This window comes from Ranitomeya imitator, chromosome 2 (assembly GCF_032444005.1).
Source record: "Ranitomeya imitator isolate aRanImi1 chromosome 2, aRanImi1.pri, whole genome shotgun sequence".
NCBI lineage: Eukaryota > Metazoa > Chordata > Amphibia > Anura > Dendrobatidae > Ranitomeya > Ranitomeya imitator.
In genome coordinates, this window is record NC_091283.1 from 839,222,950 (window position 1) to 839,367,128 (window position 144,179).

Genomic DNA, 144,179 nt, shown 5'->3' on the forward strand with positions numbered 1-144,179 from the left:
GCCTTGACTGGCATAGCCAGAACTCTGGGTGTTGACCGGAGCAGATCAGGGTCCTGTTTGTAACCGAACAGCAGCCCGCTGGTACACACTTCCTACTGAGGCCTGTCACTCCGGCTGCAGTGTCATCTCTTGTGCACGTCTGGACTGCTCTACTCTTTGGAGCCAAAAACCCTTCTGGCTTGGTGCGCAGATCTTTAATACTGAGAAACTCTGTCATTAATGGCACTTAACTAGGTGTTACATCCAAACTCATCCTCCCTGCAACTGTTCCTCCTACAGTTAGCTCGCATGGTCCCATCCTAACGGTAGATGGCAGCCTACTTGTACCAACGACACACAGCGCTGGGGTCTTTCAGAAGTATTGTCACTTCCTCTTACAGATGTCCCACTCATCAAAGGGAAGGAAAGTGATATCAGTAACCGCCCAGTGAGCCCTATGTATGGTGTAATACTCTTCAATGTGGTGGCTGGACATTGATCGCCTGCACACTTACCTCAGCTCCATGATGTTATGTTTTGCTCTCTGCAGGAGCTGATGGCTTGAGCTTCGCCTGGACTCTGAATCTGGTCTGAACTCTGAAGCCCCGAGTCTGCATTTTGATCATAAGTCCTAATTCTGAAATCTAAGCCCACACCCTGAGTCCTGGACTATGTATGCCTATGTTTCCAGCATGCACCCTACTCTCAGCACCCTGTATTTACCCCACTCCCAGCATTCTCTGTGCACCCCTCTCCCAGCACCCTGTATACACCCCATGCCCAGCACCGTGTAGGCACCTCACTCCCAGCACCCTCTGTGTACCCCGCTCTCAGCACCCTGTGCACCCTGCACCCTGTATGCACCCCACACCCAGCACCCTCTGTGCACCCCGCTCCCAGCACCCTGTATGCACCATACGCCCAACACCCTGTATACACCCCACGCCCAGCACCCTCTGTGTACCCCGCTCTCAGCACCCTGTGCACCCTGTACCCTGTATGCACCCCACGCCCAGCACCCTCTGTGTACCCCGCTCTCAGCACCCTGTGCACCCTGCACCCTGTATGCACCCCATGCCCAGCACCCTCTGTGTACCCCGCTCCCAGCACCCTGTATGCACCATACGCCCAACACCCTGTATACACCCCACGCCCAGCACCCTCTGTGCACCCCACTCTCAGCACCCTGTATGCACCCCGCTCCCAGCACCCTGTCTGCACCATACGCCCAGCACCCTCTGTGCACCCCGCTCCCAGCACCCTCTATGCACCTGCTCCCAGCACCCTGTCTGCACCATACGCCCAGCACCCTCTGTGCACCCCGCTCCCAGCACCCTCTATGCACCTGCTCCCAGCACCCTGTCTGCACCATATGCCCAGCACCCTCTGTGCACCCCGCTCCCAGCACCCTCTATGCACCTGCTCCCAGCACCCTGTCTGCACCATATGCCCAGCACCCTCTGTGCACCCCGCTCCCAGCACCCTCTATGCACCTGCTCCCAGCACCCTGTCTGCACCATACGCCCAGCACCCTCTGTGCACCCCGCTCCCAGCACCCTCTATGCACCTGCTCCCAGCACCCTGTCTGCACCATACGCCCAGCACCCTCTGTGCACCCCGCTCCCAGCACCCTCTATGCACCTGCTCCCAGCACCCTGTCTGCACCATACGCCCAGCACCCTCTGTGCACCCCGCTCCCAGCACCCTCTATGCACCTGCTCCCAGCACCCTGTCTGCACCATACGCCCAGCACCCTCTGTGCACCCCGCTCCCAGCATCCTCTATGCACCTGCTCCCTAAATCTGAACCTGCAATAACTTTCACATTTGCTGATGGAAGGTAAATATAAATCTAACTCTGAACTCGGGGGCCCTGGTTAATCCCTACTTGATGAAATGTGTGCAGGAATAAGATGCGCTAAATTCAGTGAGAGATGTGCGCCAGTAAGTGAGTTTCAGCACATCATTCAGCTGCTGTGTGACCTTTCTGTCACATTTGGTGGTCAAACTGTTGATGAATTTGTGAGCTGTGGATGGCCACGTCACTCCCGGCTAGTTGGCAGAGTTGGCTCGGACTGCCAAAAGAGCTCCAAACGTTGCAAACATTTTGCAGCAGTTTTACACCAGAAACTACTTGATGAATGGAGCCCTAAAATTATACCTTGAACCTCAAATCTGGATCTGACGGATCTGTGTCTTTTTATCTTGAGACCAACCCTACAGAGACCCCGCTGCCCGCTGTGGACTCAGCTCTGCTGTCTATCTGGTGCTGGGTATCCTGTACTGCTGCATCCCGGCACTGGATCTGTGTACACAGTAAGTTGGGTTACACTGTCGTCTCTCAGCTCTGCTACATCTGACTCTCAAACTTGTCTGGTTCTGTTTATTTTCACTGTTTGGACTTCATTATTAAAGTTTGAGCTTCTGTTTTGCACTTGTACAAGTAACATGGAATTAAATCTGCTCCATCCTCTAGCTGGAAACAATTTACACTAATTATTAGCAGCAATTATAGCACATTTTTAGGCTGTGCGTGGACCCGTCCCCTATTCCTTAGCACTGACAACTTTTAAAAAAGTTACCAGTAAGAAAAGTTTTTTGAAAAAAGACAAATTATTGCACATACAGCGAGCACCATAATTCATGTCTTTATTTTTTGGCTCATGAGGAAAGATAAAACCCGTGGGGAATTTATCAAGTCTTTTGCTGCAGTTTTTCTTTATGTCGAAAAGTTTCAAATTTTGTATGAAATAAAAATAAAACTCCGAGCATCTCCCCGAAAGATGAATTCCATCTTTCGTGCTTCTCCTTAAGACATTGGCGTAACAATAAAAAGTCGCCAGTCGTGGCTATGTGTCACCCCAGTATCCTGCCAATGATGGCGGACATTCATATTCCTTTGTCATTGGCAGACTTGTAGAAAATTGGGAGTTGTAGTAGCAGGACGGTAGGTGTGAGCGCCTCTCCGGAAACTGATGACATATATCAGTCCTCGCTGACCCCAGAGAGCTTCACAGACAAGATGGAAGAAGCAATTTCCCGGACGAGTCATTAGGGGGCAGGTGAGGGATCGGTTCATAACTCAGATAAATTGAGGGCAGCTTTTGGGTTACTTGGGGACGGACCTGGCCCCACCTTTGTGTAACGGGGTGAGAAATGAATTAGTTTATGCAGCTTATTATCTCATTAAATGCGATTGCTGTCGGTTTGTGATTTATCATCCGTGCGGCCGCTCTCCTGAGAAACTGCTTTATGTCTTAATGAATGGCGCTGGATAAATTCTAGCCTTAGCCGAGATGTATGTACAGTACGAGCCGGCAGGCGATGGGAAACACTCAGCAATAGGCAGACGCAGCAGAGCCGAGCCTGAATCCCTTATACGTAGCGATAACTAAATTCGACAGATTTGCTTTAATTTACCAGGAAAATTTGTTGGGAAACGATTCAGCTGGGAAAGAGTTAAAAAAAAATTATACTCGCCTTCCTCAACTCTCCTGTAACTCTCCTAACTCTCCTCTGATCTTCTCCGCTTTCTTCTCTACAGTTTGGGTCTTTGTTCTTGAGGGTTGTAATGTGCTGCTGCAGTGCAGTATAGAGCAACCTCCACCAGGGGGTGCTGGTTAAGGAAAGAAGGTTGTACACACAGCGCAGCAACACTGAACAACAACACAGGTGTCACAGGTAAAGAAAGAGACGTGAGACAAGTCAAGGTCATACACGGAGATAGCAGCGCGGTACAGAAGGGGCGAGCAGAGAATAGTCGGGGACAAGCAAGATGTCAGAGCCTACCGGGAACATGGTAACCAAAACGTGAGGCGTAAGACGGAGTCGGGGTACAGGCCAAAGGTCGGAACAAGTCATAAACGGGTGCAGGCAGTCAGAGGCAAAGAGGAGCACTAGTACAGGGATCTAGGTCAGGTGCTCAAACCGTGCAGCATGAACTATAGCTGACACTGGCCCACAGGCTGCAGAGGACTTAAATAGCTCAGCCAGCTTCATAGTGAGGCAGAGAGGATTAACTCCCACATGACCAGAGATAAAAAAAAAGCTGAACATAAACTCAGAACTGGATCATGACAAGGGTCTTCACTATGTCCCGTGGTGTCACGTGGAGCCCGATGCCTGACATTAGCATTAATGAAGCGCCTTGTGTCCCATGTGAGATCATAGGATCTAGCAAAATAAGTGAAAGAATTTCGGTCATACACTACGGGCACCAGTTTTAATATTAACTGCCATGTAAATTGCTGCTCTAGCTATGTAGTTTATCTGATCGAATGTGGTTGTGGGCTGCAATATCTCGGGCGGACGATGCAGGCTATGCATGCAAGGATGAATAAACACCGTCAGAACATCCGGAATGGGTATTTAATGCATAGTCTGTCAAAACACTTCCTCGCAGTGCATAATAGGGACCTAAGTTCACTAAAGCTTACCATCATAGATCAGATACCAAATGATATGCCTGATCGTTTTACCAATTTAGTAAGAAGAGAAAGTTATTGGATTTTTAAACTCGGCACGCTGGCACCTGAGGGGTTAAATCTCATCATTGAAAAAGTCACATAATGGCTGCGCTTTTGCCCCGTTCTCTTATTATTTTTATGCATTTTATTGTTTTTATTCTGTTTGATTTTATGTTATTATGCTATATCCTGTCTTTTTTAACCTTTTTTGATATATATGTTTTTAAAGTGCGTTTGCGACTTGTATCTTAATTAACCATGTGATCCCATCTAATCATGTGTTTCTGAACAATTGCTCCTTAAATCTCACTGGTTGGTGCTCCTTTATATACTTACTCTGGCCCACTCTCTGTATACTGCCACCTGATGAAGACGGAGCTGTTCCGTCGAAACGCGTTGTGGATTTTAATAAACAAAAAAACTTTTAATCCTTTCATCTGTGTCCTGTGCGCTCCCATGTGACCGGAGTATCCTGCAACTCACTAGGAAGAAAAAAATGTCTTAAAAGGAGTAATTGAGGGACTTGACAATAGTGGAAAAGGTATGGTCAAGGAAAGGACCCTCATAATCCGGTAAAATGACATCTGACTTGCGGCCATTTTGCCAAATTTGCACAAAAATAGAATCCCCCAAAAAGTGGAATTTGTAGTTCGTCATGAATTCATTTTGTGTAGAATCGATTTGCTCCTCTCTTATTATACACGTGTAATGATTTCCTCTAGAAATATGATATAATGGCGCAATTACAGAATGGAAGACATGCAGGTACTGGACGGCAACAAGTGATAGTAGCCATTACCATAACCCATAAGAGTTGTCGCCAAGCTTTCCACATTCTATAAATGAGAAAACATAGAAAATGTCATCATATATCGTGTCACTTGCTCGAGGTTCCTTAATAACAAAAACAGAGAATCATTTGCATTATGTCCTCCACATGTGGGCTGTCGTTTGGAGGTGATACATCAGGGTGGCACATTCATTTTCTGAAATGATCCAAGCAGACAGAAAGCATATAGAAGAATCAGAGAAGTGCCATGGACAAGTTATAAAAATAGTAGAGGGGAACAAGAAGGCACAAAGAGCCTGTATAAAAGCAAAGTCTGGGAATGCAGCGGCCATGAATCTGGATAGTGACAGGACGTCTCATCTCAACCATAGAAATAGGGAGAGAAAGACATAAACACTGAAGAAGCTGTCAGTTTACATGTTGTAGCTGTATTTAAAAATCGATTTAAAAGCATTTCTACTATGATGAAGTAAAAAAGAAAGCAATGAAAAAGAAAGCAATGGGACCACAATGTGTGACTGCAACCTAAAGATAGTGCTTGTGAGACATCTTCGAAAAGGTAAGAATAAAAAAAAAGTTGTTAGGCATATTAGCTAGATATAAAATGGAAAAATGTGCAACTCCTTGTTGAAGTTCAATCACTGGGTGTAACCGAGCGTGGCTAGCTATGCAAAAAATAAGATTGAAGCCAGATCTATGAATCACGACTTTTTAAAAACATTGGATAAAAGTTGCAAATAGAGATGAGCGGATCCGTGGAAGATCGGGTTCTGGTGCCTGACCAAAACTTTATTCCAAAGTTTGGTTCTGGTACCAGAACTGTACCAAAACTTGAACCGGAACCCGAACCCCATTGAAAAACATGGGGACGCGAACTTTGTGTCTGGGTGAAAAAAAAATCTCTCTCTGTCTCTCGGAAATGGATTTCCCTTAGAACTTCGAACATTGAGACAGACTTCAGGGGAAAATTCTTGTTCGAAGTTCAGTCTGAAAACAAGTCGAAAGCCAAAAAAAAGGGAAAATATATTTCTGTATTTAATAAACAATTCCTTCTTTTCTTGTATTTTGTACCTCGTCGTTTGTTTTTTTTACTTTTAAGCCTTCTTGGATTTTCTCCTTTTATTTTAGATCCAGAAACTTATTTCCAGTTACTTTCCATTTGATTGCAGGTTTGCTACAACTGTACAAATCTGAGACCATTCCTGAGCCTCTGATGGATGGATCCAACAGATACTGAGAAACTAAAAGCCACAGATGAGGAGATAAGAAGTAATTCACCCGGTGCAATATTCTGTCTCCATGAAGAATTGTATCTACTTCAATGAGCAGGCTGCATAAAGGAGACAAATGACCTCAAATAATTCTGGATACAGATGGGATCTGGGATGAGTTTTAGTTGATGTTTTGGGGATTTGGGGTGTTTTTGAAAAATGATACTGTATATCTGTTCAATAATGGCGATTAGATCATTGAGAATAAGAGTTTATTAAGATGCAGCGTCCGACCCCAAGACATAAGAAGGTATCATGAAGAAAGATATTTTCTAGTCTGCGACCAGTTTCCTGACCCAAACTGAACAGCCTCATAGGCGTATAATAGTTTAAGACTGGACAACCCCTTTAAATACCAATCTCTAACGGTGGTATTGAAGGCACATGGCCCCTTTTCCCACAAGCAGTGCAACTATGGCGTGCTTTGGCATTTGGAGACCAGCCTAAGCCCCCATGATTGCCATGAAGGCCAGACGAGCTTCATAGGAGACTTCAATTTTACCGACTGTATATGCTGCAAATAGTGATCAGACAAACACAGGGTCAAGCACCAAAAAGCAATTAAAAAAAGAACTAAAAGAAAGATATTGAAAAAATAAAAATATAAAAAACAAACACCCCCTTTTATCATTAAAAAAAATATTATATTAATTATTATTATTTTTGATTGCATTGCATTTGAAAATGTCCGATTTATCAAAATATCAAATTTTCACTAGTACGTTAAAGGTGGTAAAGAATACCAATAAAACTACAGAATTGACGTTTTTCAGCTGCTGATTTTGCCAAGAAAAAATGCATTAAATTGAGCAGAACATTTTATCCCTAAATGGAGTCAATAAAAATGTCAGCTCGCCCCACAGAAAACAATCCCTCACGCAGCTCCATCGATGGAAAAGTACAAATGTTAAATTAAGAGTCTAATGAAATCAACACAAACCAATTTTTTTTCCACAGGTATTTGAAGTTCTTTTTTCACAGGCGCTTCTCACAAAATTAGAATATCATCAAAAAGTTAATTTATTTCAGTTCTTCAATGCAAAAAGTGAAACTCGTATATTATATAGAGACATTACACACAGAGTGATCTATTTCCCGTGTTTATTTCTGTTAATGTTGATTATGGCTTACAGCCAATGAAAAGCTAAAAGTCATTATCTCAGTAAATTAGAATAACTAACAAAAACACCTGTAAAGGCTCCTAAGCGTTTATAAAGGTCCTTTAGTCTGTTTCAGTAGCTCCACAATCATGGGGAAGTGTTGTGAATTCCGCTCTTGGGCTCCCTCCGGTGGTTGTAAGTAGTATTTTTGTGAGTTCTGCTCTTGGGCTCCCTCCTGTGGTTTTGAATGGTATGGCTGCTCCTTGGATTTAGCTTCTGCAGCTGTTTTCACTGATCGTCTTTCTGGCTCGGCTATATTAGTCTGGCCTTAGCCCTCATTCAATGCCAGTTGTCAATTGTTCCAGCCTGGAGTCATTGCTCTTTGGATTTTCCTGACACTCTGACCAGTTCTGCAAAGCTAAGTCCTTGCTTGTCCTTTGCAGTTCACTTATTGTGGACTTTTGTTGATCAGTACTCTTTGTTTTTGCTCATTTGTCCAGCTTATCAGTATGGATCTATTCAGCTAAGCTGGAAGCTCTGGGCAGCAGAGTTTGCCCTCCACACCTTTAGTTAGGTGTGGAGTTTTTTGCATTTCTCTGTGGTGGATTTTTTCTAGGTTTTATTACTGACCGCACAGTGCTCTTTCCTGTACTATTCCTATCTAGCTAGAAGTGGCCTCCTCTGCTAAATCTTGTTTCATACTACGTATGTCATTTCCTTCTCCTCTCACAGTCATTACATGTGGGGTTGAGAAAATTTTGGATTCTCGTTTTTCAAGGCGGAAGCTTCAGTATCTTGTCAAGTGGAAGGGTTATGGCCAGGAGGATAATTCTTGGGTTGTTGCCTCCGATGTTCATGCCGCCGATTTGGTTCGTGCTTTTCATTTGGCTCGTCCTGATCGGCCTGGGGGCTCTGGTGAGGGTTCGGTGACCCCTCCTCAGGGGGGGGGGGGGGTACTGTTGTGAATTCCGCTCTTGGGCTCCCTCCGGTGGTTGTAAATAGTATTTTTGTGAGTTCTGCTCTTGGGCTCCCTCCTGTGGTTTTGAGTGGTATGGCTGCTCCTTGGATTTAGCTTTAGCAGCTGTTTTCACTGATCGTCTTTTGGGCTCGGCTATATTAGTCTGGCCTTAGCCCTCATTCAATGCCAGTTGTCAATTGTTCTAGCCTGGAGTCATTGCTCTTTGGATTTTCCTGACACTCTGACCAGTTCTGCAAAGCTAAGTCCTTGCTTGTCCTTTGCAGTTCACTTATTGTGGACTTTTGTTGTTCAGTACTGTCTTTGTTTTTGCTCATTTGTCCAGCTTATCAGTATGGATCTATTCAGCTAAGCTGGAAGCTCTGGGCAGCAGAGTTTGCCCTCCACACCTTTAGTCAGGTATGGAGTTTTTTGCATTTCTCTGCGGTGGACTTTTTCTAGGTTTTATTACTGACCGCACAGTGCTCTTTCCTGTACTATTCCTATCTAGCTAGAAGTGGCCTCCTGTGTTAAATCTTGTTTCATACTACGTATGTCATTTCCTTCTCCTCTCACAGTCATTACATGTGGGGGGCTATCTATCCTTTGGGGATTTTCTCTGAGGCAAGATAGTTTTCCTGCTTCTATCTTTAGGGTTTGTTAGCTCTTAGGCTGTGACGAGATGCCTAGGGAGTGTTAGGAGCATTCCACGGCTATTTCTAGTGTTGTGTTGAGCTTAGGGACTGCGGTCAGTATAGTTCCCACCTGCTCAGAGCTAGTCTCATGTCGCTCCTTAATCACCAGACCATAACAGGGAAGACTGCTGACCTGACAGATGTCCAGAAGGCGTCACTGACACAGTCCAAAAGGAGGGGAAGCCACAAAAGGTCATTGGTAAAGAAGCTGACTGTTCACACAGTGCTGTATCCAAGCATATTAATGGAAAGTGGAGTGGAAGGTAAAAGTGTGGTAGAAAAAGGTGCACAAGCAACTGGGATAACCGCAGCCTGGAAAGGATTGTTAAGAAAAGGACATTTAAAAATGTGGGGGAGACTCACAAGGAGCGGACAGCTGCTGGAGTCATTGCTTCACCACACACAGACGTGTCCAGGACATGGGCTACAAGTGTCGCATTTCTTGTGTCAGCCACTCATCATGACCAAGAGACAACGCCAGAAGCGTCTTACCTGGGCCAAGGAGAAGAAGAACCGGACTGTTGTCAGTGGTCCAAGGTGTTGTTTTCAGATGAAAGTAAATTTTGCATTTCATTTGGAAATCAAGGTCCCAGAGTCTGGAGGAAGAGTGGAGAGGCCACAATCCAAGCTGCTGGAGGTCTAGTGTGAAGTCTCCACCATCAGTGATGGTTTGGGAGCCATGTCATCTGCTGGTGAAGGTCCACTGTGTTTTATCAGGACCAAAGTCAGCGCAGCCGTCTACCAGGAGATTTTAGAGCACTTCATGCTTCCCTCTGCCGACAAGCTTTTTGGAGATGGAAATGTCATTCTCCAGCAGGACTTGGCGCCTGTCCACACGGCCATAAGTACCAATACCTGGTGTAAAAACAACAGTATCACTAGGCTTGATTGGCAGGAAACTCGCCTGACCTTAACCCCATAGAGAATCTATGGAGTATTGTCAAGAAGAAGATGAGACACCAGACCCAACAATGCAGACGAGCTGAAGGCTGCTATCAAAGCAACCTGGGCTTCCATAACCCCTCAGCAGTGTCACAGGCTGATCGCCTCCATGCCACGCCGCATTGATGCAGGAATTGATTCAAAAGCAGCCCCAACCAAGTATTGAGTGCATTTACTGAACATACATTTCAGAAGGGAACATTTCGGATTTTAAAATTATTTTGCAAGCTGGTGTTATAAAGTATTCTAATTTACTGAGATAATGACGTTTGGGTTTTCATTGGCTGTAAGCCATAATCATCAACATTAACAGAAATAAACACATGAAATAGATCACTCTGTTTGTAATGACTATATAGAATATGAGTTTCACTTATTGTATTGAAGAACTGAAATAAAGTAACTTTTTGATGATATTCTAATCTTGTGAGAAGCGCCTGTATATAAAGGCTATGTTTAGTATCAAAGTAACCAAAATGATTTGGAGATTCGCGACATCACACAAAGAACACTTTAAAAACAGAAGCCAAAAAACAATGGCGGAATTATGTTTTGTCGCCATATGACTGCACAGGAATTTGTTCCCATTTTCCAGCACATAATATGGTGATGCCATAGAAAATTACAACTCGCCTCGCAAACAGCAAAACCTCATGCAATATAGAAATGAAATAGCTATGACTCTGCAGAGAAGGGCAGGAAAAAATGAAAGTGCAAGAACAAAACTTGGCCACAGCACAAAGAGTTTAAAGGGGTTTTGTCAACTTCTTAAATGGTTGAATAATATTCCAAAATTCTGGTAAAATTGAGCCACTCTGTAATATATTAAAAATTATTTATGTTCTCAAAATCAGAGGGATAATCAATTTTATAGTTGTCAGCTTGCTGCCTAGACTACCGGCCACTGCTGTGGTCTATATGAGGGGGCCGTTCAAATTCAACCTTTCTGCACCAATTATATATTCTTTGTCGTAAATTATCTGTAACTCATGCTATTTCGGCTGAGGAAATCATCCACTTGTCATGCGTTCGGGATTGAACCCTTGAGCTTGTGCTTTGTGCCAGATTCTCTGTCCATTGAGCCACAGCAGACACTCCTTTTTTTACAGGTGTTTAGTTTCTCCTATTCTTGCTTTAGTTATTTTAGGGTAACAAGTTTTTTCATTTACTAATTTGTCTGTCCTATCACCTTTCTGGTGCGGCTTTATATACTTTCCCCCTGCTGGTATTTCCTGCTGGTGATAGTCTCATTTGGATGTCCAGCCATACTGCTATAGTTAAGCCAGTCAGTGAAAGACCAGCTGGGGTTTATCTCTCTGTTCATTATGTTCTTTACCCTGCACCTAGCTTCTGTGTCTTTTCAGAAACTAGGTGGCATATTCTCTAACAGTACATACTTAATCCTTTATTTTGTATGTCATCGTTTACTTTGCTCACTCTGGGATCTTTCCTTTTTTCAGCACACTTTGCCTTCTGTAGGTAATTTGCACTCTCGTCCGCCCTCCTGTCTTTTAGGAGGAAGAGTTCCACAGCCTTTCAAAGAGCATAAGGCCATGGTGCCATCATCTAGTCTGTGGTTATGGCTGTCTCAGCTCATGCAGGAACCACCAGGGACTGCGGGGTCAGGATCTTCAGTCTGTACAGGAACTGAAACACTATCATAACACTAGGGTTGAGCGAAACGGGTCGAACATTTTCAAAAGTCGCCGAATTTTGGCGAAGTCGAGTTTCATGAAACCCGATCCGACCCCTGTTCGGGGCCAGCCATGCGGTACGCGACTTTCACGCCAAAGTCGCATTTCAATGACGCGAAAAGCGCCATTTCTCAGCCAATGAAGGTAAACGCAGAGTGTGGGCAGCGTGATGACATAGGTCCTGGTCCCCACCATCTTAGAGAAGGGCATTGCAGTGATTGGCTTGCTGTCTGCGGCGTCACAGGGGCTACAAAGGGGAGTTCCCGCCGACCGCCATGTTACTGCTGCTGATCTGAGCTTAGCGAGAGGTTGCTGCCGCTTCGTCAGAAGCAGGGATAGCGTTACGCAGGGTCCATTAACCACAAAACCGCTTGTGCTGTAGCGATTTCCACTGCCCAACACCACCTTCGGTGTGCAGGGACAGTGGAAGCTCCTTTTTTTTTTTTCCCCTCAGCGCTGTAGCTCATTGGGCTGCCCTAGAAGGCTCCCTGATAGCTGCATTGCTGTGTGTACGCCGCTGTGCAAACCAACTGCTTTTTTCAAAGCACAAATCCTCTTGTTCCTTCCTTTCTGCACAGCTATCTTGTTTGTTTGTCCACACTTTTTATTTAATTTGTGCATCAGTCCACTCCTTATTGCTGCCTGCCATACCTGGCTGAGATTACTGCAGGGAGATAGTAATTGAAGGACAGTTCCTTTTTTTTTTTTTTTTTTTTTTTGTGGGAGATTAAGATTGACATTTCTGCTAGAGTGCCATCCCTGTCTGTGTCATCTCTCACTCAGTGGGCCATAGAAAGCCTATTTATTTTTTTGCTTGATTTGGGTTCCAAAATCTACCAGAAAAAATCACAACATCAATCAGTGGGAGAAAAATATTGGCCTCAGGGCTTGTGTGCCACTCCTTACTCCTGTGTGTGCCATCTCTCACTCAGTGGGCCATAGAAAGCCTATTAATTTTTTTGCTTGATTTGGGTTCTAAATTCTACCTGAAAAAATCAATAAATCAATCAGTGGGAGATTAATATTGGCCTTTGGGCTTGTGTGCCAGTCCTAAGCGTGCCATCTCTCTCTCTCTCAGATAGTGGGCCATAGAAAGCCTATTTTTTTATTATTTTATTGGGTTTATAAATTTTCCCTGGAAAAAAAAAAAAAGTGGGAGATTAATATTGGCCTCTGGGCTTGTGTGCCAGTCCTGAGCGTGCCATCTCTCTCACAAATAGTGGGCCATAGAAAGCCTATTTATTTTTTTGGTTGATTTGGGTTCATAATTCTACCTGAAAAAATCAATCAATCAATCAGTGGGAGATTAATATTGGCCTTTGGGCTTGTGTGCCAGTCCTAAGCGTGCCATCTCTCTCTCTCAGATAGTGGGCCATAGAAAGCCTATTTATTATTATTTTTTTTATTGGGTTTATAAATTTTCCCTGGAAAAAAAAAAAAATGGGAGATTAATATTGGCCTCTGGGCTTGTGTGCCAGTCCTGAGCGTGCCATCTCTCTCACAAATAGTGGGCCATAGAAAGCCTATTTATTTTTTTGGTTGATTTGGGTTCATAATTCTACCTGAAAAAATCAATCAATCAATCAGTGGGAGAAAAATATTGGCCTCAGGGCTTGTGTGCCACTCCTTACTCCTGTGTGTGCCATCTCTCACTCAGTGGGCCATAGAAAGCCTATTTTTTGTTTTATTTGTTTTCTAAATTCTCCCTGAAAAAATCATTTTATTTTCTTTGGTTTCTAAATTATTCCTGAAAAAAAATCATTTTTTTTGTATTTTTTTTTCTCTAAAGTCTCCCTGAAAAAAAAAAAAAAAATCTGTGTGAGATTCATATTGCCCCTTCTGCTTGTGTGCCAGTCTTGACTCCTGGGTGTGCCATCTCTCTCTCTCTCCCCCAATTGTGGGCCATAGAAAGCCTATTAATTTTTTTGCTTGATTTGGGTTCCAAAATCTACCAAAAATAATCACTAAATCAATCAGTGGGAGATTAATATTGGCCTCTGGGCTTGTGTGCCACTCCTGACTCCTGTGTGCGTCATCTGTCACTCAGTGGGCCCTAGAAAGCCTATTTTTTGTTTTATTTGTTTTCTAAATTCTCCCTGAAAAAATCATTTTATTTTCTTTGGTTTCTAAATTATTCCTGAAAAAAATCATTTTTTTTGTATTTTTTTTTCTCTCAAGTCTCCCTGAAAAAAAAAAAAAAAAATCTGTGGGAGATTCATATTGCCCCTTCTGCTTGTGTGCCAGTCTTGACTCCTGGGTGTGCCATCTCTCTCTCTCTCCCCAATTGTGGGCCATAGAAAGCCTATTAATTTTTTTGCTTGATTTGGGTTCCAAAATCTACCAAAAAAAATAACTAAATCAATCGGTGGGAGATTAATATTGGCCTCTGGGCTTGTGTGCCACTCCTGACTCCTGTGTGCGTTCTCTCTCACTCAGTGGGCCCTACAAAGCCTTTTTTTTTTTTTTTTTTTTCCTAAATTCTCCCTGAAACAATCATTTCATTTTATTTGTTTTATAAATTCTTCTGTAAAAAATAATTTTTTTTTAATTTTTTTTTTTCTGAAGTCTCCCTTTTAAAAAAAACAAACACAAATCAGTGGGAGATAAATATTTACATTTGCGCTTCAGTGACAGTCCTGCGTGTGTGCCATCTCATTTGTTGCCAACAACAACAGAGTGTGTAACATTGTGGCTGATTTTCGTTGTGGTCTCACCCACCTGTAAAGGGGTAGCTAAATCATACTGAAGTTATAGCTCACAGTGTAAGTTGTGTGACAGCAACAAATACCGTTCGTTTGGTAACGTTTTTAAAACAATGAGGAAGTCTGGTGGAAGAGGTCGTGGCCGGGGGCGTTCATTGTCAGCTGGTAATGAGGGTAGTGGTGGTGGTGGAGCATCAGCTGGTCGTGGGAAAAAAAATATCGCACCTAAGTCTGGAGCTGTGGAGCCAGGTTCGTCGTCTGGCTACACAAGGCCTCGAACCCTCCCTTTTCTGGGAGTAGGAAAACCGCTTTTAAAGCCGGAGCATCAAGAGCAAGTTTTGGCTTATCTTGCTGACTCAGCCTCTAGCTCTTTTGCCTCCTCTCGTGAAACTGGTAAATGTCAAAGCAGCGCGTCGTTAGTGGATGTTCACGGTCAGGGACAAGTCGCTTCCTTGTCCTCTTCAGCAAAAACAACAACAGAGAAGAATGCAGCAGGCGACACAACGGGTTACTCCATGGAGCTCTTTACACATACCGTCCCTGGCTTAGAAAGTGAAGCAGTTAACAGTCCATGCCCATTACAAGTTGAATCTGACATGGAGTGCACTGATGCACAGCCACAGCCAGACTACTATGCTGGTCCTTTGACTCAGACCACAACATTGCCCTCGCAGGGTGCTGATCAAGAATCAGACCCTGATGAGACTATGTTGCCCCATCACGAACGCTATACCACCGACCGACACGGTGACACAGACGAAGTTGCACACGAGCTACAAGAAGAGGTAATAGATGACCCAGTTCTTGACCCCGATTGGCAGCCATTGGGGGAACAGGGTGCAGGCGGCAGCAGTTCTGAAGCGGAGGAGGAGGGGCCGCAGCAGGCATCAACATCGCAACAGGTTCCATCTGCCGGGCCCGTATCTTGGCCAAAACGCGTGGCAAAGCTAAAACCTGTTGGAGGACAGCGTGGCCATCCGGTTAAAGCTCAGTCTGCAATGCCTGTAAAGGTATCCGATGCTAGAAAGAGTGCAGTCTGGCATTTTTTTAAACAACATCCAATTGATCAGCACAAAGTAATCTGTCAAAAATGTTCAACTACCTTAAGCAGAGGGCAGAATCTGAAAAGTCTCAATACAAGTTGCATACATAGACATTTAACCACCATGCATTTGCAAGCTTGGACTAACTACCAAACGTCCCTTTAGGTTGTAGCACCCTCGGCCAATGAAGCTACTCATCAACGCAACATCCCTTCCGGCAGTGTAGGGCCACCATTTTCTGCACCACCTGCAGTATCTGTGCAGGTTTCTTTGCCAGGCCAAAGCAGTCAGGGTCAGGGAATCTCCAGTTTCGTAGTAGGAAACACTGCATCTAGGGCACCGGCGGCAACAATACCATCTCCCACCGTCTCTCAGTCTGCCATGTCCACCGGCACCCCGCTAGTTCCACGATCTCCAGCTCTCCAGTCCAGCTCACCCTACATGAGACTATGGTTAGAAAAAGGAAGTACTTAGCCTCGCATCCGCGTACACAGGGTTTGAACGCCCACATAGCTAGACTAATCTCGTTAGAGATGATGCCCTACCGGTTAGTTGAAAGCGAAGCTTTCAAAGACCTGATGGACTACGCTGTACCACGCTACGAGCTACCCAGTCGACACTTTTTTTCCAGAAAAGCCATCCCAGCCCTCCACCAGCATGTTAAAGAGCGCATCGTCCATGCACTCAGGCAATCTGTGAGCACAAAGGTGCACCTGACAACAGATGCATGGACCAGTAGGCATGGCCAGGGACGTTACGTGTCCATCACGGCACACTGGGTAAATGTGGTGGATTCAGGGTCCACAGGGGACAGCAAGTTTGGGACAGTTCTGCCTAGCCCACGGTCTAGGAAACAGTTGGCTGTAGCCGTTCGCACCCCCTCCTCCTCCTCCTCCTCCTCCTGCAGAAGCGAGAGCTCGTCCACAGACCGCAGTCGCACAACCACTCCATCCGCAGCTGCCACTGTTGCACACCAGGTCTCCCATTATGGGGCAGCTACTGGCAAACGTCAGCAGGCTGTATTGGCTATTAAGTGTTTGGGCGACAACAGACACACCGCGGAAGTTCTGTCCGAGTTCTTGCAGCAAGAAACGCAGTCGTGGCTGGGCACTGTAGATCTTGAGGCAGGCAAGGTAGTGAGTGATAACGGAAGGAATTTCATGGCTGCCATCTCCCTTTCCCAACTGAAACACATTCCTTGCCTGGCTCACACCTTAAACCTGGTGGTGCAGTGCTTCCTGAAAAGTTATCCGGGGTTATCCGACCTGCTCCTCAAAGTGCGTGGACTTTGCGCACATATCCGCCGTTCGCCTGTACACTCCAGCCGTATGCAGACCTATCAGCGTTCTTTGAACCTTCCCCAGCATCGCCTAATCATAGACGTTGTTACAAGGTGGAACTCAACACTGCACATGCTTCAGAGACTGTGCGAACAGAGGCGGGCTGTTATGTTTTTGTGGGAGGATACACATACACGGGCAGGCAGTAGGATGGCAGACATGGAGTTGTCAGGTGTGCAGTGGTCGAAGATTCAAGACATGTGTCAAGTCCTTCAGTGTTTTGAGGAATGCACACGGCTGGTTAGTGCAGACAACGCCATAATAAGCATGAGCATCCCCCTAATGTGTCTGCTGATGCAAAGTTTGACGCACATAAAGGATCAGGCGTCTGCACCAGAGGAAGAGGAAAGCCTTGATGACAGTCAGCCATTGTCTGGTCAGGGCAGTGTACAGGACGAGGTAGCGGGCGAAGAGGAGGTGGAGGATGAGGAGGATGATGGGGATGAGTATATTTTTAATGAGGAAGCTTTCCCGGGGTCATTGGAAATTGGTGGCGTGGCAAGGGCGGGTTCTGGTTTTTTGAGGGACACAAGTGACGTAGATTTGCCTGCAACTGCCCCTCAACCAAGCACAACCGCAGATTTGACAACTGGAACTTTGGCCCACATGGCGGATTATGCCTTGCGTATCCTCAAAAGGGACACACGCATTACAAAAATGATGAACGATGACGATTACTGGTTGGCCTGCCTCCTTGATCCTCGCTATAAAGGCAAATTGCAAAATATTATGCCACATGAGAACTTGGAACTAATATTAGCAACAAAACAATCAACTCTTGTTGACCGTTTGCTTCTGGCATTCCCTGCACACAGCGCCCGTGATCGTTCTCACACGAGCTCCAGGGACCAGCAGACCAGAGGTGTTTGAGGGGCAGAAATCAGAAGTGGCGTTGGCCAGAGGGGTTTTCTGACCAGGTTGTGGAGTGATTTTGCTATGACCGCAGACAGGACAGGTACTGCAGCATCAATTCAAAGTGACAGGAGACAACATTTGTCCAGTATGGTTACAAACTATTTTTCATCCCTTATCGACGTTCTCCCTCAACCGTCATTCCCATTTGATTACTGGACATCCAAATTAGACACCTGGCCAGAATTGGCAGAATATGCATTGCAGGAGCTTGCTTGCACGGCAGCTAGTGTCCTATCAGAAAGAGTATTCAGTGCTGCAGGTTCAATACTAACTGAAAAAAGGACTCGTCTGGCTACCCAAAATGTAGATGATCTAACCTTCATTAAAATGAACCACAACTGGATTTCGAAATCTTTTGCCCCACCTTGCCCGGCTGACACCTAACTTTCCTATGAAAAGGTCTTGCCTGTGGACTCTTCTGAATGACTTTTCCAATCTCGTAATTTTCTGCACCTGACTGTCCAGCATACGACATGTTTACTCCTAACAAAATGGCCAAACTCCCCACACGGGGCCGTGGTATCGCCACTTTGCGCCAGCACCCGTGAGAGTGCTGTTTGTCTGAAGAGGTGGGTGTGCCCGCTTTTGGTCGACGGCACTGCCACTGGGTCCCTCATAGTACAATAAAGTGTCTCTGGCAGTGGTGGTGCGCACCCAACGTCAGACACACCATTGTAATATGAGGGGCCCTGGGCCTGTACCGCCGGCCACAAGACAGTTCCCCCCCCAGCTCAAACAGTGCTCTACCACTAGCAAAATTATCTCTCACAGCTTCACCAATGTTTAGTCTATGCGCTGACATCCTTCAATGCCTGGCACTGACAATACCATTGTTTTGACATTTTTGTTATGTTAGGCCTTCGAAGCCTGTCTGCGGTCCGTTCTTTCTACAACTACTACACTGACCAGGCCACTGCTGGCCGTGTTCACCTGGAACCAATTTAAACTTGCCTACAGCCAGCCCAATTTTGTTATGTTAGGCCTTCTTAGCCTGTCTGCCGTCACTCCTTCCACTAGACTTCCACTGACCAGACCACTGTTGCCCGTGTACCCCTGGAACCAATTTTAAATTGCCAACAGCCAAATGTTATTATGTTAGGCCTTTGATGCCTGTCTGCCGTCACTCCTTCCACTAGACTTCCACTGACCAGACCACTGTTGCCCGTGTACCCCTGGAACCAATTTTAAATTGCCAACAGCCCAATGTTATGATGTTAGGCCTTTGATGCCTGTCTGCCGTCACTCCTTCCACTAGGCCTCCACTGACCTGTCTACTGCTGCCCGTGTTCCCATGGAACCAATTGTAAATTGCCTACAGCCAGCCCATTTTATTACGTTAGGCCTTCAAAGCCTGTCTGCGGTCCCTCCTTCCACTAGGCCTCCACTTACCTGTCTACTGCTGCCCGTGTTCCCCTGGAACCAATTTTAAATTGCCTACAGGCAGCCCAATTTATTATGTTAGGCCTTCGAAGCCTGTCTGCGGTCCCTCCTTCCACTAGGCCTCCACTTACCTGTCTACTGCTGCCCGTGTTCCCCTGGAACCAATTTTAAATTGCCTACAGCCAGCCCATTTTATTATGTTAGGCCTTCGAAGCCTGTCTGCGGTCCCTCCTTCCACTAGGCCTCCACTGACCTGTCTACTGCTGCCCGTGTTCCCCTGGAACCAATTTTAAATTGCCTACAGCCAGCCCATTTTATTATGTTAGGCCTTCGAAGCCTGTCTGCGGTCCCTCCTTCCACTAGGCCTCCACTTACCTGTCTACTGCTGCCCGTGTTCCCCTGGAACCAATTTTAAATTGCCTACAGGCAGCCCAATTTATTATGTTAGGGCTTAAAAGCCTGTCTGCGGTCCCTCCTTCCACTAGGCCTCCACTGACCTGTCTACTGCTGCCCGTGTTCCCCTGGAACCAATTTTAAACTGCCTACAGGCAGCCCAATTTATTATGTTAGGGCTTCGAAGCCTGTCTGCGGTCCCTCCTTCCACTAGGCCTCCACTGACCTGTCTACTGCTGCCCGTGTACCCCTTGAACCAACATCATAAAATAAAAAAAAAAGTATTTTGCTTATAAAAAAGAAAATACTGGTGAGATATCAAATGCAGACATTTTAACATTAAAAACAAACACACAACTAAAATCTGGTACAGTACTAAAAATGGCCACCAGCTACAATTACTTTATCCTGCAAGTATTTAACTGAAAGGTTTTTTAAATTGAAAACACAGATATGGCATCCACCGAGTGTTGTCCTGTCGCGTCTTCTTTATATTATTGCCGAGAAGATGCAAAACAATGAAAATAATAAAATCATTAATTACCAAAATAATAGAGAAAGTCAACACCACATTGCAAATAAACATTCATTCCAAATAAAGAAGCAGGGCGTGTCCGAGGGTGAGTATATACCTAATAAGAATATAATCACCCTCGGACGCGCAATGCTTATTTCCAACAGCCTTCCTTCCTAAGAATCAGCCCTTCCGTGGTGTAGAGAGACGTTGTGTTACACGTCAAGGTGTTCCCCAGGTTGTCTTTCCTGAGCTTCGATCTTCCGGCTCTCGTTTAGTAGTTCTTGGAAACTACACTGCATTAGGCCTTCAAATTGGGTATGGGGTGTAGAGAGAGGGTGTGTTACACTCCAAGGTGTTCCCCAGGTTGCCTTTCCTGAGCTTCGATCTTCCGGCTCTCGTTTAGTAGTTGTTGGAAACTACGCTGCATTAGGCCTTCAAATTGGGTATGGGGTGTAGAGAGAGGGTGTGTTACACTCCAAGGTGTTCCCCAGGTTGCCTTTCCTGAGCTTCGATCTTCATGCTCTCGTTTAGTAGTTGTCGGAAACTACGCTGCATTAGGCCTACAAATTGGGTATGGGGTGTAGAGAGAGGGTTTGTTACACTCCAAGGTGTTCCCCAGGTTGCCTTTCCTGAGCTTCGATCTTCCGGCTCTCGTTTAGTAGTTGTTGGAAACTACGCTGCATTAGGCCTTCAAATTGGGTATGGGGTGTAGAGAGAGGGTGTGTTACACTCCAAGGTGTTCCCCAGGTTGCCTTTCCTGAGCTTCGATCTTCCGGCTCTCGTTTAGTAGTTCTTGGAAACTACACTGCATTAGGCCTTCAAATTGGGTATGGGGTGTAGAGAGAGGGTGTGTTACTCTCCAAGGTGTTCCCCAGGTTGCCTTTCCTGAGCTTCGATCTTCCGGCTCTCGTTTAGTAGTTCTTGGAAACTACACTGCATTAGGCCTACAAATTGGGTATGGGGTGGAGAGAGATGGTGTGTTACACTCCAAGGTGTTCCCCAGGTTTCCTTGCCATTGCTTCGGTCTTCCGACTCTCGTTTAGTAGTTGTAGAAAAGTACACTGCATTAGGCCTACAAAATGGGTATGGGGTGGAGAGAGATGGTGTGTTACACTCCAAGGTGTTCCCCAGGTTGCCTTTCCTGAGCTTCTATCTTCAGGCTCTCATTAAATTGTGGTTAAATGGAACAACTGCATTTGGCGTACTAGTTGGTTTGGGGCCTACTATCGGTGTCTGCCACTCCTTGCTGTTCTCCTGGTTTCCTGTCCTGAAATTCCATTTTCAGGCTCTCGTTAAGTAGTTGTTAATGTTAGACTGCATTTGGCCTACTAGTTGGGTTGGGGCCTACTATCGGTGTCTGCCACTCCTTGCTGTTCTCCTCCACTGAACAAAGCTGTGCCGCCTGTTTACTACGGTTGCCAATTTTGAACTGCATTTCGACTACTTACTGATTTGGCCCTACTCTCTGTGTCAGCCTCTCATTCCAGTTGTCCTCCACTGCAATGCCCCCTGGTTATTCCTGTGTTACCAATTTTGAACTGCATTTAGCCCACTTTATTCTTTGGGCCTATATCTGTGTTTCCACTTCATCGTGCCCGTTGCCCAGCCAGTGATAGATGAGTCTGCTGGTACATTGACCCATAACGCAACATTCCCCGTGCATGCTACACAACAACATTGTGACCCTGCTGAAAGTCAGGTTGCTCTTCCCGCATACCATACCACCTTACACGGGGACAAAGAGGAAGGTGCAGATGAAAGTGCAGGTTCCTTCATCAGGTGGGGGGAGGAATACTAGTTGGCGACGTCACTGGCACAGGGCCTCTCATAGTACGCAAAAGTGTTGCTGCCGGTGGGAGGCGCCCCCGCCGTGCAAACACACCGCTGTACTTTGAGGGGCCCTGTGCCAGTGCCAATGCCAACAAGTGGGCCCCCCCTGCTTGCTCAGGATCACAGCACTTGCAAAGTTGAAATACTTACCTCTCCCTGCTCCACTGCCGTGACGTGGTCCAGATTTCCTGGGCCCACTAATTACTTGAACCAGCCCTACCCCACACAACTTTAGCCAAATGACCCCCAATTTCAAATGCCTTCCAATTATTATAAGGTAAATTACGCTTGACAAGCTTCATTAAGAAGAATGGATGGTTTTGACATTAAAATGGGCACTCTAGGTGTTTTCCTGGCCCCCACTCACTGCCGACTATGCTGCCCCATTGACTTGCATTGGGTTTCGTGTTTCGGTCGATCCCGACTTTGCCATAATCGGCCGATTTCACTCGACCCGACTTTTGAGATAGTCGGGTTTCGCGAAACCCGGCTCGACTCTAAAAAGGTCAAGGTCGCTCAACTCTACATAACACCACTCCTTCTTTAAAAGCTGTTATAGTATTTGCCACTACTACCTTTTGTGGCCGGACATTCCACAGTCTGACTGCTCTAACTGTAAAGAACCCTTTCCTTTTAAGCAGATACTTCTTAGCATAATTGTGAGAAAGCTGTGATAAAGACAGATCCTATTTGAGCTGTCCACTTGTTTCTTTTCCTCTCTGTATCACAAGAAACAGAAAGTTACATTGTTGCACTGCAAATACTGTAGTTTCATGAAAGCTGAAGGATCACAGTTTAGAAACAGAGAGCAGCGAATGAATCAGTAGCAAATCAAATCTGATACAAATTTAAAAAAAATTGAATTCACCAGATTCTTACATTTTCATAATTCGATTTGCAGAAGAACAGCAAAATTGTGTTTACTACTCTTTAGGGTCTGCAGAGATCTCCGAGCTAAATAAACGTCTTTACATTTTTCTTTCAATTCTGACCAAATCAAATTTCTGGAGATTCAGTAATTAGAGATGGGTGAACCCAAACTTACAAGTTCGACGTTTGTACCTTTTTTTTTCCTTTCCCAGTCGGGGTAGCCTTTATTTTCAATGGAGTTCAAGCTCTGGTTGAAGTTCGGTTACTGTTCTGGCACTCAAACCAAACATTGAACTAAAGATTGGGTCATGTTCTAGAACCGAACTTCCACCGGTGCGCTCATCCAAATCAGTCATGTCTAGTTGGAGACTATGGCTGAAGAATTTGACCATGGAGGACCAGGAGATGAATCAGAACTTGGGTCACAATGTTTTTCCTTTTCAGTAAATTGTTTTGAACGTTGACACTATGAAAAGTTGTTGATGCCAAGTGGACGATCTCGTGAGTAACGTATGGCTCCGTTCTCCCATAACCACAGTCCACTCAGAGCCCTTGAAGGAGCACCAAATGCTTTCAGATTCATCTTAGCGTTTGGAAACAGAATGTAATATAATCAGAAATTCTCCATTTCATGATCTGTGATTCCTCCAGAACTTCTCTCTTTGATAAGGTCAGTTGAAATTTTCATTTGTGTTTTACGCACTTTACTCAAACACATTTGGAGACCTCAGCAGTTTTGGGATATTTCTCTAGCGCATTACCATCCATTACTAGCACAGCAGCATTTATTGTAATAATTGCATTTCTTCTACTTTTCTTTGTTTCTTTTATAAAATCGTACATTAGAGGAAAGTGTAGGAAAGAGGCTCGTCGGAGAAATGCACTCAGCTGACCTAAAGAGGAATGCGGCAATGTAATCAAGACAGATTAACTCGAAAGGAATAACGGAGGCAGCGCACAATGTTACACAATGCGGATAATGTTCCAAAGCTTCCCGCAAGATCACTAGTTGTCAGCATGCAAGGGATGGGCTGATTCCTTCAATACAAATCGAATTTTATTAGATTTTCGTTCACTGGTGTACTCAAACAATTTTCAATTCAATTCACTCAAAAAATCCCTCTGCCATTGTACACAAAGCTGAAGATTGGAGAATGCCTATGTCACGGGGGTAATGGGTAGACTAAAGCTGATTACCCGAGCCCCTGCGATATCCCTCAGACTAGGGAAAACCCTGTCTGTCCCTCTCCCAGAATTTACACTGATGGTGTGCTTGTCTGGGCCGCCAGGCCTGACCCTGACTCCTGTTTCAGCCCTATGCTGAAACCTCCACCCGCCACCCAGTGATAAGACCACACACCAACCTACACAGAAAGCACAGACAGGGAAAACTGAAAACGCACGACGCCGCAGACACAAAGGAAAACACAATAATGTGCACAGGGCAAAAATAAACACAAATATAGGAAGGAGAAATATGACAAAGGATAATACACCACCAGATACGATACTTCAACTCCTAGACCACCACTCCAGACCGAGATCACCAGGCACAAGACACAAGCTATAATCGGTGACGCCCAAAGTTCAGAATGACTATTTAAAGGCCACGGGCGTGACCCAGCCTCCAACCAGATTGCCAGCCAGATTAACCCTGGATAACCTGGATAAAATCTAGCCGGCGCCACTGAGCGTATAGTGGACAATTGTGGAATTACCGCTGTCTGTTGGACGCCCTAGTGTGAACAGCGTCCGGCATGACAGCCCATATGACCTTATTTGTGGCCAGATAGGCTACTCCATAGTGCCTTTGGGAAAACCTGTCATAGTCAATATATAAGCAAAAGCACGGAATTAAGAAGTCATTATTTGGTGAATATGGAACTCATTGCAGAAGATTGCAGAAGTCACAGAAGGCTGACATAAACTCAGGTGCAACTGCATAAACTACCCAATAATGCAGTGCAGATATCACATCACATGGTATTGTGCAGCCAAGCAGGAGGGGCTATCATAGCCTGTATAAAAGCCAAGACAAGGAATGAAGCAGCCATTGTAAGGTGACTCGGGATAGGGAGATCACAGCTGAAATCTTACCAATGAAGATAGGAAGAGAAAGCCCTGTGACACTGGACAAAAACTCCAGAAAGTAATGTATTGCACAATGGAAGTAGTGAAGAAGATGAGTGTAGAGATATCTGAATAATACAGGGATTCAATTGATATGAGGAGAAAGATATCAGAGGTGATCGCAGCAGCAGTGGCAGACTCAATGTGATGGATCGGTGATATGGCGGAGCTCCATTTGTCCTGCTGCAACTCAATTACAAATAAACATGTTTTTCTTCACTCATAATGTACAAGAAAGCAGAAGTAAGGCAGCACAATACTTTTTTCCAGATAAAAAAGTCAGACGGAGCTTTTACTTGTCAAAAGTGACTGTTCTCAGTTTTTACATTTCTTGTGTATTTCTTTTTGTGAATGGGAATATGTGTTTTTTACATATTAAAGAAAGTTCCACGAAATCCAGTTTATTTATAAAGTGTTTGGATCGCAATCAGTTCTTTTTTTTTAATTTATTTCTACATCTGTTTTATTAGTCATATTTCCTATACATACATGCCACACCAGTATATAGCTTGGGTTGTAGGTGCTTACTTTTTTTGGATGCGTACCTACCTACCTAGCATTTCTTATCGTGTCCTTTTTGGCAAGGGTTAAAAAGTTTGTTAAAAGTTAATTATAGTGGTGTACAAAATGTATATAAAAAAAAAGAGTGGCAATGAACTGGGAAGTAAGAAAGATTCAACACCCCACATATCGTGGCCAAGAATGCGGGAACTACTATGAAAAGCATCATCGCTATCATTGGCACTAGTGGTCCGGGCGGTAGCTTTACCAAATACAGATCACAGTTGGCTTCCTTTGATTCTGGGAACCAAATTTCTGGGGAGGAATCAGAGGGCGTGATGGAACATATGGAGCATCAATCGTCAACACAGTCCTAGGAGACCTCAGAGCGTTACACGCGTCTATTCAGGGCATTTTGAGTATCTGCGTTTTGCAGTTAAAAAACTTCAGAACCTGAAGGATTCAAAAGTCAAAAGATTCAATAATTTATAATCAAAGGATAGAAAGAGTTACAATTAATACCGTGAATTGGAGATTAGATTACGCCTTGTTTGCCTTTCGAAAATACCTTGATATATTTTAAGAGGTATAACCAAGATTTCAAAGTGTAATGTCAATTCCCGATAAGACTGTGAGCATCTTAATGAGACCTTTGGCGCAGAAAGCCCTTTGTAAATGTCATCTCAGAGTAAATCACAATTTAATATCATAATGATGCAGTAATATAAAACCAGAACCTGCCAGAACTACGTGTTAGATTCTTGTACATAGAGGCTACATAATGGTGGAAGCAAAAGTGAATGCCCAGCATCAGATGGTGCTGTCCAAAGCCGTGTCTTTAATTAGCAAAAAAACATAACAACAGAAAAGTTGCAACTTCACATCATAAAAAAAACTTTAAACGTTTATTCAAACTCACTTCAAACGACTGTCTTTAATCATTGCAATATGTTGTATTCTTGTACACACAGCGAAGAGCAAAAGAGTAACAATGTTTTGACCTTTTGACTTTCAGGCTCCATATCTCACCATCCACTAATTCTTTGAACCACCGTCATTTTATAGACAATCATCTTGGATATCTCATACATAAATCTGACTTGCAGCTATTTAGCATATGCTTAGTTATGCAGATTCTCGTCATGTCGCTGCATTGTTACTGTTTTGATCCTAAAGATCTAAATTTTTATTTTTATTACTTCTTTAGTATTTTGTACATCCACTTTTGGCTATCAGCACGGCATGAATCCTTCTGGGTTGCTCTTGATCAGATTCACATGTGTTGACCGAATCTGATCCCAGGTCTCTTGTACACATTCCCCATGTTGGTGCGCTCTGGTCGACTCACTTGGGTCTGTATCAGTAGCGTAGCTACCAGGGGGGCAGAGGGTGCGGGCACCCCAGGCCCGGTGCTCAGAGGGGGCCCACCCAGAGCAACGCTACTGTAACTGTATCTGCGCGTGCAGCGCCCCAATACAGTTACCTTCTGCAGCAGAGCAGGGAGAATCGATCTCCCTGCTCTTCCGCTATGGGGCCTCTGAGCAGGCGGGGGGGGGGGGGGCCCCGGTGCCAGCAGTGTGCCCCCCGCCTGTCATCGCAGGGTCAGCTGTACCGGCATTTAACCCATACAGCTGACCGCAATGATGAGGGAAGGAGCGCTGCGCTCCTTCCCCCATCATGCCCCTGTCAGCGTCTGACGTCGGCGATGCTGACAGCGGGTGCGATGAGTCACTGCCCGGCGCCGAGACGAGTGGGTGCTCAGAGCAGCGCAGTAAAAAGGAAGAAGAGGTGAGTAATTATTTATTTTTTTAAGGGGTGCAGCCTTATACTACAGAATCTGCCTGTGGGGGGATCTGCCTATGGGGGGTCTGCCTAATACTACAGGGTCTGCCTAATACTACAGGGTCTGCCTATGGGGATCTGCCTAATATTACAGGGTCTGCCTATGGGGGGTCTGCCTAATACTCCAGGATCTGCCTATGGGGGTCTGCCTAATACTACAGGGTCTGCCTATGGGGATCTGTCTAATATTACAGGGTCTGCCTATGGGGATCTGCCTAATATTACAGGGTCTGCCTATGGGGGGTCTGCCTAATACTACAGGATCTGCCTATGGGGGTCTGCCTAATACTACAGGGTCTGCCTATGGGGATCTGCCTAATATTACAGGGTCTGCCTATGGGGATCTGCCTAATATTACAGGGTCTGCCTATGGGGGGTCTGCCTTATGCTACAGGGTCTGCCTATGGGGGGTCTGCCTAATACTCCAGTGTCTGCCTAAGGTGGGTCTGCCTAATACTACAGGGTCTGCCTATGGGGGGTCTGCCTTATGCTACAGGGTCTGCCTATGGGGGTCTGCCTAATACTCCAGTGTCTGCCTATGGTGGGTCTGGCTAATACTACAGGGTATGCCTATGGGGGGTCTGCCTAATACAACAGGGTTTGCCTATGGGACGGTCTGCCTTATACTACAGAGTCTGCCTATGGGGGGTGCTGTCTTATGCTACAGGGTCTGCCTATGGGGGGTCTGCCTAATACTACAGGGTCTGCCTATGGGGGTCTGCCTAATACTACAGGGTATGCCTATGGGGGGTCTGCCTAATACAACAGGGTTTGCCTATGGGATGGTCTGCCTTATACTACAGGGTCTGCCTATGGGGGGTGCTGTCTTATACTACAAGGTCTGCCTATGGGGGGTACTGTCTTACACTACAGGGACTGCCTATAGGGGTGCTGCTTTTTACTACAGGGTCTGCCTGCAGGGTGGTGCCTTATACTACAGGGTCTGCCTATGGGGTGCTGCCTTATACTACAGAGTCTGCCTATGGGGTGCTGCCTTATACTACAGAGTCTGCCTATGGGTGCTGCCTTGTGCTATAGGGTCTGCCTATGGGGGTGCATTATACAATATAGAGTCTGCCTATGGGGGTGCATTATACAATATATAGTAGGCCAATGGGGAGTGCATTATACTATATGTAGGACGGTCTGCTGCATCATACTATATGGAGGCTATCTAGGGGGCCATCATACAGTGTGGAGATTACAGTGAGGGGGCCATCATACTGTGTTGGAGCCATCAAACAGTTTTTGGGGCTACTAAGGGGTTAGTATACTGTGTGGGTTGTACTACACAGTGAGGGGGCTGTACAGGGGGGAGACTCGGGACATTATTAAATGTAAAGTGGGCACTTATTGTTATAGGGGAACTTCCCTTACTGTGACTATCAAAGGGGTACACAGGGCAATATTACTTTCTAGGGGGTAAAATATGGGCACTGTTTTCTAGGGCACTTGCACCTGGCATTGCTATATTATAGAGGGGTGCCTTAGAATTTAGAGGACATAGAAAACCACACAGCAGGTGCAGTAATAGGGACACATACAGCAGCAGCGGCTCAGTATTGGGGTATCAGGTGCAGTAATAGGGACACATACGGCAGCAGCGGCTCAGTATTGGGGTATCAGGTGTAGTAATAGGGACACATACGGCAGCAGCGGCTCAGTATTGGGGTATCAGGTGCAGTAATAGGGACACATACGGCAGCAGCGGCTCAGTATTGGGGTATCAGGTGTAGTAATAGGGACACATACGGCAGCAGTGGCTCAGTATTGGGGTATCAGGTGTAGTAAGGCTACGTTCACATTAGCGTTGCGCGCCGCTGCGTCGGCGACGCAACGCACGACGCGCGCAAACGCACGCAAAAACGCTGCGTTTTGCGACGCGTGCGTCGTTTTTTGACGAAAATCGGACGCACGAAAAATGCAACTTGTTGCATTTTCTTGCGTCCGACGCTAGCGTCGGAAACGACGCACGTGTCGGAAAACGCAACAAAAAAAACGCACGCGTCCCCCATGTTAAACATAGGGGCGCGTCGCCGCTGCGTCGCCGACGCAACAGCGACGCACATTAGCGGAACGCTAATGTGAACGTAGCCTAATAGGGACACATACGGCAGCAGCGGCTCAGTATTGGGGTATCAGGTGCAGTAATAGGGACACATACGGCAGCAGCGGCTCAGTATTGGGGTATCAGGTGCAGTAATAGGGACACATACGGCAGCAGCGGCTCAGTATTGGGGTATCAGGTGTAGTAATAGGGACACATACGGCAGCAGCGGCTCAGTATTGGGGTATCAGGTGTAGTAATAGGGACACATACGGCAGCAGCGGCTCAGTATTGGGGTATCAGGTGCAGTAATAGGGACACATACAGCTGTAGCGGCTCAGTATTGGGGTATCAGGTGCAGTAATAGCGGCACATACGGCAGCAGCGGCTCAGTATTGGGGTATCAGGTGCAGTAATAGGGACACATACAGCTGTAGCGGCTCAGTATTGGGGTATCAGGTGCAGTAATAGCGGCACATACGGCAGCAGCGGCTCAGTATTGGGGTATCAGGTGCAATAATAGGGACACATACGGCAGCAGCTGCTCAGTATTGGGGTATCAGGTGCAGTAATAGGGACACATACGGCAGCAGTAGCTCAGTATTGGGGTATCAGGGGCAGTAATGGGGACACATACGGCAGCAGCTGCTCAGTATTGGGGTATCAGGTGCAGTAATAGGGACACATACGGCAGCAGTAGCTCAGTATTGGGGTATCAGGGGCAGTAATGGGGACACATACGGCAGCAGCGGCTCAGTATTGGAGTATCAGGTGTAGTAATAGGGACACATACGGCAGCAGCGACTCAGTACTGGGATATCAGGGGCAGTAATAGGGACACATACGGCAGCAGCTGCTCAGTATTGGGGTATCAGGTGCAGTAATAGGGACACATACGGCAGCAGCTGCTCAGTATTGGGGTATCAGGTGCAGTAATAGGGACACATACGGCAGCAGTAGCTCAGTATTGGGGTATCAGGGGCAGTAATGGGGACACATACGGCAGCAGCGGCTCAGTACTGGGGTATCAGGTGCAGTAATAGGGACACATACGGCAGCAGTAGCTCAGTACTGGGGTATCAGGGGCAGTAATAGGGACACATACGGCAGCAGCTGCTCAGTATTGGGGTATCAGGTGCAGTAATAGGGACACATACGGCAGCAGTAGCTCAGTACTGGGGTATCAGGGGCAGTAATAGGGACACATACGGCAGCAGTAGCTCAGTACTGGGGTATCAGGGGCAGTAATAGGGACACATACGGCAGCAGCTGCTCAGTATTGGGGTATCAGGGGCAGTAATAGGGACACATACGGCAGCAGCGGCTCAGTATTGAGGTATCAGGTGGAGTAATAGGGTCACATACGGCAGCAGCGGCTCAGTATTGGGATATCAGGTGCAGTAATAGGGACACATACGGCAGCAGTAGCTCAGTATTGGGGTATCAGGGGCAGTAATAAGGACACATACGGCAGCAGCGGCTCAGTATTGGGGTATCAGGTGCAGTAATAGGGACACATACGGCAGCGGCTCAGTATTGGGGTATCAGGTGCAGTAAAAGGGACACATACGCCAGCAGCGGCTCAGTATTGGGATATCAGGTGCAGTAATAGGGACACATACGGCAGCAGCAGCTCAGTATTGGGGTATCAGGTGCAATAATAGGGACACATACGGCAGCGGCTCAGTATTGGGGTATCAGGTGCAGTAATAGGGGCACATACGGCAGAGGCTCAGTATTGGGGTATCAGGTGCAGTAATAGGGACATATACGGCAGCAGCGGCTCAGTATTGGGGTATCAGGTGCAGTAATAGGGACACATACGGCAGCGGATCAGTATTCGGGTATCAGGGGCAGTAATAGGGACACATACGGCAGCAGAGGCTCAGTATTGGGGTATCAGGTGCAGTAATAGGGACACATACGGCAGCAGCAGCTCAGTATTGGGGTATCAGGTGCAATAATAGGGACACATACGGCAGCGGCTCAGTATTGGGGTATCAGGTGCAGTAATAGGGGCACATACGGCAGAGGCTCAGTATTGGGGTATCAGGTGCAGTAATAGGGACATATACGGCAGCAGCGGCTCAGTATTGGGGTATCAGGTGCAGTAATAGGGACACATACGGCAGCGGATCAGTATTCGGGTATCAGGGGCAGTAATAGGGACACATACGGCAGCAGAGGCTCAGTATTGGGGTATCAGGTGCAGTAATAGGGACACATACGGCAGCGGATCAGTATTCGGGTATCAGGGGCAGTAATAGGGTCACATACGCCAGCAGCGGCTCAGTATTGGGGTATCAGGGGCAGTAATAGGGACACATACGGCAGCAGAGGCTCAGTATTGGGGTATCAGGTGCAGTAATAGGGACACATACGGCAGCGGCTCAGTATTGGGGTATCAGGGGCAGTAATAGGGACACATACGACAGCAGCAGCTCAGTATTGGGGTATCAGGTGCAGTAATAGGGTCACATACGGCAGCAGCGGCTCAGTATTGGGGTATCAGTGGCAGTAATAGGGTCACATACGCCAGCAGCGGCTCAGTATTGGGGTATCAAGGGCAGTAATAGGGACACATACGGCAGCAGCGGCTCAGTATTGGGGTATCAGGTGCAGTAATAGGGTCACATACGGCAGCAGCGGCTCAGTATTGGGGTATCAGGGGCAGTAATAGGGACACATACGGCAGCAGTGGCTCAGTATTGAGGTATCAGGTGCAGTAATAGGGACACATACGGCAGCAGCGGCTCAGTATTGGGGTATCAGGGGCAGTAATAGGGACACATACGACAGCAGCGGCTCAGTATTGGGGTATCAGGTGCAGTAATAGGGACACATACGGCAGCAGAGGCTCAGTATTGGGGTATCAGGTGCAATAATAGGGACACATATGGCAGCAGCAGCTCAGTATTGGGGTATCAGGGGCAGTAATAGGGACACATACGGCAGCAGCGGCTCAGTATTGGGGTAACAGGGGCAGTAATAGGGACACATACGGCATCAGCGGCTCAGTATTGGGGTATCAGGTGCAGTAATAGGGACACATACGGCAGCAGCGGCTCAGTATTGGGGTATCAGGGGCAGTAATAGGGACACATACGACAGCAGCGGCTCAGTATTGGGGTATCAGGTGCAGTAATAGGGACACATACGGCAGCAGCGGCTCAGTATTGGGGTATCAGGGGCAGTAATAGGGACACATACGACAGCAGCGGCTCAGTATTGGGGTATCAGGTGCAGTAATAGGGACACATACGGCAGCAGTGGCTCAGTATTGGGGTATCAGGTGCAATAATAGGGACACATATGGCAGCAGCAGCTCAGTATTGGGGTATCAGGGGCAGTAATAGGGACACATACGGCAGCAGCGGCTCAGTATTGGGGTATCAGGGGCAGTAATAGGAACACATACGGCAGCAGCGGCTCAGTATTGGGGTATCAGGGGCAGTAATAGGGACACATATGGCAGCAGCGGCTCAGTATTGGGGTATCAGGTGCAGTAATAGGGACACATACGGCAGCAGCGGCGCATTATTGGGGTATCAGGTACAGTAATAGGGACACATACGGCAGCAGAGGCTCAGTATTGGGGTATCAGGTGCAGTAATAGGGACACATACGGCAGCAGCGGCTCAGTATTGGGGTATCAGGGGCAGTAATAGGGACACATACGGCAGCAGAGGCTCAGTATTGGGGTATCAGGTGCAGTAATAGGGACACATACGGCAGCAGAGGCTCAGTATTGGGGTATCAGGTGCAATAATAGGGACACATATGGCAGCAGCAGCTCAGTATTGGGGTATCAGGTGCAGTAATAGGGACACATACGGCAGCAGCGGCTCAGTATTGGGGTATCAGGTGCAGTAATATGGACACATACGGCAGCAGCGGCTCAGTATTGGGATATCAGGGGCAGTAATATGGACACATACGGCAGCAGCGGCTCAGTATTGGGATATCAGGTGCAGTAATATGGACACATACGGCAGCAGCGGCTCAGTATTGGGGTATCAGGGGCAGTAATAGTGACACATACGGCAGCAGTAGCTCAGTATTGGGGTATCAGGTGCAGTAATAGGGACACATACAGCAGCGGCTCAGTATTGGGGTATCAGGTGCAGTAATAGGGACACATACAGCAGCGGCTCAGTATTGGGGTATCAGGTGCAGTAATAGGGACACATACAGCAGCGGCTCAGTATTGGGGTATCAGGTGCAGTAATAGGGACACATACGGCAGCAGCGGCTCAGTATTGGGGTATCAGGTGTAGTAATATGGACACATACGGCAGCAGCGGCTCAGTATTGGGGTATCAGGTTCAGTAATAGGGACACATACGGCAGCAGTGGCTCAGTATTAGGGTATCAGCAGGATGAGGGGTTTGTACAGGTTCGGAATAGATGGTGATGGGGCTGGAATATGAGAAGTGAAATTTGTCTTTGTTGTTTTCTCTGCAGACGAGTCCTGGCTGGAAGAAGTTGTCATGTCGGTTTGGGCCAGATGGAAAAGGCGGGAAAAGTGACGACTCCATCATAAAGAACGTCAGCGGTAAGACATTATCTGTAACTGTGCTGTGATCTATGTTCTGTAGGGCTGGTATCTACCACTGACCATATGGCGGTAATATCCATGTTGGTCGTTATATAGAGATTATCTTCAGTAACAGCGCGGTCATCTGCTGAGGTTCTCCTCCACTATTAGGGCGCATCACCCAGTTGTAATCAAGGTTACCTGGTTAGGGGCCCACTTAGAAGCTTCGCCCCACCTGAACCAAAATCCTAGCTACACCTCTGGTCTGTATACAGCTTTTTCTTCACCTCTAGTTATTGACTTGTACATAAGGGCAGTATTATAGGGCTGCGTGTCCACGATCAGGATGGCCGGCGGTATCGTCGGAGCGGCTTTGCAGCTCTGCGCTAAGCCCCGCCCCCTTCTGGGACGCGATGATGCCAGATGTGTTCACAGCACACATCCGGCATCATCGCACCCATCGCATAGGGCCCTGTGCTATATCTTGCGGCGACGCAGCGTCGCCGCAAGATATACGGACAGGCTGCGATCTGAAAAGACGCAGAGCATGTCCGGAGTCGCAGGGCCGCCGCGTGCGTGTTACCACGCATAGTGGAGACGGGATTTCATTCAATCCCCTCCACTATGCTGTAACATCTGGACGCTGCGTGTCTGACGCTGCGGCTCTATGCAGCGTCAGACACGCAGCGTTTCCTTCACGTGGAAACATACCCTAGTAGTTATATTCTTGTGCATAGGGGCAGTATTATAGTAGTTATATTCTTGTACATAGGGGCAGTATTATAGTAGTTATATTCTTGTACATAGGGGCAGTATTATAGTAGTTATATTCTTGTACATAGGGGGCAGTATTATAGTAGTTATATTCCTGCACATAGGGGCAGTATTATAGTAGTTATATTCTTGTACATAGGAGCAGTATTATAGTAGTTATATTCTTGTACATAGGGGGCAGTATTATAGTAGTTATATTCCTGCACATAGGGGCAGTATTATAGTAGTTATATTCGTGTACATAGGAGCAGTATTATAGTAGTTATATTCTTGTACATAGGGGGCAGTATTATATTAGTTATATTCCTGCACATAGGAGCAGTATTATAGTAGTTATATTCTTGTACATAGGGGGCAGTATTATAGTAGTTATATTCCTGCACATAGGAGCAGTATTATAGTAGTTATATTCTTGTACATAGGGGCAGTATTATAGTAGTTATATTCTTGTACATAGGAGCAGTATTATAGTAGTTATATTCCTGCACATAGGAGCAGTATTATAGTAGTTATATTCTTGTACATAGGGGGCAGTATTATAGTAGTTATATTCTTGTACATAGGGGCAGTATTATAGTAGTTATATTCTTGTACATAGGGCCAGTATTATAGTAGTTATATTCTTGTACATAGGGGCAGTATTATAGTAGTTATATTCTTGTACATAGGAGCAGTATTATAGTAGTTATATTCTTGTACATAGGGGCAGTATAATAGTAGTTATATTCTTGTACATAGGGGCTGTATTATAGTAGTTATATTCTTGTACATAGGAGCAGTATTATAATAGTTATATTCCTGTACATAGGAGCAGTATTATAGTAGTTATATTCTTGTACATAGGGGGCAGTATTATAGTAGTTATATTCTTGTACATAGGGGCTGTATTATAGTAGTTATATTCTTGTACATAGGAGCAGTATTATAGTAGTTATATTCCTGCACATAGGAGCAGTATTATAGTAGTTATATTCTTGTACATAGGGGGCAGTATTATAGTAGTTATATTCTTGTACATAGGGGCAGTATTATAGTAGTTATATTCTTGTACATAGGAGCAGTATTATAGTAGTTATATTCTTGTACATAGGGGGCAGTATAATAGTAGTTATATTCTTGTACATAGGAGCAGTATTATAGTAGTTATATTCTTGTACATAGGAGCAGTATTATAGTAGTTATATTCCTGCACATAGGAACAGTATTATAGTAGTTATATTCTTGTACATAGGAGCAGTATTATAGTAGTTATATTCTTGTACATAGGAGCAGTATTATAGAAGTTATATTCCTGCACATAGGAGCAGTATTATAGTAGTTATATTCTTGTACATAGGAGCAGTATTATAGTAGTTATATTCTTGCACATAGGAGCAGTATTATAGTAGTTATATTCTTGTACATAGGAGCAGTATTATAGTAGTTATATTCTTGTACATAGGAGCAGTATTATTGTAGTTATATTCCTGCACATAGGAGCAGTATTATAGTAGTTATATTCTTGTACATAGGAGCAGTATTATAGTAGTTATATTCTTGTACATAGGGGCTGTATTATAGTAGTTATATTCTTGTACATAGGAGCAATATTATAATAGTTATATTCCTGTACATAGGAGCAGTATTATAGTAGTTATATTCTTGTACATAGGGGGCAGTATTATAGTAGTTATATTCTTGTACATAGGGGCAGTATTATAGTAGTTATATTCTTGTACATAGGAGAAGTATTATAGTAGTTATATTCCTGCGCATAGGAGCAGTATTATAGTAGTTATATTCTTGTACATAGGGGCAGTATTATAGTAGTTATATTCTTGTACATAGGGGCAGTATTATCGTAGTTATATTCTTGTACATAGGAGCAGTATTATAGTAGTTATATTCTTGTACATAGGGGCAGTATTATAGTAGTTATATTCTTGTACATAGAGGGCAGTATTATAGTAGTTATATTCTTGTACATAGGGGCAGTATTATAGTAGTTATATTCTTGTACATAGGGGGCAGTATTATAGTAGTTATATTCTTGTACATAGGGGTAGTATTATAGTAGTTATATTCTTGTACATAGGGGCAGTATTATAGTAGTTATATTCTTGTACATAGGGGTAGTATTATAGTAGTTATATTCTTGTACATAGGGGCAGTATTATAGTAGTTATATTCTTGTACATAGGGGTAGTATTATCTATATATATAATTGCCTAAGGGTTTTTCCGTCTGTCTGTCTGTCTGTCTGTCTGTCTGTCTGTCCTGGAAATCCCGGCTCTCTGATTGGTCGAGGCCGCCAGGCCTCGACCAATCAGAGACCGGCACAGCATCGACGTAGAAATCCCGCGTCTCTGATTGGTCGAGGCCGCTAGGCCTCGACCAATCAGCAACGGGCACAGCGACGATGATGTCATAAAGGACGTAGAAATCCAGCGTCTGATTGGTCGAGGCCGCCAGGCCTCGACCAATCAGCAACGGGCACAGCGACGATGATGTCATAATGGTTGCCATGGCGACGATGATGTCATAAAGGTTGCCTCGACCAATCAGCAACGGGCACAGTCTGCCGCAAATTATGGAATCATCATTGTCCATATATTACAGGGACATGCATATTCTAGAATACCCGATGCGTTAGAATCGGGCCACAATCTAGTAGTAGTTATATTCTTGTACATAGGGGTAGTATTATAGTAGTTATATTCTTGTACATAGGGGCAGTATTATAGTAGTTATATTCTTGTACATAGGGCCAGTATTATAGTAGTTATATTCTTGTACATAGGGGCAGTATTATAGTAGTTATATTCTTGTACATAGGAGCAGTATTATAGTAGTTATATTCTTGTACATAGGGGCAGTATAATAGTAGTTATATTCTTGTACATAGGGGCTGTATTATAGTAGTTATATTCTTGTACATAGGAGCAGTATTATAATAGTTATATTCCTGTACATAGGAGCAGTATTATAGTAGTTATATTCTTGTACATAGGGGGCAGTATTATAGTAGTTATATTCTTGTACATAGGGGCTGTATTATAGTAGTTATATTCTTGTACATAGGAGCAGTATTATAGTAGTTATATTCCTGCACATAGGAGCAGTATTATAGTAGTTATATTCTTGTACATAGGGGGCAGTATTATAGTAGTTATATTCTTGTACATAGGGGCAGTATTATAGTAGTTATATTCTTGTACATAGGAGCAGTATTATAGTAGTTATATTCTTGTACATAGGGGGCAGTATAATAGTAGTTATATTCTTGTACATAGGAGCAGTATTATAGTAGTTATATTCTTGTACATAGGAGCAGTATTATAGTAGTTATATTCCTGCACATAGGAGCAGTATTATAGTAGTTATATTCTTGTACATAGGAGCAGTATTATAGTAGTTATATTCTTGTACATAGGAGCAGTATTATAGAAGTTATATTCCTGCACATAGGAGCAGTATTATAGTAGTTATATTCTTGTACATAGGAGCAGTATTATAGTAGTTATATTCTTGCACATAGGAGCAGTATTATAGTAGTTATATTCTTGTACATAGGAGCAGTATTATAGTAGTTATATTCTTGTACATAGGAGCAGTATTATTGTAGTTATATTCCTGCACATAGGAGCAGTATTATAGTAGTTATATTCTTGTACATAGGAGCAGTATTATAGTAGTTATATTCTTGTACATAGGGGCTGTATTATAGTAGTTATATTCTTGTACATAGGAGCAATATTATAATAGTTATATTCCTGTACATAGGAGCAGTATTATAGTAGTTATATTCTTGTACATAGGGGGCAGTATTATAGTAGTTATATTCTTGTACATAGGGGCAGTATTATAGTAGTTATATTCTTGTACATAGGAGAAGTATTATAGTAGTTATATTCCTGCGCATAGGAGCAGTATTATAGTAGTTATATTCTTGTACATAGGGGCAGTATTATAGTAGTTATATTCTTGTACATAGGGGCAGTATTATAGTAGTTATATTCTTGTACATAGGAGCAGTATTATAGTAGTTATATTCTTGTACATAGGGGCAGTATTATAGTAGTTATATTCTTGTACATAGAGGGCAGTATTATAGTAGTTATATTCTTGTACATAGGGGCAGCATTATAGTAGTTATATTCTTGTACATAGGGGGCAGTATTATAGTAGTTATATTCTTGTACATAGGGGCAGCATTATAGTAGTTATATTCTTGTACATAGGGGGCAGTATTATAGTAGTTATATTCTTGTACATAGGGGTAGTATTATAGTAGTTATATTCTTGTACATAGGGGCAGTATTATAGTAGTTATATTCTTGTACATAGGGGTAGTATTATCTATATATATAATTGTCTAAGGGTTTTTCCGTCTGTCTGTCTGTCTGTCTGTCTGTCTGTCTGTCCTGGAAATCCCTGCTCTCTGATTGGTCGAGGCCGCAAGGCCTCGACCAATTAGAGACCGGCACAGCATCGACGTAGAAATCCCGCGTCTCTGATTGGTCGAGGCCGCCAGGCCTCGACCAATCAGCAACGGGCACAGCGACGATGATGTCATAAAGGACGTAGACATCCTGCGTCTCTGATTGGTCGAGGCCGCCAGGCCTCGACCAATCAGCAACGGGCACAGCGACGATGATGTCATAATGGTTGCCATGGCGACGATGATGTCATAAAGGTTGCCTCGACCAATCAGCAACGGGCACAGTCTGCCGCGAATTATGGAATCATCATTGTCCATATATTACAGGGACATGCATATTCTAGAATACCCGATGCGTTAGAATCGGGCCACAATCTAGTAGTAGTTATATTCTTGTACATAGGGGTAGTATTATAGTAGTTATATTCTTGTACATAGGAGCAGTATTATAGTAGTTATATTCTTGTACATAGGGGCAGTATTATAGTAGTTATATTCTTGCACATAGAGGCAGTATTATAGTAGTTATATTCTTGTACATAGGAGCAGTATTATAGTAGTTATATTCTTGTACATAGGGGCAGTATTATAGTAGTTATATTCTTGTACATAGGGGCAGTATTATAGTAGTTATATTCTTGTACATAGGAGCAGTATTATAGTAGTTATATTCTTGTACATAGGGGCAGTATTATAGTAGTTATATTCTTGTACATAGGGGCAGTATTATAGTAGTTATATTCTTGTACATAGGAACAGTATTATAGTAGATATATTATTGTACATCTTTACCATGAAGTCTATTTTGCAGCCATTGTGTGAGTCCATAAGTGTTTCTGTTGGTGCAGGTTAAACCTGTAATGATTTGCACTGTTAGACAGTCTTCTTTGATGTCTCTATTAGGGATCCACTGATTGCTGATGTGTGATGGGATCCATGGATTATTTATGAGATCTGTATTTATATCCTCGCTCTCCATGGACTTCAGCACATTTCTCATACTGTATATTTCATGTGATCCTCAGATTCTGCGCTCAGTGATTGACTTGATGGAATTGCATTACTGGCTGCAGAAGATAAGATATTGGATTTTTAATTGTATTTCGTCATGGGTAAAGCTGTATTGAATGAACCACCATGTAAATTCCATTTAACTAATCTGTTCTGGTGCCTGAGACACCTTAGATCCAAAATTCAATTACACGGATAGATAAATGGAAAGAAAAGGATCAATATATTGGAAACAGTTCAGAGTTCTCAGCTTGATCACATAATAATGGCATCGATATCTGGAAATGGTGTCATGGACGTTATATCATATCCATCATGTAAATCACTTAGATGCCAGATGTAGCCATGTCCTCCACCCAGAACAGGGGCTGTAATATGTATGGGTGGTCTACGGCTTGGAACTGGAACTTGGAACTTGGAACTGTCAGCATTCCATGACAGTTGGGACTAACAGAAATAGCGGCACTGTGCATTACATATGAAGCAGGAATGTTCATATCATAGCAGATAAGATGGGGTCCTGGGAGAAAGGATAATTTGATTTCCTCATCTCTATTTCCTATTTTTCTGTATGTGATTGACTTTACCAGTCACAGTATATACTTAAAAGTGTTGTCTGGCCTTAGGGTACAGGTCTGGTGCCGGATGCAGGCGATCATGTGACTGCATGTATATGATTAGCATACAAGCGGTCACATGCAGACTAGACGTACGAGGCATCACTCAATGACAATACAGTGGGCGTGGCCAGGCACAGTCTAGTAGGAATGTGGCTGAACAATGCAAATCACATACTTTGTAGTCACATGACCTCCTCCTCTGGGGAATAAGACTGTACAACCTCTTTAAAGGGATGTACACTTGGGATAATAATAATCTTTATTGTTAGAAGGAACTGCCGATAAGTATATCAGATTATACGATATTGTTCTGTTGTGACTCCCAGTGAAACTATGTTATCTAGGAGAAATGAGCAAACTTTCAGTGTTCTTACAGCGCCACCACAGGGGAAACAAAGTATTGCACACTTCTCTTGTCATCAAAACTGACAGCCCGCCTAATGAACAGACATGCCAGAGCGAGAAATGCTCTCTGCAGTAGCCGCAGTCAAGAAAGCGCCATTCCTCTATTATAGGAGCAATGATGTCACAATTGGTGATGTCATCGCTCCTTACTTTCTATTTCACAGTCCCAAGTTGATGATGTCATAGCTATTGGTTGCTTGACTAGCCAATGGCAAGATGGTCAGGTAGTTGCCCCAGCTGTCATGACTGCCCGCACTGGGGGAATTGATCATTGCTTCTCTGTCTGGTGATTCTGATATTGTTTTTTTTTTTTTTCATGATACATTGTACTTTATGTTAGTGGTAAATTTAGGTCCAAATTTTTTATGCTTATCTGTGAAAATATTGGAATTCGGGAGAAAATATTTATGATCTTTTTCATGTTTTTATGTTTTTGCACTTTTCTAATAAAAACTATTTTGCAGAAAAAAATAATTGGTTTTGCATCACTTTATCGTGAGAGCTATCGCTTTTTTTCTGCTGATGGAGCTATGCGACAGCTTCTTTTTTTGCCAGACGGGAGGACATTTTCAGCTATACCATTTTTGTTTACAAACAACTTTTTTTTTTTATCACATTTTATTCCACTTTTTCGTTTAGTTTTTGCCATTTTTTTATGATGTTCACTGAACTAGTTAACTAGTGGGACAGTTTTATAGATTGGGTCGTCTTGGACGCGGCTATACCTAATATGTGTACTTTATTTGTTTATTTCTGCTTTTATATAAATAAATGTATTTATTGCAGTCATAATTTTAATATTTTTTTCATTTGTGTTTGTCACCTCAAAACTGACACAAAAGCCTTGATAGTGTTTCCCCTTTGAGATACTCTGCGTTTTTGTTGCTTTTTTTCAGTGCAGATTTGTCACAAAACCTGAAGGTTTTCCTGATGCAGCGAGGTGAATGAGGATCCTGATGCCTCGTGCACCCGCTGCTTATTTGTGACTTGTAAATTTGATGCAGATTTAAATATGCAGGATATCAATTCTCAGTGTTTTCGCTGCAGATTTCACCCCGTATTAATGAGTGGTGAAAAATCTGTAAAAAAAAAAAAAAACAAGTAAAAACGCATCAAAAATACATCAAAAACACACATCTTCGTCTTCGTTTTTTTGCTGTCCAGAGATGCAGAAATGGCACCAAATACTTGTTTGCACAGAGCTTTAGGCGTTTCCCACTTTCATGCACGGCCTAGCTGGGCATTTCACTGCACCTTGCTATGGTTTCTTACACGGGGCCGATCCAGAATTCCTCTGAATGGTCATTGCCCAATTATTGGCTCATGTGATGCCCCAATCCTCCCGTGACCTCCATGGTTTCCATTATCTCCGGCCGCTCATCCTAACACAAGAAGGACATGTTTCGCGTTTTGCGAAACAGAACATCTAGACTTGCGCTCTCACATTTCGTCCATCATCGCTTTGTCTTTCTTCTTGTTACATTGTGTTGAACAATGTCACTAATGTCACTAATTGGTAAATTGCATATTTTCATGGAGAAGAATCTGTTTGATGTTGAGCAAAAGGGAATATTAATCTGTCCAGCTATTATCTTCATCATCAAAGCAGTTTGTCAAAGGTTGAAGGACTTAATGTCTTATGTTCTTCAGATATAACACAGAAGAGGACGAATTGTTCTCAGGGTGCGGAGGAGATCTGCCCCGAAGGGCATCACCCGCTCCATACCGAGACCCGAGCACCGAGCGGAAGGATCTGACCGGCGACATCTTGTGCATTTACGGGAGAATAATTAGATGATATCATTTCACCCTCGCAGACGACAGAATGAGAACTACAAAGCGCTACAAAAAGTTTTCGTGGAAATCAATGAAATAAAACACTTTACAAGGATGAAAGATCATTTTGTATCTAATCTCTGCAACTGTTTGGCAACAGATCAAAAGATGTTTTCTTCCATTTCCTTTCTGAATTTTACATCTTATGTTGCTGTTATGAATAACGCATTAGAGATATGATACAAACAAGGGCAAAGACGAGCCGTCACGTGCGCCCCGGCTGGTTGTTTAGGGTTTGATGGAGTCGTAATTAGGCAAGAAATCAGAAATGGGTCATAAACTCCTGAAAACTGAACAGAATTTCCAATTTCCACCCTGAAATTGTGTTTTTCATTATCTTAAACATAGTATCAAATATCTCCTGTGAAATCGACCTACGAAAAGGAGACACTATTTTTTTTTTTAGATAAAGAATCGTCCTTCCTTGCTTTCGGCTCATTAATGTCACCGTACCGAGTGATGACTCACGTGAGATGACTAACTTGTGCCGGACTCTATCGAGACTTGTTTACTTTCTATGTGTCTGTGGTTTTTGCTGCGAGCTGCAGCTTACTGGAAGTTTTTCTTGGTTGCCGAATTGTATTGATTATTCCCAACTTCAATGAATGAATTCAAGATGAAAGTGTCATCCTCCTCTGGGGACCATTTTTTTTTTGTTTTGTTTTTTACTTAAATGCATGTAATTGGGGCTAAAAGTCATTTTTGCAATTTGGTTTGTTAAAAATGTCTCCATTAATTTCCTTCTCCATCCTCTTAGTGTTCCTAAGGATGCCATCAATGCTAAAGCAGTGGACAACCCCTTTAAGGTGGCCATTAATCTGACACAATAGTACACTAAGATCCCCACAGTTGACCCATTTGACCCAAATTATAGATGTAAGAATTAGGAAACCTAATCAAATTCAAGGCAATATTGTGGCCAGCGGGAAAGGAAGGGGTGCATGAAAGAACAGAAAACACCGCCCATCGGGCCGTAAACAGAGCCCGCCAAATTCAGGTCCCTTTAAGAAACTTTGTAATACATTTCAATAGTGAAATGTCCTTATTTCTCCAATTAAACCACTTCTCCTCCCTTGCCTCCGGACTTCCAGATTACTGAGAGATCAGATTACATCTATCTATCAAAGTCCATGCACGAAAAAAGAACAGAGTCAGGCAAAGAGGCACAGAAATGATTCTGCTTTCTAGTAAGTGTTTTATTTTAACTGTAGCTGGATTCACAGCTACAATGCCCAATACTGCTTCTGAACATGTGTTACACAGAGACAGGAGAGCAGGAATCCCTATTCTGCTCACATCACAGCCAGTGGGATCCAAATAACTTGAGATCACTGATACATTGCCACATTTACTGATATCTTACCAGTTTACAGCAAGATACAGACAAGCCACCGAGCAATATGTGAAGGTTGCAGAGGTGCAAAATGGCTATGAACATTAGGTGGTAAAAAGAAAAATAGATGTCACAGTTATTGGCCTATTTTGGGGCAGGACCCGGTCTCCTCCATGTTCTACCTGCCTGCACACATTGGGTGTCAGTGTCTGTGGCTTTCCATACGTCCCCACCGCCCTCCGTTTCTTGCACTGTTTTGCTCGCAGCTCCAGGTCTTTTTGGCTTGTTGGGTTTAATAAAACATTTCCCAGACTTGTTCGTTGCCTTCTGAGATTTCGCTTTATGATTATTTATAAGAACTAACACAATTTTAATTTAATGAATTTCACGGTTTCATATTGAGGCTGCACAAAATAAATAGTGTTTTTATGAGTCAGGCAAATTGTGTTACTTGTATGTATGAACCGCTGGCTTTTCCCTGGAGAGAGCTGTGCACAGCAAAAATCTCAAATAAATCTGAAATAAATTATAGCTTTTGAAGATATTCTGGAGTCAATCAACCTGGCTGATAAAAGGGCCCGGAACAACAACGTGCCCCAAATAATCCCCGACTATAATAAAACTAAACTGATTAGCACTGATTGTTCTTCAGAACGAAGTTACTTGTATCCCGATCAGTTCCAATCCGAGCAATATCACCATGAAGACATGCAGCTACTCCTGGCATTTCAATTTTGGAACCAAGAAAACAATCTAAAAAAACCAAGGAATTATCCTTCATAGTTTTCTCGAAAGCAAACAGAGCTTTATAACTTTTCTTCGGATGCATCAGTTGTTTGCTTAAAACTTTGTCAAGTAATTTATAAAAAGGATCGTATCATCTAATTCACCTCCCAGCGACACGTACATAAAAAGTAACAAAATAAGTTGACACTAGGAAGGATGAGAGAGGAGAGGTAGGAGGGAGAGGAGGGAGATGCAGCTGCAGATTCTTGATTCAGTGATTTTGTGAAGCAGTATGAGAAGAAACCAGAAGGAGGAGGAGCACGGACATATGATCGGCTCAGATCGGTCTGAAAAGAGACATTTTTGTTTCATTCATTTTTTTTTTCACAGTTTTTCTCCAGGCAGTTCAGCAAAATGATGTCCTCCATTTTGCCGAATTTGCGCAAAGTGAATGACAAAAAAAAAATAGAATTTTGGAGAAATTGAATTTTTTGTAACATTCTAAAACAGATTCAATCATCTTTACATTGCTCTTCAAAACCCATGAAAAGGGTAGCTGACGTTTGAATAACAGTTTAATTAAAGCTGAAGACACACTTGGGCTCGTGTTCTGTTCCAGTTCCTCGGACTTCCTTTGACGCCTTATGTTTATCTACAGCTCCCAGTGCTTCTGATTGGCATCTTGCACTTCTCCAAATTGCACAGGACGTCGACTCTGCCCAGAAGCTTCCGATAATATACTGGCAGCGCCTCCTTTCCCAAGATGAGTTGCAGCGTCCTAAGGATCGTACACAACGTTCTTCCAATGATACATTTGTTGCTGATGTCGCATCTTTTTGGAGCGATTTTGCAAAATTTGTGATAGCATTTACATTATTTTTCTGCAAAATAAATGCAAGAAATGCTGTTTCAAAATCAATTGTTCCACTAACAGAAAACATAGATGAAAGACGTCCATTTGTTATTTGTTTTTGTGTTTTTACAATGAACACTGTACATGAAGAATGCAGCGATGATGGAATGGCTGGATCACTACGGGCACTGACACAGGTAGACAGCACAAGTATATAAGGGATACAATATTCACATATTAAATTAAAAGGATTTGAACAATTGCTTTTTTGAAAGCAAAGATTTCTTCTTTACACAATACCTCTACTACAGAAGGAAGAAAACTACAGCACAGAGCAAAGGTTTCAGGCAGGTGTGGGAGAAAGCTGCAAAAGTAACAAGCTTAAAAAATCAGTGGTAAAATGTTCTTGTATTAATTTACAAAATGCAAAGTGAATGAAGACAATAAAAATGTAAATCTCATCAGTATCTGGTGACCGCTCATCTCCTCCATCATCAGTATCTGGTGACCGCCCGCCTCCTAGTTCTTCTTAATGACAGTTTCTGGACGTTGGGGGTTGTTGTCCAGCTGCAGAATAAATTTGGATCCGATAAAACGCCTCCTGATGATATTACATAACATGATCAGTAAGTATCTGCCTGGATTTCTCAGCATGGAGGACACCATTAATCCTGACCAAATCCACAACTCCATTTGCTGAAATGCAGCCGCAAACTTGTTGGACCCTTCACCGTGCATCACTGCTCCTGCAGACCCTCATTATTGTGTCGCTCTCCAAACTTTAAGGAATAACCTGCTTCTGTTACAGCTGAATATTTAATGCTAAGTCCTCAGCCCAGAGACCCGCTGACATTATTCTTCACCCTGATTTTTATGTTTTTTTGTGTATAGTTAAGTCACTTGTCCTCATTTCCATGTAAAAAATATGACTTTTGGGCTGTAATTCTTCACTGTTGACTACTTCTCAACAGACTTTTTTTCTCTAATATATGACCAAGAAAATAGCAGAAATTAAAAAAAACTCACAATATAGTCTAAAAATGCTTTGATCACTAATCTGATCCAAGACACACTGAACTAAGATGCACTAAATTCAATCGGAGGCTGTGGAAACACGGGAGTCAGTGGGTGCTTTCATCCGCTGGCCCAGCTGTCTCAAGAAAGATCACATGGACCAGGGCTCATCCGACTCAACACACGCACTCCTTACCCGTGGGCAGAATACCAATCAGACAACACAGGGTGAGGGTAAAACAATGTGGCAATACTTTATTGAACCGCCACAGACGATAACATGTTGTTTTTTCCCTGCAATACCCAAGATAGTGCAAATTACAGAGATTCACCTTCCAATGGTTCGCTGGGATTAGAGCATTGAGCTGTGACTTTGGGGCTTTGAAGGTCAACTACCCCCACCAATGGAACATTGCTTCGGCAGGCACCCACAGAGAGGAGGTAACGACAAGCTTAGGAAGCTAACAGTTCATTGAGGTATGTTGCCAGGTGACTGGATGGTCCCAACCTGGCTTCTCTGTATGTCACCAAAGGGCCAGGTGGCCGGATAGTCCCAACCTGGCTTCTCTGAATGTCACCATAGGGCCAGGTGGCCGGATAGTCCCAACCTGGCTTCTATGAATGTCACCATAGGGCCAGGTGGCCGGATAGTCCCAACCTGGCTTCTCTGAATGTCACCATAGGGCCAGGTGGCCGGATAGTCCCAACCTGGCTTCTCTGAATGTCACCATAGGGCCAGGTGGCCGGATAGTCCCAACCTGGCTTCTCTGAATGTCACCATAGGGCCAGGTGGCCGGATAGTCCCAACCTGGCTTCTCCGTATGTCTCCATGGGGCCAAGTGACCAGAGGGTCCCAAAATGTCTTCTCCAAACATCTTCATGGGTTCATTGATAGTCAATGGAGCAGATCTGTATTCCTCCACCGTGGTCCCTTAAGCTGCCATCCTGTAGAATCTCAAATCTCTACTCCTCTTGATGGAGCAATGGTGCCTTAGTTGTTGTTCTGTAGAGTCTGTCTGGTAACAGAGATAGATCACCTTTTAAAGCTCACAAATGCCCTTCAGGACAACATCTACAGGTCAGGGGGAAGGTGGGATGAGATTATCTCTCATTTTATTTAATCAATCTGCATAGTTTGTCCTTCAATATTTGCAGCTCAACAATCTACATGGGCTTACTGTATACAATAGGTAATCAACATATTAGCAAACATCAATTCTTCAATGACCCTGCGTCCATGTCCTCCAATAATGGCACAATAAACTGTAGGAGCTGATATAATAGGTTAACAGCAGCCATTCAGCAATTCACAAACATCAATTCAATAGTCAATGTTCAGACTCATATGAACAATAGTCTGTCTCTTGACACACTGAAGAAAAACACATCAATTCAATAGTCAACATTCAGACTTATATAAACAATACCATTATTAAAAAAACTTACTCATCCAACCAGAAAACAAATGTGAACAGGTGCTTATTAAGAATCTCCACCTCCATATAACACAACAAGTAAAGTTGAATTCTTTAGTGCTATAGCATGCAAACATGAAATATATGACATTTAAAATGCATTACTGCATTAGAAAATTAGAAAAATTGATAATACTTAGAGCATAAATTGGACAATTCATGCGTACCCGGCAGCCACGATAAGGCGTTTCTCGTTGCTGGGAACCTGCCTCTGTGAATCCTCTTTTGGGCTAAAGCTCACATTTTTGCATACTTAGACTCTCTGACTGAGCATTCCACCTCTCAGCCTCAGCAGAATTTACAGCATTACAGCAGGATCCTACCTTACCATATAAATTTAGGCTTTAGCAGAAGATAGGATTCACACAGGTAGGGCTCCAGCAACAAGAATCGCTTTATCGTGGCTGCCGGGTACACATAAATTGACCAATTTATGTGCTAAATGTTATCAAATTTCTAATTTTCAAGAACAGTAATGCAATTCAAATTTCATATATTTCATGTTTGCATGCTATAGCACTACAGAATGCTCATATAAACAATAGTCTATGTCTCCTGGCTTACTGAAAATATACATCTGGCATGACGAAGATTACATGCTGTGTCGTCACAGATGCATGCATGGTCCAGATTTTGGAGGTGAAAATGTCAAATGTTTCAAATTTTTGCATAAGAGTTGCGTAAGCGTTTTGCAACATTTCAGTAGTCCAATCAAATTATTTGTTGAATAGACTCACATATATTTGATGCAGAATTCAGTTTTTCTAGTTTTCACTCCATTTGAGTGGTTATCTTGTATTTTAGGCATGACAATGTTGGAGATTTGAGACAGGCTTGAAAAGATAACTTGGTGGTTGAAAGTCTCAGCGTCTATCATGATAAGTGGAGACATCAGTAAGTGCACTTTACGGCTGTACAGAATCTCAAATAAAGAAGCTCAGACTAAAAGAGACGCACGAAAAAACTAACGAAAAACGGAAAAATGGCAAAGAATTGATTGAGCCAACATGAACTCTCCAATTGAAAAAACTTCGGCTGTGCATTAATAATAGAAGCGCCTCGGCCGCTGTATGAGACACGAACACACAGACTTGGACACACACTGGGAAAAACACAGGTGGAAAAATGCACAAGGTCAGGACTATATAAATGGACACAACCACATTCATGGTCATTCACAGACACACACTCAGACACACACAACAAAACACACAGAAACATGCAGACATATACCTAAACTGAAAAAACAGGTAGATTTATACACACAGAAACAAATACAAAAGGTAAAAATGGTAAAAACAAGCACACAGATACAATATACAATAAACATACAGATACAAAGATACATATACAAAAAGACTTTATATACACACGATGATGGGGTATATCAGTTGGCAAAAATAATCACCTATTATTCAGTGAGATGCCTTAGGGTACGTGCAGGGCCGGTTCTATGTTTTTGTGGGCCCCAGGCGAAGGAGTCTCAGCGAGCCCCTTTAACACCTATCGCGATTCATGATGCACAGATAAGAAATATAGATATAGTATAATGCCAAAGATTTCACTTACTTCTTACATTACATGAGTGACGTCTATTGTAAATTTTACAATAGCTCAGAAACTGGCGAATCCTCGCAGCGCACAGTGCGGGCCCTGGAGAGATTCAAAAGTCTGCAAAGTGACTGTATACAGTACACCACATAGTCATCCATACAGTATTATAGGCACCACATAGTCCTCCATACAGTATTATATGCACCACATAGTCCTCCATACAGTATTATATGCACCACACAGTCATCCATACAGTATTATAGGCACCACATAGTCCTCGATACAGTATTATAGGCACCACATAGTCCTCCATACAGTATTATATGCACCACATAGTCCTCCATACAGTATCATGGGCACCACACAGTCAGCCATACAGTATTATATGCACCACATAGTCCTCCATACAGTGTTATACGCACCACATAGTCCTCCATACAGTATTAAGGGCACCACACAGTCAGCCATACAGTATTTTATGCACCACATAGTCCTCCATACAGTATTATAGGCACCACATAGTCCTTCATACAGTATTATATGCACCACATAGTCCTCAATACAGTATTATGGGCACCACACAGTCAGCCATACAGTATTATGTGAACCACCTAGTCCTCCATACAGTATTATGTGAACCACCTCATCATCCATACAGTATTGTGTGCACCACATAGTCATCCATACAGTATTATGGGCACCACATAATCATCCATACAGTATTATGTGCACCATCTAGTCATCCATACAGTATTATGGGCACCACATAGTCCTCCATACAGTATTATGTGCATCACATAGTCATCAATACAGTATTATATGCAGTACATAGTCCTCCATACAGTATTATGTGCACCACCTAGTCACCAATACAGTATTATGGGCACCACATAGTGCTCCATACAGTATTATGGTCCCAACATAGTCCTCCATTCAGTATAATGGGCCCCACATAGTCCTACATACAGTATTATGGGCACCACATAGTTCTCCATGCAGTATTATGGGCACCACATAGTCCTACATGTAGTATTATGGGCACCACATAGTCCTCCATACAGTATAATGGACACCACATAGTCCTCCATACAGTATAATGGGCACCACATAGTCCTACATGTAGTATTATGGGCACCACATAGTCCTCCATACAGTATAATGGACACCACATAGTCCTCCATACAGTATTATGGGCACCACATAGTCCTCCATACAGTATTATGGGCACCACATGGTCTTCCATACAGTATTATGGGCACCACATGGTACTCCATACAGTATTATGGGCATCACATAAAGAATAATGGACCCCATATAATGCTCCATACAGAATAATGGACCCCATATAATGCTCCATTCATAATGGGCCCCATATAATGCTCCATACATATTAAACAATCAAATACTCACCTCTCCTCGTTCCTTGCTGGTTGCAGCTCCGGTCTCCTCAGCATCTTCTGACTCCCTGCATTACTCAGCGGCAGCGTTAGAAGACACGAAAGAGACCAGAGCTGGGGAAGAACAGGGAGAGGTATTTCGCACAGCACGATGGAACAAGGGCCCGTGCTGGCACTGAGTTTCCCCATAGCGTACTGGTGTCTCTGATGGCGAGTGAGCCCCCCCAGCTTGCTCAGGGCCCCGACACTTGCCTGGGTGCGCCGGGTCATGATGCCGGCTTCGGTATGTGCACATGTTAAGTATTTGCTGTAGACATTTCTGAATAAAAAAAAATGTCTCTTGGCAGGCAAAATGCTGCATAAATAAATGCACTTTTTTAGCACATTTTTTTATGCTTTTTTGAAGCGTTTTTTATCACCATGGGTGAAAAACAATGAAAGCATAAAGAATTGAGATGCTGTACATATGAAATTGCTTCACATCTGCAAAGAAAAAATAAACAGCGTGTACATGACGTTACAGAAATCTCATTCACCTGGATGGGAGAGTATAAGGTGGCAAAACGCGTTCCTAAAGTCGTAACATGCACTTAGAGACGCCACCATTCACCACAATAGACAACTTGCATCCCTCAGTCTATCCTTGCCCACGAAACAGCTGTTAGGAGACATTTAATGGGGCAGCTGGATGCGCCTGTGTAATGGGGCAGGAGCTGTAGGCGAGGTACTGGTCCTTCCCGTCCCGGCCCATGGAGACGGGGTTCCTGGCTGGGTGTGTGGGCTTTATCCATGGGGGCGCTATGCCCTTGAAAGCCGCATGATGCCGGTGACTTTGGTGTTGAGAAGTTCAATGAGGGAGACCACCATCCATCAATAATCAGTTTTTTACTGGACAGTATCTTGGTGGGAACCATGTACAATAGACGGCAGGAGCATAACTTCATGAAGGTTTCTTTTAGAACTTGGAGCATCTTCACGCACATTTTCTGCTTCCCTTCTCCTGGCTCACTTGCCTCGGCCTCAGCTGGCACCTCTACTTTCACCACCGCACAGCGCAGTACTTCCGGAGTCTCTCCAATGTCCAATAACGTTACCACCGTCCAGTTTATGAGAGTCCTATGCTTCAACCCGCAGTCCACTATGGCCTTCACGTAGCTTATCTGCTTGCTGACACCTTGGACATCCTGACAGGAAACTGTCTCTGTCCCTGCAACTTAGCCCCTCCCACTCTGGGCTAATCCCAATCATTATCCCTAATTCTTGCCACCTGCAGATCAAACTACAACTCTGTCACTAATACAAATTACACCTAACTATACGCGTGTCTTTAAGGGGGAACATCCATCTCCTTACACCTGCAAAAAATAAGTCCCCATCTTGGTGATCATTAGGGTTCCCTGCAATTGAAAACCTAGAGATCTAATAATTAGCACTGTCTTTTTTTTGTAGATTGAAATAGTTTTTTAAACACACAATCACTTATCCACACTCACAGACATATACACAAGCACAACAGACACACAGGTGCAAAAAAAAATCTTGCACAGAAACATACAGGTGCACAAAAAATGCAGACTGACAAACATACAGGTGCACAAAAAAATGACGACTGACAAACATACAGGTGCACAAAAAAATGGCGACTGACAAATATACAGGTGCACAAAAAATGCTGATAGACAAACATACAGGTGCACAAAAAATGCAGACTGACAAACATACAGGTGCACAAAAAAATGCTGACTGACAAACATACAGGTGCACAAAAAATGCAGACTGACAAACATACAGGTTCACAAAAAAATGCTGACTGACAAACATACAGGTGCACAAAAAATGCAGACTGACAAACATACAGGTGCACAAAAAAATGCTGACAAACATACAGGTGCACAAAAAAATGCTGACAAACATACAGGTGCAGAAAAAAATGCCAATTGACAAACATACAGGTGCACCAAAAATGGCGACCGACAAACATACAGGTTCACAAAAAAATGCTGACTGACAAACATATAGGTGCACAAAAAATGCTGACTGACAAACATACAGGTGCACAAAAAATGCTGACTGACAAACATACAGGTGCACAAAAAATGCTGACTGACAAACATACAGGTGCACAAAAAATGCTGACTGACAAACATACAGGTGCACAAAAAATGCTGACTGACAAACATACAGGTGCACAAAAAATGCTGACTGACAAACATACAGGTGCACAAAAAAAGTCTACTGACAACCATACAAATGCACAAACAGGTATACTCACCCAGACAGACCTGCTCACACGAACACATGCACACACACATACAGATTCACTCTCATTTCGGGTCCAAGGCTCTAGTTATCGACATTGAATTTATGCCACCAGCTTCAAGCTCCTATTTCAGACAACATTAAGCAGTAGCCATGGCCATGGGCTTGCAATGTGTCAGCAATACAGCTCATACTATCTTGGAAAGCAGGGACAGGGCTTACTATTAATTTCACTGGTGATTGAGTCACGGAGCTAAAAAGTCAATTGGAAGCTTTCAATGACGAACTAGTTAATTGGTCAGTGGCACAAAGGGAACATTTAGTGGCCGCGGAACCGGTCACTGAGGATCTAAGGTTGGAAAAATGATATTTTGTCTTTCCTCCCGGGCAGAGAAAACACAATCTATAACCATCTTCCCGTGAACACGCCAAAATGTAATAAGCTAAACAATAGCTACGGCTCTGGGCTTGAAATCCATCAGCGCAAGAGCCAAGTCCACCCAAGAAACCGCTCACTGGAAAACGGGGGCGAAGGAGACTTAGAGACAATGCAGAAAGCGCAGCCATTAAACTGGTTACTCTGCGGGAAAGATGATGAAATATTCAGCGGCCGGAATGAAGGATTTCGTAGAGCTGAGAATTGGGAAGCTGTTTCGGGTTCTCCGCGCACTTTTGGCAAACTCTTTCCTTAATATCTACCACATTTTAATAAGATAAGCAGCAGCAAAGCCCAAGGCTCCTCATGTATCAGCAGCAGCACGAGCAGCTCTGTCCAGAAAACAATGCAGGCGTTCACTCCGCTCCCTCTGGGTCAGAGTCCTAGATAATCAAGAGAACTTTTACATGTCCAAAGTCCTGAATATGTAGCTGGAGACGTTTCCCCTTTAATTATATCAATATCTATGTGTTTGATCACTTTTTATACGGCACCCTATAAAGGAATGGAAGCATCTAAGTCATATTTTCCCTTGCTGTAATACGTCATGTGGCGCGAGGTATCTGCACTAGGTCCTCAGACAATACAATATTATTTAGATCAAATATTTTTTATAAACAGCCTGAAATATTCAGATTTTTCATACTGATCATAGGAGCAGACAAAATAAGACGGCATATTCAGTTTTCTGAAGATCACTTGTTTGCTTTGCCGTGTAGACTTGGTAATAGTCATCTGAGTCTTTTCATTATCACTAGAAAGCAGTGACACTAGTATCATACTTGTACCAATTAAGCATTGATCCAGCAGAGTCTTCTCGTTATGTTTGGATTCTGGAGTCACCTAATTCTCTTTATAGGGTAGGGTCAGCAGCCGTGTATGTTTGAGTCTGACATGTTGTGACTCTCTGCCCACTGACAGTGACTAACAAGTCTCTGCCTATACACACACATAAATCATTCATTCATTCTGAAAAACTTCTGTCTGCCAAATCTCAGAGTCATCCAAATTCGGCTTCCCATTCAATAAAGTAGGAGGGTAATTAGCAGAGTAGGAGCGGGTTCTGAATTCTACCAAATAGTTATCTTGCCCAAAGCTAGTTCCACAGGTACACTGCTCAGTACTGCTGTATTATGTCCTCCATGCTGCTGCATCCTACCTAGTCTTTTATCTCAACTCAGAGCTGGATTCACAGATTCACTGCTCAGTACTGTTGGGTAGTGTCCTCCATGATGCTACTGCATCCAAGTGTTTTATCTCAACTCAGAGAGGGAGTCACAGGTAAACTGATCAGTACTGTTGTACTATGTTATCCATTCTGCGGCATCCTACTAAGTGTTTTATCTCAACTCCAGAGCTGGATTCACAGCTACCCTGATCAGTACTGTTGTATAATTTTCTCCAAGCTGCTGCACAGTGCTAAGCATTTTATCTCAACACCAGAGATGGATTCACAGCTACACTGATCAGTTCTGTTGTTAGAAGTACTCCATGATGCTGCTGCATTCTACTGTTTTATCTCAACTCAGAGAGGGGATTCACAGATACACTGATCAGTACTGTTGTACAATGTGTTCTATGCTGCTGCATCCTACTAAGTGTTTTATCTCATATCTACATTACTCAGCACTCATGCTGCTGCTGCATAGAGACAGAAGAGCAAGAATCCAGTGTGCGTATGCTGTGCATGGGAGACAACGTAGCAGCTGGTTTGAACCAAGTAGAGCAGATATAACTGGAACTTAGAAATAGAATCTGCAAATGAAAAAAAAAATGGGAAAAATAAATGATACAAGTCATTTAGTGCTATCACTAATGAATACAAATACAGGTCCTTCTCAAAAAATTAGCATATAGTGTTAAATTTCATTATTTACCATAATGTAATGATTACAATTAAACTTTCATATATTATAGATTCATTATCCACCAACTGAAATTTGTCAGGTCTTTTATTGTTTTAATACTGATGATTTTGGCATACAACTCCTGATAACCCAAAAAACCTGTCTCAATAAATTAGCATATCAAGAAAAGGTTCTCTAAACGACCTATTACCCTAATCTTCTGAATCAACTAATTAACTCTAAACACATGCAAAAGATTCCTGAGGCTTTTATAAACTCCCTGCCTGGTTCATTACTCAAAACCCCCATCATGGGTAAGACTAGGGACCTGACAGATGTCAAGAAGGCCATCATTGACACCCTCAAGCAAGAGGGTAAAGGCCCCTTCACATTAAGCGACGCTGCAGCGATACCGACAACGATCCGGATCGCTGCAGCGTCGCTGTTTGGTCGCTGGAGAGCTGTCACACAGACCGCTCTCCAGCGACCAACGATGCCGGTAACCAGGGTAAACATCGGGTAACTAAGCGCAGGGCCGCGCTTAGTAACCCGATGTTTACCCTGGTTACCATGCTAAAAGTAAAAAACAAACAAACACTACATACTTACCTACAGCCGTCTGTCCTCCAGCGCTGCGCTCTGCTCTCCTCCTGTACTGTCTGGGAGCCGGAAAGCAGAGCGGTGACGTCACCGCTCTGCTTTCCGGCTCACAGCCAGTACAGGAGGAGTGCAGAGCACAGCGCTGGAGCACAGACAGCGGTAGGTAAGTATGTACTGTTTGTTTTTTTTTACTTTTAGCATGGTAACCAGGGTAAACATCGGGTTACTAAGCGCGGCCCTGCGCTTAGTTACCCGATGTTTACCCTGGTTACCAGTGAAGACATCGCTGGATCGGTGTCACACACGCCGATCCAGCGATGTCCACGGGAGATCCAGCGACGAAATAAAGTTCTGGACTTTATTCAGCGACCAACGATCTCCCAGCAGGGGCCTGATCGTTGGTCGCTGTCACACATAACGATTTCATTAACGATATCGTTGCTACGTCACAAATAGCAACGATATCGTTAACGATATCGTTATGTGTGAAGGTACCTTAAGACCCAGAAAGAAATTTCTCAACAAATAGGCTGTTCCCAGAGTGCTGTATCAAGGCACCTCAATGGTAAGTCTGTTGGAAGGAAACAATGTGGCAGAAAACGCTGTACAACGAGAAGAGGAGACCGGACCCTGAGGAAGATTGTGGAGAAGGACCGATTCCAGACCTTGGGGAACCTGAGGAAGCAGTGGACTGAGTCTGGTGTGGAAACATCCAGAGCCACCGTGCACAGGCGTGTGCAGGAAATGGGCTACAGGTGCCGCATTCCCCAGGTAAAGCCACTTTTGAACCATAAACAGCGGCAGAGGCGCCTGACCTGGGCTACAGAGAAGCAGCACTGGACTGTTGCTAAGTGGTCCCAAGTACTTTTTTCTGATGAAAGCAAATTTTGCATGTTATTCGGAAATCAAGGTGCCAGAGTCTGGAGGAAGACTGGGGAGAAGGAAATGCCAAAATGCCTGAAGTCCAGTGTCAAGTACCCACAGTCAGTGATGGTGTGGGGTGCCATGTCAGCTGCTGGTGTTGGTCCACTGTGTTTCATCAAGGGCAGGGTCAATGCAGCTAGCTATCAGGAGATTTTGGAGCACTTCATGCTTCCATCGGCTGAAATGCTTTATGGAGATGAAGATTTCATTTTTCAGCACGACCTGGCACCTGCTCACAGTGCCAAAACCACTGGTAAATGGTTTACTGACCATGGTATTACTGTGCTCAATTGGCCTGCCAACTCTCCTGACCTGAACCCCATAGAGAATCTGTGGGATATTGTGAAGAGAAAGTTGAGAGACGCAAGACCCAACACTCTGGATGAGCTTAAGGCCGCTATTGAAGCATCCTGGGCCTCCATAACATCTCAGCAGTGTCACAGGCTGATTGCCTCCATGCCACGCCGCATTGAAGCAGTCATTTCTGCCAAAGGATTCCCCACCAAGTATTGAGTGCATAACTGAACATTATTATTTGATGGTTTTTTTGTTTGTTATTAAAAAACACTTTTATTTGATTGGATGGGTGAAATATGCTAATTTATTGAGACAGGTTTTTTGGGTTATCAGGAGTTGTATGCCAAAATCATCAGTATTAAAACAATAAAAGACCTGACAAATTTCAGTTGGTGGATAATGAATCTATAATATATGAAAGTTTAATTGTAATCATTACATTATGGTAAATAATGAAATTTAACACTATATGCTAATTTTTTGAGAAGGACCTGTATTATATAGCTCATCCTGAACACTCATCTGAAATGATTATGACTTCTGTATGATCTTATAGGGATGCAATATATGAACATGATGACTGTAATTCTGTTTTGTTAATGAATATCTGTTGTTATTGAGATGTATCTACATGATGCATTCTATGCTTTATTATGAAGAAAGAATATGCCCATGAATGTAAATAGAGTGCACTTAACCACTGAGCACTTTATAATAGAATGCATTCCACGGTAATGGACAGGACTGAATTACTGGAGGATTCGTATCTGTTAGACATCACTACTTCTAAATGATTGGCACTCTTATGGGCTTTTTACTTAATTATCAACCAAGAAGTGGATGTGTGCATAATACGTAAATGGTGATGTAGCGTATATATACCGTATATATATATATATATATATATATATATACACTGCTCAAAAAAAAGGAACACTAAAATCCCACATCCTAGATAGCTCTGAATGAAATATTCCAGTTGCAAATTTGTATTCATTTCATAGTGGAATGTGTTCAGAACAAAAAAACATAACAATTATCAGTGTAAATCAAAATGAATATCCCATGGACGTCTGGAGTTGGAATGATACTCAAAATCAAAGTGGAAAATCAAATTACAGGCTGATCCAACTTCAGTGGAAATGCAAATGCCTCATGACAAGGAAAAGATGCTCAGTAGTGTGTGTGGCCTCCACGTGCCTGTATGAACTCCCAACTGTACAACGCCTGGGCATGCTCCTGATGAGGTGGCGGATGGTCTCCTGAGGGATCTCTTCCCAGACCTGGACTAAAGTATCCGCCAACTCCTGGACAGTCTGTGGTGCAACATGATGTTGGTGGATGGAGCGAGACATGATGCCCCAGATGTACTCAATCAGATTCAGATCTGGGGAACGGGCGTGCCAGTCCATAGCTTCAATGCCTTCATCTTGCAGGAACTGCTGACACACTCCAGCCACATGAGGTCTGGCATTGTCCTGCATTAGGGCCAACCGCACCAGCAAATGGTCTCACAGTGGGTCTGAGGATCTCATCTCGGTACCTAATGGTAGTCAGGCTACCTCTGGCGAGCACATGGAGGGCTGTGCGGCCCTCCAAAGAAATGCCACCCCACACCATTACTCACCCACTGCCAAACCGGTCATGCTGAAGGATGTTGCAGGCAGCAGATCGCTCTCCACGGCGTCTCCAGACTCTGTCACGTCTGTCACATGTGCTCAGTGTGAACCTGCTTTCATCTGTGAAGAGCACAGGGCGCCAGTGGCGAATTTGCCAACCCTGGTGCTCTGTGGCAAATGCCAAGCGTCCTGCATGGTGTTGGGCTGTGAGCACAACCCCCATCTGTGGACGTCGGGCACTCAGACCATCCCCATGGAGCCAGTTTCTTACCGTTTGTGCAGACACATGTACATTTGTGGCCTGCTGAAGGTCATTTTGCAGGGCTCTGGCAGTGCTCCTCCTGTTCCTCCTTGCACAAAGGCTGAGGTAGCGGTCCTGCTGCTGGGGTGTTGCCCTCCTACGGCCCCCTTCATGTCTTCTGGTGTACTGGCCTGTCTCCTGGTAGCGTCTCCAGCCTCTGGACACTACGCTGACAGACACAGCAAACCTTGACACAGCTCGCATTGATGTGCCATCCTGGATGAGCTGCCCTACCTGAGCCACTTGTGTGGGTTGTAGAGTCTGTCTCATGCTACGAGTGTGGAAGCACAACCAACATTCAAAAGTGACCAAAACATCTGCCAGAAAGCATTGGTACTGAGATGTGGTCTGTGGTCCCCACTCCTTTATTGAGGGGGTCTTCATAATTGCCAATAATTTCCATCTGATGTCTATTCCATTTGCACAACAGCATGTGAAATTGATTGTCAATCAGTGTTGCTTCCTAAGTGGACAGTTTGATTTCACAGAAGTGATTTACTTGGAGTCAGATTCTGTTGTTTAAGTGTTCCCTTTATTTTTTTGAGCAGTTTATATATATATATATTTTCAAGTTTTCTATATTTGCCTAGATATTGGATAGATAAAGTTGCTCAGCAGTCCCTCCTTCTAGATATTGCACTTAGAGATCAGGACAGTTTCTTGACATCTCTTTGGTCTTAAGTTACAAAATAGTTTACAAAAGTTATTCTTTCCTGTAGAAAACCAAAAAAATAAACCAGTGAGGATAATTACAACCAAAGAAAATGGTCAATTCTCCCCATAACGAAATATACGTTATTTTTAGGGATGAGCGGACTGTTCGGTGCTAAACGCCAAACATGGACTTTTCCTGGATGTCCGGTGCAATGTTCGGAGTTCCTGGGGAGAGATCGAGAGAGAGAGTCAAATGTCCGGGTCCCCATTATTTTCAGTGGGTTCGGGTTCTGGTTCATCTTCGGGCACATTTCTGGTACATGAACCCAACCTTGGAATAAAGATTGGGCAGGGTACCAAAACCTGAACTTCCATGGGTCCGCTCACTCCTAGTTATTTTCCTCCTCACATTTTTAGAGGAAATAAAATGTGAATTTGATAGATTTCTCTCGGGGAGGTTCCTTCAATTGCTTGATAGATGGAAGTCTTACGGTAATTTCCACCAAGGAATGATACCGGGTCTCAGACACAGATCTTGGAAGTAAACGACTTTTTAATGTCATTTATTTGTATTGGGTGCAATTGTCTGTCACCTGCTGTGCAATGTGCTGTGAACAGAGAGTTAATGGGACAGAGGTTTCATTACACGGACGCCGTGAGCGGAGGCTGCAATCTGGGAGCTGCGCGGATTTACACCGTATCAAGGCAATGTGCTCACTGCTTCATTAGGAAGGAACTCCTGCCTAAAATAACAGAAATAAAAACCCATCATCTTCTGTCGGGAGGTTGGAGATTATATTCAGCCACTGCTAGAAAACCTTAAAAGCGACCCATCAGCTCGTATTTATTTGGGTGTAGTGGAACGGCTGTGTCCCCCAATAAAAAAAAATGAGACCCCTTTCGTAGAGATCTGATGTGCCAGTCATGAGAAATCTAGTGTAGAAGAAATATGCAAAATTAGGATGGAAGTGCACTGTGGGCGTGTCAATGAACTTGGGCAGTCTGACACGCCCCTTTGCACTTCCAGCCTGATTTTCAGATGGATTCTACGCTAGATTTCACATGACTCCTACACATGACCACTAAATCCATTCGTGAGCCCACAGGTTCCCTTTATATGGTAATAATTATGACCACCATTTCATTAAAGGGGTTGGACATAAGATAAACCTGATTACTGTTTCCTCTCTACGATCCGTGCGTTTTCCCTGTGCCAAAATTCATGAACATTACTATTTTATGTCAACGCATGCGTCAAAAAACGCAGCGCTGTGTATATGCGTTGTGGGTTGCGTTGACGACGCTGCGCCCAACAACGCAAATGTGAACGTAGCCTAAGTTTGGACAACACCTTTAAATTTATATCTAGAAGTGGAGACTTAGGCTACTTTCACACTTGCGTCGGTACGGGTCGGTCGCTAAGCGTCGGCGGCGCGACGTACCGACGCACGTTGTGAAAATTATGCACGACGTGGGCAGCGGATGCAGTTTTTTGGACGCATCCGGTGCCCATTCTAAAGTCCGGGGACTAGGGGGCAGAGTTCCGGCCGCGCATGCGCGGTAGAAAATGGCGGACGCGACGTACGAAAAAACATTACATTGAACGTTTTTTTTCGTGCCGACGGTCCGCCAAAACACGACGGATCCGGTGCGCGATGGACGCGACGTATGGCCATTTCTTTTCAGTGCAGTCGTCTGCACGCTTCTGTAGCTTGAGCTTTGGCGCTTAATTGCCGGGATGATCAGTGGCAGCTTTTAGAGCACGTTTGCCAATTTTTCCCACTTCCAGGTGACATTTCAGATTCTCTTTTCTGTATATGAATGGCTCTTGTCTGGTGTTTGTCTTCTATCCCCTGACATATGTTTATGGAATTAGCGCGCGCGGCTTACTTCTCCGACTTGTCATTTCCCGCGTCGCTGTAGACTGAGGATAATCGCCAGTATTGTGAGTGATGCACCTGTGCCCCGAGCTTATTTTATTTTATTTTTTTTTTAGAATGTTGCTCTTATTATTTTATATTTGCAAAGAAGGAACAAAACCAGGTAGGGAATAGCTCTCTGTATCAAGCCAATTCCGTGCGCGGCCGACTGTCATCGCTTTAGACGGCGCTCAGCGGCAGGCTGCATTTGTTCATCACACAAGTGGACACCATGTTGCTGATGGTTATAGACTTGGCATGATCAGTTGCGCAATTCTTTGATAAGTTAACGCTTTGTGCCATTTCAAGTCTCGGAGTGACATGTTTAATCCCAGCTGGGAGCAAAGAGCGACAACCAAAAAATGCAGTCAACCTGGCGTGAAGCTTGTTTGTCGCACAAAGTGCTAATTGTCTTCGGCATTTGTGTATTAGGTGAACCTGGGGAAAAAGAGAAATATGACTGAGCAGGAAACGCACAAAGTTCAGCTGCTGGTAAAGAAGAAAAGAGCAAAATGGGGAATGATACATCGCATAGTGGTCAGGAGACGCCGGGGGGCTGCCGTGTATTGTCCTATAGTAAGTCCTCATTCAGATGTCCGCTTTTCACATACAGTGCCTTGAACATTGATTCATACCCCTTGAACCTTTTCACATTTTTTCACGTTACACCCTCAAACTTTAATGTATTTTATTGGGATTTTATATGACACCAACTTTAAGTAGAAAGTATTTGTGAAGTGAAGGAAATAATAATATTTTAAAATGTAAATCTGAAAATTGTGCCGTGCATTTTTGTATCCAGCACCCGAGTCAGTAGTTTGCAGGACCACCTTTCTCTGCGATTACTGCTGCAGTCTTTTGGGGTCTGTCTCTCATTTGGAGGAGACATTTTTGCCCCTACTTCTTTGCACACTCGATCTCGATCAGTGAGATTGGATGGAGACGTCTGTGATCAGCAATTTTCACACCTTGTAGCAGATTATCAATAGGATCTCGGACTAGAATGTGACTGAATGAATATGCTTTTATCTAAACCCTCCATTGTAGCTCTGGCAGGATATTTAGGGTTCTTGTTCCTGAATGAAACAAAGGAAGGCAGGAATGGATGGAAGAAAGAAAAGAAAGAATAATAGATAGATAATAGATAGATAATAGATAGATAATTGCTAAATAATAGCTAAATAATAGATAGATGATAGATAATAGAGATAGATAGATAGATAATAGATGATAGATAGATAATAGATAGATAGATAGATAGATAGATAGATAATAGATAGATAGATAGATAATAGATGATAGATAGATAATAGATAGATAGATAGATAGATAATAGATAGATAGATAGATAGATAATAGATGATAGATAGATAATAGATAGATAGATAGATAGATAGATAATACATTAGAGATAGATAACAGATAGATAATAGACGATAGATAGATTGATTGATAGATAAATAATAGATAGATGGATGATAGATAAATAATAGATAATAGATGATAACTAGATAATAGAAAGATAATAGATAGATAATAGATAGATAATAGATAGATAGATTGATAGATAAATAATAGATAGATAGACAGATGATAGATAGATAGATAGATAGATAGATAGATAGATAGATAGATAGATAGATGGATTATAGATAGATAATAGATGATAGATAGATAGATAGATAGATGGATTATAGATAGATAATAGATGATAGATAGATAGATAGATAGATAGATGGATTATAGATAGATAATAGATGATAGATAGATAATATATAGATGATAGATAGATAAATAGATAGATAGATAGATAAATAGATAGATTATAGATAGATAATAGATAGATTATAGATAGATAATAGATACATAGATAGATAGATAATAGATAGATTATAGATGATAGATACATAGATAGATAGAGAGAGTAGTGATGTATATAGTATATCATGTAGAATAGAATGTATATTCAATACCTGATATAAATAGAAATGAAGACATATTATTTACAAAGCTTAATTTTAATAAAGTAATGAGTCGGGATCTCTGGTGTTATGGCAACAACGCATGAAAGAAATACTGAAGATTCAGTGTCTAAAAAAGCAAGAAAATAAAAAGAAGTGTTTAGCGATCATCAAGGCGGGGGAAGGGGGAGATGAAGGCGCAGCAGTTACTTATGTGCAAACAATTTGCTTAGAAATGTTAATGCTAATTTTTTTTTTTTTTAAGTAAATTGTGATTAGCCATCAAAAAAATGATGGAGGAAGTGAAGAGCTCATAACATTATCTGCTGGCGCTGGAGTTTCCTCCGCTTCTTCAGACCTTTATCACATGCCAAACTCTGCCCTCTCTGATGCAAATGAACCTTCCAAATCTTCCCTTGTTCTGCCTGAGCCTGTTATAGAAATCTTTTATAGCTAAAACCTTGAAAGCAAAGTCAGGAAATTGCAACATCTTCACAGCCGATGTAAGTCATTCATGGTCCATGGTCTTCGTGATGATCCAAGCTTCCTTCCAATCCCATTATCATGGATTACAGTTGAGGATCTACTAGTTTGATAGCTACTCTGAATATTTCAGGTTTTTAAAGGGGGATATCTGTTTCAGGAAATCCATTTTTACATTACCCCAATGAGGTCATTCTGACTTTATAAAATGGAGTATGGTGTTTAGGAGTTGGACCCTCAACGGAGTGGCTACAAGACGCATCTCTGCTATGGAGGACCTAGCAGGTACATTTTGTCACTCACCTCTCCTGGACTCCTTCCATGGCATCTAGCTCCCTCTTCTTCCATACTTCTATGGTTTTACCAGGGTACTCTGGGTACATATCTGATATCAGACTCTAAAGTCTTATAAACTGGCTCAGGCGGTGATCCGCCACTTGAGTATTCAGGTAGTTTGCATCCTAGTCACTACCACATTGCTGGGCTCTACTAAACCTGCTCCAAGAGGGTCTCCAGACACACCTGGCTTTATTGTTCTTTGCGTGCATTCAGCTCTTCTGTTGCATTCTGTTCTATGTGCCGTCTAACATATCCAGCTCTGCTATGCCACCTGCTGTCTAGTGTATTCTGTTGCACTGTCCACTCCTCACCTCTCCAGGTACCAACCAGAATATTCAGCCCTGCTGTTTCTCCTGGGGGATAGGTGCTGTAGTACAGGGTACTTTTTAATCTGATCAATTAATGGTTCCAATCATACTTACAGACTCTTTGTATAATGTACAGATGAGCAAATCTTCTCCTGGGCCTCACCTCATCCCGTGCAGCTTCTCACTTGGTCTTTCTGGTCTTAATTCCTAGGCTGCTGCTTTACTTCAAACCACAGGTCTCGTTGGGTCTTTGTCACCTCCGGTGCCCACTAGTCCTGAAGATGGTATGGTTTTATGGTATTGAAGCCGACACACATGATGAGGTTGTGTAATGCCTAGACTGACTATGCCTCAAGCCTCATAATGATATGCTTCTCCATGAGATGTCATGATGTGGCAAAGCCTATTGGTCACTGAAGGCATGATAGGTCCAACTGGACCAATGACATGAAGTAGTCGGGCAGCCTGTGAATGGTGACCAAGAGTCATAGAATGTTAGAGTTGGAAGGAACCTCCAGGGTCATCGTGTCCAACTCAATCATCAATCATCGTGTCCAACTCCCCATGTCCTGCTCAATACAGGATTCACTAAACCATCTCAGACAGATGTCTGTCCAGCCTCTGTTTGAAGACGTTAATTGAAGGAGAACTTACCACCTCTCGTGGCAGCCTGACTGACAGAAAGGTTTTTCTAACATCTAATCTGTATCTTCTCCCTTTTAGTTTCATTCCATTACTTCTCGTGTTTCCATGTGCAGATGAGAACAACGATGATCCCTCTACACTGTGACAGCCCTTCAGATATTTGTAAACAGCTATTAAGTCTCCTCTTAGCCTTCTTTTAAGTAAGCTAAACATTCTCAGATCACTTAATTGTTCTTCGTAGTAGAAACTTTATCAATGTCGTGACACTAGGGTAGCAGCACCAGGACCAACCACCAGAGAGCGATGGAGTGAGGGAAGCAGGAGCTCACCACAATCGAAGACCTGTGGAACCGCAGTGTAAGTCCCTTAAAGTGTCAGTAGAGTAGTTGATCACGCCGAGTCTGTAACAGCCGGGAGTGAGGTACCAGAGCGGAACACTGGAGCAGAGTCAGAAGCAAGCCAAAAGGTCATAGCCAGTCAGTATCGGAGAACACAGAAACGGAAGGCAGAAGGGCAGGTCCAAGATCAAGCAGGTCATACACTGCAGAGTAAGCACGAGGAAACACACTAAGTCGGGGATAGGGAACGAAGCGAATATGAACACAGAAAGTCAGAGAGCAAAAGGACATTCAGGGTAAACTAGGTCAGCTGCTCAAGCCGAGGACTGGAACTATCACTGACATGAGTTACCGGCAGCCATGCAGAGAAATAGCCACCCACACACCAGAGAGAGGCTGAGGTCAGGGAAAATGGAAAGAAAAGTAGAAAACAAACCCCGACTTGGCTCATGACAGTCAAATGTTTTGCTGAAGTCGAGATATACTCACTATATCTACCGCATTTCCCTAATCCACCCAGTCAGTGATTCAATCATAGAAGGAAGTTGGATTAGTCTGGCATGACTTGTGTGCTACAAAGCCATGTTGGTTCTGGTTAATTACTGCATTTTTATCTAAGTACTAAAATACTGACATACATAAGAATGTTTAGGTGGGAGGCTGCATGGATCATGTGAAGGCTGGGGAGAGTTAAGTATTATTTTTTTAGCTTTTTCCTTTTTTCAGCCTACATTTATTATGCTATCAGGTCTTGACAGACTCCAGAGCATAAAAGGACACGTTTGATTACATTAAATGAATTCAATGCGAATCGGAGTTCCTGACCACATCTGAGAAAACTGACAAATTCACATTTTGGCTTATACACTCATCAATGATAGAAGGGGATCCTACTGTGAGCAGCTGAGAGGCAGCTCATCAGCAGAGCCCCCTAGAGTGAGCCACGGTACTTGAAGCTTGATTCAGTGCTACATCCTTCCATCATCCACCATACTAAGTACACGATAGGAGCTGGGAGAGGATGGATCATGGAAATCATCACAGATTTGGATAGAGAAGGAAGAGGAAGTGGTCTTTTAGTAGAGGAGCATAGCAGCACCTGGCAGGAACACATGTGAGGCTAAACTCCTGAGCACACTGCTGAAAATGTCAGGGTGCAGCGGACTGTGCAATATTGTGAATGCGAGATTTATGGCTACGAATATGGACATATATGAATAATACTTGCATGCATATATACACTCATCTCCAGCACTCTAGTACTCCATGCCTTGTTTCTCCAGTGAATAATTCCTTATGCTACCATTAGTTATGAAAGAGCACGAAAATGCTCAAGTTCTCATTACTCGAGTTGAGCAAATCGTAATGTTCGGGTGCTTGACCCGAGTAACGAGTATAATGGAAGTCAATGGGAAACTCAAGTATTTTTCCACCCCCGACCCCCAGAAGAATGGAGGGGGTCTAAAAATTGCTGAAAACTATGTAAATAGTGCTGAAATGGCATGGAAACTTCATGGAGAAGACCCCTGGAAGCATCTCTGAATCGCAGGTCTCTGCTGAGAACAATGTTGTCAGAGCAATGCGCCACTTATACGTACTGACATCAAATCATACAAAAAAGTTAGAATGGATTTGACTGCAAAAAATGTTAAGAACCATTCTTTTCACTATAATGACTTGCATATAAGGCAAAATAAATAAGAGGAAAAAATGCTCCTCCACACCTTGGGCTATGTTCACACGTAGTGTTTTTGCTGCGTTTCTGCATGTTTGCATTGTTTTCAACGGTGAAAAAAAAAATGACCAGGAAATGTAATTTTATCATTTTAATAACTTATCTGGCCATGTGGTGTATGAGACATGATCAGACACAATAAAAATCTTTTTTTTTCTTTGCAGGGCCATCAGTAGATCATCACTATTTGTAAAAGGCCATCAGGCAGCCCTTTCTATTGTTAGAGGGCCAGCAGGTGTCTTGTCACAAATGAGACCAAGATACAGTTTTTTGGTACAGCACATAATTCTACTGTTTAGTGTAAATGGAATGAGGCCTACAAATAAAAGAACACAGTAGCTACAGTCAAAATATGGTAGAGGTTCAAAGATATTTTGGGGTTGTTTTGCTGCCTGTGGCCCTGGGTGCTTTGAAATGTGAAGATTTCCAAAGGATTTTGGGACTCAATGTAGTACCAGAAAGCTGGGTTTGCATTGTAGTAGGTCATGGGACTTCTAGCAGGACAGTGACCCCAAACATACTTCAAGAACCATCTAGAAATAGATAGAAACAAGGCACTGGAGAGTTCAGAAGTGGTAACTCCAGCTTCAGTAGTATAAAGTCTCCCAACATTACCTCTCACATACAGATGCAAAAGAGAAACTGTGAAGGGACACATTTAATTTTGCTAACTTTGATGAATTTCTGAGTACAGAAGACCGCAAAATCATGAATCGGTCAATGAGTGCATGGAAAACAACAGCAGAAAGGCTTACAATTTATAAGGCAATAATCCTGACTAGATGCCTGTCATACACTATACCTACTGCCTCACCTCACCCTACATGAATTGCAGATAAGAGCAGTATTATTAGAGAATAGAACCTATTTGAATTAGCCCTGAAAACAGTGGTTAGTTTAACGTAGCAGCATCAAAGAATGTTATTTCATCAACCATGCTGGTGAATATAGTGCAGCGTTTCGTATCTACTCAGCCTGATCTGGAGGATACCAGGATCCTCTATGCTTACTATACAAACTCTCCTGTCCCATCTGTGAAATCCTGTATTTAGTGTAAGGACTCCCTATATGAAGACCACCTGACAGCCCAAAACAAGGCACTGGATCATACACTATTAGAACCTGCTGGTTCTTTTGGTTTCAAAAAATGTTCCCTCAACTTGAATGTGGATCCACAGAAAAACATTTTTTCCCATTATTAAGTAGTGGGTCTCCTACACTGGCAAAGCGTATGCACTAAGGGCAAAAATTAGAAGGAGGAACTCCTATACCCCCTTGAAGAGATGTAATAGAGGGCCTCAGAAAACATTTTCTTCCCATTATTAATAAGTGGGTATGCTAGACTGGTCATGCACCTGCACTAAGAGCATTGGCTGAAAAAAAACATTTACGCCTGGGGGTCATAAATATACATAAAAGGATGTTATAAGTAGACTTATAAAAATTGTTAATGTGGCATCAACAACACCCTTTAAAAAATCATAGCAAGGGTAGCGTGATCATTGATGTGGGGGTGGAGGAGAAGGAGGAGGGCAACACAAAAAAGACAAAGTTCTGAAACACATACCCACGTTTGGTTGGGAAGGTGTGCATGTGAATAGACCAGAAAAAAAAACACACTGGATTTGAGTTTATGTTCTGCTGCTGTCATTCTGTGGTGTACAGAAGTCTGGCCCAATCCAGTCCTTGTTCATTCTGATAAGAGTCAGCCTGTCAGCATTTTCAGTTAACAGGCAGATGTACCTAGTCCCAGCTAGTCTCCATAGGCCTGTGACATCACACGCTGCTTGTCAGCGTCGGCCATCTTTTCTCAGAGCAACCAGGGGCGCCTCCGGCCGGGACGTTCCTGGCTCTGCACTGAATACCAGCATCCTCTGCCTGCTGCGACCACTACCAGCGGTCGTGTGTCCACCCGATCGTTGCCATTGGAGGGGCCATTGTGTCCCCACACTTACCATCCATATCGGCAAGGATCTGACCACCATCTTCGCTAGAGTCACCATAAGCAGCCACATAACAATCACCGCCAGCATATGACACCTTGCCGGATACGGTAAGAGTTATATTTTCAAGTTTATCATAGTATGCACTGGTGTGAGACTTATGAATTGTGGCTATCTTATTTCAATGTGAGTCTATCCTTGGTGCATTTACAACAGGCTAATCAGTTATCACATTAGGATCTCGTACATGTTTTATTTTATACATTTAGACATACATTAAACAGTGTAAGGGGTAAAGTAGGCGAGCAGCCAACTTAGTAATCAGCAAATTGTTACATCATAGGCACTTGTAGCGCGGTATTTGTTATATACGGATGTATCTATTGTTTATAATACCTCCAGCAGTGTTAAAAACCCAGTGTGAGAAAACCCTGGTGGCAGGGCAGGCCAAGACCTTCAAGGTGTAGAGACAGTTCATGCCACATGTCTAGCTTGGATATCCAATAGTTGTAAGGTACAAAGAAGTGATTGATGACAGTGGTATGGTCATCAAGGTTCTTCTTCAGCATCTTCCAAAACTTTTCTCTCTGTGTGAGAGTATCCCACAAATCAGGGCCTGGGCACTGGGTGGGTTTAAGAAAACTGTCCCAGACCTTTGAGAGTGTTCCCCTGCCTTTGCTGGTTCTTGTGTGCGTCTCCCTAGTCTCTACTCCTTGATTGTCCAAAGAACTGTGACCTCCACCGTCAGAGTTTTCAGATGGGATTTTTTCATAATTCTTCAACTAGGGCCTTCTGGTACTGCAACATTTTATTAGACCTCTCCACCTTTGGAAGGAGAGATATAAAGTTCTCCTTGTAGCGTGGGTCTAGAAGGGTGACCAACCAATAATTATTGTTGGCCAAAATGCGTACAACGAGTGGGTCAAGGGAACTGCAGCAGAACATAAACTCAGCCATGTGTGCCAGACTGCCAACAGCCAAGACTTCCCTGTCCCCACCAAGAGGGCGGCTGTCCATATTGTCCTCCTTCTCCCTTTCCTCCTCGTCTTCAGGCCATCCATTCTGAACAGACGGTACGATATATCCTTGTTGAGAAAATGTTGCCAACAGTATTACAATAGAATTTGCCCACTGCAGATGGACGTATAAGACTGTAGTATCAATATAGCAATGCTATTTGAAAGCAATTTTTGTGTGTGTGCTTTGAGCCTCAACTCTTTTGTAATAAATTCTGTAAAAAATGTCACTGCTGAAATAAATTGCAGTATTACAATGCCAGCGAAATGTGCTGACTTCAGATGGACGTATATGCCTGCAGTATCAACAACATACCAATGTGATTTATTTATCAAAGGTTTATTTTTTGTGGGGGAGCTTTTGAGGCCAACTATAGCATGATAAATGCTGTATAAAATGTCACAGCTAAAAAAAAAGGCTGTATTACAATGCCAGGCAAATTTGCATATCTCAGACAGACGTATCAGAATGCAGTATAAATAAAGCAATGCGATTTTTTAAACAATTGTTTTGGGGAGTTTCGAGGTCCATCTCTAGTACGTTACATACCATATAGAATTTCACTGCTCAAAAAAACTGCAGTATTACAATGCCTGGCAAATTTGCCCATTTGAGATGGACGTATAAGACTGCAGTATCAGTATAGGGATACTATTGAGATCCAACCAAGTCTGGCTGTATGCTTTTGATGCACAACTGTCGCAGTAAAAATGGTGTATAATATTTCCCTGCTCAGAACAATTTGCAGAATTAAGAATGAAAAAAATATTATTAGCCCTGAGAAGGCTGCTGGTAGGAGTTGCTGGCTGCAGCATAAAGAACGTGCAATTCACCCTATCCTGTCCTATACGATTCCTTCAGCACATTCTCTCCTTAAAGGAAACCTGTCACCACCAAAATCGACGGTGAGGTAAGCTCACCGTCATCAGGGGCTTATCTACAGCATTCTGTAATGCATTCTGTAATGCTGTAGATAAGCCACCGATGTTACCTGAAAGAGGAGAAAAAGACATTATATCATACTCACCTGGGGGCGGTCCCGCTGCGATCTGGTCAAATGGGTGTCTCAGGTCCTCTCCGGCGCCTCCCATCTTCATTCCATGGTGTACTCTTCTGGACTTCACACCGCGGCTCCGGCGCAGGCGTACTTTGTCTGTCCTGTTGAGGGCAGAGGAAAGTACTGCAGTGCGCAGGCGCCGGAAAGGTCAGAGAGGCCCGGCGCCTGTGCACTGCAGTACTTTGCTCTGCCCTCAACAGGGCAAAGTACGCCTGCGCCGGAGCCGCGGCGTGAAGACCAGAAGAGGACGTCATGGAATGAAGATGGGAGGTGCCGGAGCGGACCTGAGACACCCATCGGAGCAGGACCGCCCCTGGGTGAGTATAATATAACCTCTTCTTCTCCTCTTTCAGGTAACATCGGCGGCTTATCTACAGCATTACAGAATGCATTACAGAATGCTTTAGATAAGCCCCTGATGAAGGTGAGCTTACCTCACCATCAATTTTGGGGGTGACAGGTTCCCTTTAAGTGCTGCTAAAAGCAGTATTACTATGGATGATCATTAGCCCTAAGAAGGACTGTTGTACTTTACAGAAATATAAATGCGGTTGAATCAATAGCTAATACGCAGCTACAATTCTGTCCCTCTCTCCTCAGCACCTCTCCCTGCACTGCATGTGTCTGGGGTACAGTGCGATGAGCACGGCATCACGGGTCTTATATAGAATAGACGCTATGTGGCCAGCCAATCACAGTAATGCCACAAGCAAGATGGCTACGGCATTACAATGAGTGGCAGGCAATCCACACGTGTTCATTGGCTGTCTAAAAAGCGCTAAACATGTGAGGCGGGGACTCAAGCTCCCGCTTGAACATTAAAAAAAAATACTCACCGATTAACGAGCATCCAGAGCACACTGATGCTAGAGCGATTAATGAGTAGTGACGGTCAGGTTATTATTGTAACCCAGCACGCACCAATGATGTCACTCGCTTCGATCTTTTATGGCGCGCTGCCTGAGTATTCAGTTGGGTAATAGTCCCACTGCATGTACTTTATGGGTCTTGTGACAAACTCTACTCTTCTGTCCCCACCAACAATAGGTTTAAACCAAAGTATTTGTCTTCACACTCAATGTGCCTGTCTGCATACACAACTCTGCTGTTCTAAGGTGCTTGTCTTCATATTTGGCATTGATTCTCTGTGTTGTCATCTAGCACGTTCATTTTTGTTGTATCATAACCAAGGTGCCATCAAACATGCTTAGACCAGGTGTCCCATGAACATTGCATTGTCCAATATTTTCAGATCGGCCATTTGACAATAAATGCGCCATCTGGCATTTTCAGCTTTCCTGTTCCAGGCCTCAGGTGCCAGCAGCCTATCCGGCTACAACATTCTATGCCGTTCCATGTGCTGACCAGCTCACTCATTTCTGCTGTTCCAGGCCTTTCAGGTGCTGACTTGCATATCCAGGTCTGCTGTTCCACATACCATCCGGATTACTCAATTTCACTGTATCTTTCTGCACCTGTAGACTCTGTACTGGGGTGTTCTCCGCAGGACACTGTGGACCATGTTTAAAGAACACGACCAGACAACTCGTGAAGGAATTATTCTTTACTGCAAACGAAGACTGAGTTCTTCTAACAACACAAAGGAAAACACCGTAAAGTTTCACATACATCAGTCAGAGTCAACTAGGACCCCAGTGCTGCACAACCTATGGGCCCGGAATGTTCTATAAAATACACTATAATTTGCCTGACCTATACTTCCACCTAATGTGAGATTGGAGGTGTTATCCAAGGAAGAAAAGGAAATTTGATGAGTGCAAGGGTCCGAACCAGCAGTGGTGCAGCACAACAGTTCACAAACTTAACAATTTTCTAACTCACCTTTCCTCCCACCCACAGGTGATTCTCTGCGGGGAGGGTTTTGTTCAGAGTGCATATATATGGGTCTTTCTAATACTGTGAGCAATTAGCTCGTATTTATATATTTCTGCTAGCAAACAATCTCTCTGCTTGAGAATCTACGTTTGGCACAAACCACTCTCTATGTTTACGTGCAAGCTCCCACCGTGATCACTGTGGTGGAGCCTGAGCTCAGGACTTACTGACTGCAACCTGGTCAATGACTAGGGTGGTTGATTGTCTATTCGGCCGTTACCAAGGAGGCCAAGAAGAGGATGGTGGAACGTGAAGTGTGGTTTGAGCCCAAAAGAGTAGCAGGAGGTCCTCCATGCCACAGCAGATGGCTTAGAGGGAATGTGACTCTAAATTAAACTGTAGTCATCCGCCCAAAGTACTTCTCTCCCTCTAGCAGGCATCATGGGAACAGGTACAGGTTTCTCCAGTAATCTGGCCAGTTTCCGGAACACTACGAACTCCAAGCTCCAAGGATGGCAGCGGATCTCCCAATCGCCCGTCCTCCTACTTTCAGCTCTCTCCTAGTTTTGACAAACACCATGTGGTCTACAATAGAGTCTATCCAACTGGTGACAGTGACCTCTTGTGGCCGGAGACCATCATTGCGGGTCCATTCACTACCATCTCACATACCAACGTCTCCTGTCCAAGCTGTACATCCAGGTCTAGGGCTTAACATGTCCACCTTACCAGATGAGCCATCACAGTGACACACCCGCTATACATGAGCATGGTATATTTAGCTTCGGAATACATGTATGTAGCACCACCTGATGCTGATACATTGTTGCTGTCACATGTACAGCTTCGAGGAGCTATATGATTCCAGAATTGATTGATGATATTTTTTGTAGGCTTTTCTTTTATACAAACTTATCTCATGAAGCGACAGTCTGCAGTCAGTGGAATTTCCTGCCGGGAGTCTGTAATATACTTTATCTGATTTCAATGAGCAGAGTTGTTGTTGTCTTTGACTGCGGGAAGTAAATTCAATAATTCAGCCCGGTTTAAGCTGCGCACATCGTTGTGGTAATAGTCTCTCCCAACCTCACGGTGTGAGTTTATTAATCATCTCATCAGGATTCCGAGTGGCACCGTCTCGGCTCTTCTCGCTCTCGCTCTTCCCGGGATATCTGTGCTGTCTCAGATAACACTGGCGACTTCTTACAAAAACGAGAACGTCAAATCAATATTTACTCGTGTCCCCAAAACATGACTCTGGAGAAGCTTCTTAATAATGGAAGCGCCAACTATCTGATATTACATCAACCTTTTCCTACAGGACTCCTCCTGGAAGAGACTCATTTTCTGTCCCGGGAAACTGTAGTTTTATGCAACACATTTATAAAATATATTTATTTAATGCTTGTGATAAACATTTCATTATAAGGTATTGCAACTATCCACTGGATAATTGTTAACTACTGATGAGCAAATATATTCGAGTGGAATTTAATCTTTTTTTAATTTTACCAAAATCCACAAATGTGGATTTTTTTAGTCATTTGCTTTAATGCAGATTCAACAAAATGGCAAAGACGGGATGCCAGTTTTTCTGGACTGTAGTGGGCCATCAAAAGGTTAAAAAAATAAAAAATGAATCCTTATACTCACCTTACTGTCACCTCTCGGGTCCTTATGCTGCTCAGAGTCACACATCCGGAACTTGTTGCATAATCTGATCCACTACATGAACGCTGCCTGAAAGGCCGCGATAAATGGATACGGTGAGGAAGGGACAGCTGAGGGTCCGTAGAGGGGAACGGTTAGCTGAATATAAGGATTTTTTTCCATCTTACATTTATTATTGTCTGAGATCTGCAGAGCCCTTAGGGCATAATAAGCGACTTTAAATTCATGAACAATAGCTTCTCTGTAAGGCTACTTTCACAGTTGTGTCGGTACGGGCCAGTCACAATGCGTCGGGCCGACGTACCGACGCACGTTGTGAAATAGTTGAACAACGGGGGCAATGGATGCAGTTTTTCAACGCATCCGCTGCCCCATTATAATGTCCGGGGAGGAGGGGGCAAAGTTCCGACCGCGCATGCGTGGTCGGAAATGGCGGACACAACGCACAAAAAAAATTACATGTAACTTTTTTTGTGCTGACGGTCCGCCAAAACACGACGCATCCGTCGCACGACGCATGCGACGTGTGGCCATACGTCGCAATGCGTCGGCTAATGCAAGTCTATGGAGAAAAAACGCATCCTGCGGGCAAATTTGCAGGATGCGTTTTTTCTCCAAAACGACGCATTGCGACGTACGACACACAACGCAAGTGTGAAAGTAGCCTTAACTGAATATTCTGGGAAAATCCAAATAACGCTGTTATGTAAATGAAATATACAACAGATGGAAATTATTGGCAATTATCAAGACCCCCTCAATAAAGGAGTGGTTCTGCAGGTGGGGACCACAGACCACATCTCAGTGCCAATGCTTTCTGGCTGATGTTTTGGTGACTTTTGAATGTTGGTTGTGCTTTCACACAAGTGGCTCAGGTAGTGCAGCTCATCCAGGATGGCACATCAATGCGAGCTGTGGCAAGAAGGTTTGCTGTGTCTGTCAGCGTAGTGTCCAGAGGCTGGAGGAGCTACCAGGAGACAGGCCAGTACACCAGGATATGTGGAGGGGCTGTAGGATGGCAACAACCCAGCAGCGGGACTGCTACCTCAGCCTTTGTGCAAGGAGGAACAAGAGGAGCACTGCCAGAGCCCTGTAAAATTACCTCTAGCAGGCCACAAATGTGCATGTGTCTGCACAAATGGTTAGAAACCAACTCCATAAGGATGGTCTGAGTGCCCGACGTCCACAGATGGGGGTTGTGCTCACATCCCAACACCATGCAGGACGCTTGGCATTTGGCAAATTCACCACTGGCGCCCTGTGCTCTTCACAGATGAAACAGGTTCACACTGAGCACATGTGACAAACATGACAGAGTCTGGAGACACTGTGGAGAGCGATCTGCTGCCTGCAACATTCTTCAGCATGACCGGTTTGGCGGTAGGTCAGTAATGGTGTGGGGTGGCATTTCTTTGGAGGGCCACACAGCTCTCCATGTGCTCACCAGAGGTAGCCTGACTGCCAATAAGCACCGAGATGAGATCCTGAGACCCCTTGTGAGATCATATCCTGATGCGGTTGGCCCTGGGTTCCTCATAATGCAGGATGATGCCAGACCTCATGTGGCTGGAGGGTGTCAGCAGTTCCTGCAAGATGAAGGCATTGAAGCTATGGACTGGCCCAGACCTGAATCCGATTGAACACATCTGGGACATCATGTCTCGCACCATCCACCAATGTCACGTTGCACCACAGACTTTCCAGGAGTTGGCAGATGCTTTAGTCCACGTCTCGGAGAAGATCACTCAGGGGTCCATCTGCCATCTCATCAGGAGCATGCCCAGGCGTTATACGGAGATCATACAGGCACGTGGAGGCCACACACACTACTGAGCATCATTTCCTTGTCTTGAGGCATTTACACTGAAGTTGGATCAGCCTGCAATTTGATTTTCCACTTTGATTTTGAGTATCAATCCAAATCCAGACCTTCGTGGGATTTTAGTTGTGATTTACGTTGGTCATTTTTAGGTATTATTGTTCTCAACACTTTCCACTACTACCACCTTGCTGGGGCTGGAATACTTCTTTAATCCCTCGAGGATGTCGCTCTTTTAAGGTGGTGAAGCAGCAGTAATGTTGTCATTTTTGCATGACTTCAATTCTAAAAACAATCAGTCCACAGATCCCCTATGAGACTGTTTCTAAATTTTTAGTGAAAGCAAATGAAAAATAAAAAACAGCAATTCTGTACGACAGCTTTATTTCGAGAGTCAATTTGCGACAGTAATAGCAATTGTATATCTTTTTTATACATTACTAGCTGAAGAGCCCGGCGTTGCCTGGGCATAGTAAATATCTGTGGTTAGTTATAGCACCTCACTTCTCTTATTTTCCCATCACACCTCTCATTTTCCCAATCACATCTTTCATTTTCCCCCTCACATCTCTCATTTTCTCACTCACACCTCTCATTTTCCCAATCACATCTTTCATTTTCCCCCTCACATCTCTCATTTTCTCCCTCACACCTCTCATTTTCCCAATCACATCTTTCATTTTCCCCCTCACATCTTTCATTTTCCCCCTCACATCTCTCATTTTCTCCCTCACTCCTCTCATTCCCCTCTAACACTTGTCATTTCGACCTTACATCTGTCATTTTCCGATCACTCCACCATTTTCCCTCGCTCCTCTCATTTTGCACTCACACCTTTTCATTTTCACTTCACACCCCTCATTTTGACCTCAGTATATACATGTTTGCATCTCCCTTATATATAGTATACACCTGTATGTCATCTGTATATAGTATATACCTGTATGTCATCTCCCCTGTATATAGTATATACCTGTATGTCATCTTCTATATATAGTATATACCTGTATGTCATCTCCTCCTTTATATAGTATATACCTGTATGTCATCTTCTATATATAGCATATACCTGTATGTCATCTCCTCCTGTATATAGTACATACTTGTAGGTCATCTGCTCCTGTATATAGTATATACCTGTGTGTCATCTCCTCCTGTATATAGTTTATACCTGTATGTCATCTCCTCCTCTATATAGTATATACCTGTGTCATCTCCCCTGTATATGGTATATACATAGTAACATAGTAACATAGTTAGTAAGGCCGAAAAAAGACATTTGTCCATCCAGTTCAGCCTATATTCCATCATAATAAATACCCAGATCTACGTCCTTCTACAGAACCTAATAATTGTATGATACAATATTGTTCTGCTCCAGGAAGACATCCAGGCCTCTCTTGAACCCCTCGACTGAGTTCGCCATCACCACCTCCTCAGGCAAGCAATTCCAGATTCTCACTGCCCTAACAGTAAAGAATCCTCTTCTATGTTGGTGGAAAAACCTTCTCTCCTCCAGACGCAAAGAATGCCCCCTTGTGCCCGTCACCTTCCTTGATATAAACAGATCCTCAGCGAGATATTTGTATTGTCCCCTTATATACTTATACATGGTTATTAGATCGCCCCTCAGTCGTCTTTTTTCTAGACTAAATAATCCTAATTTCGCTAATCTATCTGGGTATTGTAGTTCTCCCATCCCCTTTATTAATTTTGTTGCCCTCCTTTGTACTCTCTCTAGTTCCATTATATCCTTCCTGAGCACCGGTGCCCAAAACTGGACACAGTACTCCATGTGCGGTCTAACTAGGGATTTGTACAGAGGCAGTATAATGCTCTCATCATGTGTATCCAGACCTCTTTTAATGCACCCCATGATCCTGTTTGCCTTGGCAGCTGCTGTCTGGCACTGGCTGCTCCAGGTAAGTTTATCATTAACTAGGATCCCCAAGTCCTTCTCCCTGTCAGATTTACCCAGTGGTTTCCCGTTCAGTGTGTAATGGTGATATTGATTCCCTCTTCCCATGTGTATAACCTTACATTTATCATTGTTAAACCTCATCTGCCACCTTTCAGCCCAAGTTTCCAACTTATCCAGATCCATCTGTAGCAGAATACTATCTTCTCTTGTATTAACTGCTTTACATAGTTTTGTATCATCTGCAAATATCGATATTTTACTGTGTAAACCTTCTACCAGATCATTAATGAATATGTTGAAGAGAACAGGTCCCAATACTGACCCCTGCGGTACCCCACTGGTCACAGCGACCCAGTTAGAGACTATACCATTTATAACCACCCTCTGCTTTCTATCACTAAGCCAGTTACTAACCCATTTACACACAATTTCCCCCAGACCAAGCATTCTCATTTTGTGTACCAACCTCTTGTGCGGCACGGCATCAAACGCTTTGGAAAAATTGAGATATACCACGTCCAATGACTCACCGTGGTCCAGCCTATAGCTTACCTCTTCATAAAAACTGATTAGATTGGTTTGACAGGAGCGATTTCTCATAAACCCATGCTGATATGGAGTTAAACAGTTATTCTCATGGAGATAATCCAGAATAACATCCCTCAGAAACACTTCAAATATTTTACCAACAATAGAGGTTAGACTTACTGGCCTATAATTTCCAGGTTCACTTTTAGAGCCCTTTTTGAATATTGGCACCACATTTGCTATGCGCCAGTCCTGCGGAACAGACCCTGTCGCTATAGAGTCCCTAAAAATAAGAAATAATGGTTTATCTATTACATTACTTAGTTCTCTTAGTACTCGTGGGTGTATGCCATCCGGACCCGGAGATTTATCTATTTTAATCTTATTTAAAGATTATACCTTATACCTGTGTGTCATCTCCTCCTGTATATAGTATGTACCTGTGTGTCATCTCCTCCTGTATATAGTTTATACCTGTATGTCATCTCCTCCTCTATATAGTATATACCTGTGTGTCATCTCTCCTGTATATAGTATATATCTGTGTGTCATCTCCTCATGTATATAGTATATACCTGTGTGTCATCTCCTCCTGTATTAGACCTCGTTCACACGTTATTTGCTCAGTATTTTTACCTCAGTATTTGTAAGATAAATTGGCAGCCTGATAAATCCCCAGCCAACAGGAAGCCCTCCCCCTGGCAGTATATATTAGCTCACACATACACATAATAGACAGGTCATGTGACTGACAGCTGCCGTATTTCCTATATGGTACATTTGTTGATCTTGTAGTTTGTCTGCTTATTAATCAGATTTTTATTTTTGAAGGATAATACCAGACTTGTGTGTGTTTTAGGGCGAGTTTCATGTGTAAAGTTGTGCGTGTTGAGTTGCGTGTGGCGACATGCATGTAGCGACTTTTGTGAGATGAGTTTTGTGTGGCAACATGCGTGTAGCAACTTTTTGTGTGTCGAGTTGCATGTGACAGGTTAGTGTAGCAAGTTGTGTGCAGCAAGTTTTTTACATGGCGAGTTTTGCGCATGGCGAGTTTTATGTGTGGTGCGTTTTGAGCATGTGCAAGTTTTGTGTGAGGCAACTTTTGCATGTGTTGCAACTTTTGTGCATGTGGCAATTTTTCCGCGTGCACAAGTTTTGCGTGTGGCGAGTTTTCCATGAGGTGAGTTTTGCACTTGTGGCGAGTTTTGCGTGAGCCTAGTTTTTGCATGTGGCGAGTTTTGCTCGTGGCGAGTTTTGAGTGGCGACTTTTGTGTTTCGACTTTTATGTGGCGAGGTTGGTGTATGTGTGGTGAAATGTGTGCTGAGGGTGGTATATGTGTTCAAGCACGTGGTAGTGTGTGGCGCATTTTGTGTGTGTTCATATCCCCGTGTGTGGTGAGTATCCCATGTCGGGGCCCCACCTTAGCAACTGTACAGTATATACTCTTTGGCGCCATCGCTCTTGTTCACATCTGGCAGCTGTCAATTTGCCTCCAACACTTTTCCTTTCACATTTTCCCCATTATGTAGATAGGGGCAAAATTGTTTGGTGAATTGGAACGCGCGGGGTTAAAATTTCACCTCACAACATAGCCTATGATGCTCTCGGGGTCCAGACGTGTGACTGTGCAAAATTTTGTGGCTGTAGCTGCGACGGTGCAGATGCCAATCCCGGACATACACACACACACACATTCAGCTTTATATATTAGATTACTTTTCCCCAATAACGACATATTAAGAGATGCAGAACTTGTTGTTTTCTATTTCAGTCATCGGAGCTATAAGAGGATTTTTTTCTTCCACGTATTTATCGATACCATTTTTGGGGGACATGATTTTTTAATTGCTTTTTATTCAGTTTTTCAGAAGGTGGGATAAAATCAGGCTGGGATAAGGTTTCCTTCTTCTCTAACAATGAACTTCTTTAGGTCACACACAGCACAGTAGATACTAGATAATTTGGGACTCACAAAACCGTCGGCTTCCACTTAAAGGTCACATTTTTCAGCCGTCCCAGTATTTTATCATTTCGAACTTTAACTTGACTTCTTTCCAAAGTTCGCAGTTTAATCTTTGCCTCTCCCCTTCCCTGGATACTGCGCTCGCCAACAAAATGCAGATTTCTCTTTCTCTGAGCATTTAGTAGACATTGAGAATAAGAAAATAAAATTAGGGATGTAGAAAGAGCGTAGAAAGGCCGCTACCAGGAAATTAACCGCTTCTGTCACCGAGATTTATGGGTATTTTCTAAGCACAAATGGGGATGATAAATGAGATTTACATAGATTTCCAACAAGTCACTAATAGGGAGCATTTAAAGGGGATGTCCACTAAAAGGTTATTAGCAATAGGTCCAGAGGATTAAGAGTGCCCTCCACAAGGCGCACAATTTACACTCAAGAGCTCCTCTTACTCCAGAAAGAAGACATTATAATCATAGCTAGAAATCCCAGAATTGTGCAATGGTCTTCTGTCCTCATGGTCATTGTCACCATCTGCTCAGAAGCCTAAAATCCCCTCTCCGAATCCCTCAATGCCTCTTACGTCAGTGCCAAAGGGACCTACCCTGCTGCCATAATAGGCAATGTAACTGTGACTCCAGCAGCAGAAGAGTGAGTGCAGCTCTGGAGTATAATACAGGATGTAACTCAGGATCAGTAATGTAATGTATGTACACAGTGACTGCACCAGCAGAATAGTGAGTGCAGCTCTGGAGTATAATACAGGATGTAACTCAGGATCAGTAATGTAATGTATGTACACAGTGACTGCACCAGCAGAATAGTGAGTGCAGCTCTGGGGTATAATACAGGATGTAACTCAGGATCAGTAATGTAATGTATGTACACAGTGACTGCACCAGCAGAATAGTGAGTGCAGCTCTGGGGTATAATACAGGATGTAACTCAGGATCAGTAATGTAATGTATGTACACAGTGACTCCACCAGCAGAATAGTGAGTGCAGCTCTGGGGTATAATACAGGATGTAACTCAGGATCAGTAATGTAATGTATGTACACAGTGACTCCACCAGCAGAATAGTGAGTGCAGCTCTGGGGTATAATACAGGATGTAACTCAGGATCAGTAATGTAATGTATGTACACAGTGACTGCACCAGCAGAATAGTGAGTGCAGCTCTGGAGTATAATACAGGATGTAACTCAGGATCAGTAATGTAATGTATGTACACAGTGACTCCACCAGCAGAATAGTGAGTGCAGCTCTGGGGTATAATACAGGATGTAACTCAGGATCAGTAATGTAATGTATGTACACAGTGACTCCACCAGCAGAATAGTGAGTGCAGCTATGGAGTATAATACAGGATGTAACTCAGGATCAGTAATGTAATGTATGTACACAGTGACTGCACCAGCAGAATAGTGAGTGCAGCTCTGGGGTATAATACAGGATGTAACTCAGGATCAGTAATGTAATGTATGTACACAGTGACTGCACCAGCAGAATAGTGAGTGCAGCTCTGGAGTATAATACAGGATGTAACTCAGGATCAGTAATGTAATGTATGTACACAGTGACTCCACCAGCAGAATAGTGAGTGCAGCTATGGAGTATAATACAGGATGTAACTCAGGATCAGTAATGTAATGTATGTACACAGTGACTGCACCAGCAGAATAGTGAGTGCAGCTCTGGGGTATAATACAGGATGTAACTCAGGATCAGTAATGTAATGTATGTACACAGTGACTGCACCAGCAGAATAGTGAGTGCAGCTCTGGAGTATAATACAGGATGTAACTCAGGATCAGTAATGTAATGTTTGGACACAGGGACTGCACCAGCAGAATAGTGAGTGCAGCTCTGGAGTATAATACAGGATGTAACTCAGGATCAGTAATGTAATGCATGTACACAGTGACTCCACCAGCAGAATAGTGAGTGCAGCTCTGGGGTATAATACAGGATGTAACTCAGGATCAGTAATGTAATGTATGTACACAGTGACTGCACCAGCAGAATAGTGAGTGCAGCTCTGGAGTATAATACAGGATGTAACTCAGGATCAGTAATGTAATGTATGTACACAGTGACTGCACCAGCAGAATAGTGAGTGCAGCTCTGGAGTATAATACAGGAGGTAACTCAGGATCAGTAATGTAATGTATGTACACAGTGACTGCACCAGCAGAATAGTGAGTGCAGCTCTGGAGTATAATACAGGATGTAACTCAGAATCAGTAATGTAATGTGTGTACACAGTGACTGCACCAGCAGAATAGTGAGTGCAGCTCTGGAGTATAATACAGGAGGTAACTCAGGATCCGTAATGTAATGTATGTACACAGTGACTGCCCCAGCAGAATAGTGAATGCAGCTCTGGGGTTATAATACAGGAGGTAACTCAGGATCAGTAATGTATGTACACAGTGACTGCACCAGCAGAATAGTGAGTGCAGCTCTGGAGTATAATACAGGATGTAACTCAGGATCAGTAATGTATGTACACAGTGACTGCACCAGCAGAATAGTGAGTGCAGCTCTGGAGTATAACACAGGATGTAACTCAGGATCAGTAATGTAATGTATGTACACAGTGACTCCAGCAGCAGTACAGTGAGTGCAGCTCTGGAGTATAATACAGGATGTAACTCAGGATCAGTAATGTAATGTATGTACACAGTGACTGCACCAGCAGAATAGTGAGTGCAGCTCTGGGGTATAATACAGGATGTAACTCAGAATCAGTAATGTATGTACACAGTGACTGCACCAGCAGAATAGTGAGGGCAGCTCTGGAGTATAATACAGGATGTAACTCAGGATCAGTAATGTAATATATGTACACAGTGACTGCATCAGCAGAATAGTGAGTGCAGCTCTGGGTTATAATACAGGATGTAACTCAGAATCAGTAATGTATGTACACAGTGACTGCACCAGCAGAATAGTGAGGGCAGCTCTGGAGTATAATACAGGAGGTAACTCAGGATCAGTAATGTAATGTATGTACACAGTGACTGCACCAGCAGAATAGTGAGTGCAGCTCTGGAGTATAATACAGGATGTAACTCAGGATCAATAATGTAATGTATGTACACAGTGACTGCACCAGCAGAATAGTGAGTGCAGCTCTGGAGTATAATACAGGATGTAACTCAGGATCAGTAATGTAATGTATGTACACAGTGACTGCACCAGCAGAATAGTGAGGGCAGCTCTGGGGTATAATACAGGATGTAACTCAGGATCAGTAATGTAATGTATGTACACAGTGACTGCACCAGCAGAATAGTGAGGGCAGCTCTGGAGTATAATACAGGAGGTAACTCAGGATCAGTAATGTAATGTATGTACACAGTGACTGCACCAGCAGAATAGTGAGTGCAGCTCTGGGGTATAATACAGGATGTAACTCAGGGTCAGTAATGTAATGTATGTACACAGTGACTGCACCAGCAGAATAGTGAGGGCAGCTCTGGGGTATAATACAGGATGTAACTCAGGATCAGTAATGTAAAGTATGTACACAGTGACTGCACCAGCAGAATAGTGAGTGCAGCTCTGGAGTATAATACAGGAGGTAACTCAGGATCAGTAATGTAATGTATGTACACAGTGACTGCACCAGCAGAATAGTGAGTGCAGCTCTGGAGTATAATACAGGAGGTAACTCAGGATCAGTAATGTAATGTATGTGCACAGTGACTGCACCAGCAGAATAGTGAGTGCAGCTCTGGAGTATAATACAGGAGGTAACTCAGGATCAGTAATGTAATGTATGTACACAGTGACTGCACCAGCAGAATAGTGAGTGCAGCTCTGGAGTATAATACAGGATGTAACTCAGGATCAGTAATGTAATGTATGTACACAGTGACTGCACCAGCAGAATAGTGAGTGCAGCTCTGGGGTATAATACAGGATGTAACTCAGGATCAGTAATGTAATGTATGTACACAGTGACTGCACCAGCAGAATAGTGAGGGCAGCTCTGGGGTATAATACAGGATGTAACTCAGGATCAGTAATGTAATGTATCTACACAGTGAATGCACCAGCAGAATAGTGAGTGCAGCTCTGGAGTATAATACAGGATGTAACTCAGGATCAATAATGTAATGTATGTACACAGTGACTGCACCAGCAGAATAGTGAGCGCAGCTCTGGAGTATAATACAGGATGTAACTCAGGATCAGTAATGTAATGTATGTACACAGTGATGGCACCAGCAGAATAGTGAGTGCAGCTCTGGGGTATAATACAGGATGTAGCTCAGGATCAGTAATGTAATGTATGTACACAGTGACTGCACCAGCAGAATAGTGAGTGCAGTTCCGGAGTATAATTCAGGATGTAACTCACGATCAGTAATGTAATGTATGTACACAGTGACTGCACCAGCAGAATAGTGATTGCAGCTCTGGAGTATAATACAGGAGGTAACTCACGATCAGTAATGTAATGTATGTACACAGTGACTCCACCAGCAGAATAGTGAGTGCAGCTCTGGAGTATAATACAGGATGTAACTCAGGATCAGTAATGTAATGTATGCACACAGTGACTACACCAGCAGAATAGTGAGTGCAGCTCTGGAGTATAATACAGGATGTAACTCACGATCAGTAATGTAATGTATGTACACAGTGACTGCACCAGCAGAATAGTGAGTGCAGCTCTGGAGTATAATACAGGAGGTAACTCAGGATCAGTAATGTAATGTATGTACACAGTGACTCCACCAGCAGAATAGTGAGTGCAGCTCTGGAGTAAAATACAGGATGTAACTCAGGATCAGTAATGTAATGTATGTACACAGTGACTCCACCAGCAGAATAGTGAGTGCAGCTCTGGAGTATAATACAGGAGGTAACTCAGGATCAGTAATGTAATGTATGTACACAGTGACTGCACCAGCAGAATAGTGAGTGCAGCTCTGGAGTATAATACAAGATGTAACTCAGGATCAGTAATGTAATGTATGTACACAGTGACTGCACCAGCAGAATAGTGAGTGCAGCTCTGGGGTATAATACAGGAGGTAACTCAGGATCAGTAATGTAATGTATGTACACAGTGACTGCACCAGCAGAATAGTGAGGGCAGCTCTGGGGTATAATACAGGATGTAACTCAGGATCAGTAATGTAATGTATGTACACAGTGAATGCACCAGCAGAATAGTGAGTGCAGCTCTGGAGTATAATACAGGATGTAACTCAGGATCAATAATGTAATGTATGTACACAGTGACTGCAGCAGCAGAATAGTGAGTGCAGCTCTGGAGTATAATACAGGATGTAACTCAGGATCAGTAATGTAATGTATGTGCACAGTGATGGCACCAGCAGAATAGTGAGCGCAGCTCTGGAGTATAATACAGGATGTAACTCAGGATCAATAATGTAATGTATGTACACAGTGACTGCAGCAGCAGAATAGTGAGTGCAGCTCTGGAGTATAATACAGGATGTAACTCAGGATCAGTAATGTAATGTATGTGCACAGTGATGGCACCAGCAGAATAGTGAGTGCAGCTCTGGAGTATAATACAGGATGTAACTCAGGATCAGTAATGTAATGTATGTACACAGTGATGGCACCAGCAGAATAGTGAGTGCAGCTCTGGGGTATCATACAGAATGTAGCTCAGGATCAGTAATGTAATGTATGACACAGTGACTGCACCAGCAGAATAGTGAGTGCAGCTCTGGAGTATAATACAGGATGTAACTCACGATCAGTAATGTAATGTATGTACACAGTGACTGCACCAGCAGAATAGTGATTGCAGCTCTGGAGTATAATACAGGAGGTAACTCAGGATCAGTAATGTAATGTATGTACACAGTGACTCCACCAGCAGAATAGTGAGTGCAGCTCTGGAGTATAATACAGGATGTAACTCAGGATCAGTAATGTAATGTATGCACACAGTGACTACACCAGCAGAATAGTGAGTGCAGCTCTGGAGTATAATACAGGATGTAACTCACGATCAGTAATGTAATGTATGTACACAGTGACTGCACCAGCAGAAGAGTGAGTGCAGCTCTGGAGTATAATACAGGAGGTAACTCAGGATCAGTAATGTAATGTATGTACACAGTGACTCCACCAGCAGAATAGTGAGTGCAGCTCTGGAGTAAAATACAGGATATAACTCAGGATCAGTAATGTAATGTATGTACACAGTGACTCCACCAGCAGAATAGTGAGTGCAGCTCTGGAGTATAATACAGGAGGTAACTCAGGATCAGTAATGTAATGTATGTACACAGTGACTACATCAGCAGAATAGTGAGTGCAGCTCTGGATGTAAAGGACAATAAGCGGCATTTGGAATACATGCAAATTATTGCAATCACACATTGGGAAATTGTTGCCAAAATTGTTACTGTATAATTGGTGCTGTTGCTCCAAAACAGAATACAGGTAACTCAGGATCAGTAATGTAATGTATGTACACAGTGACTCCACCAGCAGAATAGTGAGTGCAGCTCTGGAGTAAAATACAGGATGTAACTCAGGATCAGTAATGTAATGTATGTACACAGTGACTCCACCAGCAGAATAGTGAGTGTAGCTCTGGAGTATAATACAGGATGTAACTCAGGATCAGTAATGTAATGTATGTACACAGTGACTCCACCAGCAGAATAGTGAGTGCAGCTCTGGAGTATAATGCAGGATGTAACTCAGGATCAGTAATGTAATGTATGTACACAGTGACTCCACCAGCAGAATAGTGAGTGTAGCTCTGGAGTATAATACAGGATGTAACTCAGGATCAGTAATGTAACGTATGTACACAGTGACTGCACCAGCAGAATAGTGAGTGCAGCTCTGGAGTATAATACAGGATGTAACTCAGGATCAGTAATGTAATGTATGTACACAGTGACTGCACCAGCAGAATAGTGAGTGCAGCTCTGGAGTATAATACAGGAGGTAACTCAGGATCAGTAATGTAATGTATGTACACAGTGACTGCACCAGCAGAATAGTGAGTGCAGCTCTGGAGTATAATACAGGATGTAACTCAGAATCAGTAATGTAATGTGTGTACACAGTGACTGCACCAGCAGAATAGTGAGTGCAGCTCTGGAGTATAATACAGGAGGTAACTCAGGATCCGTAATGTAATGTATGTACACAGTGACTGCCCCAGCAGAATAGTGAATGCAGCTCTGGGGTTATAATACAGGAGGTAACTCAGGATCAGTAATGTATGTACACAGTGACTGCACCAGCAGAATAGTGAGTGCAGCTCTGGAGTATAATACAGGATGTAACTCAGGATCAGTAATGTATGTACACAGTGACTGCACCAGCAGAATAGTGAGTGCAGCTCTGGAGTATAACACAGGATGTAACTCAGGATCAGTAATGTAATGTATGTACACAGTGACTCCAGCAGCAGTACAGTGAGTGCAGCTCTGGAGTATAATACAGGATGTAACTCAGGATCAGTAATGTAATGTATGTACACAGTGACTGCACCAGCAGAATAGTGAGTGCAGCTCTGGGGTATAATACAGGATGTAACTCAGAATCAGTAATGTATGTACACAGTGACTGCACCAGCAGAATAGTGAGGGCAGCTCTGGAGTATAATACAGGATGTAACTCAGGATCAGTAATGTAATATATGTACACAGTGACTGCATCAGCAGAATAGTGAGTGCAGCTCTGGGTTATAATACAGGATGTAACTCAGAATCAGTAATGTATGTACACAGTGACTGCACCAGCAGAATAGTGAGGGCAGCTCTGGAGTATAATACAGGAGGTAACTCAGGATCAGTAATGTAATGTATGTACACAGTGACTGCACCAGCAGAATAGTGAGTGCAGCTCTGGAGTATAATACAGGATGTAACTCAGGATCAATAATGTAATGTATGTACACAGTGACTGCACCAGCAGAATAGTGAGTGCAGCTCTGGAGTATAATACAGGATGTAACTCAGGATCAGTAATGTAATGTATGTACACAGTGACTGCACCAGCAGAATAGTGAGGGCAGCTCTGGGGTATAATACAGGATGTAACTCAGGATCAGTAATGTAATGTATGTACACAGTGACTGCACCAGCAGAATAGTGAGGGCAGCTCTGGAGTATAATACAGGAGGTAACTCAGGATCAGTAATGTAATGTATGTACACAGTGACTGCACCAGCAGAATAGTGAGTGCAGCTCTGGGGTATAATACAGGATGTAACTCAGGGTCAGTAATGTAATGTATGTACACAGTGACTGCACCAGCAGAATAGTGAGGGCAGCTCTGGGGTATAATACAGGATGTAACTCAGGATCAGTAATGTAAAGTATGTACACAGTGACTGCACCAGCAGAATAGTGAGTGCAGCTCTGGAGTATAATACAGGAGGTAACTCAGGATCAGTAATGTAATGTATGTACACAGTGACTGCACCAGCAGAATAGTGAGTGCAGCTCTGGAGTATAATACAGGAGGTAACTCAGGATCAGTAATGTAATGTATGTGCACAGTGACTGCACCAGCAGAATAGTGAGTGCAGCTCTGGAGTATAATACAGGAGGTAACTCAGGATCAGTAATGTAATGTATGTACACAGTGACTGCACCAGCAGAATAGTGAGTGCAGCTCTGGAGTATAATACAGGATGTAACTCAGGATCAGTAATGTAATGTATGTACACAGTGACTGCACCAGCAGAATAGTGAGTGCAGCTCTGGGGTATAATACAGGATGTAACTCAGGATCAGTAATGTAATGTATGTACACAGTGACTGCACCAGCAGAATAGTGAGGGCAGCTCTGGGGTATAATACAGGATGTAACTCAGGATCAGTAATGTAATGTATCTACACAGTGAATGCACCAGCAGAATAGTGAGTGCAGCTCTGGAGTATAATACAGGATGTAACTCAGGATCAATAATGTAATGTATGTACACAGTGACTGCACCAGCAGAATAGTGAGCGCAGCTCTGGAGTATAATACAGGATGTAACTCAGGATCAGTAATGTAATGTATGTACACAGTGATGGCACCAGCAGAATAGTGAGTGCAGCTCTGGGGTATAATACAGGATGTAGCTCAGGATCAGTAATGTAATGTATGTACACAGTGACTGCACCAGCAGAATAGTGAGTGCAGTTCCGGAGTATAATTCAGGATGTAACTCACGATCAGTAATGTAATGTATGTACACAGTGACTGCACCAGCAGAATAGTGATTGCAGCTCTGGAGTATAATACAGGAGGTAACTCACGATCAGTAATGTAATGTATGTACACAGTGACTCCACCAGCAGAATAGTGAGTGCAGCTCTGGAGTATAATACAGGATGTAACTCAGGATCAGTAATGTAATGTATGCACACAGTGACTACACCAGCAGAATAGTGAGTGCAGCTCTGGAGTATAATACAGGATGTAACTCACGATCAGTAATGTAATGTATGTACACAGTGACTGCACCAGCAGAATAGTGAGTGCAGCTCTGGAGTATAATACAGGAGGTAACTCAGGATCAGTAATGTAATGTATGTACACAGTGACTCCACCAGCAGAATAGTGAGTGCAGCTCTGGAGTAAAATACAGGATGTAACTCAGGATCAGTAATGTAATGTATGTACACAGTGACTCCACCAGCAGAATAGTGAGTGCAGCTCTGGAGTATAATACAGGAGGTAACTCAGGATCAGTAATGTAATGTATGTACACAGTGACTGCACCAGCAGAATAGTGAGTGCAGCTCTGGAGTATAATACAAGATGTAACTCAGGATCAGTAATGTAATGTATGTACACAGTGACTGCACCAGCAGAATAGTGAGTGCAGCTCTGGGGTATAATACAGGAGGTAACTCAGGATCAGTAATGTAATGTATGTACACAGTGACTGCACCAGCAGAATAGTGAGGGCAGCTCTGGGGTATAATACAGGATGTAACTCAGGATCAGTAATGTAATGTATGTACACAGTGAATGCACCAGCAGAATAGTGAGTGCAGCTCTGGAGTATAATACAGGATGTAACTCAGGATCAATAATGTAATGTATGTACACAGTGACTGCAGCAGCAGAATAGTGAGTGCAGCTCTGGAGTATAATACAGGATGTAACTCAGGATCAGTAATGTAATGTATGTGCACAGTGATGGCACCAGCAGAATAGTGAGCGCAGCTCTGGAGTATAATACAGGATGTAACTCAGGATCAATAATGTAATGTATGTACACAGTGACTGCAGCAGCAGAATAGTGAGTGCAGCTCTGGAGTATAATACAGGATGTAACTCAGGATCAGTAATGTAATGTATGTGCACAGTGATGGCACCAGCAGAATAGTGAGTGCAGCTCTGGAGTATAATACAGGATGTAACTCAGGATCAGTAATGTAATGTATGTACACAGTGATGGCACCAGCAGAATAGTGAGTGCAGCTCTGGGGTATCATACAGAATGTAGCTCAGGATCAGTAATGTAATGTATGACACAGTGACTGCACCAGCAGAATAGTGAGTGCAGCTCTGGAGTATAATACAGGATGTAACTCACGATCAGTAATGTAATGTATGTACACAGTGACTGCACCAGCAGAATAGTGATTGCAGCTCTGGAGTATAATACAGGAGGTAACTCAGGATCAGTAATGTAATGTATGTACACAGTGACTCCACCAGCAGAATAGTGAGTGCAGCTCTGGAGTATAATACAGGATGTAACTCAGGATCAGTAATGTAATGTATGCACACAGTGACTACACCAGCAGAATAGTGAGTGCAGCTCTGGAGTATAATACAGGATGTAACTCACGATCAGTAATGTAATGTATGTACACAGTGACTGCACCAGCAGAAGAGTGAGTGCAGCTCTGGAGTATAATACAGGAGGTAACTCAGGATCAGTAATGTAATGTATGTACACAGTGACTCCACCAGCAGAATAGTGAGTGCAGCTCTGGAGTAAAATACAGGATGTAACTCAGGATCAGTAATGTAATGTATGTACACAGTGACTCCACCAGCAGAATAGTGAGTGCAGCTCTGGAGTATAATACAGGAGGTAACTCAGGATCAGTAATGTAATGTATGTACACAGTGACTACATCAGCAGAATAGTGAGTGCAGCTCTGGATGTAAAGGACAATAAGCGGCATTTGGAATACATGCAAATTATTGCAATCACACATTGGGAAATTGTTGCCAAAATTGTTACTGTATAATTGGTGCTGTTGCTCCAAAACAGAATACAGGTAACTCAGGATCAGTAATGTAATGTATGTACACAGTGACTCCACCAGCAGAATAGTGAGTGCAGCTCTGGAGTAAAATACAGGATGTAACTCAGGATCAGTAATGTAATGTATGTACACAGTGACTCCACCAGCAGAATAGTGAGTGTAGCTCTGGAGTATAATACAGGATGTAACTCAGGATCAGTAATGTAATGTATGTACACAGTGACTCCACCAGCAGAATAGTGAGTGCAGCTCTGGAGTATAATGCAGGATGTAACTCAGGATCAGTAATGTAATGTATGTACACAGTGACTCCACCAGCAGAATAGTGAGTGTAGCTCTGGAGTATAATACAGGATGTAACTCAGGATCAGTAATGTAATGTATGTACACAGTGATTGCACCAGCAGAATAGTGAGTGCAGCTCTGGATGGAAAGGACAATAAGCGGCATTTGGAATGCATGCAAATTATTGCAATCACACATTGGGAAATTGTTGCCAAAATTGTTACTGTATAATTGGTGCTGTTGCTCCAAAACAGAAGTATATAGATTGTTTGCGACATGAAATATGTAGGAGAACTGAATTTGCAATTAAATTGTTCTCTCATGACAGCTGTATTAACCCCTTAAGGACCAGAGGTATTTTTGTTTTTGTATTTTCATTTTTTTTCTCCCCTTCTTCCCAGAGCCATAACTTTTTTTTCTGTCAGTATGGTGAGGGCTTGTTTTTTTTCGGGATGAGTTGTACTTTTGAACGACACCATTAGTTTTAACATATCGGGAAATAAATTCCAAGTGCTGTGAAATTGCAAAACAAAGTGCAATTCCACAGTTGTTTTTTGTTTTTTGTTTTTTACCATGTTCACTAACTTCTAAAGCTGACCTGCCATTATGCTTCTCCAGGTCATTACGAGTTCATAGACACCAAACATGTATAGGTTCTTTTTTATTTAAGTGGTGAAAAAAAATCTCAAATTTGGTTACAAAAGTAAATAAATGGTGCAATTTTCCAAGACCTGTGACGCCTTCATTTTTTGTGATCTCGGGTTGGGTGAGGGCTTATTTTCAGGGCACCAAGCTGATGTTTTTATTAATACCATTTTGGTGTAGTTATGATCTTTTCGTAGCCCATTATTGCATTTTATTGAGATGTAGCGGCGACCCAAAAAATTTAATTCCGACGTTTCAAATTTTTTTCTCTATACATCGTTTAGCAGTCGGGTCAATTCTTTTTTATATTGATAGATCGGGCGATTCTGAGCACGGCGATACCAAATATGTGTTTATTTGATTTTTTTTATTGCTTTATTTTGAATGGGGCATAAGTGGGGGGTGATTTGTACTTTTATATTTTTTTATTAATTTAATATTTTTAAAAACTTTTTTTGTAACTTTTCGAATGCTTTAATTGGGTCCATGGGAGACTAGAAGCAGCGATAATCCGATTGCCTCTGCTACACACAGGCGATGATCAGATCGCCTGTGTGTAGCAGAAATGCTCACTTGCTATGAGCGCCGACCACCGGGCGATCATGTGATGGGGTCACCGATGGGCGGGATTAGTGACAGTGACGCGCTTCTGGTAAGCGTGAGTTAATTCCGCTGTCAGTAATTGACAGCAGCATTTAACTAGTTAACAGCCGCGGGTGGATGGCGATTTCACCTGTGGCTGTTGCAGGCACATGTCAGCTGTATAAATCAGCTGACATGTGCCAGGAAAGGTGCAGGTTCAGCGCCAAAGCCCGCACCAAAACTTGGGAAGTCTGACATTGGCGTTCTATTATGCCCGTTGTCATAAAGGGGGTTAAATGTAAATGTTAAAGGGGTTAAAATGTAATTGTTTCACTTGCAGTCCTATATAAGAACGCAGACTATGCAATGTCACCATGAGCTGCATGTGATAACTCTTACATTCCGCTAATGACGCTCCCCATAATGTGTAAATCTGTGTCTGTATTAATTATGATATACACCCAATATACGCCGATGCACCGCACTCCAGTAAAGTCAATGCAATAGAGTGCTCGCGGTCCTAATGAACTCCTGTCTTCTCTTGTTTACCTGCTTCTAATTGAGCTATCAAAATAAAGCCGCTCTCTCTGTAGCGGAGATCTCCATATAACACCATGGAAACAGCGAGGTGTTGGCAGGATTCCACTGCAGAGGTGGCTGCCTGAATGCCTCCGAAGTGTAATTGTACGAGATTTAGCGAGTGAAAAGAACGAGGTGAATACAGGATTGTGTCATAATCGTTTAGTAAAAAATCTCAGCATCATAGTATCCAGAATGGGAGTGCGGTCCGGGAGCGGGCGCATTAACAGCTGCAAATCCGAAGATAATGATGAAGTGATTGCAAATCTGTTACTAAGTAACTCCATTACTGTATACATCGTCCTCACTTATACAATCAGCGAGCTGCCCCCCAGAGAGGGTGACAAAGGGCAACGACGGCAGCTCAAAATACAGAAATTAACACATAAATAATATATTAAAATACATTATTAACCCTTAAAGACCTGTGACTACATTTGCCATCTTCAGACAATTTCGTTTTGCGGCTATAAAATTGGCCGCAAGTTGCAGGTACACCAATTTCCTTGAAAAGATGTGTTGACAACTCTGAGGTCTCATATGTCCATATTCAACCCCTTTTACTCAAGTTAATGCAGTAATTTTAAAGTAACCTCGCCATAGAAACAAATGGTAACCAGGTAGTAACCAAGAATGCATTTAATTACACAATGCACTGAAAAAAATATTTTTCTTTTTTTTTTTTTAAAGAAATTAAATAAAAAGTCCAAAAATTATCCCCCACAGTCATTTGGGATGAGGTAGTCAGTTCTCTGCAGTATATTGAAGTAAATTGACGGTGTCACAACATCGTCCTGCTGTGACTGAGACAAGTGATGCAAATATTCCACAAAATCCATCCAATTTGTGGCAAAAGGACTTTATTTGTGACATGGATTTTGCAGTAGTGCTGCCCAGATAGCTGGTACCAGTGGTGGCAGTGGTGGTACTACTTCTACTATATCTAGCGGCTCACACATTCTTAGATCTGGAATGGTTTCATCTTTTTAACATGACCCCGTCCATTGCTTCTGCAGAGCCCCAGAGACCTGGTCGTTGCAGTAATGTCGCTCTGCCGCTAAAGGGAGTGATGGTACGTTTGATGGCACTAAAGGAGTTCATCTGACCAGGTATCACCAGCACACATTACACTTCACACTCCGGCCACTAGGGGGAGCAAGAGGTTTTATTTATTAGGCCACTCCTCACACTGGTAAAACTAGGGGTTGGATAGGAAGTTAGTCAGAAGCTGACTGGGTTTTGTCCAGGCAACATCCCGTGGCAGGGGGTGTTGCGGGGGAAGCTTCAGGGGATCCCTGTCAGGCGTGGGAACATAGCAGGCACCTAGCGACAAGGATAGAACGTTACGGAGCCGCGCTTGCGCTATCTGCGGCGGCATCCAAAGAAAGGACACGAAGCGAAGGATATTGTGGACAGTGAGAAACAAGATCAAAGCACAAAGGAGAGCCAGTAGGAGTCGTGCCCGGAGAACGGCAACATCCTACTGAGGCGCGTAGCCGGTGCCCGGAACACCGAGGAAGTAACTGACTTTATGCCTTACTTCAAATACCGAAGGACAGTTAATTATAGGTTGGCTGTCTACCTTACATCACCTAAGCAGACATAGGGGGCAACGCGTGGAGAGGGGCATCTCTAGGGTCCCGGAAGAGCTCCGAGCCTTCCCGTCAAACAGGTGCGTCCTAGCCATAACAAACCTGGGGGACGGAGAATAGAAAGAACTAGAAAGAACTGGAATGAACGAGAACAGAAGTTGTGAGGACTATCCCGAATGCTCAGCAGGGAAGCACTACAACACACAGGCGCTAGTGGTAGGCCACGATTTCCACCTGCAAAGGGAACTCTGGATGTGCCCATCGGACCGGCCGGTCTCAGACAGCCCTGTTAGCAGTGCTCTGGATTGAGGATCCTGAAGTCTTCAGTAAAGAGGTAAAGAGACTGCAACCATGTGTCCTCGTTATTGCCTGCACCTCACATCATCGCCAACTACATTACTGGGAAGCCCTGGGGACACACTTCACCTGTGGGAAGATATACCATCTAGCTGACATCACATCAACCCCAGTGGACCGCAAGCAACATCGGTCACCCTGACCGAATACCACAGGTGGTGTCACGAACCCTTGACAAACTACCATCACTCCTTTTATTGGACGCCCCTTAGCAGGGTCACGGACCGGGTCCAGCCACCGTGACAACCCCAGAACTGAGACAGACAGGATCGGTACCGAGTAACCTGTGGCCCTGTGTATGGGGGCGCTCCACTTCTGCCACTTTTTTTTTTCTTTTAAGACATTTTGCATAGCACCATAATTAACCTTTGACAAATGACAATTATTCTATCCCGTCCAAACAGACATAAGAAATCCTAGGTAGATAAACGTTCTGAAAGCAAAATGTGGCAGCGGATCGAAGCATAGGTGAGGTGTATATGAGTGTCAAATTGGGCTAAAAAAAAAGTGTGGACAGCAGAGATGCACAGTTAAATGTCCACATGAAATCGTGGCAAACACTGGATGTTCGGGCCCCCCATTCAAGTGAACGTGGTCCGGGTTTGGGTCCGGGTACTGTTCTGGCACCCGAACACAAACTTTTTGTAACTTTTGTAATCTAACCCGCCGGACCCAAATATCCAGGTGTCCGCCCATTTTTACTAATCACCCAAAAAAATAAATTCTGCAAATTCTCCGCTCTCAAATCCAAATGCGCCCTCCCATCTGAGCTCCACAGTGTACCTAAACCCACATATTGCATCTACGTTTTGTATTTCTGGAGTGATGAGAGCCCGCCTAACTTATGGGTGCATGCCTCAAGAAGCAAGGGCTGGGCATAACGTACTGGTCACTACAACGTATTGGTCACTACAACGGCAGTTTGCAATTCTCACTCAGAAACATTCATTGCTGCTTATTTCTGGAAAATACCCATGGAGTCAAAATCGTCACTACACCTGTTGATAAATTACAGTTTCCAAAATGGGGTCACTTGGGGGGGGGGGATTCTGCTCATCTAGCAATTAACGGCTCTGTATATGGAGTCCGCAAACTGTTCTAGGAAATCTGCACCTCCGGAGGCAAATAGCACTCAGATCCTCTGGATGTTTCCGTATGACTAATTAGCACTTTACAACTATATATGGGGTATTGCCGCGTTCAGTAGAAATTGTGGGACAAATTTTTGCTGCCATTTGCCCCACTTCTTATGTGAAAATGGAAAATCTGGGGCTAAAACAAAATTTTTGGTGTTAAAAATGTTATTTTTTCTTCACTTCCTAATAGTATAAAATTCCCTGTTACACCCATGGTGTCAATATGATCACCCCTAGATGAATTCATTGAGAGGTGTAGTTTGTAAAATGGAGTGAATCATCGGGGGTTCTACTATTCTGGCACCTCATGGGCTCTGCCAGTGGGTCATGGTACCTGCAACTATAACAATAAAATCTTGCGCTCCTTGCCTTCTGAGTGTTGCAATGTGCCTGAAAAATATTTCCTGGTTACATGTAGGGTATTGGTGCACTCAGGAAAAAATGGAGCTTAGTTTGTTGTAAAAAGTTTTTAGAAAAATTAAAAACTTAGGGCTAAAACAATATAATGTTAGTGGTAAAAATGTAATTTATTCTTTCTTTACCACTCAATGGTATAAAATTCTGTGAGGCACATGTGGTGTCAATATGCTCACTGCACCCCTAGATGAATTCATTGGGGAGTGTAGTTTGTAAAATGAGTTCACATGTAGGGGGTTCTGTCATTCTGGCACCTCAGGGGCTCTGCCAATGTAACATGGTACCCTCAAACCATTCAGCAAACTCTGAACTCCAATATGGCGCCTCTTCCCTTCTGCGCTTTGCATTGTTCCTCAAAAGTAGTTTTCCCCCACATGTGGGGTATCAGCATTCTCAGGAGGAATTGCACATCAAATTGTATGGTGCAATTTTATCTGTTACCCTTATGAAAATGCAAAATCTGGTGGCCAAAATAACATTTTTGTCGGGAAAATGTGATTTTTTTATTTTCACGGCTCAACGTTATAAACTTCTGTGAAGCACCTGGGAGTTCAAGGTGCTCACCACACATTGAAATGCATTCCTTGAGGGGTCTAGTTTCCAAAATAGGGTCACTTGTGAGGGTTTCCACTGTTTAGGCAAATCGGGGACTCTCCAAATGGGACATGACATCCACTAATGATTCCTGGAAATTTTACTTTCAAAAAGTCAAATGGCGCTCCTTCCCTTCCAAGCCCTGCCATGCGCCTGTAATGTCCACACGGTGTAAGGAATTTAATAGAGAGTAAGCTTTAACTGTAGTTTATTCTTCTCATTTCCTCCAGCACACAGCATAACAGCAGCATAACATTTCCCTCCTCAGGCCAGAACTGAAACTGAAACTCTTCTCAACTCCCGCCCTCGCTTTCTTAAAGAGACAGATCTAATTCTTATACATTACATCATCCCCTTTTTTTTTTTTTTTTTTTAATATACATATAGTAACAACCTAAAACAAATATTGACAATGTAACAACACGAAAATGTCCAAGAAAAACCATATGTCTGTATTGTCTTATTCCCCTTTTTTTAAAACTATATCTCTTCAATAAGTCTCGATGGAGCCCTTCTTTCCCGTGTAGGGTAATGTCTGCGTTCATTGGGGGTGTCCAGTGCTGACGGATCAGTCACCTCTTGTTGGTCCTCTCCACCGTCGGGTATCAAATCTTCCACTGGTGGGAGTTCATTACCATTGTTCTGCGGTATGATTTTAAAATGTGAGGAATTTCGAGTGATGGAGTGTCCGTCTCGCTCAGCCGTGACCATACTGCCTTTTCTCTCAGTAACATTATATTTTGCAGGACTATATACAGCTGAGGTTTTGTTGGTTGATTTTTGACGCACAACAACCATATCACCTCTTTTGATGGCACATGGCTGTGCCCGTCGCCTTCTGTCTGCATAATGTTTCATGGCTTGCTTGTTAAAGAAATCCGTTGATCGCACTGAAGAGTCATTTGGTAAGGGATGACTGGTCACATCAGGGATCCGTGTACGAAGAGTTCTGCTGAACATTAGATGAGATGGCGCAGCATTAGTGGTGGAATGTGGCGTGTTGCGGTAATTGCGCAGGAATTTGTATAGTGACTGTTTCAGTGGGGTGTGCTCCAGGCTAGCTGCCTTGATTCGTTTCCCCATGGTGCGCATGAAACGTTCTACGATTCCATTAGCTTGCGGCCAGCAAGGTGTGATTTTTCTGTGGCCGAACCCCAAGTATTCAGAAAACTGTGCAAACACATGTCCATTGAATGGAGGTCCATTATCTGTTTTGACCACCCTTGGAATGCCATATGCAGAGAATATGTCGTCCAGTTCTGGTATGACACTATTAGCAGACGTTGAAGAGATGAATGAAATGACAGGGTATCTAGAATATTCATCAATTGTTACTAGAATGTATTGGCCATTTGGTAATGGTCCATATATGTCGACTGCCACTTCCTCCCATACAGCAGTGGGTAACGGAGACATTTGTAATGGCTCTAGAGTTGATGATGGAGTAATTAATTGACAAGTGGAGCAATGTCCAATCTTCTCTTCCACCAATTTATCCATATTTGGGAACCACACTTTTTCTCTGAGTAACTTTTTTGTGCCAACAATTCCTAGATGACCTTCGTGTGCTATCTGTATGACTAGGTTGCGCAAGGCCTTAGGTACAACCAGTTTGGTACCACGAAGGATGAGTTGATCTTCAGTGACTGATAATTCCTCACGTACATTTGAAAATAGTTTTAACTCTTTCAGATCAATCCCATCTTCAGGAAATTTTTTCTTTTGAATTTCATGCCACCTTCTATTTTGGATAATTTGTATTAAGGCACAGAGTGTCTTGTCACTTGTTGTCGTATTCACAAACTGATCAACAGAAAGTGCTTTTGGCACGGCGTGAGCTGCAACAAAGTGGATGTATTCTTCAATGGAGGAATGCACAGGTAAATCATCATTCGTGGGATGTCTTGAGAGATAATCAGCCGGATTGCTGTATTTTCCAGGTTTGTGAACAATTTTGTAATTATAGTCCTGTAGACGTAGACCCCATCGTTCAATCCGTGCTGGCATTTTAGCTCGGGGATTTCCAAAAATTGTAAGGAGAGCTTGATGATCTGTGACAATGGTGAAGGGAGCGCCATAGAGAAATAAGTGAAAGTGTTCACATCCCCAGACGACTGCCAAGCTTTCTTTTTCAGGTTGTGAATACTTTCTTTCAGTGCTTGTTAAGCTTTTACTTGCATAAGAAATGATGTGGGGACTTTGATTGTCATCCTTGTATTGTGCTAAAATTGCACCCAGTCCCACGGGACTAGCATCCACAATCAGTTCGGTTCGAAGAGCTGGATCAAAATAGGCCATGGTGGTTGTTGAGCAGAGTTCCTTTTTGATTGTTTCAAAAGAGGCCTGACAGTCTTGGGACCATTGAAAAACGCAATTTTGTTTTGTAAGTTCCCTTAATGGAGTGCTGATTGTCGAAAAATTTGGAATATATCTAGCACAGTAACTTGCCATTCCAAGAAAAGAGCGCACTTCACTGGCATCCTGTGGAATTGAAGCTGCTCTGATGGATTCCACTTTCTTGGGATCAGGTCGTACTCCTTCCGCCGAGAAAATGTGACCATAAAACTCCAATGAATTTTTATCAAATTCGCATTTTTCTTTGTTTAAAGTGAGTCCAGCAGAGAGCAGACATTCAAAGATAGCATATAGAGCACGATTATGTTCAGCTTGAGTTTTCCCAAAAACCAGTATGTCATCACTGTAATTAAAGGCATTTGGAATATGTTGAATGACACTCCTTATCGTATCTTGAAAAATTTCTGCTGCTGAGCAGACCCCAAACGTCAATCTTTTGTATCTTCTGAGACCCACATGGGTGGAAAATGTTGTTAAGTATCTGGATTCTGGACTCAATTCTAATTGATGATAGCCCTTATTGAGGTCGAGCTTTGAAAAAACAGTTGCTCCATTTAATAAATGAATAATGTCATCAATTGTGGGTGAGATGTGTCTTTCCCTTTGAATAGCAGTGTTGGGCAGGCGCATGTCAACACACAGTCTTACCTGCTCTGGAGTCTTTGGTTTTGGAGCTACCACAAGTGGAGAGACCCACGGAGTGGGACCAGAAACAGTTTCAATGACATCATCATCCATGAGTAATTGGAGTTCCTTTTCTACCTTCTTTCTCAGGTGAAATGGAATACGGCTGTGAGGCTGGGCTACTGGACGGACACTGTCATCCACATGAAGATGCACTTGAGAGTCCTTTAATTTTCCTAATCCACTAAATAGGGAGGGAAAACTGTTCACCATGGCTTGTACATCCAGGTCCGCAGGGTCGGTTATGGTATGAACAATCTGGATGAGTCCTAGCTTCAAGGCAGTGTGATAGCTGAGAAGACGACAGCCTCCTGATCCTTGTAATGTGTGAAAAGTGGTTTTCTGCCTATTTTCTTTATAGCTAAGTTCAGCATCAAATTGTCCCATTGTAACTAGAGGTGTTTTAGATCCATATGGGAAGATTTTCGTCTGCACTTGCTGTAAGACTGGCTTTGTTTTCAACTGTTCATAAGTATTGCTGTCTGTGATATCCACCGAAGCTCCTGTATCTATGGTAAAGGTGATATCCGTGTTGCAGATGGTGAGTGTAATACATGGAGCCTGCACTGAGCCAGTGGCAGACGTCGTGAACACATAGTTCTCAGCCACAGACACTTCTCCTATATCCTGATTTACCATTTTTATATTTGCAGGCTTTGTCATTGACAGAGGAGACTTGTTGGGCGCTGATTTGCAGACAACTGCACAATGGTTCCCTTTTCCACATTTACTGCAAGTTTGTCCTATAGCTGGACATTTGTTCATGTGGTGAGGGAAATCTTGTCCACATCTATGACATTTCTTCTGTTGCGGGGCCTGCTTGTCTTGTGCACTGTTATGTTTGAGATTATGCACATGTAAATGATCCCCACTCTCCATTGCACTTGCCTGATGACCGGCTATCTCTATAGCACGGGCCATCTTGAGTAAATCATGCAGAGAGAGCAGAGGCGTAGCTAGAGCTTTTGCCACCCGGGGCTGTTCCCGAGTTTGGCGCCCCCCAACCCCCCCCCCCCCCCCCCCCGGCTCAATACACACAAAGGTTACCAAAAACGGTTTTCCTGCTTTGTAGACCCTAAACTGGGCCTAATGGTGTCACCCCCACATGCCACACCTGTGACTTAATACCACCACACCATGACCAGGCCACATAGTGACCGAATAATACTACATACAAGGGACAAATACCACAACACCATTTCCAGACCACATATTACCACCACATAGTGACTGAATACTACAATACTGATCAGTAATAAAAAAAAAACCACAATACTATCACCATAAGTGCCAGTATTCACAGGAGATCTGTACTTAGTATGCAGTGTCTGTGTAGAGGTAATACAGAGATCACTGGTGACATTATACACAGGACCTCTATATAGTATACAGTGTATAGTGTCAGTGTATAGGTAACACTGACTCACCAGTGACGTCTCTAGGTGAAGTCCTTCATCTTTCATCCAGCACAGACCGCCATCATTCCTTCCAGCCAGGACTCGTTTCTGCAGGAAATAACACAGTTATCTCGAGCTCCGCTTGCAGAACACATTACTTAATTTTTCACAACTTCTACATTACATCACATGAAGAAAAAAAGGTGATATAGTGTCACTCTGCACAGTAACAGGACCGCCCCCCCATTTAAAACAGTATACTCAAAAAATAAAATAAATACATCACTGCAGTAACAATATCCCTTAATTAGCCCCTATGGTAATAATATTCCCCACCCTGGCCCCGTTTCTCATTCCTGGCTCCAGCCATATGTTCTCGCATCCTGCCCTCATGAGTATCCATTCTACCCCATATGATCTCCACATCCTGCCCCACCAGCCTCCATCGTATCCGTCCTGCCCCATGATCCAATCCTGCCCCGTGTCTCCAATCATGCCCCGTATCTACATTCTGCCCATGCCTCAAGTCCTGCCCCCAGTGTGTCCAGCATATTACCCCCATGTTGTCCAGCAATCTGCCCCAGTGTGTCCAGCATATTACCCCCATGTTGTCCAGCAATCTGCCCCAGTGTGTCCAGCATATTACCCCCAGTGTGTCCAGCAATCTGCCCCAGTATGTCCAGCACTGCCCCCAGTGTGTCCAGCAATCTGCCCCAGTGTCCAGCCTTTCCCCAGTGTGTCCAGCAGTCTGCCCCAGTGTGTCCAGCATATTACCCCCAGTGTCCAGCATTGCCCCAGTGTGTCCAGCATATTACCCCCAGTGTGTCCAGCAATCTGCCCCAGTGTCCAGCCTTTCCCCAGTGTGTCCAGCAGTCTGCCCCAGTGTGTCCAGCATATTACCCCCAGTGTCCAGCATTGCCCCAGTGTGTCCAGCATATTACCCCCAGTGTGTCCAGCAATCTGCCCCAGTGTCCAGCATTGCCCCAGTGTGTCCAGAAGTCTGCCCCAGGGTCTCCAGCATTGCCTCAATGTGTCCAGAAATCTGCCCCAGGGTCTCCAGTATTGCCCCAGTGTGTCCAGCAATCTGCCCCATGGTCTCCTGTATTGCCCCAGTGTGTCCAGCATTCTGCCACATGGTCTCCTGTATTGCCCCAGTGTGTCCAGCATTCTGCCACATGGTCTCCTGTATTGCCCCAGTGTGTCCAGCAATCTGCCCCATGGTCTCCAGTATTGCCCCAGTGTGTCCAGCAATCTGCCCCATAGTCTCCTGTATTGCCCCAGTGTGTCCAGCAATCTGCCCCATGGTCTCATGTATTGCCCCAGTGTGTCCAGCAATCTGCCCCATGGTCTCATGTATTGCCCCAGTGTGTCCAGCAATCTGCCCCATGGTCTCCAGTATTGCCCCAGTGTGTCCAGCATTGCCCCAGCCCCAGACAGTCAGACATAAAGAAAAAAAAAAAAAAGTAAAATCCTCACCTCTCCCGTTCCTAGCGCAGGTCCGGTGCAGTCAGCGTCTCTCCGGCTCTGCGACGCTCAGGACAGAGAGGCAGAGCGGCGCGCACAGTAGTGACGTCATCGCGCCCTCTGCTCTGAGACGTCGCAGAGTCAGAGGACGCTGTAGCTGCCGGCGCCGCAGGAACCAGGAGAGGTGAGTATAGAGCGGGGGGCGGGGTCCGGTGGTGGGGGGAGCTGGCCCTGGTCGTGGCGGCGGACGGCGCCGCCCGAAGATTTAAAGGGGCGTCTTTTTTTTTTTTTTCTTCTCCTGCAGCGCCGGTCGCCCCCCGCATTGTGCCGCCCGGGGCGGACCGCCCCCCCCCCCGCACCCCCCTTCCTACGCCACTGAGAGAGAGATCCTGCTGCAGAGCTTTACGCCTTATGGTATTAGACGAGCAGGTGACAATTACTTGAGTTAGGATTTCATCATCTACGTCAGTAAATGCACACCCGGGTGACATAGGTGTCTATGGATTATTCTGGAAGCTGCTTAGCAATCCTGAACTTGTATCTTTCATATCTGATGTTTTGTTTAGGGTTGAAGTAGTCGGTGAGAGCTTTGGAGCATTTGCTGTACGTGTCTGTCTCCGCTGCTGGTAATGTGCTGTATATGTCATAGACTCCTGTGCCCGCACAATGCAGGAACACGGCTCTTTTTCTGTTCTCCTCTTTTATATCTATTGCTTCCAGGAAATTCTCAAATCGATTTAACCATTTTCTCCAGTTATGAGAGAGATTAGTGACATCCGTCATATCAAACTGTGGGAACATGTGCAAGTATTCAGCCATGATGGAGTCTCTCAGTGGCGCTGGCGTGTGAAGCAGTAAAGCAGGGGTCAGTACTCACAGTAGCAGGTGATTCAATCCCATCCTCGTCGCCAGTTGTAATGTCCACACGGTGTAAGGAATTTAATAGAGAGTAAGCTTTAACTGTAGTTTATTCTTCTCATTTCCTCCAGCACACAGCATAACAGCAGCATAACATTTCCTCCTCAGGCCAGAACTGAAACTGAAACTCTTCTCAACTTCCGCCCTCGCTTTCTTAAAGAGACAGATCTAATTCTTATACATTACAGCGCCCAAACAGTAGTTTTCTCCCTCATATTGGGTATCGACGTATTCAGTAGCAGTTGCACTACAAATTGTATGGTGCAATTTCTCCTGTTACCCTTGTGCTAAAATCATATTTGTGGGGACATTATTTTAAAATTATTTTTATGCCTCAATGTTATAAACTTCTGTGAAGCACCTGAGAGTTTAATGTGCTCACCAAACATCTAGATCAGTTCCCTGATGGGTCTATTTTTCAAAATGGGGTCACTTGTGGGGATTTTCACTGTATAAGCACATCAGAGACTCCATCAAATTTTGCAATCAAAAAATCAAATGGCACTACTTCGCTTCCGAGCTCTGCCGTGCGCCCAAACAGTGGTTTTCTCCCTCATATGGGGTATCGGCGTATTTAGGAGAAATTACAGCACAAATTTTGAGGTCCATTTTTTCCTTTTAACCATGTCAAAATAAAAAAAATTGGCTCTATAGTAAATTTCTTGTGAAAAAAAAAAATGTTGATTTTTTTTTTCACATTCCAAAAATTCCTGTGACGCACATGAAGAGTTAATAAACTTCTTGAATGTAGTTTTGTGCACCTTGAGGGTTGCCGTTTTTAGAATAGTGTCACTTTTGAGAATTTTCTATCATATAGGCCCGTCAAAGTCACTTCAAATGCGAGGTGGTCTGAAAAAAATGGTTTTGTAAATTTTGTTCAACTTTTAACCCTTATAATTTCCTAAAAAAAAAAAGTTGGTTCCCAAAAAATTGTGATGATGTAAAGTAGACATGTGGGAAATGTTACTAATTAAGTATTTTGTGTGACATATCTTCTTTAAGGCCATGAAAATTCAATTTGGAAAATTTAAACATTTTCAAAATTTTCGACAAATGTCTGTTTTTTTTTCACAAATAAACACAAATCATATGAAAGAAATTTTACCGCTATCATGAAGAACAATATGTCTCGAAAAAAACGTTCTCAGAATCACCAGGATCCGTTGAAGTGTTTTAGAGTTATTACCTCATAAAGGGACAGTGTCACTGGTCAGAATTGTATAAATTTTCCGGGTCATTAATGTGCAAACCGTTTTCGGGGGTAAAGGGATTAAATAAAAAGGTAATGTTTTAATTAACCCCTATAAGAGACCTTAAACGTTGACATCGACGTAATCTTACTCACCTGAAGAATCACTTTGCCAGGCCACTTTAAAACCCAAGAGCCGAAGATCCAATTGCATTTTTCTCACCATTTTTACCCATTTGGAATTTCATTCAAAACTACAACTCGTCCTGTAAAAAAAACAAACCCAAGCACTTTAATGCCTGTGTCGATGGAAAAATAAACACGTTATGGCTGTTGGAAGAAAAGGAGGGAAAGACAAAAGCGAAAAGAGTGAAAATCATCGAGCCTAAAGGGGTTGAATTGAAAAAAATGCAGAATGCAGAAAAATGTAGATTTTGTCTACACTTCCAAAATCACTGGAGCAAAGGGGTAAGAAAAATCCCTCCAAAAAACATATATTATACCATATCAAGAGAACATCACTTGAAAAAAGAAAACACAAAACATTTTCAATTCTTTCTTTTTTCCTTTCTTTCTCTTTTTTTTCTTCCTTTTTCTTTATTTCTCTTTTTTTGCCTGTTTCTTTCTTTCTTTCTGTTATCATTTCCTCCTTTCTCTCTTTCTTGCTTTTTTCCTTTCCCTCTCTTTCTTTTATTCTTTCTCTCTTTTTTCTTTTTTCCTTACTTTTATACCTTCCTCTTTCCTATCAATCTTTCTTTATTTCTTTTTTGCTTTCTTCCTTTCTTCCTATCTTCCATTCTTCCAGTCTTCTATTCTTTTCTTATGATCATCTCTTATGAGCTCGTCCTGTAACAATCCTCAGTCAGATAAATTTGCAAGCTGGAGTGTCCTCTCTCTGCACCTAGATTCACCAACAAAGAGCTCCTGCATTCCCTGCCTCTGCTATTATATTGGCTGTGACAGTCACTCCTGATTGGCTGTGTTATACCATGTGATGTGATAGCAATATGAGAAGTGGATGCTCCTGAGGTCACATGAGCCTTCTCTGACTCAGTCTTCTGCTTTATGTTAAATTGCAGTTGGCATTATTTTTGTGGTTCACATAAATCATATTGTATTCCTTGAGACCTGAACATTTCATAAAATTGTATAGAAATTTAATTTGTGTTGAAACAATTGGATTCTATCTATCTATCTATCTATCTATCTATCTATCTATCTATCTATCTATCTATCTATCTATCTATCTATCTATCATCTATATATTATCTATCTACAGTATATATTATCTATTATCTATCTATCTATCTATCTATCTGTATATTATCTATCTATCTATCGATCGATCGATCTACTATCTATACTAACATAGTAACATAGTTAGCAAGGCCAAAAAAGACATGTGTCCATCCAGTTCAGCTTATAGAGAGAATAAATCCCCAGATCTACGTCCTTCTAAAGAACCTAATAACTGTAAGATACAATATTGTTACCCTCCAGGAGGACATCCAGGCCTCTTTTGAACCCCTCGACTGAGTTCACCATCACCACCTCCTCAGGCAAGGAATTCCAGATTCTCACTGCCCTAACAGTAAAGAATCCTCTTCTATGTTGGTGGAAAAACCTTCTCTCCTCGAGATGCAGAGAATGCCCCCTTGTGCCCGTCACCTTCCTTGGTATAAACAGATCCTCAGCGAGATATTTGTATTGTCCCCTTATATACTTATACATGGTTATTAGATCGCCCCTCAGTCGTCTTTTTTCTAGACTAAATAATCCTAATTTCGCTAATCTATCTGGGTATTGTAGTTCTCCCATCCCCTTTATTAATTTTGTTGCCCTCCTTTGTACTCTCTCTAGTTCCATTATATCCTTCCTGAGCATCGGTGCCCAAAACTGTACACAGTACTCCATGTGCGGTCTAACTAGGGATTTGTACAGAGGCAGTATAATGCTCTCATCATGTGTATCCAGACCTCTTTTAATGCACCCCATGATCCTGTTTGCCTTGGCAGCTGCTGCCTGGCACTGGCTGCTCCAGGTAAGTTTATCATTAACTAGGATCCCCAAGTCCTTCTCCCTGTCAGATTTACCCAGTGGTTTCCCATTCAGTGTGTAATGGTGATATTGATTCCCTCTTCCCATGTGTATAACCTTACATTTATCATTGTTAAACCTCATCTGCCACCTTTCAGCCCAAGTTTCCAACTTATCCAGATCCATCTGTAGCAGAATACTATCTTCTCTTGTATTAACTGCTTTACATAGTTTTGTATCATCTGCAAATATCGATATTTTACTGTGTAAACTTTCTACCAGATCATTAATGAATATGTTGAAGAGAACAGGTCCCAATACTGACCCCTGCGGTACCCCACTGGTCACAGCGACCCAGTTAGAGACTATACCATTTATAACCACCCTCTGCTTTCTATCACTAAGCCAGTTACTAACCCATTTACACACATTTTCCCCCAGACCAAGCATTCTCATTTTGTGTACCAAGCTCTTGTGCGGCACGGTATCAAACGCTTTGGAAAAATCGAGATATACCACGTCCAATGACTCACCGTGGTCCAGCCTATAGCTTACCTCTTCATAAAAACTGATTAGATTGGTTTGACAGGAGCGATTTCTCATAAACCCATGCTGATATGGAGTTAAACAGTTATTCTCATTGAGATAATCCAGAATAACATCCCTCAGAAACCCTTCAAATATTTTACCAACAATAGAGGTTAGACTTACTGGCCTATAATTTCCAGGTTCACTTTTAGAGCCCTTTTTGAATATTGGCACCACATTTGCTATGCGCCACTCCTGCGGAACAGACCCCGTCGCTATAGAGTCCCTAAAAATAAGAAATAATGGTTTATCTATTACATTACTTAGTTCTCTTAGTACTCGTGGGTGTATGCCATCCGGACCCGGAGATTTATCTATTTTATTCTTATTTAGCCGGTTTCGCACCTCTTCTTGGGTGCATGAAAAAGTGCTTAGTATAGTGCAGAAAGTATACAATACAATAGAGAACGTATAAGGTGCAATATAGACTCTGAATTAGAATATAATAGGTAGAAGGAAAAGAGGATACAACCTGATAGTGTAGTACAGGCTCTTCCAGGTAAGTTTATCCTTAACTAGGATCCCCAAGTCCTTCTCCATATCAGGTTTACCCAGTGGTTTCCCGTTCAGTGTGTAATGGTGATATTGATTCCTTCGTTCCCATGTGTATAACCTTACATTTATCATTGTTATCTATCGTTGTTATTATTATTAGCATTGTTATCTATCTATCTATCTTATCTATCTATCTATCTATCTATAATCTATTATCTGTCTATCTATCTATTATCTATATATCTATTATCTATCTATATCTATCTATCGATCATCTATTATCTGTCTATCTATTATCTATATATCTATTATCTGTCTATTATTTATCTATCTATTATTTATCTATCTATCTTTCTTTCTATCTATCTATTATTTATTATCTATTATCTATCTATTATTTATCTATCTATCTATCATCTATCTATCTATTATTTATTATCTATTATCTATCTATTATCTATCTATCATCTATCTGTATATCATAAATACAATACTGTTGCAGTAACAGCCCCCAATCTAATGTTCAAAACAGATAATAATTACAGAAAGAAAAACCCTGCAATCTCCCAATTGTGAAGCGATTAGGGTTCTTGGAATTGTCCGTCGTTTGTTCTAGCCATTTCCTGAGGATCTTCTGCTCGTTTCTCTGTAAAAGCCGCATTAGGTTTCAGCAACAAAGCTTTTAATGACCGTTACTTTGTTGTTGTAAAAAAAAATGAAGAGTTATGAAATCTAATGGACACTTATAGATAATGAGAGCAGATGAGTCTGGGGAGTCTATTATTTGCAGAAGACCATGGACGTCAAGCACCATCCCCCTCCTCTCCACGCTTTTTTTTTTAAGTGAAAAAGTTTACTTTGTGATTATACTTCATTTATCCGTTGAGGCACAAATTGGTGACCATTTACTGCCCATCTGCTGATAGACATTGTGACTAGTCAGAGGCACAGACTAATGCATAATTAATTAGTCCACAATTGCCTGTTGGCCGACTTCATCAATCAAGAATCTTTTCATCCATGTCACTTGGATACACTTCTCGTAAATAAGTTAGCTCAATTTTCTTTTTTTTTACTAGTAAATAAAAACAGAATGAATTAGAAAGGGAGAGGGAAGAGGGAGATGGAGCTGCAGCCTCTTTGGCTCAGTCAGTGTGTGAGACCTATGCTGTGAGAGGAAAATGGAGCAGTAGGGAATATGTTCTTTAGAGGGTGAAAGGAAATGGAGCAGCAGTCTCACTGTCTCAGCCTGTGTGTGAGACACATGTCGAGAAAGGGAATAAGGAGTAGCAGAGTAGTGGCAGGGAGAGGGAAGAAGGAGATGGAGCTGCAGAGTAGAAGGTAATAAGTTACAGGGAGGAAGAAGGGAGATGGATCTGCAGAGGAGTTGAAGGCAATAAGCTACAGAGGGGAATAAGGGGTAAGGAGCTGCAGAGGAGCAGAAGACAATAAGTTACAGAGGGGAAGGAGGGAGATGGAGCTGCAGAGGAGTAGGAGGCAATAAGTTACAGAGGGGAAGGAGGGAGATGGAGCTTCAACCTCTGACTCAATGAGTGTGTGAGATCCATGTTGTGAGAGAGAAAGAGGAGTAAGAGGTATTGCATTCTTTAGAGGGAGAAGGGAGATGGAGCTGTCTCTTTCTGTGTAAAACTAATGATGTGAAAGACAAAAGTGGGCAGCAGAGTAAGATATAGAGGGGGAGGAGGGAGATGGAGCTGCAGTAGCCAGTGACCAGCTAACTATGCAGTAAGTATTATTTCTCGCTATTCTTTGGGTAATATAAAACTGTATGTATAGTCATAGAAAAAATTTTTGAGACTGACACAATTTTCGGTTTTCACATTTTGCGTCTTTAGTGTTTTTTGCTCCTTTGGTTGGATGTTCCTATGATTGTTGTCATACAATTATAAACATTTCATAAGTTTTTTATACTTTTATTGACAAATACACAAAGTTTCTGTGATGCCTCAATATTCCCAGCGCTGCCGCTTATTTCCCCAGACTTTTGCCCTTCGCTCTGGCAGCTGGATATCGGCTTCTGGGCAGATCCTGACTGATGGCCGTCCGTTCTTTTCTCATCATCAGGGCTTAGAGTTTATCACGATTTCTGGATTTTGATTTGCCACCCTTTGAGTTGTGATCCCCTCCATGGATGAGAAGCCCTCGGACATCTTGAGTGATCCCCTCCATGGATGAGAAGCCCTTGGACATCGTGAGTGAGCCCCTCCATGGATGAGAAGCCCTCGGACATCGTGAGTGAGCCCCTCCATGGATGAGAAGCCCTCTGACATTGTGAGTGAGCCCCTCCATGGATGAGAAGCCCTCGGACATCGTGAGTGAGCCCCTCCATGGATGAGAAGCCCTCGGACATCATGAGGGAGCCCCTCCATGGATGAGAAGACCCAACACATGAGTGGTCTCAGGAGGTTTTACGGTTGGGAGACACAGGATTCATAGTAGCATCATCTCTTCTCATCTGGACGTTCATTCTTCCAGATGTCCCAAACAATCTGAAGGGTCTTCATCAGAGAAAATAACTTTGCAGGGATCTGACTATAGGGGACTGGAGAAAAGTTGCTTAAAACAAAAATTTGTTTCAATCTGAAAACCTTTGGCCACAACTGGATAGTTTTCCTTGATTGGACTCCACAGCTCCAGTGAGGACAGTAATGGAAACCATCGGACCTGTGCACATCTCATGCTACTTGTTTGTTACATTGTGACTCCTGGCACTGACAGTGTTAAGGCTGAAGAGAATATTCTGTGCTTGATGGTTGCACTATCCCATTTGGCTGACAGTGATAAAATGAATTGTTTTACACCAGTGAGACCCACATATGCTGCATCGGGCTCCCACAATCCCTCAGGCTATTTGTATTTTTAGTCAAGCTGCTGTTATATATTAAGAACAGCAGTCGCGATCTGCAGGAGGCGGGTTATCCTTGCGGTTTCGCTGTAGCATTGGGCGTCTGTCTGACTGATGTCCTCATTAGCATGATGCTATGCAGAAGGGAAACTGAAGAGATAATACAGCAAGAAATATCAGTCTTATAAAACGCTACCGAGCCATCTGCACTCTATATACATCATGTACTGGTGCTCCATACAACTGGTTGTGTTATCCGTCTCCGGTGAAGGCTGATGATTTTCAGAAAAAAAAATCACTGAATACAAAATATTACTATGGAATAAAATACCATGCGATATGATAATACAAAAGCAACCAACTTTGCAATTTTTCCTCTTTAGAAAAATTGCTGTTCTCAAGGACGAGAAGATTTTTAATTCTTCATTGAACACCTGGTTGTCTCAGAAGTGGCTGTTTTCATAGGTAAGTAGCACAGCGCTTACAAGCTGGTTTGCTGTACAGCTGGCAACTTGACAGGATCTTTGGATCTAACCAACTTTCGTGCCCCTGAAATCCTCCGAGGCTACAGAGGCATCTTCAAGAACAAACTGAGCTGTGTGAGCTCACTGTCCCTCTATAACATCAGTCACTGATTGACCTACTACATAGGCTATATTACATCACTGGTCAACCACTAGACCATCAATCACCAATTGATCTACTACATTGACTATGTGACATCAATGGCCTCCATCTATTACATAAGCCACTGACTGACCTTCTACATAGACTATGTGACATCAGTGGCCTCCCTCTATAACATAAGCCACTGATTGACCTTCTACATAGACTATGTGACATCACTGGTCAACCCCTAGTACATCAGTCACTGATTGACCTAGTACATAGGCTACGTGACATCACTGGTCAACCGCTAGACCATCAGTCAATGATTGACCTTCCACTATATGACATCACTGGTCAACTGCTAGACCAGCAGTCACTTATTGACCTTCTACTATATGACATCACTGGTCAACCGCTAGACCATCAGTTACTTATTGGCCTTCTACATAGACTATGTGACATCACTGGTCCCCCTCTATAACATCAGTCACTGATTGACCTACTATATAGGCTATGTGGCATCACTGGTCTACCGCTAGATTTCAATCACTGATTGACCTACTACATCGATTATGTGACATCATTGGCCTCCCTCTATAACATAAGCCACCGATTGACCTTCTACATAGACTATGTGACATCACTGCTCAACCGCTAGTACATCAGTCACTGATTGGCCTACTACATAGACTATGTGACATCACTGGCCAACCGCTAGACCATCAGTCACTGATTGACCTTCTACTATCTGACATCACTGATCAATCGCTAGACCATCGGTCACTGATTGACCTTCTACATAGACTATGTGACATCACTGGTCAACTGCTAATATATTAGTCACTGAATGACCTTCTACATAAATTACGCAACATCACTGGTCAACCTTTAGTACATAAGTCACTGATTGACCTTCTACATAGACTATGTGACATCACTGGTCCCCCTCTATAACATCAGTCACTGATTGACCTACTAGATAGACTATGTGACATCACTGGTCAACCACTAAACCATCAGTTACTGATTGACTTTCTACATCGACTGTGTGAAATCACAACACTAAGTCTGTGTCATCCACAGCAAGTCCTCCTATTTATCAATGTGACATCATCATCCAATTAAAAGATGACTGTGATGTCACTGTGTATATTCTGTGACATCATAATCTAATGGCAAATTTATCTGAGTGATCTCAATGTTCTCGTTATCACCCAGTCGCAGATATCCCTACTAGATAAACTGTGTGACCTCACTTTACTCATCTGTAGCTTTACTGTCTACATAAATTCTTAGAATTGAGAGTCCTCGGTGGTTGATACCTTTTAATGGCTAACTGAGAAGATGGTAACAAATTGCAAGCTTTCGAGACTACTCCGGTCTCTTCATCAGGCATACACTACAGTAAAATAAATTCCGAAAAAACACATATTTATGCACAATACAGCACAGAACAAAATGCCATAGATAAGGCAGGTGACGTGAAGCAGAACTACCATTGTGTGAGAGTGCTAAAATGTTTATGTCCATAAATATTGGAACATATTGGAAAATATCTACTATATAATTGCCTAAGGGTCACTTCCGTCTGTCTGTCTGCCTGTCTTTCTGTCTGTCTTTCTGTCACGGATATTCATTGGTCGCGGCCTCTATCTGTCATGAAAATCCAAGTCGCTGATTGGTCGTGGCAAAACGGCCACGACCATTGCCTCGACCAATCAGCAACGGGCACAGTCTGGCGGCAACATGGCCGCTCTTCCTCCCCGCAGTCAGTACCCGCTCCATACTCCCCTCCAGTCAGCGCTCACACAGGGTTAATGGCAGCGCTAACGGACCGCGGTGTAACGCACTCCATTAACGCTGCTATTAACCCTGTGTGACCAACTTTTTACTATTGATGCGGCCTTTGCAGCATCAATAGTAAAAAGATCTAATGTTAAAAATAATAAATAAAATAAAAACTCGTTATATACTCACCGTCCGTCGGCCCCCGGATCAGGAACAGGTCTTTCCCGCTCCTCGCTACGCCCCGGTGACCGCTTCATGCATTGCGATCTCACGAGATGATGACGTATCGGTCTCGCGAGACCGCTACGTCATCATCTCGCGAGACCGAAATGCACTCTGGAGACCGGAGCGCGCGAGGAGCGTCGGTAACTGCTTTGCTTGGATCCGGGGGACAACGGAGGGTGAGTATATAACTATTTTTTATTTTAATTCTTTTTTTAACAGGGATATGATGCCCACATTGCTATATACTACGTGGGCTGTGCAATATACTGCGTGGGCTGTGCAATATACTGCGCGGGCTGTGCAATGTACTGCGTGGGCTGTGCAATGTACTACGTGGGCTGTGCAATGTACTACGTGGGCTGTGCAATGTACTACGTGGGCTGTGCAATGTACTACGTGGGCTGTGCAATGTACTACGCGGGCTTTGCAATGTACTACGTGGGCTGTGCAATGTACTACGTGGGCTGTGCAATATACTGCGTGGGCTGTGCAATATACTGAGCGGGCTGTGCAATGTACTGCGTGGGCTGTGCAATGTACTACGTGGGCTGTGCAATGTACTACGTGGGCTGTGCAATGTACTACGTGGGCTGTGCAATGTACTACATGGGCTGTGCAATGTACTACGCGGGCTTTGCAATGTACTACGTGGGCTGTGCAATGTACTATGTGGGCTGTGCAATATACTGCGTGGGCTGTGCAATGTACTACGCGGGCTTTGCAATGTACTACGTGGCTGTGCAATGTACTATGTGGGCTGTGCAATATACTGCGTGGGCTGTGCAATGTACTGCGTGGGCTATGCAATGTACTACGCGGGCTGTGCAATGTACTACGTGGATTGTGCAATGTACTACATGGGCTGTGCAATATACTACGTAGCTGTGCTATATACTACGTGGGCTGTGCTATATAATATGTGGCCTGTGCTATATACTATGTGGCCTGTGTTATACACTACGTGGCCTGTGTTATACACTACGTGGCCTGTGTTATATACTGCGTGTGTGGTACTGCGCAGGCTGTGTGATATACTACGTGGGCTGTGCAATATACTACGTGGGCTGTGCTATATACTCCGTGGGCTGTGCTATATACTCCGTGGGCTGTGCTATATACTCCATGGGCTGTGCTATATACTCCGTGGGCTGTGCTATATACTCCGTGGGCTGTGCTATATACTATGTGGCTGTGCATTATACTACATGGCTGTGCTATTTACTACGTGGGCTGTTATATACTATGTGGCTGTGCTATATACTACGTGGCCGGCCACAAACAATCAGCGACAGACGCAGTCCGGCCGCGAATTGGTGCGGGATTTGAACCATGCTTCGCTAATTGGTCACGCCCAGCCAGCCGAATTCTGTGTATTCAATGCATTATTCTAAAATCTTCATAAATAAACTACATACATATTCTAGAATACCCGATGCGTTAGAATCGGGCCACCATCTAGTTCTTCCAATATTTATGGACATAAACATTTTAGCACTCTTATACAATGGTAGTTCAGCTTCACGTCACCTGCCTTATCTATGGCATTTTGTTCTGTGCTGTATTGTGCATAAATATGTGTTTTTTCCAAATTTGTATTAGTCTCTGCCTGATGAAGGGACCTGTGTAGTCTCAAAAGCTTGCAATTTGTTACCATCTTTTCAGTTAGCCATTAAAAGGTATCAACCACTGAGGACTCTCAATTCCAAATATTTTTCTATCTACTGGCTAACACAATACAAAGATATATATCTTTCCTGTATCGATTGACTTGCTACATTTATGATTGTGACCTCATTGCACTCTATGTGACATCAGCTCCTACACAGAGTGTGGTGACATCACTGCACTCAACAACCAATCACAGAATGACCTGCAATACTGACTGTGTTATCATGTCTGTGACATCACCATTGAATGATTGGTTGACCTGCTACATATATGATTATGACTTCACCGTACTCACTTTATGACGTGACCTCCTACAGTTAGGGCCAGAAATATTTGGACAGTGACACAAGTTTTGTTATTTTAGCTGTTTACAAAAACATGTTCAGAAATACAATTATATATATAATATGGGCTGAAAGTGCACACTCCCAGCTGCAATATGATAGTTTCCACATCCAAATCGGAGAAAAGGTTTAGGAATCATAGCTCTGTAATGCATAGCATCCTCTTTTTCAAGGGACCAAAAGTAATTGGACAATGGACTCTAAGGGCTGCAATTAACTCTGAAGGCGTCTCCCTCGTTAACCTGTAATCAATGAAGTAGTTAAAAGGTCAGGGTGGATTCCAGGTGTGTGGTTTTGCATTTGGAAGCTGTTGCTGTGAGCAAACAACATGCGGTCAAAGGAACTCTCAATTGAGGTGAAGCAGAACATCCTGAGGCTGAAAAAAAAGAAAAAATCCATCAGAGAGATAGCAGACATGCTTGGAGTAGCAAAATCAACAGTTGGGTACATTGTGAGAAAAAAGGAATTGACTGGTGAGCTTGGGAACTCAAAAAGGCCTGGGCGTCCACGGATGACAACAGTGGTGGATGATCGCCGCATACTTAATTTGGTGAAGAAGAACCCGTTCACAACATCAACTGAAGTCCAGAACACTCTCAGTGAAGTAGGTGTATCTGTCTCTAAGTCAACAGTAAAGAGAAGACTCCATGACAGTAAATACAAAGGGTTCACATCTAGATGCAAACCATTCATCAATACCAAAAATAGACAGGCCAGAGTTAAATTTGCAGAAAAACACCTCAAGAAGCCAGCTCAGTTCTGGAAAAGTATTCTATGGACAGATGAGACAAAGATCAACCTGTACCAGAATGATGGGAAGAAAAAAGTTTGGAGAAGAAAGGGAACGGGACATGATCCAAGGCACACCACATCCTCTGTAAAACATGGTGGAGGCAACGTGATGGCATGGGCATGCATGGCTTTCAATGGCACTGGGTCACTTGTGTTTATTGATGACATAAGAGCAGACAAGAGTAGCCGGATGAATTCTGAAGTGTACCGGGATATACTTTCAGCCCAGATTCAGCCAAATGCTGCAAAGTTGATTGGACGGCGCTTCATAGTACAGATGGACAATGACCCCAAGCATACAGCCAAAGCTACCCAGGAGTTCATGAGTGCCAAAAAGTGGAACATTCTGCAATGGCCAAGTCAATCTCCAGATCTAAACCCAATTGAGCATGCATTTCACTTGCTCAAATCCAGACTTAAGACGCAAAGACCCACAAACAAGCAAGACCTGAAGGCTGTGGCTGTAAAGGCCTGGCAAAGCATTAAGAAGGAGGAAACCCAGCGTTTGGTGATGTCCATGGGTTCCAGACTTAAGGCAGTGATTGCCTCCAAAGGATTTGCAACAAAATATTGAAAATAAAAATATTTTGTTTGGGTTATGTTTATTTGTCCAATTACTTTTGACCTCCTAAAATGTGGAGTGTTTGTAAAGAAATGTGTACAATTCCTACATTTTCTATCAGATATTTTTGTTCAACCCTTCAAATTAAACGTTACAATCTGCACTTGAATTCTGTTGTAGAGGTTTCATTTCAAATCCAATGTGGTGGCATGCAGAGCCCAACTCGCGAAAATTGTGTCACTGTCCAAATATTTCTGGCCCTAACTGTATATTGACTATGTGACATCGCTATACAAACTGACCAATCATAGAATGACTTCCACTAAAGACCATGTTTGATACATCATCATCCAGCTTGGTCTATGACCTCACAGTAGGATGACCTTCACAGTAGGATGACCTTCACAGTAGGATGACCTTCACAGTAGCATGACTTACATGGACTATGTCTATTCCTGAGAATGTAAGAAAGAAAATGTTCCAATTTTCGGAAGTCTGTGGTAAAATCTATTAAGTTGGAATTACTTTAAAATCACTCAATTAGTGTCCAATTAGAGGCCAAAATAAAATATGCAATCATCTCCCAGTTTCCTTCAAATCCATGTTACTGTACCTTTCCCTAATGTGTTGCTTTGAACAGCTAGCTATCTGTGTACATTGGTGATGATTAAATATGCTAATTAGAAATTAGTATCACCAAGTTAATTGGACGTGTTTGCTAACGCTTAGCTTGCTAACGACGCGCCCGGCCCGTGTGATCATTCTCATTATCAGGCACTGAAAACAAACTTTTCTCTCTAAAGTAGGATCTCATCAACAACTTCCTCCTCATAAAAAGTCTGTAATCAGCCGGCGCGGTACAGCCGGTCGGACTGTGTGATGTTGTCAATGAAAACGATTAGTCCTAATGAGCATTATTATGCCCGGCACCATGTTCATAAATTTACTGATTGTTTATATTTTTCATTTGCATAGAACAGGAATATAGATGGAAATTTGCGTGTGATAGATTCAGCCGCTCCTTTCAAAATTGCAAAAAAAAATTATGTTCCGCTCTTCGCTATTTGCTCCGCATTAAAGGATATTAGCAAGAAGCTGCAATGTGCACGCCGCCGCCGTGAGTCTTTATTATTATTATTATTTTGGCATAATTATATTGAATTTTAATGCACAGCACGATACATTACATCCATGATCTCATCCAGACGATGAACATAAACTCATTTTTTTTTTCGTTCCCGTCTCTTGTAAATATGTATCATATTAAGTGCAAAAACAAGACGATTACCTTGGTAAATTATCTCACGTGAAGTAAGGACAAAGAGATGAATGGGACGGCGGCGTCCGAAACGGATATTTTAGTTGGGTTCAGATCAGAAGGTGTTTGATTGTTACACTTCCTAACAGAGAGCGATTTAATTAACGACAATGTTTCACCATTGTTTAAAGTAATTCTTTACGTTATGTTAATAGGTCTTTCAGCTTTTTCGACTCATCTTTGTTTCTAATTTTCCATGTTGTTTCTACGTTGGAGAACACTCCTGAAATCTTGCAGTTTTTACTGACTGCTGAGCCGGACAGTAGGCTGATACATTCTTTTCTGTAGAGGTCACTTCTAGATAGTCATCTTTAAGGAGCCTTACCATGACAGGTAGTAATGCAGACCTCTTTTATCTATCTTTTTCCGAACTCCTCTTTGCTGATGTGTGACCGTAGACCACATCAAAGATGAGCTAAAATTCAATGTGGTAAAAAATCAGCTGTGAACTGAGGTTAGAACTTAGGAAGGAGAATTGCAAACCACTCGCATGGTCGGTCCCACCCTGATCTTTGAATGAATAGAAGTTCCTGGTGTATTGGGGTCCACAGGGCATCTGTACAGTTGAGACCTGTGGTAGAACATGTAGACATGGACACCTTGCTTTACGCAATGTTTTGTTGCAGGCGACATGATGACATCATCACCGTGCACCGCCTACATTTGAACACTGAGTGCCCAGAGGAGGTCTGGGTTGGGTTAGGACTCAGGGTTAGGTCATTACTACTTTTAATAAGGGCATTATTACTTTTTGAAGGGAACTCCAACAGCATTGTTGCTCTTGAGTCACTTTGGCCAATATTATTATTATTATTATTCCTCATCAGGGGGACACTCTGGGTATTTTTTACTCACGGATGGGGCATCCTGGGCATTATTATCGGTTAAGAGGTAACTACATGCATTATTACTTTTTAAAGGGGTTGTCTAGAGCTTTAATATTGATGACCTATCTTTGGATAAGTCATCAATGTCTGATGAGTGGGGATGCAACACTTGGGAGCCTCACAAATCGGCGATATTCCCCGTGTGGGTGTTGGGCAGAACTGCGCAGTTGCAACAGAATAGTGGCCGCTGCCAGGCACTGCACTTCTTACCCCAATTGATTTGCTTAGGGAGCGGATGAGCAGTACCTGGACACGGCCACTATACAGTCTACAGAGCTGTGCCCTGCAGCTCTGTAGTTGAGCAGTTTAGACCTCCGCCAACATCGGGAACAGCTGATCAGCATTGATGGCATATCCTAACCTAAGCCATCAATGTTAAAACCCTGGAAAACTCTTTTAAAGGAGCATTAAAGGGGATTAGTACCTTACAATAGTCACAAAATGGACTTATTACTGTCTGGCAGGGCAACAACAAACTCAGTATTTGGGGTATCAGTACGATAGGGAGTTTTTATAGCCTGGGAATAGAGGAGGTTGGTGCTACAAATGTGAGACATAGAAATGGCAGAATCTGTCCAAATTTCATAGAAATTGCCTTGAATTTTACAAAAAAAAATCTGAATCTCCTGAATCCAAATTTTTACCAAATTCAGCAAACTCGGCGACCGACCAGCTGTAATTTTACTAAGTTAAAAGGACTCTGTCACCCCCCAAAATCGTATATCAGGTAAGGCCACCGGCATCAGGGGCTTATCTACAGCATTCTGTAATGCATTCTGTAATGCTGTAGATAAGCCTCCGATGTATCTTGAAAGATGAGAAAAAGAGGTTAGATTATACTCGCCCAGGGGCGGTCCGATCCGATGGATGTCGCGGTCCGGGGCCTCCCATCTTCATACAATGACCTCCTCTTCTTGTCTTCACGCAGCGGCTCCGGCGCAGGCGTACTTTAGTCTCCCTGTTGAGGGCAGAGCAAAGTACTGCAGTGTGCAGGCGCTGCGCCTCTCTGACCTTTCCCGACGCCTGCGCACTGCAGTACTTTGCTCTGCCCTCATCAGGGAGAATAAAGTACGCCTGCGCCGGAGCCGCTGCGTGAAGACAAGAAGAGGAGGTCATTGTATGAAGATGGGAGGCCCCGGACCGCGACGCCCATCGGATCGGACCGCCTCTGGGTGAGTATAATCTAACCTGTTTTTCTCATCTTTCAGGATACATCGGGGGCTTATCTACAGCATTACAGAATGCATTACAGAATGCTGTAGATAAGCCCCTGATGATGGTGGACTTACCTCATATACGATTTTGGGGTGACAGGTTCCCTTTAAAGAGAGGCAGAGAAAAACCTTGGCGGCTTGACTCCGCCCTGCTCCCCTTGACTGACAGGTATCTCCGTAAGTGCGTGTGTTTAGTGAGAGACCTGTCAGTCAAAGGGGAGTGTGAGAGCATCATTTCCAGTAAAGCATGGCAGCATTTAGGAAGCCGGCCTCTGATTTATGCTGCCCGTAGTTCAGGCACTATGAAATAGCTGCCAGGCTCCTGACAAGTAACACATAAAGAGTCTTAGAGATAACTTTCTTTAAAGATTAGAAACTATTAATTAAAAAAAATAAAAATGCAACATTTGATATGTAGGGGGGATAAAAGATATTGTGCAACACTGTTTTTACAGTTTTTTTTATTTCTGTGCTAAAAATAGATAAAAATAAGAGAACCGAAGATTAATTGGAAGTCGTCCCGAGTCCTGACTACTGTTCTGTGAGCCGAGCTGTGGGACGTTCGCTCGACACTTTATTTATGGTTCCGGTAACTTGCCATCTTACATCATTGATTTCCTGGTAGTTAACAATAAGAGCCGACTTTGTGTAAAAATAGAGCAGGTTTTCTCCTAAGCCTCGAGAGCGGTGGATGGCGCCGCAGCCTGGATTCCTTATTAGCCAATATTTGTCCATTTTTCACAAGATGTTTGCAGATCCAGGTGTTATTTCCACCAGCTGCTCATTACCTGGTAAAATCCTCGCTCTGTCTCCAACTGATAAATGACATCTTGTTAGACCGAGAAGAGCCTTGTAGGAAACAAATGGGGATCTTATGTTACAAATATAAGACTTCATGGTGAATGACATTTACTTTGAAGCAATGGGCTCAAATATTGTTCTGTCACTGTCAAAAAAAATAGTTATTTGCCAAAGGTGAAAGTACTCCAATTACCCTGAAAAGATGAGGTCTCCTAGACCTACATCCAACACAAACTCATCATTAATAATGTCCAAATGACATCAATACATATGGCTATGTGCATTGTTGTGCTCTCACATACTATCTGTAATGTTTCTTCAATGTTTATGGCTTTCTCTCACTATCTGCATTGCTCAGCTATGAGCTATGATGTCCTCTCACTATCCAGAATTACCCCACATCGGCTGCTGCATTCCTTTCCTTGGCTTTTATACAGGCTATGATAGTCCCTCCTGATTGGCTGCACTCTACCATGTGATGTGATAGCTGCACAACATTATTAAGAAGCTTACCTTGCCACGCCTGAGGTCACGTCAGCCTTCTCTGGCTGATAAACCCAACAAAATGATGAAGGACAGCATCCAATCCAGGTGAAAAAAACTTCTTTTATTGTGCCAAGTGCTTGGCACAATAAAATAAGTTTTTTTCACCTGGATTGGTTGCTGTCCTTCATCATTTTTTGGGGTATGTACACTTCCACTTTGGTCTGTGGGACTAGGACGGGCATCCCATTGCCAGTTGTGCTGTCAGCTACTCTCTGAATTTCTCTGGCTGATAAAGTCTACTGCATTGCATAAAATGGCATTGACCCTTTTCAAAGGTTGGTGCAAATCAAATTGCAAATTTTTGGTTCAAGGAATTTCTAAAAATTCTACATGAATCCAATTTGCATAATTTTGATTAGCTCATTTCTATTCTTGAATCATCTATAAAAAGAAAGGAGGCTATAAAAAGGCATGATTAATTTCTCGAGATGAACAAATCTTACGAAATTTGATTTGCAACAATTTTTCTATGAGATTTATCCAGACCTCAGAGTGTAATAATTTATGCAGGGCTTGAAAAAAATATATCTATTGTCATATATTTTCAGCCCTCACCTGTCCCCTTGCACAGCTCCTTGCCCGCTCCTCTGGTTCTTTTCTTTCTCTACTTTCTTCTCAACGATGTTTGGTGCCTCCGACGTTGACTAGTCCTTGCGATGACATGATGTTGCGAGCCGACATACATCTAGACGTTGCGGGCACCAAAGACCACTTAAATGCCAGAAAATGGGAGATGGTATTATATTTTTATTTTTTACCCCTTCCTTGTCCTTTAAAATCCAGCAAATTAACACCCAAACAAGATTTCGTTGAATTTTGCCGAAATTAATCACCATAAATTTGATTTACCTAAAATCGATTTTCTTACTTTATTTATCCACCCCCCTCATGTACAATGACCTCAGCATATTGCAAAGAGCTTGCTCACTATACTCCCCCCCCATAGAAGTCAATCATTCATTTTCTCCTTCGTAATGGGCGCGGTCCTAAATAATGCAAATATTTTATGTTTGCTTCTAATACTTTGACTACATTCGTGGTGAACAAGTTAATGGAAGTTTCCATGCAAAAATGTTCCGTCAGCCCTAATACATATCTTTAGCGTATACGTGAGCGCAGACATTGTCGGTATACGTGATGTATAGAATGAGCTGCTTCTTCTCATCGAGGCAATTCATCAATCAGGAGGTGATGCCACGTATTCCAGGAGCAGCAGATTGAGCTCCACATTTCTCCCTGCTGACGGATTATTTTTGACCATTGTGTAGAGAGAATTTTTCATTCATTTGTGTTGCAAAACTTTCCATAGCAATGCGTTTTCCCGGGCAGGCAGTGTACTGTAACCGGACATAATAATAAGTGGGGTAAAAAAAAGGAAATAACTAAATAATACAGAAAAGTCATTAGATAACACCGTGTTATCTAATCCGGCTCTATGGTACTAATTCTCCTTCTATTCCGGCAAAGTAACATTGTAATAACATATAGCGTAACTCCCGGAGGTGAGAGCTACAGTGCAGGAAATAAAGGTATAATCAGGAAACTATTGCTAAAGTAAAATGCACATAGTAAATAAAAGAAACATATGAAAGAATTAAAGAGCAAAAACAAAACACAAACATTTATCTTTTTTTAATTATTTGACAATAAAGTTATAATCAGGAAATTGTTATAAGGGCTCATACTCATCTGCGTAGAAATCGGACAGAGTGCAATCCGATAAAAAAAAATTCAGATTGGACTCTGACTAATGTTATTCACCGATTTACTGCTCATCTGCAATTTTTTGTTATCTGAAATCTGGTTGAGAAAAAAATGTCAGCGGCGAGTGGCCACATACTGTATATCGAATGCGGGCAAAAAAACGGGCGGCACACGGACCACCACATGCCGATTTTTATTGACACATTAACATTCTGTAGCATAAATGGTTGTAGAATAATAGTTTCAGAAAAAAAAACGCACGTCATACGGATGAGAAAAATTGCATTATACTCGCATACTTTTCTGCATCAACATCAAAGTGATGTCTAAAATGCAGATGAGTGCGAGTCCTGAGCCCTAAAAGTAAAACACACGTAAAAGTAAATCCAAAAACAATGAATTAAAAATCAAATAACAAAACATTTTAAATTTGAGTTCTTTTTTTTTTTATTATACATAGTTTTTAATTGAATTCAAGACAACATTTTAAGAATCTGATAAATTAAAAAAAAAAATTCAATTTGATTTGTGCAAATCACCTAAAGGCCATTTAACATATTATGACCTCTAGGCACAGCCAGAACAGGCTTCACCATAATACCCCGCAGGGATCACATCACGTGGTGTAGCACGGCCAATCAGGTGAGACTATCGGAGCCAGTAAAAAAGCCGAGGTCGGGAAGGCAGCAGCCGTTGTGTGGTGAATCTGGATAGTGAGTGTTGTGAATTCTGTGGCTGAATTCACTCCTGTGGTCACAAGTGGTACTGCAGCTTCTGAGCTTCCTTCCTCAGGTGTTCTGGTGAGCTCATTAGCTGCTTCGTTACTTAACTCCACCTGATGCTGCTATCCTTGCTCCTAGTCAATGTTCCAGTGTTGGATCTGAGCTTCTCCTGATTGTTCCTGTGACCTGCTGCTCTGTATAGCTAAGTGCTTTTTTGCTATTTTGTTGCCTTTTTTCTGTCCAGCTTATCTTTTGTTTTGCTGGAAGCTCTGAGACGCAAAGGGTGTACCGCCGTGCCGTTAGTCCGGCACGGTGGGTCTTTTTTGCCCCTTTGCGTGGGTTTTGCTTTAGGGTTTTTTGTAGACTGCAAAGTTCGCTTTACTGTCCTCGCTCTGTCTAAGAATATCGGGCCCCACTTTGCTGAATCTATTTCATCCCTACGTTTTGTCTTTTCATCTTACTCACAGTCATTATATGTGGGGGGCTGCCTTTTCCTTTGGGGTATTTCTCTGGGGGCAAGTCAGGCCTATTTTTCTTCAGGCTAGCTAGTTTCTTAGGCTGTGCCGAGTTGCATAGGTAGTGGTTAGGCGCAATCCACAGCCACTTTTAGTTGTGTTTAGGATAGGATCAGGTGTGCAGTCTACAGAGTTTCCACGTCTCAGAGCTCGTTCTTTTGTTTTTGGGTATTTGTCAGATCACTGTGTGCGCTCTGATCGCTAGGCACACTGTGTCTCTGGATTGCCTTCATTACACCTTTCATTAGCAGACATAACAGTACTAGGAGCATACTAATGATTCTCAATAGAGGGAAAGAAAAAGTTCTGACATCATTTTTTTTTTTTCTCTGCTCTGTGTTCACTTTTTTTTTTTTTTTTTTCCCCTAGACATTTGGGTGTTTCTGGACACAGGTGTGGACATGGATTTTCAGGGTCTGTGCTCTTCAATGGATAATCTCGTTATAAATGTACAAAAGATTCAAGATACTATTGATCAGAAATCTATGTTGGAACCAAGAATTCCTGTTCCTGATTTGTTTTTTGGAGATAGAACTAAGTTTCCAAGTTTCAAAAATAATTGTAAGCTATTTCTGGCCTTGAAACCTCATTCTTCTGGTAATCCTATTCAACAGGTTTTGATTATTATTTCTTTTTTGCGCGGCGACCCTCAAGACTGGGCATTTTCTCTTGCGCCAGGAGACCCTGCATTGAGTAGTGTCGATGCGTTTTTCCTGGCACTCGGATTACTGTACCATGAGCCTAATTCAGTGGATCAGGCTGAGAAAAATTTGCTGGCTTTGTGCCAGGGTCAGGATGATATAGAAGTATATTGTCAGAAATTTAGGAAATGGTCAGTACTCACTCAGTAGAATGAATCTGCGCTGGCAGCTTTGTTCAGAAAGGGTCTCTCTGAGGCTCTTAAGGATGTCATGGTGGGATTTCCTATGCCTGCTGGTTTGAATGAGTCTTTGTCTTTAGCCATTCAGATCGGTAGACGCTTGCGCGAGCGTAAATCTGTGCACCATTTGGCGGTATTGCCTGAGGTTAAACCTGAGCCTATGCAGTGCGATAGGACTATGACTAGAGTTGAACGGCAGGAATACAGACGTCTGAATGGGCTATGTTTCTACTGTGGTGATTCCACTCATGCTATTTCTGATTGTCCTAAGCGCACTAAGCGGTCCGCTAGGTCTGCCGTCATTGGTACTGTACAGTCCAAATTCCTTCTGTCCATTACCTTGATATGCTCTTTGTCGTCGTTTTCTGTCATGGCGTTTGTGGATTCAGGCGCTGCCCTAAATCTGATGGATTTGGATTATGCTAAACGTTGTGGGTTTTTCTTGGAGCCTTTGCGGTGTCCTATTCCATTGAGAGGAATTGATGCTACACCTTTGGCCAAGAATAAACCTCAGTACTGGGCCCAGCTGACCATGTGCATGGCTCCTGCACATCAGGAAGTTATTCGCTTTCTGGTGTTGCATAATCTGCATGATGTGGTCGTGTTGGGGTTGCCATGGCTACAAACCCATAATCCAGTATTGGATTGGAATTCCATGTCGGTATCCAGCTGGGGTTGTCAGGGGGTACATGGTGATGTTCCATTTGTGTCGATTTCGTCATCCACCCCTTCTGAGGTCCCAGAGTTCTTGTCTGATTATCAGGATGTATTTGAAGAGCCCAAGTCCGATGCCCTACCTCCGCATAGGGATTGTGATTGTGCTATCAATTTGATTCCTGGTAGTAAATTCCCTAAAGGTCGATTATTTAATTTATCCGTGCCCGAACACGCCGCTATGCGCAGTTATGTGAAGGAATCCCTAGAGAAGGGACATATTCGCCCATCGTCATCACCACTGGGAGCAGGGTTCTTCTTTGTAGCTAAGAAGGATGGTTCGCTGAGACCGTGTATTGATTACCGCCTTCTTAATAAGATCACTGTTAAATTTCAGTATCCCTTGCCATTGTTATCTGACTTGTTTGCTCGGATTAAGGGGGCTAGTTGGTTCACTAAGATAGATCTTCGTGGTGCGTATAATCTGGTGAGAATCAGGCAAGGAGATGAATGGAAAACTGCATTCAATACGCCCGAGGGTCATTTTGAGTATCTAGTGATGCCGTTCGGACTTGCCAATGCTCCATCAGTGTTTCCATCCTTTATGCATGACATCTTCCGTGAGTACCTGGATAAATTCCTGATTGTTTACTTGGATGACATTTTGATCTTCTCAGATGATTGGGAGTCTCATGTGAAGCAGGTCAGAATGGTTTTTCAGGTCCTGCGTGCTAACTCTTTGTTTGTGAAGGGATCAAAGTGTCTCTTCGGTGTGCAGAAAGTTTCATTTTTGGGATTCATCTTTTCCCCTTCTACTATCGAGATGGATCCAGTTAAGGTCCAAGCCATCCAGGATTGGATTCAGCCGACATCTCTGAAAAGTCTGCAAAAGTTCCTGGGCTTTGCTAATTTTTATCGTCGCTTCATCTGTAATTTTTCTAGCATTGCCAAACCATTGACCGATTTGACCAAGAAGGGTGCTGATTTGGTCAATTGGTCTTCTGCTGCTGTGGAAGCTTTTCAGGAGTTGAAGCGTCGTTTTTGTTCTGCCCCTGTGTTGTGTCAGCCAGATGTTTCTCTTCCGTTCCAGGTCGAGGTTGATGCTTCTGAGATTGGAGCAGGGGCGGTTTTGTCACAGAGAGGTTCTGATTGCTCAGTGATGAAACCATGTGCTTTCTTTTCCAGGAAGTTTTCGCCCGCTGAGCGTAATTATGATGTGGGCAACCGAGAGTTGCTGGCCATGAAGTGGGCATTCGAGGAGTGGCGTCATTGGCTTGAAGGAGCTAAGCATCGCGTGGTGGTATTGACTGATCATAAGAACTTGACTTATCTCGAGTCTGCCAAGCGCTTGAATCCTAGACAGGCCCGTTGGTCGTTATTTTTTGCCCGCTTCGACTTTGTGATTTCGTACCTTCCGGGCTCTAAAAATGTGAAGGCGGATGCTCTGTCTAGGAGTTTTGTGCCCGACTCTCCGGGTTTATCTGAGCCAGCGGGTATCCTCAAGGAAGGAGTCATTGTGTCTGCCATCTCCCCTGATTTGCGGCGGGTGCTGCAAAAATTTCAGGCGAATAAACCTGATCGTTGTCCAGCGGAGAAACTGTTCGTCCCTGATAGGTGGACTAATAAACTTATCTCTGAACTTCATTGTTCGGTGTTGGCTGGTCATCCTGGAATCTTTGGTACCAGAGAGTTAGTGGCTAGATCCTTCTGGTGGCCATCTCTGTCACGGGATGTACGTACTTTTGTGCAGTCCTGTGGGATTTGTGCTCGGGCTAAGCCCTCCTGTTCTCGTGCCAGTGGGTTGCTTTTGTCCTTGCCGGTCCCAAAGAGGCCTTGGACACATATTTCGATGGATTTCATTTCTGACCTTCCCGTTTCTCAAAAGATGTCAGTCATTTGGGTGGTCTGTGATCGCTTTTCTAAAATGGTCCATCTGGTGCCCTTGGCTAAATTGCCTTCCTCCTCTGATTTGGTACCTTTGTTCTTTCAGCATGTGGTTCGGTTGCATGGCATTCCTGAGAATATTGTTTCTGACAGAGGTTCCCAGTTTGTTTCAAGGTTCTGGCGAGCCTTTTGTGGTAGGATGGGCATTGACCTATCCTTTTCCTCGGCTTTCCATCCTCAGACTAATGGCCAGACCGAACGAACCAATCAGACCTTGGAAACATATCTGAGATGTTTTGTTTCTGCAGACCAGGATGATTGGGTGTCCTTTTTGCCGTTGGCTGAGTTCGCCCTTAATAATCGGGCCAGCTCGGCTACCTTGGTTTCTCCATTTTTCTGCAATTCTGGGTTCCATCCTCGTTTCTCTTCAGGACAGGTTGAGTCTTCGGACTGTCCTGGTGTGGATTCTGTGGTGGACAGGTTGCAGCAGATCTGGACTCAGGTAGTGGACAATTTGACCTTGTCCCAGGAGAAGGCTCAACTTTTCGCTAATCGCAGACGCCGTGTGGGTCCCCGACTTCGTGTTGGGGATCTGGTTTGGTTATCTTCTCGTCATATTCCTATGAAGGTTTCCTCTCATAAATTTAAACCTCGTTTTATTGGTCCGTATAGGATTTCTGAGGTTCTCAATCCTGTGTCTTTTCGTCTGACCCTCCCAGACTCCTTTTCCATACATAATGTATTCCATAGGTCATTGTTGCGGAGATACGTGGCACCTATGGTTCCATCTGTTGAGCCTCCTGCCCCGGTTTTGGTGGAGGGGGAATTGGAGTATATTGTGGAGAAGATTTTGGATTCTCGTGTTTCTAGACGGAAACTCCAGTATCTGGTTAAATGGAAGGGTTATGCTCAGGAAGATAATTCCTGGGTTTTTGCCTCTGATGTTCATGCTCCCGATCTTGTTCGTGCCTTTCATGCGGCTCATCCTGGTAGGCCTGGGGGCTCTGGTGAGGGTTCGGTGACCCCTCCTCAAGGGGGGGGGTACTGTTGTGAATTCTGTGGCTGAATTCACTCCTGTGGTCACAAGTGGTACTGCAGCTTCTGAGCTTCCTTCCTCAGGTGTTCTGGTGAGCTCATTAGCTGCTTCGTTACTTAACTCCACCTGATGCTGCTATCCTTGCTCCTAGTCAATGTTCCAGTGTTGGATCTGAGCTTCTCCTGTGACCTGCTGCTCTGTATAGCTAAGTGCTTTTTTGCTATTTTGTTGCCTTTTTTCTGTCCAGCTTGTCTTTTGTTTTGCTGGAAGCTCTGAGACGCAAAGGGTGTACCGCCGTGCCGTTAGTCCGGCACGGTGGGTCTTTTTTGCCCCTTTGCGTGGGTTTTGCTTTAGGGTTTTTTGTAGACTGCAAAGTTCGCTTTACTGTCCTCGCTCTGTCTAAGAATATCGGGCCCCACTTTGCTGAATCTATTTCATCCCTACGTTTTGTCTTTTCATCTTACTCACAGTCATTATATGTGGGGGGCTGCCTTTTCCTTTGGGGTATTTCTCTGGGGGCAAGTCAGGCCTATTTTTCTATCTTCAGGCTAGCTAGTTTCTTAGGCTGTGCCGAGTTGCATAGGTAGTGGTTAGGCGCAATCCACAGCCACTTTTAGTTGTGTTTAGGATAGGATCAGGTGTGCAGTCTACAGAGTTTCCACGTCTCAGAGCTCGTTCTTTTGTTTTTGGGTATTTGTCAGATCACTGTGTGCGCTCTGATCGCTAGGCACACTGTGTCTCTGGATTGCCTTCATTACACCTTTCATTAGCAGACATAACAAGTGAGTCACAGCTCTCATCTTAGCCATAAAGGGAGAGAAAACCATAAAACGCTGGAGAATTAGTACAGATAGTGTGTGACAGTGGAAAAGATTATTGTGGGAAGAAGAAAAAAGAATAGTGTCATAAGTATTTCTGGGAGTTTTGAGGCTTTACAGTACTTGTTGGCCATATTTAATGGACTGAGTGATGGAGTAATATGAAAAACCTTCATCTTCACCAGAGTAAAACTCTGATGTTAAAAACTATTATTGACAAAACTCTGATGAAATATCTGATCCAAAACACTGATGAAAAACAAATATTTCTTTTTTTGCATACAAGAAAAATCATCGTCTGAATGAGCCCTTAAAGGGTTTTTCCCACTGTGGTGGAATATGTGTATATATATCTATATGTGTGTAGTGACATATGTCTAGGGTTATATGTGTGACTAATGATAATGTAACATCTATCCTGAAGGCAAGTCGCACCTAGGTGTTAATAGGTACTTCCTTGGGACTAGTAGAAATTGTGTCTCCATATCTTACCAGGAGGTCTAGCTAGGGCTAAGAAGAAAGCTAACATTTGCCACCTCCTAGGTCTTGGAGGGGAGGTGTTAATTGCGGCTTGAGGTTAGCTATTCCTTGGAACCATCTCACAAGTGTCTCCAGAGGAAAATAATATATATTCATTAGTAGAGCGGCCGTGCCCAATCAAACAGACCACAATTATGATATTAACCTGGGGGGCCGGTCTAGAAACCTGACCTCAGATCAAAGTTATAAATTTAGGCAGCAGAAAGAGAATTGTGTTCACATGATGGCGGCAGCCTGAGAAGCTGGTGTGATCCAATCTACATTCTGCCTTCCCTCAGGGAGCAGAAAGCAACTACCAGTTAGATCATTTCTGTAAGTTTCTCCTGTTTATTTTGATACTGTTTTGCACAAGTTGTATGTCTTTTTATTATCATATTTGCATACCTTTTTCTTATTGTAAGCACTGACCCTTTTGTTATTAAAGTATAAAACTTTAACAAGTTGAACCTTGAATGTTTTAAAAGAATCCATAGCCTAAGGTGTGCGAGCCTTATGAGTGATAGACGTTACTAGTAGTAATAGTCTGGGACTCATCACCCGTGTATTCGGTGAGTGGTGGCAGCGCGTATGAGCGGGTGTGTGGCCTGGGTCAGTGTGTGATTTATGCTCCCATTACAGCATAGGACAGAGGTTGAATGCTGGACTGAGAGTGGGGAGTGTTATGATCCGGTGGCCTTGGAGCCGCATGGAACTTTCTCTGAGTTGGTTGAAACTGTACTGACCGCAAATCCTGAACTTAACACCGCAACTAGAAGTAGCCGTGGGGTGTGCCTAACAAATCCTAGACACCTCGACACAGCCGGAGGACTAAATACCCCTATAGATGGAAATAGGAATTCTACCTTGCCTCAGAGCAGAACCTCAAAGGATAGGCAGCCCCCCACAAATATTGACTGTGAGTAGTAGAGGAAAAGACACACGCAGGCAGGAAACAGGATTTAGCAAAAGAGGCCACTCTAGCTAAAATAGGAAAGGATAGGACAGAATACTAAGCGGTCAGTATTAAAACCCTTCCAAAAATATCCACAGCAGAAGATACAAAAAATTCCACCATCTAACTCAGTGGTTCTCAACCTTTCTAATGCCGTGACCCCGCAATACAGTTCCTCATGTTGCGGTGACCCCCAACCCAAAAAATAATTTTGCTGGCTACTTTAAAACTGTAATTTTATTAGTTATGATTCGGAATGTAAATATCTGATATGCATTATGTATAGAGGTAATGCAGAGATCACTGGTGACATTATACACAGGACCTCTATATAGTATACAGTGTATAGTGTCAGTGTATAGGTAACACTGACTCACCAGTGACGTCTCTAGGTGAAGTCCTTCATCTTTCATCCAGCACAGACCGCCATCATTCCTTCCAGCCAGGACTCGTTTCTGCAGGAAATAACACAGTTATCTAGAGCTCCGCTTGCAGAACACATTACTTAATTTTTCACAACTTCTACATTACACCACATGAAGATAAAAAGGCGATATAGTGTCACTCTGCACAGTAACAGGACCGCCCCCCCCCCATTTAAAACAGTATACTCAAAAAATAAAATAAATACATCACTGCAGTAATAATATCCCTTAATTATCCCCTATTATGCCTATGGTAACACTATTCCCCACCCTGGCCCCGTTTATCTCATTCCTGGCTCCAGCCATATGTTCTCGCATCCTGCCCTCATGAGTATCCTTTCTACTCCATATGATCTCCCCATCCTGCCCCACCAGCTTCCATCGTATCCGTCCTGCCCCATGATTCAATCCTGCCCCGTGTCTCCAATCATGCCCCGTATCTACATTCTGCCCATGCCTCAAGTCCTGCCCCCAGTGTGTCCAGCATATTACCCCCATGTTGTCCAGCAATCTGCCCCAGTGTGTCCAGCATATTACCCCCAGTGTCCAGCATTGCCCCAGTGTGTCCAGCATATTACCCCCAGTGTGTCCAGCAATCTGCCCCAGTGTCCAGCATTGCCCCAGTGTGTCCAGAAGTCTGTCCCAGGGTCTCCAGCATTGCCTCAATGTGTCCAGAAATCTGCCAAAGGGTCTCCAGTATTGCCCCAGTGTGTCCAGCAATCTGCCCCATAGTCTCCTGTATTGCCCCAGTGTGTCCAGCAATCTGCCCCATGGTCTCCAGTATTGCCCCAGTGTGTCCAGCATTCTGCCCCATGGTCTCCAGTATTGCCCCAGTGTGTCCAGCAATCTGCCCCATAGTCTCCTGTATTGCCCCAGTGTGTCCAGCAATCTGCCCCATGGTCTCCAGTATTGCCCCAGTGTGTCCAGCATTCTGCCCCATGGTCTCCAGTATTGCCCCAGTGTGTCCAGCAATCTGCCCCATAGTCTCCTGTATTGCCCCAGTGTGTCCAGCAATCTGCCCCATGGTCTCCAGTATTGCCCCAGTGTGTCCAGCATTCTGCCCCATGGTCTCCTGTATTGCCCCAGTGTGTCCAGCATTCTGCCACATGGTCTCCTGTATTGCCCCAGTGTGTCCAGCAATCTGCCCCATGGTCTCCTGTATTGCCCCAGTGTGTCCAGCAATCTGCCCCATGGTCTCCTGTATTGCCCCAGTGTGTCCAGCAATCTGCCCCATGGTCTCCTGTATTGCCCCAGTGTGTCCAGCATTCTGCCACATGGTCTCCTGTATTGCCCCAGTGTGTCCAGCAATCTGCCCCATGGTCTCCTGTATTGCCCCAGTGTGTCCAGCAATCTGCCCCATGGTCTCCTGTATTGCCCCAGTGTGTCCAGCAATCTGCCCCATGGTCTCCTGTATTGCCCCAGTGTGTCCAGCAATCTGCCCCATGGTCTCCTGTATTGCCCCAGTGTGTCCAGCATTGCCCCCAGACAGTCAGACATAAAGAAAAAAAAAAAAAGTAAAATCCTCACCTCTCCCGTTCCTAGCGCAGGTCCGGTGCAGCCAGTCAGCGCCTCTCCGGCTCTGCGACGCACAGGACAGAGAGGCAGAGCGGCGCGCACAGTAGTGACGTCATCGCGCCCTCTGCTCTGAGACGTCGCAGAGTCAGAGGACGCTGCAGCTGCCGGCGCCGCAGGAACCAATAGAGGTGAGTATTAGAGCGGGGGCGGGGCCCGGGGGTGGAGGGAGCTGGCCCTGGTCGTGGCGGCGGACGGCGCCGCCCGAAGATTTAAAGGGGCGTCTTTTTTTTTTTTTTTCTCTTCTTCTCCCCCCTTCCTACGCCACTGGTGGCGACCCCTGTGTTTTGGTCGTTCGACCCCCCTCGGGGTCGTGACCCCCATGTTGAGAACCGCTGATCTAACTAAAGATGTGGAGCGTATATCTGCAACTCCAGAGAATCCAACAAGACTGAGAAAACACTGACACAATCAAAGCTGGACAAGAGAAAACAAATGAATAGCACAGAATTATTAAGCACACAGCATGTGTGCCACAGAAACAAAAACCAGACACTTATATTTGCTGAATTGGCAGCAAGGCAGGAGGAACCAGACAAAGATCCAAAACCTCCCAGAACTGTGGACAACTGGCAAGGACTAATGAATCCTGCACACCTAAATACCCCAGTCAGAACTGCAATAAGCAGATACACCTGGCCAGGACTGCAACTCAGGGACAACTGCATTCCCACCTACAACCACTGGAGGGAACCCAAAAGCAGAATTCACAACAGGGAAGATAGATTAACCCTTGCAGGCACAACCCCAAGTCACGTGTGAGAGCGGACACGTGACAAATTAGTGACACCACGGAGTGGGATCCGTGACACCCACGAACAAAAGTTGATTTTAATCAATAGATCTTGGAATAATAATAATTTCTGCAATTGTATTTGCTTAAATAAAATGTTCCTGTGCTGAGATAATCTTATAAATGTGCCCCATGCTTTGTACTGTGTAATGGTCGCGTCCGCTCTTGGGCAGGGAAGGACACAATAAAAAGTGTATACAGACAGGACAGCATGGCATCACAGCTGAAGACTAGTGTTGAGCGATACCGTCCGATACTTGAAAGTATCGGTATCGGATAGTATCGGCCGATACCCGAAAAATATCGGATATCGCCGATACCGATATCCGATACCAATACAAGTCAATGGGACACGAAGTATCGGAATGTATCCTGATGGATCCCAGGGTCTGAAGGAGAGGAAACTCTCCTTCAGGCCCTGGGATCCGTAGGGAGGTGTAAAATAAAGAATAAAAATAAAAAATATTGATATATTTACCTCTCCGGCGGCCCCTGAACTCAGCGCGGGTAACCGGCAGGCTTTGTTGTTCAAAATCAGCGCTTTTAGGACCTGAGAATCACGTCCCGGCTTCTGATTGGTCGCGGGCCGCCCATGTGACCGCCACGCGACCAATCACAAGCCGCGACGTCACCGCAAGCTATTGACGCGCTCATTTTTAAAAATGAGCGCGTTAATGGCTTTGAAAGACTTGTGATTGGTCGCGGCCACAGTGGAGCACGGATCGTGTATAGTGACCTCTATATACCGCCTGGTGCAGTGTGAGCAGACACTAGTGTGAACCATCCCTAGATCAGCGGTGCGGCTCTTAGGAGGAGGATGTGGGGGCTCTTAGAAGAGCCTTTGGGTGTGTGGACAGATGTGGAGGAGCGGAGTTTCCAGTCCTGGCACAGCAGACTAGCCGCTTCCTGGATCTATGGGGAAAAGGCCATTATCTGCCCCAATCACTGCACAAAGTCCCCCTTCAATAGTAACATAGTTATTTAGGTTGAAGGAAGACTTTAAGTCCATCTAGTTCAACCCATAGCCTAACCTAACATGCCCTAACATGTTGATCCAGAGGAAGGCCAAAAAAAAAAAAAAACATGTGGCAAATAGTAAGTTCCACTTTGGGGAAAAAAATTCCTTCCCGTCTCCACATACGGCAATCAGACTAGTTCCCTGGATCAACGTCCTATCAAGGAATCTAGCATATATACCCTGTAACATTATATTTTTCCAGAAAGGTATCCAGTCCCCTCTTAAATTTAATTAATGAATCACTCATTACAACATCATATGTCAGAGAGTTCCATAGTCTCACTGCTCTTACAGTAAAGAACCCATGTCTGTTATTATGCTAAAACCTTCTTTCCTCCAGACGTGGAGAGGGATCGACCGCCTTCTTGCATCATCTGCTAAATAGTGGAGATGCAGAGGGGGTGCTTGGACGCCAAAAAAAGGGTGCCACTGTACATCCACAGAGTTCAGGTCACCGGGTGGACAGGGCTGGTTCCGGTGTTAGGCCTGGCTGCAGAAGAGTATACATGGAGGCGACACTCCATGTAACATAGTAACATAGTAACATAGTTAGTAAGGCCGAAAAAAGACATTTGTCCATCCAGTTCAGCCTATATTCCATCATAATAAATAAATACCCAGATCTACGTCCTTCTACAGAACCTAATAATTGTATGATACAATATTGTTCTGCTCCAGGAAGACATCCAGGCCTCTCTTGAACCCCTCGACTGAGTTCGCCATCACCACCTCCTCAGGCAAGCAATTCCAGATTCTCACTGCCCTAACAGTAAAGAATCCTCTTCTATGTTGGTGGAAAAACCTTCTCTCCTCCAGACGCAAAGAATGCCCCCTTGTGCCCGTCACCTTCCTTGGTATAAACAGATCCTCAGCGAGATATTTGTATTGTCCCCTTATATACTTATGCATGGTTATTAGATCGCCCCTCAGTCGTCTTTTTTCTAGACTAAATAATCCTAATTTCGCTAATCTATCTGGGTATTGTAGTTCTCCCATCCCCTTTATTAATTTTGTTGCCCTCCTTTGTACTCTCTCTAGTTCCATTATATCCTTCCTGAGCACCGGTGCCCAAAACTGGACACAGTACTCCATGTGCGGTCTAACTAGGGATTTGTACAGAGGCAGTATAATGCTCTCATCATGTGTATCCAGACCTCTTTTAATGCACCCCATGATCCTGTTTGCCTTGGCAGCTGCTGCCTGGCACTGGCTGCTCCAGGTAAGTTTATCATTAACTAGGATCCCCAAGTCCTTCTCCCTGTCAGATTTACCCAGTGGTTTCCCGTTCAGTGTGTAATGGTGATATTGATTCCCTCTTCCCATGTGTATAACCTTACATTTATCATTGCTAAACCTCATCTGCCACCTTTCAGCCCAAGTTTCCAACTTATCCAGATCCATCTGTAGCAGAATACTATCTTCTCTTGTATTAACTGCTTTACATAGTTTTGTATCATCTGCAAATATCGATATTTTACTGTGTAAACCTTCTACCAGATCATTAATGAATATGTTGAAGAGAACAGGTCCCAATACTGACCCCTGCGGTACCCCACTGGTCACAGCGACCCAGTTAGAGACTATACCATTTATAACCACCCTCTGCTTTCTATCACTAAGCCAGTTACTAACCCATTTACACACATTTTCCCCCAGACCAAGCATTCTCATTTTGTGTACCAACCTCTTGTGCGGCACGGTATCAAACGCTTTGGAAAAATCGAGATATACCACGTCCAATGACTCACCGTGGTCCAGCCTTCAATAGGGGCTAATTTCCAGCTATCTGCAGATTATTCTGAGGCTGAGTTCTGCGAGCGACACTCAGTGTTCACTGACAGGCTGGCGGGTGAGGGGTTAATCCCTGTCAGTGCTTCTCCTCCGCTCCAGTATGTCAGGACCCGGGAGTATACAACTAGCACGTCCCAGGCTGTGGCCGATACTACAGGCAGCCGCACGGGGGATAAAAATGAGCGCGTTAATGGCTTTGAAAGACATAGCGGCTTGTGATTGGTCACGGCCACGCGACCAATCACAAGCCGCTACGTCTTTCAAAGCCATTAACGCGCTCATTTTTAAAAATGAGCGCGTCAATAGCTTGCGGTGACGTGGCGGCTTGTGATTGGTCGCGGCCACGCGACCAATCACAAGCCGTTACGTCTTTCAAAGCCATTAACGCGCTCATTTTTAAAAATGAGCGCGTCAATAGCTTGCGGTGACGTCGCGGCTTGTGATTGGTCGTGGCCGCGACCAATCACAAGCCGCTACGTCTTTCAAAGCCATTAACGCGCTCATTTTTAAAAATGAGCGCGTCAATAGCTTGCGGTGACGTCGCGGCTTGTGATTGGTCGCGTGGCGGTCACATGGGCGGCCCGCGACCAATCAGAAGCCGGGACGTGATTCTCAGGTCCTAAAAGCGCTGATTTTGAACAACGAAGCCTGCCGGTTACCCGCGCTGAGTCCAGGGGCCGCCGGAGAGGTAAATATATCAATATTTTTTATTTTAATTCTTTATTTTACAGATCCCTATGTATCCGATACCGATACCCGATACCACAAAAGTATCGGATCTCGGTATCGGAATTCCGATACCGCAAGTATCGGCCGATACCCGATACTTGCGGTATCGGAATGCTCAACACTACTGAAGACCTCTTATCTTTGCTCTATAAGTAAATTTTATTCACATAGTTGTACATTTATTTCAACTCAATCAAATCTTAGATTACAGTCACCAACCAAATACAATGTGACAATTTTTCAATTTTGTTGCAATTTTTGCACATTAATTACCATTTTTTCAACACTATAAATAATGTCACAATGTATCTGTATGTGCTAAATGCTTTCATGAGTTTTTCTACAGGAGAAATGAAACAAAAAAAAAATCTGATATATACTGACTAAAATTTACTGTACAGAATATTATAATTTTGCGCAATTTTTCTTTTATTCCTCCATTCTGGATGAATTCCTGACGAGCTTTTTCCTTGGCCTCAAACAAACGTCCAGCTCAGAATAAATCTCCAGTGATAGACGATATGAAACCATTTATTTCACAGGGAGACACCTGTGATAATTTATGGTCTTTAAAGACTAAATTATTTTTTTTCCCCCTCATATAAGAGAAAATTACAGTTCACAAGACATATTTTGCAATGTCATCTGGCAGGTATCAGACCTCGGCTGGATTTTGTGAGGGGCCGTCCTGTGCATTAAAGGATGACTGAGGACGGTTATTTATGGCCGTCAGCAGAGCTGGATGCCGTCGTATATTACCGGAGCAGCTGATGGCTCTTGCATTAGTAATATATCTCCACACGGGTAGAGAGGACTCATCCGTGCGATCCGGAGGCTGAACTCTCCATGACTGGAAGCTTAAAAAACATAATTACAAAAAATATTTGCAATAAAGAAAAAATACAAAACTTAACTCATCCATTTTGCTTGATTGCATAAAAGGAGCAATTTTGGCCAGCAGTACAGAGTATTTCAGTGTGCTAATCTTCCCGCTCAGACCCCCAGCAATCATTTCTAATATGCGGAGTATCCTTATTGTAAGCGTTACTATACTTTAGATATCCCCCCTGGGGTAAATGAAGCATTACCCATCGCTCTGTGACTTTTTCAGACTACCATTGACTCCAGCGGACAGTGCAGCTAATATATAGTCAATCATCATATGTGGGAATTAATGCACTAGAGCTGAACTATGTATCATGGGGAAGGATAAAAGAGCAGCTTGGGGTGGATTTCAGACTGCCACAGACACTAATAGAGGATGCACTTATAGGGGTTATATTGGGCTGAGGGTTTTTTCTTTTGGACAGTGCTGCTAACCACCTGATTTTGTTGCCCTGCAGATCAGCTCTTCTTCCTCTGCTGTGCTCTGTTGATGGTGAATCACCACTAGCGTCATGTCGATTGACAGCCGGCTCCCCGCAGTTAGGCAGCAGAGAGCCGACTGTCAATCAGCATGACATCAGCAAAAACGCGCCATCGGCAGAGCAGATGAGAAGGAATTGCTCTCAATGTGTTCTCACGGAAAAAATGAAGAATTGCCCCTGGAACGAGAAAAATTGCCCCAGGGCAGAACAGTTAGCAAAAACCAGCCTGTAAATTCTTAGCCCTCCTCATTGTAGATTGTAAGCTCTCACGAGCAGGGTCGTCTTATTTTGCATTAATTATTGTATTGTTAACGTTGTTACTTATGACTTTTGTGTTTGAAACTGTTAAACTGTAAAGCGCTGCGGAATATGTTGGCGCTATATAAATAAAGATTATTATTATTATTATTATTAGCCCAATGGAAAAAAGCCCTAAGTCCCAGATAACCCTTTTATACTGTAATCACTGATCATATCTGTGGCCTAGTGAAGAGCTTCAGGACATAGTATTGTGGGCAAATGAAAACTAAAGTCTGAAACTTTCATGAGACAAGGGGTGAATTTCAGACTACCATCGTCTCCAACAGATAATGCAGCTAAGCTGGAGTGAACAAAAAGAGATTTAGCTCACCCTTTTGCTGATATTCTCATAGCTCATGAGATTGATCCGAGCACGGAAAACATCTCTGCTTGACGTCAAGTACTTGTGCATGAAAACGAAGATATCCAGCTCCGGAATTAAAGTTAAAAAGTCTTTATTAAACAAATCTGAAAACAAGCTACTTGACAAGCCGGTGCATCACAGCTGTGGTGTACTGTACATATGGTGTATATTGCATATACAGTTAGGTCCATATATATTTGGACAGAGACAACATTTTTCTCATTTTGGTTAAAGAGATTACCACAATGAATTTTAAACAAAACAATTCAGATGCAGTTGAAGTTCAGACTTTCAGCTTTCATTTGAGGGTATCCACATTAAAATTGGATGAAGGGTTTAGGAGTTTCAGCTCCTTAACATGTGCCACCCTGTTTTTAGAGGGACCAAAAGTAATTGGACAATTGACTCCAGGGCTATTTCATGGACAGGTGTGGGCAATCCCTTCGTTATGTCATTCTCAATTAAGCAGATAAAAGGCCTGCAGTTGATTTGAGGTGTGGTGCTGCATTTGGAAGGTTTTGCTGTGAAGTAAACATGCGGTTAAAGGAGCTCTCCATGCAGGTGAAACAAGCCATCCTTAAGCTGCAAAAACAGGAAAAACCCATCCGAGAAATTGCTACAATATTAGGAGTGGCAAAATCTACAGTTTGGTACATCCTGAGAAAGAAAGAAAGCACTGGTGAACTCATCAATGCAAAAAGACCTGGGCGCCCACGGAAGACAACAGTGGTGGATGATCGCAGAATAATCTCCATGGTGAAGAGAAACCCCTTCACAACAGCCGACCAAGTGACCAACACTCTCCAGGAGGTCGGCGTATCAATATCCAAATCTACCATAAAGAGAAGACTGCATGAAAGTAAATACAGAGGGTTCACTGCACGGTGCAGCCACTCATAAGCATCAAGAAGAAAAAGGCTAGACTGGACTTTGCTAAAAAACATCTAAAAAAGCCAGCACAGTTCTGGAAGAACATTCTTTGGACAGATGAAACCAAGATCAACCTCTACCAGAATGATGGAAAGAAAAAAGTATGGTGAAGGCGTGGTACAGATAATGATCCAAAGCATACCACATCATCTGTAACACCCGGCGGAGGCAGTGTGATGGCGCGGGCATGCATGGCTGCCAGTGGCACTGGGTCACTAGTGTTTATTGATGATGTGACACAGGACAGAAGCAGCCGAATGAATTCTGAGGTCTTCAGAGACATACTGTGCTCAGATCCAGCCAAATGCAGCCAAACTGATTGGTCGTCGTTTCATACTACAGATGGACAATGACCCAAAACATAAAGCCAAAGCAACCCAGGAGTTTATTAAAGCAAATAAGTGGAATATTCTTGAATGGCCAAGTCAGTCCCCTGATCTCAACCCAATTGAGCAGCATTTCACTTGTTAAAGACTAAACTTCAGACAGAAAGGCCACAAACAAACAGCAACTGAAAACCACCGCAGTGAAGGCCGAGCATCAAAAAGGAGGAAACACAGCGTCTGCTGATGTCCATGAGTTCAAGACTTCAGGCAGTCATTGCCAACAAAGGGTTTTCAACCAAGTACTAGAAATGAACATTTTATTTAAAATTATTTAATCTGTCCAATTACTTTTGGTCTCTTTAAAAACAGGGTGGCACATGTTAAGGAGCTGAAACTCCTAAACCCTTCATCCAATTTTAATGTGGATACCCTCAAATGAAAGCTGAAAGTCTGAACTTCAACTGCATCTGAATTGTTTTGCTTAAAATTCATTGTGGTAATGTCTATAACAAAAATTAGAAAAATGTTGTCTCTGTCCAAATATATATGGACCTAACTGTAGCACGGGAAAAGGAAAGAAGAGCAGCCTGAGCATTTAGCGAGGCACAAGGTGGATTAAAGACCACCATAGGCTAAGTTGGAGTCATTGATCATAGCTGATAGCTGAATCATTGATACCTCCCAGGAAGAAGCTAAAATGCGAAACGCGCGTCGGGGCCTGTACTACACTCTCAGATTGTTTCCTCTATTCCCTCTATCTAGCATATTCTAATGCTGAGTATCTATTGCACCTTATACCTTCTCTATTGTATTGTATATCTTCTGCACTATACTAAGCACTTTTTCATGCACATCACTTTGCTGCTTAACTCAAGGTATATAACGGCATACTGGACTTTACGTGCAAAACGCGCGTCGGGGCCTG